General features: G+C 54.3%; 1 protein-coding gene across 1 annotated transcript; it reads left to right on the top strand.

Annotated features, from left to right (window-relative positions):
* Positions 1–81,014: 81,014 nt before the first annotated feature.
* LOC309685598 (sodium-driven chloride bicarbonate exchanger-like) lies at positions 81,015–137,593 on the top strand (the record flags this gene model as incomplete). The annotated part of the gene is made up of 13 exons (XM_082501338.1): positions 81,015–81,029; positions 87,028–87,189; positions 87,785–88,036; positions 88,827–88,895; positions 91,238–91,411; positions 91,512–91,634; positions 133,949–134,026; positions 134,742–134,873; positions 135,289–135,492; positions 135,620–135,699; positions 136,335–136,419; positions 136,866–136,961; positions 137,531–137,593. 13 exons carry the CDS (start codon positions 81,015–81,017, stop codon positions 137,591–137,593), a joined length of 1,533 nt encoding a protein of 510 aa, XP_082357464.1.
* Positions 137,594–141,149: the final 3,556 nt, after the last annotated feature.

The raw sequence follows: 141,149 nt of genomic DNA, 5'->3' as shown, positions 1-141,149 counted from the left end.
TCTGCGGGAGACGCCTGGGAGGAATCTCAGATGCATCCCAGAAGATGGAGCATTGTCCAAGGAGAAAAATAATCTCGGGTATCTTCCCTGGAGGAGTCTGGGGTTGCTACCCGGGATTACAGGGACCCAAACCACAGGAAAAATGTCTGTGGGAGACGCCTGGGAGGAATCTCAGATGCATCACAGAAGATGGAGCATTGTCCAAGGAGAAAAAATCATCCCGGGTATCTTTCCTGGAGGAATCTGGGGTTGCGATCTGGGATTACATGGACCCAAACCACTGGAAAAATGTCTGCGGGAGACGTCTGGGAGGAATCTCAGATGCATCCCAGAAGATGGAGCATTGTCCAAGGAGAAAAATCATCTCGGGCATCTTCCCTGGAGGAGTCTGGGGTTGCTACCCGGGATCACAGGGTCCCAAAACACCGGAATAAACACTCAGGGACATACCTGCAAGGAGTCTCGGATGCTTCCCAGAGGATGGAGCATTGTCCAAGCAGAAAAATCATCTCGGGCATCTTCCCTCGAGGAGTCTGGGGTTGCTACCCGGGATTACAGGGACCCAAACCACAGGAAAAATGTCTGCGGGAGACGCCTGGGAGGAATCTCAGATGCATCACAGAAGATGGAGCATTGTCCAAGGAGAAAAATCATCTCGGGTATCTTCCCTGGAGGAGTCTGGCGTTGCTACCTGGGATGACAGAACCCTAAACCGCGAGAAAAAAGACTCAAGGACATAGCTGCAACAAGTCTCGGATGCATCCAACAGCATGGAGCATTGTCCAAGGAGAAAAATAATCTCGGGTATCTTCCCTGGAGGAGTCTGGGGTTGCTACCCGGGATCACAGGGCCCAAAAACACCGGAATAAACACTCAGGGACATACCTGCAAGGAGTCTCGGATGCTTCCCAGAGGATGGAGCATTGTCCAAGCAGAAAAATCATCTCGGGCATCTTCCCTGGAGGAGTCTGGGGTTGTTACCCAGGATCACAGGGCCCCAAAAAACCCGGAATAAACACTCAGGGACATACCTGCAAGGAGTCTCGGATGCTTCCCAGAGGTTGGAGCATTGTCCAAGGAAAAAAATCATATCGGGTATCTTCCCTGGAGGAGTCTGGGGTTGCTACCCGGGATTACAGGGACCCAAACCACAGGAAAAATGTCTGCGGGAGACGCCTGGGAGGAATCTCAGATGCATCCCAGAAGATGGAGCATTGTCCAAGGAGAAAAATAATCTCGGGTATCTTCCCTGGAGGAGTCTAGGGTTGCTACCCGGGATTACAGGGACCCAAACCACAGGAAAACTGTCTGCGGGAGACGCCTGGGAGCAATCTCAGATGCATCCCAGAAGATGGAGCATTGTCCAAGGAGAAAAATCATCTCGGGTATCTTCCCTGGAGGAGTCTGGCGTTGCTACCTGGGATGACAGAACCCTAAACCGCGAGAAAAAAGACTCAAGGACATAGCTGCAACAATTCTCGGATGCATCCAAGAGCATGGAGCATTGTCCAAGGAGAAAAATAATCTCGGGTATCTTCCCTGGAGGAGTCTGGGGTTGCTACCCGGGATTACATGGACCCAAACCTCAGGAAAAATGTCAGCGGGAGACGCCTGGGATAAATCTCAGATGCATCCCAGAGGATGGAGCATTGTCCAAGGAGAAAAATCATCTCGGGTATCTTCCCTGAAGGAATCTGGGGTTACTACCCGGGATCACACGGCCCTAAAGCATTGGAGAAAACTCGGTGGGAGATGCCTAGGAGGAGTTCTGGGTAGATCCCGCAGGATGGACTACTGTCAAGAGAGAAAAATCATCTTGGGTGTCTTCCCTGGAGGAGTCTGGGGTTGCTACCTGGGATGACAGAACCCCAAACCGCGAGAAAAAAGACTCGGGGACATAGCTGCGACAAGCCTCGGATGCATCCAAGAGCATGGAGCATTGTCCAAGGAGAAAAATCATCCCGGGTATCTTTCCTGGAGGAATCTGGGGTTGCTATCTGGGATTACATGGACCCAAACCACTGGAAAAATGTCTGCGGGAGACGCCTGGGAGGAATCTCAGATGCATCCCAGAAGATGGAGCATTGTCCAAGGAGAAAAATAATCTCGGGTATCATCCATGGAGGAGTCTGGGGTTGCTACCCGGGATCACAGGGCCCCAAAAAACCCGGAATAAACACTCAGGGACATACCTGCAAGGAGTCTCGGATGCTTCCCAGAGGATGGAGCATTGTCCAAGGAGAAAAATAATCTCGGGTATCTTCCCTGGAGGAGTCTGGGGTTGCTACCCGGGATTACAGGGACCCAAACCACAGGAAAAATGTCTGTGGGAGACGCCTGGGAGGAATCTCAGATGCATCCCAGAAGATGGAGCATTGTCCAAGGAGAAAAATCATCTCGGGCATCTTCCCTGGAGGAATCTGGGGTTGCTACCCGGGATCACAGGGCCCCAAAACACCGGAATAAACACTCAGGGACATACCTGCAAGGAGTCTCGGATGCTTCCCAGAGGATGGAGCATTGTCCAAGGAGAAAAATCATCTCGGGTATCTTCCCTGAAGGAATCTGGGGTTACTACCCGGGATCACACGGCCCTAAAGCATTGGAGAAAACTCGGTGGGAGATGCCTAGGAGGAGTTCTGGGTAGATCCCGCAGGATGGACCACTGTCAAGAGAGAAAAATCATCTTGGGTGTCTTCCCTGGAGGAGTCTGGGGTTGCTACCTGGGATGACAGAACCCTAAACCGCGAGAAAAAAGACTCGGGGACATAGCTGCGACAAGTCTCGGATGCATCCAAGAGCATGAAGCATTGTCCAAGGAGAAAAATCATCTCGGGTATCTTTCCTGGAGGAATCTGGGGTTGCTACCTGGGGTGACAGAACCCTAAACCGCGAGAAGAAAGACTCAGGGACATAGCTGCGACAAGTCTCGGATGCATCCCAGAGGATGGAGCATTGTCCAAGGAAAAAAATCATCCCGGGTATCTTTCCTAGAGGAATCTGGGGTTGCTATCTGGGATTACATGGACCCAAACCACAGGAAAAATGTCTGCGGGAGACGCCTGGGAGGAATCTCAGATGCATCCCAGAAGATGGAGCATTGTCCAAGGAGAAAAACAATCTCGGGTATCTTCCCTGGAGGAGTCTGGGGTTGCTACCCGGGATCACAGGGCCCCAAAAAACCCGGAATAAACACTCAGGGACATACCTGCAAGGAGTCTCGGATGCTTCCCAGAGGTTGGAGCATTGTCCAAGGAGAAAAATCATCTCGGGTATCTTCCCTGGAGGAGTCTGGGGTTGCTACCCGGGATTACAGGGACCCAAACCACAGGAAAAATGTCTGCGGGAGACGCCTGGGAGGAATCTCAGATGCATCCCAGAAGATGGAGCATTGTCCAAGGAGAAAAATAATCTCGGGTATCTTCCCTGGAGGAGTCTGGGGTTGCTACCCGGGATTACAGGGACCCAAACCACAGGAAAAATGTCTGTGGGAGACGCCTGGGAGGAATCTCAGATGCATCACAGAAGATGGAGCATTGTGCAAGGAGAAAAAATCATCCCGGGTATCTTTCCTGGAGGAATCTGGGGTTGCGATCTGGGATTACATGGACCCAAACCACTGGAAAAATGTCTGCGGGAGACGTCTGGGAGGAATCTCAGATGCATCCCAGAAGATGGAGCATTGTCCAAGGAGAAAAATCATCTCGGGCATCTTCCCTGGAGGAGTCTGGGGTACTACCCGGGATCACAGGGTCCCAAAACACCGGAATAAACACTCAGGGACATACCTGCAAGGAGTCTCGGATGCTTCCCAGAGGATGGAGCATTGTCCAAGCAGAAAAATCATCTCGGGCATCTTCCCTCGAGGAGTCTGGGGTTGCTACCCGGGATTACAGGGACCCAAACCACAGGAAAAATGTCTGCGGGAGACGCCTGGGAGGAATCTCAGATGCATCACAGAAGATGGAGCATTGTCCAAGGAGAAAAATCATCTCGGGTATCTTCCCTGGAGGAGTCTGGCGTTGCTACCTGGGATGACAGAACCCTAAACCGCGAGAAAAAAGACTCAAGGACATAGCTGCAACAAGTCTCGGATGCATCCAACAGCATGGAGCATTGTCCAAGGAGAAAAATAATCTCGGGTATCTTCCCTGGAGGAGTCTGGGGTTGCTACCCGGGATCACAGGGCCCAAAAACACCGGAATAAACACTCAGGGACATACCTGCAAGGAGTCTCGGATGCTTCCCAGAGGATGGAGCATTGTCCAAGCAGAAAAATCATCTCGGGCATCTTCCCTGGAGGAGTCTGGGGTTGTTACCCAGGATCACAGGGCCCCAAAAAACCCGGAATAAACACTCAGGGACATAACTGCAAGGAGTCTCGGATGCTTCCCAGAGGTTGGAGCATTGTCCAAGGAAAAAAATCATCTCGGGTATCTTCCCTGGAGGAGTCTGGGGTTGCTACCCGGGATTACAGGGACCCAAACCACAGGAAAAATGTCTGCGGGAGACGCCTGGGAGGAATCTCAGATGCATCCCAGAAGATGGAGCATTGTCCAAGGAGAAAAATAATCTCGGGTATCTTCCCTGGAGGAGTCTGGGGTTGCTACCCGGGATTACAGGGACCCAAACCACAGGAAAACTGTCTGCGGGAGACGCCTGGGAGGAATCTCAGATGCATCCCAGAAGATGGAGCATTGTCCAAGGAGAAAAATCATCTCGGGTATCTTCCCTGGAGGAATCTGGGTTTACTACCAGGGATCACACGGCCCTAAAGCATTGGAGAAAACTCGGTGGGAGATGCCTAGGAGGAGTTCTGGGTAGATCCCGCAGGATGGACCACTGTCAAGAGAGAAAAATCATATTGGGTGTCTTCCCTGGAGGAGTCTGGGGTTGCTACCTGGGATGACAGAACCCTAAACCGCGAGAAAAAAGACTCGGGGACATAGCTGCGACAAGCCTCGGATGCATCCAAGAGGATGGAGCATTGTCCAAGGAGAAAAATCATCTCGGGTATCTTTCCTGGAGGAATCTGGGGTTGCTACCTGGGGTGACAGAACCCTAAACCGCGAGAAGAAAGACTCGGGGACATAGCTGCGACAAGTCTCGGATGCATCCCAGAGGATGGAGCATTGTGCAAGGAGAAAAACCATCCCGGGTATCTTTCCTGGAGGAATCTGGGGTTGCTATCTGGGATTACATGGACCCAAACCACAGGAAAAATGTCTGCGGGAGACGCCTGGGAGCAATCTCAGATGCATCCCAGAAGATGGAGCATTGTCCAAGGAGAAAAATAATCTCGGGTATCTTCCCTGGAGGAGTCTGGGGTTGCTACCCGGGATCACAGGGCCCCAAAACACCGGAATAAACACTCACGGACATACCTGCAAGGAGTCTCGGATGCTTCCCAGAGGATGGAGCATTGTCCAAGGAAAAAAATCATCTCGGGTATCCTCCCTGGAGGTGTCTGGGTTTGCTACCCGCGATTACAAGGACCCAAACCACAGGAAAAATGTCTGCGGGAGACGCCTGGGAGGAATCTCAGATGCATCCCAGAAGATGGAGCATTGTCCAAGGAGAAAAAATCATCCCGGGTATCTTTCCTGGAGGAATCTGGGGTTGCGATCTGGGATTACATGGACCCAAACCACTGGAAAAATGTCTGCGGGAGACGTCTGGGAGAAATCTCAGATGCATCCCAGAAGATGGAGCATTGTCCAAGCAGAAAAATAATCTCGGGTATCTTCCCTGGAGGAGTCTGGGGTTGCTACCCGGGATCACAGGGCCCCAAAACACCGGAAAAAACACTCACGGACATACCTGCACGGAGTCTCGGATGCATCCCAGAGGATGGAGCATTGTCCAAGGAAAAAAATCATCTCGGGTATCTTCCCTGGAGGAGTCTGGGTTTGCTACCCGGGATTACAAGGACCCAAACCACTGGAAAAATGTCTGCGGGAGACGCCTGGGAGGAATCTCAGATGCATCCCAGAAGATGGAGCATTGTCCAAGGAGAAAAAATCATCCCGGGTATCTTTCCTGGAGGAATCTGGGGTTGCGATCTGGGATTACATGGACCCAAACCACTGGAAAAATGTCTGCGGGAGACGTCTGGGAGAAATCTCAGATGCATCCCAGAAGATGGAGCATTGTCCAAGGAGAAAAATCATCTCGGGCATCTTCCCTGGAGGAGTCTGGGGTTGCTACCCGGGATCACAGGGCCCCAAAACACCGGAATAAACACTCAGGGACATACCTGCAAGGAGTCTCGGATGCTTCCCAGAGGATGGAGCATTGTCCAAGGAGAAAAATCGTATCGGGTTTCTTCCCTGGAGGAGTCTGGGGTTGCTACCCGGGATTACAGGGACCCAAACCACAGGAAAAATGTCTGCGGGAGACGCCTGGGAGGAATCTCAGATGCATCCCAGAAGATGGAGCATTGTCCAAGGAGAAAAATCATCTCGGGTATCTTCCCTGGAGGAGTCTGGGGTTGCTACCCGGGATCACAGGGCCCCAAAACACCGGAATAAACACTCACGGACATACCTGCAAGGAGTCTCGGATGCTTCCCAGAGGATGGAGCATTGTCCAAGCAGAAAAATCATCTCGGGTATCTTCCCTGGAGGAGTCTGGGGTTGCTACCCGGGATTACAGGGACCCAAACCACAGGAAAACTGTCTGCGGGAGACGTCTGGGAGCAATCTCAGATGCATCCCAGAGGATGGAGCATTGTCCAAGGAAAAAAATCATCTCGGGTATCTTCCCTGGAGGAGTCTGGGGTTGCTACCTGGGATGACAGAACCCTAAACCGCGAGAAAAAAGACTCAAGGACATAGCTGCAACAATTCTCGGATGCATCCAAGAGCATGGATCATTGTCCAAGGAGAAAAATAATCTCGGGTATCTTCCCTGGAGGAGTCTGGGGTTGCTACCCGGGATTACAGGGACCCAAACCACAGGAAAAATGTCTGCGGGAGACGCCTGGGAGCAATCTCAGATGCATCCCAGAAGATGGAGCATTGTCCAAGGAGAAAAGTCATCTCGGGCATCTTCCCTGGAGGAGTCTGGGGTTACTACCCAGGATCACAGGGCCCTAAAACACCGGAATAAACACTCAGGGACATACCTGCACGGAGTCTCGGATGCTTCCCAGAGGATGGAGCATTGTCTAAGGAGAAAAATCATCTCGGGTATCTTCCCTGGAGGAGTCTGGGGTTGCTACCCGGGATTACAGGGACCCAAACCACAGGAAAAATGTCTGCGGGAGACGCCTGGGAGGAATCTCAGATGCATCCCAGAAGATGGAGCATTGTCCAAGGAGAAAAATAATCTCGGGTATCTTCCCTGGAGGAGTCTGGCGTTGCTACCTGGGATGACAGAACCCTAAACCGCGAGAAAAAAGACTCAAGGACATAGCTGCAACAAGTCTCGGATGCATCCAACAGCATGGAGCATTGTCCAAGGAGAAAAATAATCTCGGGTATCTTCCCTGGAGGAGTCTGGGGTTGCTACCCGGGATCACAGGGCCCAAAAACACCGGAATAAACACTCAGGGACATACCTGCAAGGAGTCTCGGATGCTTCCCAGAGGATGGAGCATTGTCCAAGCAGAAAAATCATCTCGGGCATCTTCCCTGGAGGAGTCTGGGGTTGTTACCCAGGATCACAGGGCCCCAAAAAACCCGGAATAAACACTCAGGGACATAACTGCAAGGAGTCTCGGATGCTTCCCAGAGGTTGGAGCATTGTCCAAGGAAAAAAATCATCTCGGGTATCTTCCCTGGAGGAGTCTGGGGTTGCTACCCGGGATTACAGGGACCCAAACCACAGGAAAAATGTCTGCGGGAGACGCCTGGGAGGAATCTCAGATGCATCCCAGAAGATGGAGCATTGTCCAAGGAGAAAAATAATCTCGGGTATCTTCCCTGGAGGAGTCTGGGGTTGCTACCCGGGATTACAGGGACCCAAACCACAGGAAAACTGTCTGCGGGAGACGCCTGGGAGGAATCTCAGATGCATCCCAGAAGATGGAGCATTGTCCAAGGAGAAAAATCATCTCGGGTATCTTCCCTGGAGGAATCTGGGTTTACTACCAGGGATCACACGGCCCTAAAGCATTGGAGAAAACTCGGTGGGAGATGCCTAGGAGGAGTTCTGGGTAGATCCCGCAGGATGGACCACTGTCAAGAGAGAAAAATCATATTGGGTGTCTTCCCTGGAGGAGTCTGGGGTTGCTACCTGGGATGACAGAACCCTAAACCGCGAGAAAAAAGACTCGGGGACATAGCTGCGACAAGCCTCGGATGCATCCAAGAGGATGGAGCATTGTCCAAGGAGAAAAATCATCTCGGGTATCTTTCCTGGAGGAATCTGGGGTTGCTACCTGGGGTGACAGAACCCTAAACCGCGAGAAGAAAGACTCGGGGACATAGCTGCGACAAGTCTCGGATGCATCCCAGAGGATGGAGCATTGTGCAAGGAGAAAAACCATCCCGGGTATCTTTCCTGGAGGAATCTGGGGTTGCTATCTGGGATTACATGGACCCAAACCACAGGAAAAATGTCTGCGGGAGACGCCTGGGAGCAATCTCAGATGCATCCCAGAAGATGGAGCATTGTCCAAGGAGAAAAATAATCTCGGGTATCTTCCCTGGAGGAGTCTGGGGTTGCTACCCGGGATCACAGGGCCCCAAAACACCGGAATAAACACTCACGGACATACCTGCAAGGAGTCTCGGATGCTTCCCAGAGGATGGAGCATTGTCCAAGGAAAAAAATCATCTCGGGTATCCTCCCTGGAGGTGTCTGGGTTTGCTACCCGCGATTACAAGGACCCAAACCACAGGAAAAATGTCTGCGGGAGACGCCTGGGAGGAATCTCAGATGCATCCCAGAAGATGGAGCATTGTCCAAGGAGAAAAAATCATCCCGGGTATCTTTCCTGGAGGAATCTGGGGTTGCGATCTGGGATTACATGGACCCAAACCACTGGAAAAATGTCTGCGGGAGACGTCTGGGAGAAATCTCAGATGCATCCCAGAAGATGGAGCATTGTCCAAGCAGAAAAATAATCTCGGGTATCTTCCCTGGAGGAGTCTGGGGTTGCTACCCGGGATCACAGGGCCCCAAAACACCGGAATAAACACTCACGGACATACCTGCACGGAGTCTCGGATGCATCCCAGAGGATGGAGCATTGTCCAAGGAAAAAAATCATCTCGGGTATCTTCCCTGGAGGAGTCTGGGTTTGCTACCCGGGATTACAAGGACCCAAACCACTGGAAAAATGTCTGCGGGAGACGCCTGGGAGGAATCTCAGATGCATCCCAGAAGATGGAGCATTGTCCAAGGAGAAAAAATCATCCCGGGTATCTTTCCTGGAGGAATCTGGGGTTGCGATCTGGGATTACATGGACCCAAACCACTGGAAAAATGTCTGCGGGAGACGTCTGGGAGAAATCTCAGATGCATCCCAGAAGATGGAGCATTGTCCAAGGAGAAAAATCATCTCGGGCATCTTCCCTGGAGGAGTCTGGGGTTGCTACCCGGGATCACAGGGCCCCAAAACACCGGAATAAACACTCAGGGACATACCTGCAAGGAGTCTCGGATGCTTCCCAGAGGATGGAGCATTGTCCAAGGAGAAAAATCGTATCGGGTTTCTTCCCTGGAGGAGTCTGGGGTTGCTACCCGGGATTACAGGGACCCAAACCACAGGAAAAATGTCTGCGGGAGACGCCTGGGAGGAATCTCAGATGCATCCCAGAAGATGGAGCATTGTCCAAGGAGAAAAATCATCTCGGGTATCTTCCCTGGAGGATTCTGGGGTTGCTACCCGGGATCACAGGGCCCCAAAACACCGGAATAAACACTCACGGACATACCTGCAAGGAGTCTCGGATGCTTCCCAGAGGATGGAGCATTGTCCAAGCAGAAAAATCATCTCGGGTATCTTCCCTGGAGGAGTCTGGGGTTGCTACCCGGGATTACAGGGACCCAAACCACAGGAAAACTGTCTGCGGGAGACGTCTGGGAGCAATCTCAGATGCATCCCAGAGGATGGAGCATTGTCCAAGGAAAAAAATCATCTCGGGTATCTTCCCTGGAGGAGTCTGGGGTTGCTACCTGGGATGACAGAACCCTAAACCGCGAGAAAAAAGACTCAAGGACATAGCTGCAACAATTCTCGGATGCATCCAAGAGCATGGATCATTGTCCAAGGAGAAAAATAATCTCGGGTATCTTCCCTGGAGGAGTCTGGGGTTGCTACCCGGGATTACAGGGACCCAAACCACAGGAAAAATGTCTGCGGGAGACGCCTGGGAGCAATCTCAGATGCATCCCAGAAGATGGAGCATTGTCCAAGGAGAAAAGTCATCTCGGGCATCTTCCCTGGAGGAGTCTGGGGTTACTACCCAGGATCACAGGGCCCTAAAACACCGGAATAAACACTCAGGGACATACCTGCACGGAGTCTCGGATGCTTCCCAGAGGATGGAGCATTGTCTAAGGAGAAAAATCATCTCGGGTATCTTCCCTGGAGGAGTCTGGGGTTGCTACCCGGGATTACAGGGACCCAAACCACAGGAAAAATGTCTGCGGGAGACGCCTGGGAGGAATCTCAGATGCATCCCAGAAGATGGAGCATTGTCCAAGGAGAAAAATAATCTCGGGTATCTTCCCTGGAGGAGTCTGGGGTTGCTACCCGGGATCACAGGGCCCCAAAACACCAGAATAAACACTCACGGACATACCTGCAAGGAGTCTCGGATGCTTCCCAGAGGATGGAGCATTGTCCAAGCAGAAAAATCATCTCGGGTATCTTCCCTGGAAGAGTCTGGGGTTGCTACCCGGGATTACAGGGACCCAAACCACAGGAAAAATGTCTGCGGGAGACGCCTGGGAGCAATCTCAGATGCATCCCAGAAGATGGAGCATTGTCCAAGGAGAAAAAATCATCCCGGGTATCTTTCCTGGAGGAATCTGGGGTTGCGATCTGGGATTACATGGACCCAAACAACTGGAAAAATGTCTGCGGGAGACGTCTGGGAGAAATCTCAGATGCATCCCAGAAGATGGAGCATTGTCCAAGGAGAAAAATCATCTCGGGCATCTTCCCTGGAGGAGTCTGGGGTTACTACCCAGGATCACAGGGCCCTAAAACACCGGAATAAACACTCAGGGACATACCTGCACGGAGTCTCGGATGCTTCCCAGAGGATGGAGCATTGTCTAAGGAGAAAAATCATCTCGGGTATCTTCCCTGGAGGAGTCTGGGGTTGCTACCCGGGATTACAGGGACCCAAACCACAGGAAAAATGTCTGCGGGAGACGCCTGGGAGGAATCTCAGATGCATCACAGAAGATGGAGCATTGTCCAAGGAGAAAAATAATCTCGGGTATCTTCCCTGGAGGACTCTGAGGTTGCTACCCGGGATTACAGGGACCCAAACCACAGGAAAAATGTCTGTGGGAGACGCCTGGGAGGAATCTCAGATGCATCCCAGAAGATGGAGCATTGTCCAAGGAGAAAAATCATCTCGGGTATCTTCCCTGGAGGAGTCTGGAGTTGCTAACTGGGATGACAGAACCCTAAACCGCTAGAAAAAAGACTCAAGGACATAGCTGCAACAAGTCTCGGATGCATCCCAGAGGATGGAGCATTGTCCAAGGAGAAAAATAATCTCGGGTATCTTCCCTGAAGGAGTCTGGGGTTGCTATCCGGGATTACAGGGACCCAAACCACAGGAAAAATGTCTGCGGGAGACGCCTGGGAGCAATCTCAGATGCATCCCAGAAGATGGAGCATTGTCCAAGGAGAAAAATCATCTCGGGCATCTTCCCTGGAGGAGTCTGGGTTTGCTACCCGGGATCACAGGGCCCCAAAACACCGGAATAAACACTCAGGGACATACCTGCACGGAGTCTCGGATGCATCCCAGAGGATGGAGCATTGTCCCAGGAAAAAAATCATCTCGGGTATCTTCCCTGGAGGAGTCTGGGTTTGCTACCCGGGATTACAAGGACCCAAACCACAGGAAAAATGTCTGCGGGAGACGCCTGGGAGGAATCTCAGATGCATCCCAGAAGATGGAGCATTGTCCAAGGAGAAAAAATCATCCCGGGTATCTTTCCTGGAGGAATCAGGGGTTGCGATCTGGGATTACATGGACCCAAACCACTGGAAAAATGTCTGCGGGAGACGCCTGGGAGCAATCTCAGATGCATCCCAGAAGATGGAGCATTGTCCAAGGAGAAAAATCATCTCGGGTTTCTTCCCTGGAGGAGTCTGGGGTTGCTACCCGGGATTACAGGGACCCAAACCACAGGAAAACTGTCTGCGGGAGACGCCTGGGAGGAATCTCAGATGCATCCCAGAAGATGGAGCATTGTCCAAGGAGAAAAATCATCTCGGGTATCTTCCCTGGAGGAGTCTGGCGTTGCTACCTGGGATGACAGAACCCTAAACCGCGAGAAAAAAGACTCAAGGACATAGCTGCAACAAGTCTCGGATGCATCCAACAGCATGGAGCATTGTCCAAGGAGAAAAATAATCTCGGGTATCTTTCCTGGAGGAATCTGGGGTTGCTACCCGGGATCACAGGGCCCCAAAACACCGGAATAAACACTCACGGACATACCTGCAAGGAGTCTCGGATGCTTCCCAGAGGATGGAGCATTGTCCAAACAGAAAAATCATCTCGGGTATCTTCCCTGGAGGAGTCTGGGGTTGCTACCCGGGATTACAGGGACCCAAACCACAGGAAAAATGTCTGCGGGAGACGCCTGGGAGCAATCTCAGATGCATCCCAGAGGATGGAGCATTGTCCAAGGAAAAAAATCATCTCGGGTATCTTCCCTGGAGGAGTCTGGGGTTGCTACCTGGGATGACAGAACCCTAAACCGCGAGAAAAAAGACTCAAGGACATAGCTGCAACAAGTCTCGGATGCATCCAAGAGCATGGAGCATTGTCCAAGGAGAAAAATAATCTCGGGTATCTTTCCTGGAGGAATCTGGGGTTGCGATCTGGGATTACATGGACCCAAACCACTGGAAAAATGTCTGCGGGAGACGTCTGGGAGGAATCTCAGATGCATCCCAGAAGATGGAGCATTGTCCAAGGAGAAAAATCATCTCGGGCATCTTCCCTGGAGTAGTCTGGGGTTGCTACCCGGGATCACAGGGCCCCAAAACACTGGACTAAACACTCAGGGACATACCTGCAAGGAGTCTCGGATGCTTCCCAGAGGATGGAGCATTGTCCAAGGAGAAAAATCATCTCGGGTATCTTCCCTGAAGGAATCTGGGGTTACTACCCGGGATCACACGGCCCTAAAGCATTGGAGAAAACTCGGTGGGAGATGCCTAGCAGGAGTTCTGGGTAGATCCCACAGGATGGACCACTGTCAAGAGAGAAAAATCATCTTGGGTGTCTTCCCTGGAGGAGTCTGGGGTTGCTACCTGGGATGACAGAACCCTAAACCGCGAGAAAAAAGACTCGGGGACATAGCTGCGACAAGCCTCGGATGCATCCAAGAGGATAAAGCATTGTCCAAGGAGAAAAATCATCTCGGGTATCTTTCCTGGAGGAATCTGGGGTTGCTACCTGGGGTGACAGAACCCTAAACCGCGAGAAGAAAGACTCGGGGACATAGCTGCGACAAGTCTCGGATGCATCCCAGAGGATGGAGCATTGTGCAAGGAGAAAAACCATCCCGGGTATCTTTCCTGGAGGAATCTGGGGTGGCTATCTGGGATTACATGGACCCAAACCACAGGAAAAATGTCTGCGGGAGACGCCTGGGAGGCATCTCAGATGCATCCCAGAAGATGGAGCATTGTCCAAGGAGAAAAATAATCTCGGGTATCTTCCCTGGAGGAGTCTGGGGTTGCTACCCGGGATCACAGGGCCCTAAAGCACTGGAGAAAACTCTACGGAAGACGCCTGGGAGGAGTTCTGGGTAGATCCCGCAGGATGGACCACTGTCAAGAGAGAAAAATCATATTGGGTGTCTTCCCTGGAGGAGTCTGGGGTTGCTACCCGGGATCACAGGGCCCCAAAATACCCGTAATAAACACTCAGGGACATACCTGCAAGGAGACTCAGATGCTTCCCTGAGGATGGAGCATTGTCCAAGGAGAAAAATCATCTCGGGTATCTTCCCTGGAGGAGTCTGGGGTTGCTACCCGGGATTACAGGGACCCAAACCACAGGAAAAATGTCTGCGGGAGACGCCTGGGAGGAATCTCAGATGCATCCCAGAAGATGGAGCATTGTCCAAGGAGAAAAAATCATCCCGGGTATCTTTCCTGGAGGAATCTGGGGTTGCGATCTGGGATTACATGGACCCAAACCACTGGAAAAATGTCTGCGGGAGACGTCTGGGAGAAATCTCAGATGCATCCCAGAAGATGGAGCATTGTCCAAGGAGAAAAATAATCTCGGGTATCTTCCCTGGAGGAGTCTGGGGTTGCTACCCGGGATCACAGGGCCCCAAAACACCGGAATAAACACTCACGGACATACCTGCAAGGAGTCTCGGATGCTTCCCAGAGGATGGAGCATTGTCCAAGGAGAAAAATCATCTCGGGTATCTTCCCTGGAGGAGTCTGGGGTTGCTACCCGGGATTACAGGGACCCAAACCACAGGAAAACTGTCTGCGGGAGACGCCTGGGAGCAATCTCAGATGCATCCCAGAGGATGGAGCATTGTCCAAGGAAAAAAATCATCTCGGGTATCTTCCCTGGAGGAGTCTGGGGTTGCTACCTGGGATGACAGAACCCTAAACCGCGACAAAAAAGACTCAAGGACATAGCTGCAACAAGTCTCGGATGCATCCAAGAGCATGGAGCATTGTCCAAGGAGAAAAATAATCTCGGGTATCTTCCCTGGAGGAGTCTGGGGTTGCTACCCGGGATTACAGGGACCCAAACCACAGGAAAACTGTCTGCGGGAGACGCCTGGGAGCAATCTCAGATGCATCCCAGAAGATGGAGCATTGTCCAAGGAGAAAAATCATCTCGGGCATCTTCCCTGGAGGAGTCTGGGGTTACTACCCAGGATCACAGGGCCCTAAAACACCGGAATAAACACTCAGGGACATACCTGCAAGGAGTCTCGGATGCTTCCCAGAGGATGGAGCATTGTCTAAGGAGAAAAATCATCTCGGGTATCTTCCCTGGAGGAGTCTGGGGTTGCTACCCGGGATTACAGGGACCCAAACCACAGGAAAAATGTCTGCGGGAGACGCCTGGGAGGAATCTCAGATGCATCACAGAAGATGGAGCATTGTCCAAGGAGAAAAATAATCTCGGGTATCTTCCCTGGAGGAGTCTGGGGTTGCTACCCGGGATTACAGGGACCCAAACCACAGGAAAATTGTCTGTGGGAGACGCCTGGGAGGAATCTCAGATGCATCCCAGAAGATGGAGCATTGTCCAAGGAGAAAAATCATCTCGGGCATCTTCCCTGGAGGAGTCTGGGGTTACTACCCAGGATCACAGGGCCCTAAAACACCGGAATAAACACTCAGGGACATACCTGCACGGAGTCTCGGATGCTTTCCAGAGGATGGAGCATTGTCCAAGGAGAAAAATCATCTCGGGTATCTTCCCTGGAGGAGTCTGTGGTTGCTACCCGGGATTACAGGGACCCAAACCACAGGAAAAATTTGTGCGGGAGACGCCTGGGAGCAATCTCAGATGCATCCCAGAAGATGGAGCATTGTCCAAGAAGAAAAATCATCTCGGGCATCTTCCCTGGAGGAGTCTGGGTTTGCTACCCGGGATCACAGGGCCCCAAAACACCGGAATAAACACTCAGGGACATACCTGCACGGAGTCTCGGATGCATCCCAGAGGATGGAGCATTGTCCAAGGAAAAAAATCATCTCGGGTATCTTCCCTGGAGGAGTCTGGGGTTGCTACCCGGGATTACAAGGACCCAAACCACAGGAAAAATGTCTGCGGGAGACGCCTGGGAGGAATCTCAGATGCATCCCAGAAGATGGAGCATTGTCCAAGGAGAAAAAATCATCCCGGGTATCTTTCCTGGAGGAGTCTGGGGTTGCTACCCGGGATCACAGGGTCCCAAAACACCGGAATAAACACTCAGGGACATACCTGCAAGGAGTCTCGGATGCTTCCCAGAGGATGGAGCATTATCCAAGGAGAAAAATCATATCGGGTTTCTTCCCTGGAGGAGTCTGGGGTTGCTACCCGGGATTACAGGGACCCAAACCACAGGAAAACTGTCTGCGGGAGACGCCTGGGAGGAATCTCAGATGCATCCCAGAAGATGGAGCATTGTCCAAGGAGAAAAATCATCTCGGGTATCTTCCCTGGAGGAGTCTGGCGTTGCTACCTGGGATGACAGAACCTTAAACCGCGAGAAAAAAGACTCAGGGACATAGCTGCGACAAGTCTCGGATGCGTCCCAGAGGATGGAGCATTGTCCAAGGAGAAAAATCATCTCGAGTATCTTCCCTGGAGGAATCTGGGGTTGCTACCCGGGATCACAGGGCCCCAAAACACCGGAATAAACACTCAGGGACATACCTGCAAGGAGTCTCGGATGCTTCCCAGAGGATGGAGCATTGTCCAAGGAGAAAAATCATCTCGGGTATCTTCCCTGAAGGAATCTGGGGTTACTACCCGGGATCACACGGCCCTAAAGCATTGGAGAAAACTCGGTGGGAGATGCCTAGGAGGAGTTCTGGGTAGATCCCGCAGGATGGACCACTGTCAAGAGAGAAAAATCATCTTGGGTGTCTTCCCTGGAGGAGTCTGGGGTTGCTACCTGGGCTGACAGAACCCTAAACCGCGAGAAGAAAGACTCGGGGACATAGCTGCGACAAGTCTCGGATGCATCCCAGAGGATGGAGCATTGTCCAAGGAGAAAAATCATCCCGGGTATCTTTCCTGGAGGAATCTGGGGTTGCTATCTGGGATTACATGGACCCAAACCACAGGAAAAATGTCTGCGGGAGACGCCTGGGAGGAATCTCAGATGCATCCCAGAAGATGGAGCATTGTCCAAGGAGAAAAATCAACTCGGGTATCTTCCCTGGAGGAGTCTGGGGTTGCTACGCGGGATCACAGGGCCCCAAAAAACCGGGAATAAACACTCAGGGACATACCTGCAAGGAGTCTCGGATGCTTCCCAGAGGATGGAGCATTGTCCAAGGAGAAAAATCATATCGGGTTTCTTCCCTGGAGGAGTCTGGGGTTGCTACCCGGGATTACAGGGACCCAAACCACAGGAAAAATATCTGCGGGAGACGCCTGGGAGGAATCTCAGATGCATCCCAGAAGATGGAGCATTGTCCAAGGAGAAAAATCATCTCGGGCATCTTCCCTGGAGGAGTCTGGGGTTGCTACCTGGGATGACAGAACCCTAAACCGCGAGAAAAAAGACTCAAGGACATAGCTGCAACAAGTCTCGGATGCATCCAACAGCATGGAGCATTGTCCAAGGAGAAAAATAATCTCGGGTATCTTCCCTGAAGGAGTCTGGGGTTGCTACCCGGGATTACAGGGACCCAAACCACAGGAAAAATGTCTGTGGGAGACGCCTGGGAGGAATCTCAGATGCATCCCAGAAGATGGAGCATTGTCCAAGGAGAAAAATCATCTCGGGTATCTTCCCTGGAGGAGTCTGGGGTTGCTACCCGGGATCACAGGGCCCCAAAACACTGGAATAAACACTCACGGACATACCTGCAAGGAGTCTCGGATGCTTCCCAGAGGATGGAGCATTGTCCAAGCAGAAAAATAATCTCGGGTATCTTCCCTGGAGGAGTCTGGGGTTGCTACCCGGGATTACAGGGACCCAAACCACAGGAAAAATGTCTGTGGGAGACGCCTGGGAGGAATCTCAGATGCATCCCAGAAGACGGAGCATTGTCCAAGGAGAAAAATCATCTCAGGTATCTTCCCTGCAGGAGTCTGGGGTTGCTACCTGGGATGACAGAACCTTAAACCGCGAGAAAAAAGACTCAGGGACATAGCTGCGACAAGTCTCGGATGCGTCCCAGAGGATGGAGCATTGTCCAAGGAGAAAAATCATCTCAAGTATCTTCCCTGGAGGAGTCTGGGGTTGCTACCCGGGATCACAGGGACCCAAACCACAGGAAAAATGTCAGCGGGAGACGCCTGGGATAAATCTCAGATGCATCCCAGAGGATGGAGCATTGTCCAAGAAGAAAAATCATCTCGGGCATCTTCCCTGGAGGAATCTGGGGTTGCTACCCGGGATCACAGGGCCCCAAAACACCGGAATAAACACTCAGGGACATACCTGCAAGGAGTCTCGGATGCTTCCCAGAGGATGGAGCATTGTCCAAGGAGAAAAATCATCTCGGGTATCTTCCCTGAAGGAATCTGGGGTTACTACCCGGGATCACACGGCCCTAAAGCATTGGAGAAAACTCGGTGGGAGATGCCTAGGAGGAGTTCTGGGTAGATCCCGCAGGATGGACCACTGTCAAGAGAGAAAAATCATCTTGGGTGTCTTCCCTGGAGGAGTCTGGGGTTGCTACCTGGGCTGACAGAACCCTAAACCGCGAGAAGAAAGACTCGGGGACATAGCTGCGACAAGTCTCGGATGCATCCCAGAGGATGGAGCTTTGTCCAAGGAGAAAATTCATCCCGGGTATCTTTCCTGGAGGAATCTGGGGTTGCTATCTGGGATTACATGGACCCAAACCACAGGAAAAATGTCTGCGGGAGACGCCTGGGAGGAATCTCAGATGCATCCCAGAAGATGGAGCATTGTCCAAGGAGAAAAATCATCTCGGGCATCTTCCCTGGAGGAGTCTGGAGTTGCTACCCGGGATCACAGGGCCCCAAAAAACCCGGAATAAACACTCAGGGACATACCTGCAAGGAGTCTCGGATGCTTCCCAGAGGATGGAGCATTGTCCAAGGAGAAAAATCATATCGGATTTCTTCCCTGGAGGAGTCTGGGGTTGCTACCCGGGATGACAGAACCCTAAACCGCGAGAAAAAAGACTCAAGGACATAGCTGCAACAAGTCTCGGATGCATCCAAGAGCATGGAGCATTGTCCAAGGAGAAAAATAATCTCGGGTATCTTCCCTGGAGGAGTCTGGGGTTGCTACCCGGGATTACAGGGACCCAAACCACAGGAAAAATGTCTGTGGGAGACGCCTGGGAGGAATCTCAGATGCATCCCAGAAGATGGAGCATTGTCCAAGGAGAAAAATCATCTCGGGTATCTTCCCTGGAGGAGTCTGGGGTTGCTACCCGGGATCACAGGGCCCCAAAACACCGGAATAAAGACTCAGGGACATAGCTGCAAGGAGTCTCGGATGCTTCCCAGAGGATGGAGCATTGTCCAAGGAGAAAAATCATCTCGGGTATCTTCCCTGGAGGAGTCTGGGGTTGCTACCCGGGATCACAGGGCCCTAAAGCACTGGAGAAAACTCTGCGGGAGACACCTGGGAGGAGTTCTGGTTAGATCCCGCATAATGGACCACTGTCAAGAGAGAAAAATCATCTCGGGTATCTTTCCTGCAGGAGTCTGGGGTGTCTACCCGGGATGACAGAACACTAAACCACGAGAAAAAAGACTCAGGGACATAGCTGCGACAAGTCTCGGATGCATCCCAGATGATGGAGCATTGTCCAAAGAGAAAAATCATCTCGGGTATCTTCCCTGGAGGAGTCTGGGGTTGCTACCCGGGCTTACAGGGACCCAAACCACAGGAAAAATGTCTGCGGGAGACGCCTGGGAGCAATCTCAGATGCATCCCAGAAGATGGAGCATTGTCCAAGGAGAAAAATCATCTCGGGTATCTTCCCTGAAGGAGTCTGGGGTTACTACCCGGGATCACACGGCCCTAAAGCATTGGAGAAAACTCGGTGGGAGATGCCTAGGAGGAGTTCTGGGTAGATCCCGCAGGATGGACCACTGTCAAGAGAGAAAAATCATCTTGGGTGTCTTCCCTGGAGGAGTCTGGGGTTGCTACCCGGGATTACAGGGACCCAAACCACAGGAAAAATGTCTGCAGGAGACGCCTGGGAGCAATCTCAGATGCTTCCCAGAGGATGGAGCATTGTCCAAGGAGAAAAATCATCTCGGGTATCTTCCCTGGAGGAGTCTGGGGTTGCTACCCGGGATCACAGGGCCCTAAAGCACTGGAGAAAACTCTGCGGAAGACGCCTGGGAGGAGTTCTGGGTAGATCCTGCAGGATGGACCACTGTCAAGAGAGAAAAATCATATTGGGTGTCTTCCCTGGAGGAGTCTGGGGTTGCTACCTGGGATGACAGAACCCTAAACCGCGAGAAAAAAGACTCAGGGACATAGCTGCGACAAGTCTCGGATGCGTCCCAGAGGATGGAGCATTGTCCAAGGAGAAAAATCATCTCGGGTGTCTTCCCTGGAGGAGTCTGGCGTTGCTACCTGGGATGACAGAACCCTAAACCGCGAGAAAAAAGACTCAGGGACATAGCTGCGACAAGTCTCGGATGCGTCCCAGAGGATGGAGCATTGTCCAAGGAGAAAAATCATCTCGGGCATCTTCCCTGGAGGAGTCTGGGGTTGCTACCCGTGATCACAGGGCCCCAAAACACCGGAATAAACACTCACGGACATACCTGCAAGGAGTCTCGGATGCTTCCCAGAGGATGGAGCATTGTCCAAGCAGAAAAATCATCTCGGGTATCTTCCCTGGAGGAGTCTGGGGTTGCTACCCGGGATTACAGGGACCCAAACCACAGGAAAAATGTCTGCGGGAGACGCCTGGGAGGAATCTCAGATGCATCCCAGAAGACGGAGCATTGTCCAAGGAGAAAAATCATCTCAGGTATCTTCCCTGCAGGAGTCTGGGGTTGCTACCTGGGATGACAGAACCTTAAACCGCGAGAAAAAAGACTCAGGGACATAGCTGCGACAAGTCTCGGATGCGTCCCAGAGGATGGAGCATTGTCCAAGGAGAAAAATCATCTCGAGTATCTTCCCTGGAGGAGTCTGGGGTTGCTACCCGGGATCACAGGGACCTAAACCACAGGAAAAATGTCAGCAGGAGACGCCTGGGATAAATCTCAGATGCATCCCAGAGGATGGAGCATTGTCCAAGAAGAAAAATCATCTCGGGCATCTTCCCTGGAGGAATCTGGGGTTGCTACCTGGGATCACAGGGCCCCAAAACACCGGAATAAACACTCAGGGACATACCTGCAAGGAGTCTCAGATGCTTCCCAGAGGATGGAGCATTGTCCAAGGAGAAAAATCATCTCGGGTATCTTCCCTGAAGGAATCTGGGGTTACTACCCGGGATCACACGGCCCTAAAGCATTGGAGAAAACTCGGTGGGAGATGCCTAGGAGGAGTTCTGGGTAGATCCCGCAGGATGGATCACTGTCAAGAGAGAAAAATCATCTTGGGTGTCTTCCCTGGAGGAGTCTGGGGTTGCTACCTGGGCTGACAGAACCCTAAACCGCGAGAAGAAAGACTCGGGGACATAGCTGCGACAAGTCTCGGATGCATCCCAGAGGATGGAGCATTGTCCAAGGAGAAAAATCATCCCGGGTATCTTTCCTGGAGGAATCTGGGGTTGCTATCTGGGATTACATGGACCCAAACCACAGGAAAAATGTCTGCGGGAGACGCCTGGGAGGAATCTCAGATGCATCCCAGAAGATGGAGCATTGTCCAAGGAGAAAAATCAACTCGGGTATCTTCCCTGGAGGAGTCTGGGGTTGCTACCCGGGATCACAGGGCCCCAAAAAACCCGGAATAAACACTCAGGGACATACCTGCAAGGAGTCTCGGATGCTTCCCAGAGGATGGAGCATTGTCCAAGGAGAAAAATCATATCGGGTTTCTTCCCTGGAGGAGTCTGGGGTTGCTACCTGGGATGACAGAACCCTAAACCGCGAGAAAAAAGACTCAAGGACATAGCTGCAACAAGTCTCGGATGCATCCAAGAGCATGGATCATTGTCCAAGGAGAAAAATAATCTCGGGTATCTTCCCTGGAGGAGTCTGGGGTTGCTACCCGGGATCACAGGGCCCTAAAGCACTGGAGAAAACTCTGCGGAAGACGCCTGGGAGGAGTTCTGGGTAGATCCTGCAGGATGGACCACTGTCAAGAGAGAAAAATCATATTGGGTGTCTTCCCTGGAGGAGTCTGGGGTTGCTACCTGGGATGACAGAACCCTAAACCGCGAGAAAAAAGACTCAGGGACATAGCTGCGACAAGTCTCGGATGCGTCCCAGAGGATGGAGCATTGTCCAAGGAGAAAAATCATCTCGGGTGTCTTCCCTGGAGGAGTCTGGCGTTGCTACCTGGGATGTCAGAACCCTAAACCGCGAGAAAAAAGACTCAGGGACATAGCTGCGACAAGTCTCGGATGCATCCCAGAGGATGGAGCTTTGTCCAAGGAGAAAATTCATCTCGGGTATCTTCCCTGGAGGAGTCTGGGGTTGCTACCCGGGATTACAGGGACCCAAACCACAGGAAAAATGTCTGCAGGAGACGCCTGGGAGCAATCTCAGATGCATCCCAGAAGATGGAGCATTGTCCAAGGAGAAAAATCATCTCGGGCATCTTCCCTGGAGGAGTCTGGGGTTGCTACCCGGGATCACAGGGCCCCAAAACACCGGAATAAACACTCACGGACATACCTGCAAGGAGTCTCGGATGCTTCCCAGAGGATGGAGCATTGTCCAAGCAGAAAAATCATCTCGGGTATCTTCCCTGGAGGTGTCTGGGGTTGCTACCCGGGATTACAGGGACCCAAACCACAGGAAAACTGTCTGCGGGAGACGCCTGGGAGCAATCTCAGATGCATCCCAGAGGATGGAGCATTGTCCAAGGAAAAAAATCATCTCGGGTATCTTCCCTGGAGGAGTCTGGGGTTGCTACCTGGGATGACAGAACCCTAAACCGCGAGAAAAAAGACTCAAGGACATAGCTGCAACAAGTCTCGGATGCTTCCCAGAGCATGGAGCATTGTCCAAGGAGAAAAATAATCTCGGGTATCTTCCCTGGAGGAGTCTGGGGTTGCTACCCGGGATTACAGGGACCCAAACCACAGGAAAAATGTCTGCGGGAGACGCCTGGGAGCAATCTCAGATGCATCCCAGAAGATGGAGCATTGTCCAAGGAGAAAAATCATCTCGGGTATCTTCCCTGGAGGAGTCTGGGGTTGCTACCCGGGATTACAGGGACCCAAATCACAGGAAAAATGTCTGTGGGAGACGCCTGGGACGAATCTCAGATGCATCCCAGAAAATGGAGCATTGTCCAAGGAGAAAAATCATCTCGGGTATCTTCCCTGAAGGAGTCAGGGGTTGCTACCCGGGATCACAGGGCCCCAAAACACCGGAATAAACACTCACGGACATACCTGCAAGGAGTCTCGGATGCTTCCCAGAGGATGGAGCATTGTCCAAGCAGAAAAATCATCTCGGGTGTCTTCCCTGCAGGAGTCTGGGGTTGCTACCCGGGATTACAGGGACCCAAACCACAGGAAAAATGTCTGCGGGAGACGCCTGGGAGCAATCTCAGATGCTTCCCAGAGGATGGAGCATTGTCCAAGGAGAAAATCATCTCGGGTATCTTCCCTGGAGGAGTCTGGGGCTGCTACCCGGGATCACAGGGCCCTAAAGCACTGGAGAAAACTCTGCGGAAGACGCCTGGGAGGAGTTCTGGGTAGATCCCGCAGGATGGACCACTGTCAAGAGAGAAAAATCATATTGGGTGTCTTCCCTGGAGGAGTCTGGGGTTGCTACCTGGGATGACAGAACCCTAAACCGCGAGAAAAAAGACTCGGGGACATAGCTGCGACAAGTCTCGGATGCGTCCCAGAGGATGGAGCATTGTCCAAGGAGAAAAATCACCTCGGGTGTCTTCCCTGCAGGAGTCTGGGGTTGCTACCCGGGATTACAGGGACCCAAACCACAGGAAAAATGTCTGTGGGAGACGCCTGGGAGGAATCTCAGATGCATCCCAGAAGATGGAGCATTGTCCAAGGAGAAAAATCATCTCGGGTATCTTCCCTGGAGGAGTCTGGGGTTGCTACCCGGGATCACAGGGCCCCAAAACACCGGAATAAACACTCACGGGCATACCTGCAAGGAGTCTCGGATGCTTCCCAGAGTATGGAGCATTGTCCAAGGAGAAAAATCATCTCAGGTATCTTCCCTGGAGGAGTCTGGGGTTGCTACCCGGGATTACAGGGACCCAAACCACAGGAAAAATGTCTGCGGGAGACGCCTGGCAGGAATCTCAGATGCATCCCAGAAGATGGAGCATTGTCCAAGGAGAAAAATCATCTTGGGTATCTTCCCTGCAGGAGTCTGGGGTTGCTACCTGGGATTACAGGGACCCAATCCACAGGAAAAATGTCTGTGGAGACGCCTGGGAGGAATCTCAGATGCATCCCAGAACACGGAGCATTGTCCAAGGAGAAAAATCACCTCGGGTATCTTCCCTGGAGGAGTCTAGGGTTAGTACCTAGTATGACAGGGCCCTAAAAACCGGAATAAAGACTCAGGGACATACCTGCAAGGAGTCTCGGATGCTTCCCAGAGGATGGAGCATTGTCCAAAGAGAAAAATCATCTCGGTTATCTTCCCTGGAGGAGTCTCGGGTTGCTACCCGGGATCACAGGGCCCTAAAGCACTGGAGAAAACTCTGCGGGAGACGCCTGAGAGGAGTTCTGGGTAGATCCCGCAGGATGGACCACTGTCAAGAGAGAAAAATCATCTTGGGTTTCTTCCCTGGAGGTGTCTGGGGTTGCTACCTGGAATGACAGAACACTAAACCGCGAGAAAAAAGACTCAAGGACTTAGCTGCAACAAGTCTCGGATGCATCCAAGAGCATGGAGCATTGTCCAAGGAGAAAAAAAATCTCGGGTATCTTCCTTGGAGGAGTCTGGGGTTGCTACCCAGGATTACAGGGACCCAAACCACAGGAAAAATGTCTGTGGGAGACGCCTGGGTGCAATCTCAGATGCATCCCAGAAGATGGAGCATTGTCCAAGGAGAAAAATCATCTCGGGCATCTTCCCTGGAGGAGTCTGGGGTTGCTACCCGGGATCACAGGGCCCCAAAACACCGGAAGAAACACTCAGGGACATACCTGCAAGGAGTCTCGGATGCTTCCCAGAGGATGGAGCATTGTCCAAGGAGAAAAATCATCTCGGGTATCTTCCCTGCAGGAGTCTGGGGTTGCTACCCGGGATTACAGGGACCCAAACCACAGGAAAAATGTCTGCGGGAGACGCCTGGGAGGAATCTCAGATGCATCCCAGAAGATGGAGCATTGTCCAAGGAGAAAAATCATCTCGGGTATCTTCCCTGGAGGAGTCTGGAGTTGCTTCCTGGGATCTCAGGTCCCTAAAGCAGTGATCAAATGGCTCCAGGAGTTGCCTGGGAGGAGTCTTGGGTGGACCCTGGAGGATACATTTTCATAGAAAAAGAGTGTTTTGGTAGAGAAAACCATGTCAGGTTTCCATGCTGGGATTGCCCTGAGGTGCCCCCAGTGGAAGCAGGGGCGGGGTTGGGCAGTGCTCGTGTCCCCTGGAGCCACGGCTGCACCGGGGGCCAGGCAAAAGGTCTTGCTCAGGGAACAGCCCATCGCCACTTTTGGGGTCAGGAAGGAATTTTTCCCCGGGGCACACTGGCACGGGCACCCGGGGGTTTTTCGCCTTCCTCTGCAGCCCCGAGCACGGCCCCTTGCCAGGGCTCCTCGGGGCCAGTTGTGGCCAGCGGTTCCCTGTCCTGGCAGGAGCGGGAGTCCAGCGGTGCCCTCCATCCCTCCGCCTCTCCTCCCTGTGCCAGCTTGGCAGGGGCACCTCCGGGACCTCCCTGCACGAGCCCCCCGGGGGTCTTCTGCCCTGGGCCGGGCACGGCCTGCTTGCACAGGCTGCAGGCGCCATGCTGCCTCAGGACGGAGCGGGCAATCGAAGCGGAGCCTCCGTCTCCTCTGCCAGAGCCGCCGGCTGTGCCTCGTCTGTCCCGGCCGCAGCCCGAGAGCGTCTCCACCGGCCCGGGCCCGACCCTGTGCCCCGGGGGAGCCCCGCAGCCTCTGCCCCACCGCCAGCCCGCCTCTCCCCGGGCCCGTCCCCGTCCCCGTCCCCGTCCCCGTCCCCGCCGGCACCGGGGGGTGCGCACCCAGCGGCCGCAGCCCGGCCCCTCTCCGCACCCCCGCTGCCCGCCGACGGCCGCCCCGCCAGACCCCCGGCAGCAGCGGGCAGCGGCGGGGCCGCGCCCGGGGGACGCCCGACGGCTGCGCCGCTGCCCGCTCCCGCGGGGACCCGCTCCCGGGCCCGCCGGCCCCGCGCTTCTGCCCTCGGGCCCCGCCGCGGCCTCCGCAGCCTCCGCGGAGCGAGGCCCACACGCCCCCTGCCCGCAGCCCCCGCACGCACCCACCGGGACCCCCGGCCCCCTCCGCGCCCACACCTGCCCCGCCGCTCCGCCGGGGCTCCCGCCGCACGGCCCGGCCCGGGCCCGCAGGGCCGCAGCCCACTCGAGCCGAGCCCAGCCCAGCCCGGCCCAGCCCGGCCCGGCCCAGACGAGCCCAGCCCAGCCGAGCCGATCCAGCCAGCCGTGCGGGCAGAGCCGGGCCGAGCCGGGCGGGGGGAGCAGGCGGCAGGCGCGGCCGGAGCGAGGCAGTGCCGCCTCCCCGGGACTCCCTCCCGCCTCTGCCGGGGATGGGGGGCGGGTGGCCGAGCAGCGCAGCGTCCCCGCAGGGCCCTCCCTGCCCTCTGCACCTGCGGGAGCAGACAAGTCCCCCCCAGGAGAGGCACTCCACGCTGTTCCATCCTTCCCCCGCTCTCTGCCCCCCTGCCCGTCCCCAGCGTCTTCCCGTCCTTTGGGACCTGCTCCTTGCTGCCCGGCCAGCTCCTCTGGGAAGCCCCTTCCCGGGCACTCTTGGGCCAGCAGGCAGTGCCAACGGCGGCCCTGGCAAGGGCCTGTGGCCCAACGCCTGTGGCAACCCAGCCCCGTCCTGCTGGGGAGGGCGAGGATGGGGCTGTGCTCGTGGCCGGGCGGGAGCAGTGTGGGTTGGGGGGATGCTGCCATGCCCCCAGGGATGCCATAGCCGTGGACATGCTGTGCCCGCAGGGATGCCATGCCCATGGGGGTTGCCATGCCCATTGGGGTGCTGTGCCTGGGGGATTGCCATGTCTGTGGAGATTCTACGCCCGCAAGGAGGTAGGTGCTGTATCCCATGGGGATGCCGTGCCCCTGGAGATGCTGTGACCATGGTGGTGCCGTGCCCATTGGGATGCTGTGCGCGCAGCGTGCTGGCACTGTGCGAGGTCTGCTGGTCCCTGCTGCAGGACTGGGTGATCAGTGTGACCATCAGCTGGAACTGCAACCTGGACCTGTCCGACAGCGAGTGCCACCCTCGCTACTCCTTCCACTACCTCCACCCCAAAAGGACTTCGGCTTCCCCTTGGCTACAGCTACAGGTGATGGCCCTGGCCCTGCCCTGGCCCCACATCCTTTATCCAGCCCTGCCCCACCATCCCCACAGCGCCCATTGGTCTGAGGATGCTCTGTGGTGGGGGGGCATCACCCTGGGGTGCTCCAGCCTCAGGCCAGCCCATCCCATCCCTGCCCGGGTACCACCGGAGCTGCAAAGGGCCATGGTGGCAGGCTGGGGTAACACTCGCTCTGCCCGAGACCATCCAAGTCCCCCCCAGCTCTGAGTGACATGCCGCCCCCAGAAGGAGTTGCACTCCTGCCTGGGTGGGACATGTCCTACAGCCCCCATGTGTCACCACTGCCAGCCCCAGGCCTGTCAAGAAACCCCCGTGCTCAGCATCCCTGCCTGGGGCTGCTCCCTGCAGGCAGAATGGAGGGGGGGGACGGGACGGGACAGGACGGGACGGGGCGGGGTGTCGTCCCCATCCTTGAGCCCTGCAGTGCTGACGTGCGGAAACAAACTCCACAACTCACGCAGAGTTACAAAGCAGCTATGTCTATTGCAGCGCTGTTGCAAGGGGGATCGCTCCTCCAAACTTGCACACCGTAAAGGGTTAGTTATACACCTTATAGACATGCCATATATACACATTCACAAGGGTTTCAGGGAAATGATTAACATGTTCATGACTTTTCCGGGAACTCATTACCATAGGCTACTACCCACCCCGGTATGCCCATTATAGTCTCTCGATGGTCCTTCAGAATCCTCTGGGAGTCGTTGACTCCTTTTTAATCACTGTATTGTTTTGGTCAACTGTCCTTATCTGGTTGCCAAAGCCGCTGCTCTGTGGCTCCAGATGGCTCTGCTCCTCTGCCACCTCCAAGGTAGAGCTGCCCCAGGGTCACCATTCAGGAGCCTCTCAGCTACGACTCTCGCTATGCATTTTGCCATGTTGCAATGTCTCTCTGGATGTTGTTTCCCCGTAGCGGTGCCATGGTGGGGACAGGCACATCCCCCAGCGCTCGTGGGGAGCTGGAGGGTCCTGGGGCTGCTTGCCCTGCTGCAGGCATGTGGGAAGAGCGCGGGGTGCCCCCAGCCCCCTCCGGGCACCGTCCCTGCCCACAGGCTGCCTGCAGAACCTGACACAGGCAGGCACCTTGGTTCGGGCGGCATTGCCCCCCCCCGCTGCTACTGCAAGAGGAGGTCGCCCCTGACGGCAACTTGGCGTTGTCCCGAGAGCCCCCGGGGAGCACAGGAGGGGCTCTGCCCGCAGCCCCGGGGACCCTTTTCCCCCGGAGGGGGGCAGGAGCAGGAGCCGCCTGTCCGACGCTGGCAGCCCCTTCCCCTAGAGCTGCAGGGGGACAGCCGGGGGGGCTGCAGGGGTCAGACACGGACGGGTCCGTGGTCCTTCCTGCCCAGCAAGGTCACAGCTCCACCCCCTCAGCTGCATGCACCCCCCCACGGCCACAGCTCCTGCTTCCCCCCTCCCCAAATCTACACCTGCCTTCTACAAGCCAGTCATTTACAGAAATTCAACACTAAAACCACACCTGGGGGCCAGCACAGCCCTGCGGAGCACAGCTCCAGCCCTCGGTGCCCCCAGACCCCCGTGCCCGGCAGCGGGGGGCAGGACAGCCCCATGGTCCAGCTCTTCTCCCGCAGCTCCTCCGCGTTCGGCTCCCCTTCCCCCTCCTCTTCTGCCCCCGCCACCTCCTCCTCCCACACTCCTCTCTTGCCGCTGTCCTTCTGGAGGGAGACAGGGACGGCGCAGCAGTTCCTCCTGCCCGGCCAACACCTCCCTGCTCAGCTCAACCCCCCCCGCTGCTGCCGGGGTACGGAGCGCTGCCCAGCTCTGACCTCCCCGTAGCGGACGCGAGAGTCCAACTGCCCTCGGTACCTCCATAACCGGCTGGATCCATCCAGAGCAGGAACTCCCCGCAGCGGGAGCAGGAGATGGTCAGAGAGCGGAAGATCCCCTCGGAGTGGGTGCCGGAGGGCAGAGACTGCAGTCGCCCCCCGCGTTGGCATCGTCCCGAGTTCAGAGCCTTCTCTGGGGGACACTGTGGGGAGGAGGCGGTGCTGGCAAAGAGGGGGGGTTCCCTTCTCCCCTCCCACCACTGGGGGATGGATGGGCCGTACCCATCCGACCCCATCCGAGCGGAGCCGAGCCCCGCCGGTGCCCGCGGGCGCGGTGCGGCTCCTCCCGCCGCGGGTGACGGCGCGCAGGAACCGGCCCCGCGGCACCGGGCGCTGCAGCTGCTCGTCCCGCTGCGCTCCGGCGGGGCGGCGCGGGCTCGGGGAGCTCCTGCCCAGGGCGGGGGCGGGCGGGCGGAGCGGGGCGCTGCCGGGGCCGGGGGGCGGCCCGCGGGGGAGGGGGCGTGTGGCGATGGGAACGCGCGGACTGCGATATGCAGGATCGAAACCGGAATCCGCTGTATTAAGCAAGCGTGCTCTTTACATACCTTTCTACCAAGGCAGTAATTGCCTACTTTGCTTGTTTACACCATCGCGTACTCCAAAAGATCACGTTCCCACCGAAAAGAGAATCTCTCTTCCCTGTGAGCAGCACCTCCTTATCTCGGGAGGAGCTTCACACAACTTCGTCGTCTGCCAGAACAGTGCTGCAGCTGCTTATTCCTCCCGATTAGTTCTACCCCACTTAACCCTTCTTTTGCCTCAGTCCCCACATCTCCCCCTTTTTTGTTTTTCAATTAGAAACGCCGAGTTTATCATCTTCTGCAGGGCCCTTTGCAGACAAGAGTATAAACATGGAACAATTAATGCTATAAAAAAAATTATGATCAATATCATTAATCCTGTCTTAATGATTGCAGCTATCCATCCTGTAATTCCCCAACCAGATAACAAATCGTTCAACCAATTCCATTCATTGTCTACTTGCAACTTTCTGACCCCCTCCTTTAACATGTGAATGCTTTTACGCACAGATTCTGAATGATCTGACAGATTCACGCGACACACTTGTGAAAGACCGAAGTAACCGCTGGGCTGTAGCCGGCCCACACAAAAACCAACTTCCTCGTACTTTCACCGCTGCAGCAAAAGTTGTCGCCAACATCTCCATGTTATGAGAGTTAGAACTGATTCTTTGACATGCCTCAATCATTTGGACTATCGTCGGATTTTGTAACGAACGCAAAATACACTGACATTCATAATTAGCATTTCCCACAACAAGCTGCGTTAACAAAGACTCTTTCGCAGCAGCATTCGCTGCTTGCAAGAGCTGCCACTTGGCAAGCAGATTTCCACGTTGACTCAAATAATACCATTTGCGTAGGAGTAAGTATTAAACGTGTAATTTGCCAAATATCATAGGGTGTTAACTCATTCCCCCCAAATATTCCTTGTAGCAAACTTTGAGTATGTGGTGCACTTAACCCATTTTGCATAACAGTTTGTCTCAAGTCTTTAATTACTCCATAAGGAAAAGGCGAGTGCTCATTAGGCTGATCCGTTCGTCGTCAGACGGGACACGCTATTGCATTTCCACATGCTGTATCTCCACTGTCCAGTGCCTTTGGCTTTATTTGCCTCCATTTTTCAACTGGATCATATCAAAAAGGGACATCTTCATTAAAGTCTGCTAACATAGTACCTTCCCCTGTGAAACTTGCAGTATTAGACTTCTTCGTAGGTGATTCATAAAATCCTGGCAAATCAGAGTGAGGCTGTCGCTTAAGTTTTAAAGCATCTGCGTTAGATTTTGTTGGATCAGGGCAATCTCGTAACTCTGAACTTTCCTTAACCACAAACTCAGTCTGAGATGCCCGATCTCCTGGACTCTCGTGCAGTTAATGCTGTTTTAGCAGTTTCCACTATGGAATCACAGAATCATGGAGTTTTCAGAGTTGGAAGGGACCTCTAGAGATCATCTAGCCCAACTCCCCTGCCAAAGCAGGATTGCCCAGAGCACATCACTCAGGACTGCATCCAGGCGGGTCTTGAAAAGCTCCAGAGAAGGGGACTCCACCACCTCCCTGGGCAGCCTGTGCCAGTGCTCTGACACCCTCACCGTAAAGAAGTGTTTCCCTGTATTTGAACGGAACTTTGTGTGTTCTAACTTGAGCCCATTGCCCCTCGTCCTTTCACTGGGAACCATTGAAAAGAGCCTGGCTCCATCCTCCTTCAACCCACCCTTTAGATACTCATATGCCATAATAAGGTCTCCCCTCAGCCTTCTCTTCTCCACGCCAAAGAGTCCCAGCTCTCTCAGCCTTTCCTCATACGGGAGATGCTCCAATCCCTTAATCATCTTAGTTGCCCTTCGCTGGACTCGCTCCAGCAGTTCTCTGTCCCTCTTGAACTGGGGAGCCCAAAACTGGACACAGTATTCCAGTTGTGGCCTCACCAGTGCAGAGTAGAGGGGGAGAATGACCTCCCTCGACCTACTGGCCACACTCTTCCCTATGCAGCCCAGGATTCCATTGGCCTTTCTGGCAACAAGGGCACATTGCTGGGCCATGGATAATTTACTGTCTACTAGGACCCCCAGATCCTTCTCCTCAGAGCTACTTCCCAGCAGGTCAGCCCCTAACCTATACTGGTGCTTTACATTCTTCCTCCCCAGGTGCAGGACCTTGCACTTGCTTTTGTTGAACCTCATTAGGTTCTTCTCTGCCCAGCTCTCCAGCCTGTCCAGGTCACGCTGGATGGCAGCACGGCCCTCTGGGGTGTCAGCCACCCCACCCAGTTTGGTATCATCAGCAAACTTGCTGAGGATACACTCTGTCCCCTCATCCAGGTCATTAATGAATATATTAAACAAAATTGGACCAAGTCTTGACCCTTGGAGGACACCACTGATTACAGGCCTCCAACTAGACTCTGTGCCGCTGATCACAACCCTCTGAGTTCTGTCCCACAGCCAACTCTCAATCCACCTCGCCGTCACCTCATCTAGCCCATACTTCCTCAGCTTCCCAATGAGGATGTTGTGGGAGACAGTGTGAAAAGCCTTGCTAAAGTCAAGGTAGATGACATCTACGACTCTCCCCTCATCCAGCCAACCACTTATAACATCATAGAAAGCTATTAGATTGGTCAAGCATGATTTACCCTTGGTAAATCCATGTTGACCACTTCCAATAACTTGCTGTTCCTCAACATGTTTGGAGATGACATCCAGAATGAGTCGCTCCATTACCTTCCCAGGGACAGAGGTGAGACTCACTGGTCTGTAATTCCCTGGGTCCTCCTTCTTGCCTTTTTTGAAGATTGGAGTGATGTCGGCCTTCCTCCAGTCCTCAGGCACCTCTCCTGTTCTCCATGACCATTCAAAGACGATGGAGAGTGGTCCAGCAATAACATCTGCCAGCTCTCTCAGCATTCACGGGTGCATCCCGTCAGGGCCCATGGACTTATGAATGTCCAGCTTGGCCAAGTGGTCTCTGACCCGGTCCTCCTCAACTGAGGGAAAATCTTCCTCTCTCCAGACCTTCTCCTTTGCCTTCAGAGTATGGGATTCGTGAAGGACAGCTTTAGCAGTGAAGACCGAAGAAAAGAAGGCATTCAGGAACTCTGCCTTCTCTGTGTCTTCCACCACTAGGGCACCTGTCTCATTCACCAGTGGGCCTACATTTTCCCTAGTCTTCCTTCTTCTATTGATATACTGAAAGAATCTCTTATTGTCTTTAACTGCAGTGGCCAAGCTGAGTTCTGAAGTTCACTTGTGCTGTTGTCTGAAGTTTACGTGTGCTGTTTTCTTCTCCTGGCAACGCCAGCAGCAGAGCAGTCGGAGGAGAAGGGTGAGTGCCAGGCTGGTGGTGCGGAGGGGCATGTGAGTGTGATGTGCGCGGTGGCCCCGGAGGGCACTGAGAAGGGTCAGTTGGTCCGGCTGTGCGGGAGGATGCTCTGCCCGCGGCGACCACCCGAGCAAGCGCGGCCTTGGGGAAGCGTCTGGTTGAGTGTTTGTTGGTGTGCTGGAGAAGAGCTGGGCAGGTGTCCCAAAGGGCAGCCTTTGGTGGGACCCCCTTCAGCCCAAAGCTTTGTGGGACCTTTTTGAAGCCACCCTGGTGAGGCCTCTGCTCCTTCCACCCAAGTACTTTATGTTTCACACCATGGAGTGGTCATTTCTGACTGCATCCTCAGCAGGACCTGGGGCCAGTGGCTGTAGCTTCAACTGTGGAGCTCGAGAGACCTGGCAAGGATGGAGGAGAAGGAATGAGGCTCCTGGTGAAGGGAGGGAAGTGAGGAGGTGCGGTGTCCAAGCTGGCCTTGAGGACTGGCTGGGCAGGAGAGGACATGTTGGTGTAGGAGCCATGGAGCAGCCCGTGGCCAGAAGCAGAGGGTGGACACGGGGAGCGTGGGCTCAATGTGCGAGGGAGCACAACCTCGGTGCAGCGGCTTTAACTAGAGGGCTGGGAGCGAAAGCGGCATCCAGCCTGGGCAGGGGAGCTGGGTCTGCTCCTTCTCCACGTGAGAAATGGTGGTTTGCAGGTAGCATCTGGTTGCACTTGCTGGAACGCAGAGCAGGAAAGAGTTGTGTCTACTGCCAGGGGAGATTTCTGATGGATTTGAGACATGGAAGAGTTGACGAGGCTTTGGGTTGGGTTGACTTGGGTTGGAGTGCTGGCACGCACCCCTTGCTGCTTTCCCCCCTGTCCCCAGCCCAGGTCTTGGGGGAACATCTTCCTCAGCCTTGGCTTTCTCTTCTCTTGGACCTGGAAAAGTGAAACGGTGGTTGAAATCAGAGCCAAACCAGACATGGTGCTCGGTTCTCACCAACCCCCTACTTTCTGCGCAGGGGACCGATGGTGGTCACAGCACGGTTTCAGCTTTGCGGTGTTTTGGCTGCTCTGAAAGGCCGTTGGGGCCGGTTTTCCCCTACAAAGGCAGGACACAGGCAGAAAGATGGCAGCGGGGAGGAACTGGGGGTACCTGGGTGTCCCCATCCGCATCCCAGCCCCGTTGTGCTGGGTCGGGGCCGCAGCTCACCCCAATGCACCCTTCGGGTGCCCCCGTGCTCTGTGAGGGGGGGTTTCAGGGCCTGAAGGGTTGTCCCCGTGTCCCTGCCGGGCTCATGGTGGTGGCACGCTGCTCTGCGTCGGGCTGGGGGTGGCTGGGAAAGGTCTGGCACGCTGTGGCCGTCACTGACCCTCGTTTTCTCTCCCACCATAGAGCTCCTGGGCGTACCTCTCGGGTCTGTACGGAGCCCCCCTGGCCGGCGCCTGCTCCAGGCTGAACAACCCCAACGCTCAGCCTGTCCTCCCAGCAGAGGGGCTCCAGCCCTCACAGCATCCCTGTGGCCTCCTCTGGCCCCGCTCCAGCAGGTCCATGTCTTTCCTATGTTGGGGGCTCCAGAGCTGGACGCAGTACTCCAGGCGGGGTCTCACCAGAACGCAGCAGAGGGGCAGAACCACATCCCTTGCCCTGCTGGCCCACTTCTTCTGATGCAGGCTGGGATATGGATGGCTTTCTGGGCTGCGATCATGTGTTGCCGGCTCATGTTGAGCTTCTCATCAATCAGCACCCCCAGGTCCTTCTCCTCAGGGCTGCGCTCCGTCCATTCTCCACCCAGCCTGGATTTGGGCTTGGGATTGCCCCGACCCACGTGCAGAACCTTGCACTGGGCCTCATTGACCTTCATGAGGTTGGCATGTGCCCACCTCTCCAGCCTGTCATTAGTGGAAGGCCAGGCCTGCAGCACCCCGGTTATCAGCCCGGCTTGGGTGGGAGGGGATGCTCCTGCATGGGGGGGTTGCCCTGCACTGGGGGGGAAATGCCACCGAGGGAAGGTCTCGCCAAAGTGGGGGCCGCGCTCATGATCCCTCTCCCCCATCCCTCCCCAGATCGCCCCGGCAGAAGGTCCCGAGGGCAGTGAGCGGATGGTGATTATCACAGGGCCGCCCTAGGCTCAGTTCAAGGTGCTCTGGGTGGGGGCTGTGGGGGGGGGGGACAGTAAGGGACAAGTCGCGGGCGTCCCTGTGGTCAGCACTGTGCTGCCAGCCTGGCTTGGCCTCCCTCAGCGCCAGGGGAGCTCTTTGCTGGGTACAGTGGTTTTGATGCTGCTGGACGTGGGGACATTATCAGCTTTGGGGATGGAGAGGCACAGCGGGCGTTGCCTGATGGTTTTCCTTCCCGTCCGTCTGCTTCCCAGGCCCAGGGGTGAATATTTGGGAAGCTGAAAGAGGCAAACTTCTTTAACGCGAAAGAAGTGAAGCTTGAAGCCCACATCAAGGTGCCTTCCTTCGCTGCTGGCCGTGTGATAGGCAAAGGTGGCAAAACGGTAGGTGGTGGTGCCCCGGGGACGCAGAGTTGGGCATCACCCATCACCCCTGCCCACCCCAGGGGGACAAATCCCGGGTGCACAGTGGTTTCAGCGACGTCTTGACCCTCAGCCCCCATGTCCTGGTGGTGGTTCTCGTTGGTCCCAAGGAAGGGGGAGACACACAGGGTGCCTGGTGCCGTCGTGACACCGGTAGTGGAGGTTTTTGGCTCTTCCACAACAGAAGCCTCTTGTGGTTCCTCCAGGTGAACGAACTGCAAAACTTAACCAGTGCGGAAGTCATTGTGCCATGAGACCAAACCCCGGACGAGAACGAGGAGGTCATCGTTAAAATCATTGGGCATTTCTTTGCCAGTCAGGTACTGTTTGGCTGTGGCTTTACCCGATATTCCCCGGCCGCTTTCATCCACCGAGGAAAGGTGTGGGGCTTGCTGAGCCCAGCACCACCCGAGCGACCTGCTGCTCTTCTTTTGGGAGGTCCCTGTGTCCCCAAGAGGCACTGAAGGTGTTTCGGTAGCTCCCCCCGGCTGTGCGAGAACTGAAATTGAAGATTGGCTTGATTGAGCTAAAAATGGGTGTTTTGGATGCTGTGCAGAGCAGCACCCAGGGTGTGAATGGACTCCCCGGTGCGGGCAAATCCATGCGCATCCCACCTGGGTGCATCTTCCATAACCTTGTCTCCTGTCCACTTCGGCGGGATGGCGACCCCCCCAAAAATTCAGGCTCTCTCGAGGAGTGAAGCACAAGTTAAAAAAAAACAAAACAAAACAAACAACCGGAAATTAATTACAGCTTGTTCAGAGTGACAAGTTGGGAGCAGCGAGATGCTCGGTGGGGGCTCGGGAGTTGGTGGTGGGGGGAGAAGCAGTGCCCTGACCCCCACCTCTTGCTTTTCCCCTCTCCTCCCCAAGACTGCACAGCGCAAGATGAGGGAAATGCTCCAGCAGGTGAAGCAGCAGGAGCAGAAACACGCTCTGGGAGCCCCGGCCTCGCAGCACAGCAAGGGAGGCTCCCGCCGTGCCGCCCAGCACCGCCCGATGAATGTAACCCCAACGCCGGACATCCCCCCCCTCCCAAACCCTCCTCCCCCACCCCCAGCAGGTCAGGGGAGCAAACCAAAGACCCCTCCCAAACACCCTCCACCCCCCCCATTCCCCGCGGCGCTGTGAGGATGCACAGCCGAGGGGTACGGGGAGGGCTCTCTCCATCCCACAGCCTCCCCCTTCCTCCTCCCTCGCCTCCCGACGCTCTCCCTTTAGTTGGACTAACGTGGGCAGGTTTGGGTACCTCAGCACCTCACGCTTGTGTCTCCCTTTTAGAGAGTCTGTATGCCTTGGAAACCTGAGAGTTGGAGGGTTTTTTTATTAATTTTCTAATAAAAAAAGAAACGAGTTGGACAAAACGATGGGAATAGGCACCACTGTGGTCATTCTCTCCGGGGCGTTGTGGAGGAAGGCTGCCAGTCTTCCTCCCAGTGTACTTTTCCCCGTTGGCTCCAGACTGCTGCTGGGGCTGAGCTCTGAGCCGCCAGAGCGGTTCTCAGCAGACGGTCACTCGGCGCAGACAATGAGGCCCTGAATAGCCCTTCCTGTGCTCTTGATGGCTCCGGACGGCTCTGCTCCTCTGCTGCTTCTAAGGTGGGGCTGCCCCAGTGCCCTCACTCAGGAGCCTTTTGTCTGTGCGGGTCTCACTTGTGACAGGGGGTGGGGGTGTTGCCAAACTAACTGCTGTGTTGCGATGTGTGAGTGGGTGTTCCTGCCCGTGTCAGTGCCAGAGCTCTTCCGTAGGCTCCTTCTGCCAGCGGAGAGCCAGGGGCCGCTCCTTCGGGAGAGAGCTTGTTTAAAAAGAGGAAAAAAAAAAGGGGGGGGGGGGAGGAGAAAAAAAAAAAGTGGGAAAAGAAAAAAGGGGAAATAGAAAAAAAGGGGGAAAAATGAAAAAGAAAAACAGGGGAAAAGGCGGGGGGAGAGAAAAAAACGGGGGGGGGGGAAGGGGAAACAGAAAAAAGGGGGAAAAAGCAAAAAGGGGAACAAGAGGAAAAAGGAGGGGGAAGCAAAAAACAAAAGGGAGAAAAAAGAAAAAGGGAAAACGGAAAAAAAACCCACATATTAAAAAACAAAGGTAGAAAAGAAAAAAAAAAACCAAACAAACCAAGGAAGGAAAGTGGGAACAGCCGCCGGGCAGGAGGAGGGACAGGAGCCGGGGGGTCGGGGCGTGGGGGGAGGTGGCGGTGCCAGCGCCGGCCCCGGGGGCTGCGACACCACGTTTTTGTCCTCTACTGCAAAGTGTTCTGTGAAAAAAACAACCAAATCCCACCCGACGACAACATCAAAACCCAAAGAGAAATCTCTCCAGCTCACACGAGCCTGAGCTCGCTCTCCGTTGCTCTCTTTCCAGTGTCTCGGGGGGGGTCACGGCCGAGCTGAGATTGGGGGGTGGTGATGGTGGGAGTTTGCCCCATGGCTGTGATGGGGGGAGAAGGGGTGGGTGGGGAGTGGGGGATGTGGTGTGGGGGTTTTTTTGGGGGGTGGTGGTTTTTTGCCAGGCGTCGCTTTACCCAGTGGCTGTGGGAGGTGTTGGCATCAGGAAGCCTGCGCTAAAGCGGGGTGGGGGCCTCGCCGCAGTTGGTTAGCAGAGCCAAAGTGGTTATTAATGGTTATTAACAGCACAGTAATTAGGCCCATGTAATGGGGAAGCTCAGATGCCCCCTAACCAACCCCCCCCCCGGTGCTTCTCTAGCCAGGCGAGCGCTGGGCGTCCCCCCCACAGGAGAGGAGCGCACCTCCGGGGTGGGTGGAAGGGCATCACCCAACGGGGAGAGGACCAAGATGGGGCTTGGGTGTCCCTTGGGGTGGCGGGTTAGGGCTGTTGGGGGCTGCCATGACGAGGGACACCCCCACGCCTTTCTCCATGGCTCCCACAGCTCTGATCCCTCCCACCCATCCAGTGCCACCAGAGAGGCGGTGTCCCCCCTCCCGGGGCGGGCAGGGGCTGTGCCACCCCATCTAACACCTCAATGCACCAAAGCACCTCACTGGGGGAGGGACCCTGTGCCTGGTAGCCCCGTGCGCCCCAGCACTGTAAGGATGGGGCTGAGCCCCCACCACAGCCACCCTGTGCAAACCAAAGATCCCCCAAACACACCCCACTCCCCCCATTCCCCGCGGCGCTGCGAGGATGCACAGCCGAGGGGTAGGGGGAGGGCTCTCTCCATCCCACAGCCTCCCCCTTCCTCCTCCCTCGCCTCCCGACGCTATCCCTTTAGTTGGACTAACACAGGCAGAGAGAGAGAGAAAGAGAGGTTTTATTATTCTTTTTTTTTTAATTTTTTATTTTTTATTTCCAAAAAGCCACCGGGTTTTCATCCCAGGCATGGCCAGAGGAGCTCGCCCAGCGTTGAGGGGGGGAGGTTGGGCTGCGGCGCACAGCGCAGCGGCTCATCAGTTTTTAGAATTAATATAACACTAACAAAACTAAGGGTGATTTTTAAGTTTTGTAAGGATTTTAATTATTTATTTATTTATTTCATTTCAGAGGGGGCCGGGGCGGGAGGGGAACATTTGTTTTTTAGCAAAAGCCGGCTTTTCTAGAGGTTAAAGGAAAGGCCGTGCTCAGCTGTAAATGCTCCCCTCCAGCGTCCTGGATGGGGGGGACGGATCTCCGAGGGGCCAGCTGTATCCTTGGAGGATTCCCCATTTGTCTCCCCAGACCCTGCGGTTTATATTTCCTGACTCGGTGAGGGTGCAGGATTATGCCCGAGTGGATTACACTGTCTGGGATATTTCCCTCTGGTGGTGCCATAGCGAAGTCTCTGTTGCCAATTTGTGATGTCCGGTGCTCAACGTCACGGGAAGAGTGGTGGGATGGGACTCGGGGCATTTTGATTGTTAAGGGCCATTTGGTTTTGGTTGTTCTGTGCCATCTGGAGATAAGCCCGGGCTGAGCTGTTCTGCAGCTCCCCCACGTTCTCTCTGCACAGCCACGGCACGGCGGAGATGGAGCTGAGTGGGATGGCAGCTCCCTGCCTCTCACCTCTGGTGCTCTGAAACCGGCTTGGCTGGCTGCTCCCACACAGTGTGTTACTGGCTTGCCCAGCAGGTAAAGAACCCAGATTTGGGACGCCACTGGGGTGTCCATAAGGGGTCCTGGGCTGCCCTTATGGGGTCCTGGGGGGGGGGGGGAGTCTTGCAGGCCAGAGGCAGTCTGGGGCAGCCCTTCAAGGATCTGGGGGTCCCCTCTGGTGCCTCTGGGGAGGGTTTTGTGGCTGGGGAGGGCCCAGCTGGTTTCAAGAGGTGCTTCCTCCCTTTCTCCAGCCCACCCAGCTCCCCCGACACCACCACCCCCCCAGGTTGGTGGGTGCCAGCAGTGCCAGCCTGTCCCACTGGGTCGGGCACTGAGGGGGGCACAGCCCCAGCCGCGGGATGGGAGGAGGAACCACAGCACCAGGGATAGAGACCAACATTTTATTTCTTTAACGTTTCCCATGGGGTCACCAAAGGGTTGCGTGGCTGCACCGCAGCTGGTGCCAGGAGGGACTCCAACGTCCCCCCCACAGCTCACCTGGCTCCGCTCGTGATGCTTTTGATGGGGCTCAGCGCGGTCTCTTCTGTGCTACGGACCAAGCGGCTCCAGGTAGGCGACTGCTGCACCGCACTGTGCCGCAGCGTGGGGTGGTGTGGGGGGCTGCGGCACGGGGCTGGGAGCTGCTCCTGTCTCACCCAGCTCCCGGGGTCCTGCAGAGGGACTGGAAGAAGCCGAATCAAGGGATAACGGATGCAAGAGCCCACGCGCAGGAGCAGAGAGGTGAGTGGCCCTGGCACCGAGCACCGTGCAAACAGCCCACACCCCACGGCAGCCCTGAGCCGGGGCTGTGCCAGGGGCTGCCGGCCGCTCACTCCGTCCCCTCCCTCAGCAGCTTCTCGGCTAGCGGGTGAAGGATGGGAGCTCAAGTCGACACAGGAGAAGCAGGGAGTGTGGGGGAGACCCCCAGATCCTGCCCCAGACCCTCAGCCCGTGCCCTGCCCTGCCTGCGCTGGGCAGCCCTGCCCGCCTGCTGAGGAGGGGGTGCTGCCCACGGGCTCCAGCGGAGGAGACGGTGTGCAGCGGGTCTCTTCTCTCTCCTCCTCTGCAGGGCAACCGAGGAGGCAGCGAGGAGGGAGCACCAGGCCCCACAGGACCCACTGGGCTCTCTGCCAACCATATACCATCTGAGCAGTGATGCTTCTCTCTACCCCCTGCCCCCCCCCCCCAAGCCCCCAGGTCCCCCTGCCCTCCTCTGCCGCCTATAGGTCCTATCAGTGGGGACAGCTCCTTCTGGTCCAGGCACCCCCCGGGCTCCTGGGCCCCCCGAGGGCCACCGCAAGAGCCCCTGCAGCCTGTGCTCGCTGGCCAACTCGGAGGACTGCAGCAGCCTGTTGAGGAGCAGCTCCTCTTCCCACAGCTCCCTCTACCACTTCCTGGAGCCCTGGCCCAGTGCAGCAACAGAGCCAGTGGTGCTCACACACTCAGGACAACCCCGCTCTCCCATGGCTGCTGGTGGGGCAGTGGGGAAACGGGCTGGTCCTCAGCCAGGAGCTGCCAGCAGGGACCGAGAAAGAGTGGGTTCCCAGGTAGGGGATGGACAGGACACAGAGGCCCACGGACAAGCACCTGTCCCCCGGAAGGCCCCCAGCCATGGACATGGACCAGGTGGAGCGGGTGCTGGAGATCACCCGCACTTTCCAGGCCTTGAAGGCAAAGACGGAGGAGTCCTGCAAGACCACGGGCAGGGAGTGTGGCCAGGCAGACCCAGGGCTGTGCAGGACAGGAAGGTGCCCGCGGCAGGGCTGCGCCTGGCTGTGGGGCTACTTGAAGGGCTGGTGGAGATGCCACTAGCCGTGTCTGCTTCTGCCAGCCCTGCAAGCGGTGACAGCACCAGGCCCAGAAGACCAACAGTGCCCCGAATACTGAGCAGCTGTGGGGTGTGGGGCCAGGAACCCCTCTGGGGTACCCCCTATGTGAAACGTTAAAGAAATAAAATGTTTGTCTCTAGCCCTCGTGCTGTCCTTCCTCCTCCCGTCCCACGGCTGCGGGTGCTCCCCCGAGGGAGCAGGCTGCAATCAGCAAGCACTCTGTGTTGAGCTCCCCTGCTCACAGCCATGCTCCGCCTGAAGGCAGCGAGGCAGAAGCAGTCTCCAGCCAACTTGGGCGCAAAAAGGTTCATCTGACTCAGTGGGTGAGGAAGGGCCCGTTTCAACTCTGTACCTCTGGCATTCTCAGGTCGGAGGATTTGATGGAGCCAACTGAGAGCGGCAGCATACGCTGCGGGGCTCTGAGCTGCTGCGTGGTGCCAGGTCTATCCAACGTCAGGCAGTACGTTCCCAGGAGACTTCACTGCTAACAACTCTTCCGAGGAAGTGGGGCCGTTTCTGTAGTCGTAGCCTGCCTGGAGAAACAGCCCCACGGAGCTAAGAGTCTGCTGAGCAGCAAGGGAGCAGAGTCGCTGACTCTCAACCAAGGACTGAAATACAGCAACTCACTCTATTGCCTTCCCCCTTCGCCCGCTGCCTCCCACAGTCTAGAAGAAAAGAACCAGGGAGCTCCAAAGGAGGGGACCCCTCCCCCACTCCCCCAAATCTGCCCAACACCTCCAAAGCTCCCTCAAGACACGGGACTCCTCCCACACACCTCCACTCCCCACACCGCAACCCTCCCCCTCCCCCAACGCTCCAAAAAGCAGCAGTCCTTAGGGCAGACTCCTTAAGCTGACTCCACAGCTACGGCTCCCCGTCGGCTCCGGGGGAGACAAGGGGGCCCCGGGGCTCTCCGTGGGCTTTAAGGGGGTCCCAGGGCTGCCCACGGGCTCCCAGCAATGCCCGTGCCCACCACCCACCCCCGCTTCAGGGGGCCCAGCGATGACACCCCCCGACCCATCTCGGGGGTACCTGGGGGGACTCGGCCGTGGGCTGGAGGCGGGCCAAGGGGGCACGGCCGGGCTGACCTGCCGGGGGGAGCTGAGAGCGGAGCCCAGAGCGGAGCCAAGCGCCCGCCCAGGCCGGCCACGGGCACCCTGCGCTGCGGCCGGGGCTGCCACCACCTGCGGGGAGCGAGCGGGGGGTGAGGGGGCGGCAGCGGAGGACGGGGGGGGGGGGAGCTAAATCGGCCCTGTTCCCCCCGGGGACCCCCCACTCGGCTCTGCTCCCCCCCAAAAAGGCCCAGGCCGCCCCCCGAGTCCCCCAGCCCGGTCCCGACACCCCACAATCCCCCGAACTGGCCCTGGACACCTCCGCACCACCGCTCCTGCCGCTGCCGCCGCCGCCGCCCCGCCCGCCCACTCTCCTTCTCCCGCTCCTGCTCTCCTCGGCCCCGGTCCCCCCCGTCTCTCCCGGTACCGACCGCCGACGCACACCGGAAACGTTCTCCTTCGCGTCCGCCCAACCGCGCACGCGCCGAAGGGCAAACCCGGGCCACGCCCCCCAGCGTCGCCGCGGCGAAAGCGGGCGAGAGGGGCGGGGCCGCGCCGAGGAGAACGAGGGGGCCGGGCCCCACCGCAGCCCCGCACCGGGCACTGCGAGTTCGAAACCATCCCTGCCCTCCCCAAAATCAGCCGGGACCGCCCGAAACCAGCCCAGCCTTCTCCAAAATGAGCCGGACATCCGCCTGCAGAGCTCCGCCAGCCCCCCCGACGGACATCACGGGGATGGGGGGAAAGAAAACAACCAGAAAGGTACTGAAAATAACGTGGAGACGGTGCTTAGAGATCCTTCCGAGAGGCAAAACCCGGCCTTTGTTCTCATTTTTGAACACGGGGTTTCGCAGTGCTTCGCGGGCAGTGGTTATCCAGGGGCATCAGCTATCCCGGGAAGCGAACGTTCCCATCCCGTGTGGCAAAAGTCCACTCGCATGAATAACTTAGACAAAACCCGCCCACAAAAGGGCAAGAGGCACCTTTGGTCACCCTTTGCTTGAAGCTTCGCTAAAACTGTATCCTCAGATTGGCCCTGTCCTGCAGTTTCTTTCCCAGAGTTTTGCCCCAAACCCACGCTTCTAGCCCCGCTCCCCAGGCCCTCCCTCGGGGCCCACCGCCTTTCCCCAGCCCAGCCTGTCCTTAAAGCTTTTCTTTCCACACACAGCCCTTTCCACTCACCTCCCTCCGGGGCCTCCTCTCTCACAGGCACCTCACAGCCCTGCAAACCTCCCTCTCCCGAAAACCCATTCCCCCCTCGCTCCCCCCTCACGCAACACCTCTTCCCCTCACACACTCGCTCCCACACCCCCCACCATCCTCTCTTCCTCTCTCCTCCCCCTCCCCCCATCTTTCGCCCCCCCTTCCCCTCTCCTCCCATTCAAAATGGCCCTTCCCTCCCCCTCTCGCCTTTTCCTGCCTCAGCCCCCGCCCCCCGCTCAGGTGACACCGCACACAGCCGCCATGAGGCGCGGCGGGGAGGGCCGGGGCTGTGAGAGGCGATGGCGGGGAGGGAATTTTTCTCTTTTTTCCTCTTCTTTTCATCTCCTCAGGCTTCGGGCAGCCCCGCGTGGGCGGCTGGAGATCCCCCCCTCCCCTTCCAGGAGTGGCCCCGGCCCTGGGGCGGCCCCCGCCTCCCTCCTCCCCACAGGCTCTCCTCAGGGAGAGCCCCCAAATCTGTCCCCTGGGCGGCTCCACAGCCTCCTGTGTGTCCGGGAATGGGGTTTCCCTCAGGGAGAGCCCCCAAATCCATCTCTGTCATTGCCCTACAGCCTCCTGCATGGCTGGGAGCAGTGATTCCCTCAGGGATAGATCCCCCCTCATCCCCAAACCTATCCCCAGGGTGGTCCCACAGCCTCCTGCATGGCTGGGAGCAGTGTTTCCCTCAGGGAGAGCCCCCAAATCCATCCCCAGGGTGGTCCCACAGCCGCCTGTGTGGCCAGGAACGGCGTTTCCCCCATGGATGGAGCCCTCTCCTTCCCCCTACCCCACTCCTGGGCAGCCTTTTCCTCCCTCCCACCTTCTCCCCACAGCTCTTCCAGGGCTGGGAAAACACTCCTGCCCTTTCTCTTCCTGCGGGTTTTGAGAAGAGCCCCCTGTCTTCCCAGCCCACACGTGGGGTGTGGGCAGCTCCACGCCTTGTGTTTGAAGCGGGAATTGGGATATTTCAGTTTTCTTCTGCGATCAGGCATGGTTGTGAAAGGGCCAGTTGTAGTGGTTAGGCTTTGGTGGGTGAGTAACAGCAAATCTTATTGAACTTTTCCTTTTTTTCAGTTTTTGTGTAGGGGGCTCGTTGTCCTCACGCCCGCGAGTTCTGCTCCAGGTCAAGCGAAGCCCCATGGAACTGGCCCTAAGGGCGGCGGCGGCCATGGACCAGCGCCCCTTTGGCGTCGAGAACGTGGTTTATTTTGAGGTGAATCTCCCTGTTTTTCTTGAAAAGCGGGGGGCTGGTTTGTAGTGAGGCTTAAAACCCCGGGTTGTGCCTAAGTGTGGGGCTGATTTCAACCTCAGGGGCTGCGACTCCGTCCAGCTCTGACTCACAGCCCTGGCAGCACCGTCAGCGCGCCGGGCTCGGTGTTCTCTTGTATTTTGAAGGGTTTCTTACGGATCGGCAGCAGTGGGGATATTTAGCAGCTGTGTATTGGTGGTGGAATCCGTGTGGTGAAAAGATGTTTGGGGTAAAGAGGTGAATAGGTGTTTTGGTTTTTTTCACCTCGAAAATGTTTCTTGTTGCCTTGTACCTGTAAAAAGATGTTCAAATCGTTTCATAAAATTACCCCCTAGACAGGAATATGTTTTGTGGTTGGTTTGGGTTTTTTTATGAGAGTCCTTTCAGCCTTCTCTCCAGGTGGAAATGGGCAATGCAAAGGCATTACAATGATAGATTTGCTAAATATGTTGCCAAGGTCTATATTAGTGGCTTTCCCTGAAGCGGGGAAAAGACGTCCTGTTTAATTCTTGTTTGCATTTGAAATTCTCTGTGAAATGGATTAAGCAGAGAGGGCTTCTTTTTGTGGGTCTGCCCTTGGGAGGAGAGCGCCTTTAGGAAAAGGCTTTTCTGGAGGGGACAGAGAACTTAATTGCTGATGGCTCTAAAAGCGCGCCCTGTTTGGGTGCTTTGAATTTTCCAGTGTGGGAAAAGCCGCAGAAGTGTGTATTTCTGTCCAGCTGCAGAGAAATGGGTAATACTGAGCCCTACAATAGCTTGGTTGTTTTTTTTTCCCCTGTGTGATGACTGGTGTGGAGGGAGTTTGTACCAAAGAGTCAACTTCTGATTGTGGGCAGCCCCTGTTTTAGGAACTGTTGCGCAGATTGCCTATCGATGCAACTGCTGCCGCGACTCCCGCACTCCCTGCTGCTGTCAAGCTTTTATTACTTGTTCTGAAAAGCTCTTGAAATACGTGCAGAGCTGCGCGGCTCCCCCGAGCCAGGTGTCCACGGCCACTGCCTCCTCAGCTCCTGTTGGCCATGGCTGACTATTTTCAGCAGGATTCGAATATGTCTGTGTGCTCCTCCTTCCTTTTTAGCCATCTGTTATTTGAGTTTGGGACTCGGAGGCCTTACTGTCTTCCTGCGCTCTGTTTTTTATCACTGTTGACAGTTCTGGATTCACCAATAACAGTACTCAGCGCTTACATCTGGAACTCCCTGAAAACAATGAACTCATTGATCCAGGGCCAAAGGTTTAGAAATAAATGGAACAAGGTCAAGCCTTGGGATCTTTAGTAACGTGATTCGGAGCCTCTCACCTGGCTTCTTGGTGGAGCTGGCACAGAGGTCGGTGATAATCCAAAACTGCAGAGCGAGCTGGGTGCCCGTGGAAGGGGAACCGCACTCTCAAGTGGAAATACTTGGGGTCTCGTTGCCTGTGGGAGGGAAAGGGACGTCAAGAGTCAACCTAAAGGAACTTCTCACCTTCAGAGGTCGCGCTCTGGAGGTGATGGTTAATTGAGGGGAGTCGTGGAAGTGTGCCTTACTGAGCAACATGCTGCTGCTGGCCCGAGACTAAATGTCTCCAAAGTTTGGGATTGGTTTAAGTGCTTTTTGGTTATTAGCTGGATGTCACTCTTAGAAGCACCTCTTGCCCTGTCTGGAGGGGTTTGCTGCTGCCTCCTGCATTGGGCCAAGGGGACCAGCAGCCCTCAGGACAGGGACTTTCTCAGGCGCGGAGGTTAAACCTGGTGCGTGCTGCTTAAAAACTGCTCTGGGTGTTAGTGCGGCGGTCACGGTGAGAAATGTGTTGGCTTAGGGGAGCCTGAGATTTGCATTCCTCTTAACTGCGGGGGATTTTGGGGAGCCTGTGTGGTACAATCCCCTTCCTGCTCCCAGATTCCTGTCACTGACCCGTCAGCGGGGTGTTAGCAGAGCTGATGCCCGCAGCAGCTGAGGGTCGGCATGATCCCGGCATCGCCGGAGCTCTGGAGCCAAGGAATGGGAGCGTGGCCCATTTCCATCACAGCTTGTGAGGGAAATAGTGCGGTTTGATATAGCCGGGGTGCGTAAACGGGGATTCCTCTTTGCACATGTGCTTACAGGGTGCATGCATGTGTGTTACGTGGAGTGTTTCTTAATGCCTGCGAAGATTTACGAGATTGGTTAATGAGCGTTGCTTTGCTGTGCAAGTGCAAAGTGTTATTTTCATGGAGAAACCAGCTCGGATGTTCCGTTTAGGCATTCTGCCTTTAAAAAAAGAAAAATATTTTAAAGCTTTCCTTGCAGGCAGAATAACATCTGCTTTTGAGGATTGTTTCTTTCCCTGCAGGGTGGGAAAATCTACAGCCTCGCTAAGGCCGCAGAGGAAGAAAACTTGTCAGTTTCCTGGAGCAAACTGCAGTTTGGAGGAGGGGGGGTGTGTTTTGCCAGAGCGCCTTTTAGCACCTCGTCGGGCACATTTCTTTTCCCTGGGGGCTGAGGTTTAACACGGCCTTTTCATTTGCCTAGCTTTTGGTTGTATGAATTAATGGGTGTTTCAATGGGAACCACAAGACCTAATTTCTCAGTTGCCATCTTAAAAATTGTGCAGGGACGGAAGTGGGACAGGGAGGTGACCGGAGTGAAACGCTGAAGGCTGTTAAGGCTGGAATAAGGAATGGCGGGGCTTGTTCTGGTCACACACTATGACAATAAAAGGCCACGAGTTCCTTGTGGAGGTAAAGAACCGACAATCTGGGAGGGCGTTCAGGGATTTGCCTCATCGAAGGGTTTCCAGGGGAATATGGGGGTCACTCTCCATCTCATTCCTGGTGAGCTGCCTGCCTGTTAAGACCATTATTACTTTATAATCACGGAGGGAGGCCCTGAATTCAGGTTTGGGAAGCCATTAGCTAATTTTGTGGTTAATGCTTTTTTTTTTTTTCAGAGTGAGTCTGTGAATCGGTTCTCTGTGCTGAAGGTGAGACACGTCCTTCCCTCTGCTTTGGCAATGGCCGCTTTCCTTGGGCACAGGGACCACACAGCCCTCTGCACGTTTCTCGGTAAGTAAATTGTGGCTGTGCCGCCTTCCTGCCCGGCCTGGGGAGCTTGTCCTTTACTGAGTGAGAAAGCAAGTTTTTCCCTGGAAGAAATAAAGAGATTTAAAAATCTCTATCCTTCTGTGCAGCAGTGCCGTCCCAATGCGGCCTCGGGAGAGGCACCTTTCCTCCAGCGCTGGAACCATGGCAGGGAAGGGACCTGCTATATCGTTAGGTGGACGAATTTCATCGTTCTTTGGCAACAAACGAATGTGGTGACAATGGTGACCTGGTCCAGCCAGCCTTGGTGATCAGTCCGCTCCTCCCTTTCCCTGTGGGAAGGTTCCGAGGATCTCCTGGGCTGTAGGAAAGGGGAGGCAGTAAGGATGCTGTGCTGGGGAGCTTTGACTGCCTTTGCTGTCTTCCAGATGGAGAGATGGATCCGCAGCACTTGGGAGCTCACCTTCCCCAAACGCTGAGTTTGCCATTTGTTATCCACAAACGACGTGTTTTTCCGTGCAGGAAATGGATTTTTCAGAAATTCCAGCGTGTTATGGAAAGAAAACGCTCCTGGAGTTTTTAATGCAGGTCATTCTTTTTTGGTGTAGCGGTTAAAACGTGATGTCTGTAACTTTGAAATGAATATTTGTATGCATCTGTCAACGGGTACAATTCACATAGCCGCTCACAGGAGAAGGGATCTTAACCGCATTTCTGATTTTAGGCTGTATCGTGATAATGCCGGGGATTGATGTCGCGCTGGAGATTTTTCTCCAGTTTCCACCTTTTGCCACTAAATGAGCGGCAGAGATTTCCCAGCTAGACAGGCAGTGAGCTCTACGCAGGAATGTGAGCGCGGATCCAACGTTGACGGTAATTAAATTACGTTGTTCAGAGGTTCCTCCTTTTAATGAAAGTCTGGAAAAGTGAAAAAGGAGGTGCCTTTCTCCTTTGGGATTGCTGTTGTGGCAGAGGGGATGGAAACAACCCACGGGGGTTTTGCTCCGCTCCTGGCTTTGGCTTGGAAAAAGCCCTGAACGGTTTGATCCCTGTGGGGCCAACTCTGAGCAGGGTGAGGGGCAGCTGTGCCAGGAGATCCAGAGGGTCCATCTCCACAGCTTCCGTGTCCAGTGAGCAGTTTCCCCGAAAGGAGGGAAATTCTGGGAGAATGGGGAGCGGTGTGTGATGATGAGGGCGGTGAGGAAGGCTAAAGGATGATCTCAACGATTTTAACTTGTGCTGTTTTTTCTATACATCTTTTGGGCAGAATGGATGGGGACTTTGGGTTTAGCCGAAGAAGGATAACCCTAAAATCAGCGTTGGGCCGTGAGTTCCGGCCCAGCGGTCAGAATAACCGCAAACCCTGGGGAAAGGGGGCTGAGGAGCGGGTGCACGGTTGGTTCGGCACCGGGGCTCTGCCAGTCCTTGCTGTTGCTCCCCATGGCTTGGCCAGTTCTCCCACTGCCCCGCAGCGCTGCAGAGGGTAACAGAGGGGTTATTTTGGCTGGAGTATACCCCCGTGCTTGCCAGAAATGGCCAGTGCTAGCCCAGGCTGGGCTTGCCACTCAGGCTGACCTCATGATGCCGGTTGCCGGCCTCCCGCCTTCTACACAACATTCCAACGGTGGTCTTGGCCCACCGTCGCAGCTCTTCTGCTGCTGGCTGTCGGTCTCAGAGTGAACCTCGCCAGTTTGCTCAGCGTTTGAGGAAGGAAGCGGCAATTTTCTTGCCCGATGGGGCGCAAAAGGGCTCACGTGGTGGAACGGTAATGCTGTTGGTGGCGAGAAGGGGCTGTGGGAGTTGTTAGAGGGCAGTTGGTGACGCTGTGCTGGGAAATAACTGCCGTACCTGACACGTCCCCTCCTTCGAAGCGGGTGCGTGCTAGCGTGCTGTTCCCAGCTCTCCTTCCTCACCTCCTCTGCCTTAACAATTTCAGACACGTCAACGTCGGCAGTGAATTTCAGGCCGAGATCCCAGACCTCCAGGACAGATCCCGGTTGGAGGAGGAGGAGGAGGGAGCATCGCTAGTGTGGAAGCCCTGGGGAGACATCGCAACGAACCCGGAAACACAGGACAGAGGTTTCTCTTCATGCTTTTCTTCCCAGGTCCCCCCCGAGATACTAAGGGTCGAAAACTGCACGTTTTCACAGCAGCTGTTTGTCCGTTGGGACCCTCTCCCTCTTTTCCTTGACAGCATTCGTGGCTGGTAGCACCCGAGGGTGGCTCAGATCTGGTGGGACAGTGAACAGATAACAACCGGTGGTGCTCTGAGTCGCGTCCTCTGGGAGAGACGGTCAGGGGCGTTTGTAGCTGTCCCACGTCAGCTGCAGCGACCTCGGGAGAGGGGAGATCTGTCTCTGGAGCTACCGGTCCCAAAGCTGCTCTGAAGGCAGAGAGAGCGATACCGGATAACCTGCCTTTTTTTCGGTGCCTTTTCTGGGTCTCCAGTCTGTCTGCTCTGTTTGCCCTCTGCCTTGTATCGCACTTTTTCTCCTTTCTTGACAAAAACTGACTTTCTGTTGGTTTTTGTTGCATTTCTAGTGACAAATCTGCTCAACTTCGCCTGCTCCAATGTCATGCCGGGGGGAAGAGCCAACCTGGAGCACGCCTTGCACCGCCTGCATGAAGCTCTGGTAAGAAGCAGCTCTTTTCGAATTCCTACTGGACTAGGAAATATTCTCATCAACTGCCGTGGGCGGAGGTGACCCCGACACGCTGTTGCTGAGCGTCGACTGAGTACCATCTTCCCACAGTGGGCTGAAGAGTTGATCTTTTGGCCCCTGCTGAGGGGAAATCTAAGTCTTGTTCTCTGAACTCCCGCAGGAGGGTCTGGAGATGTTGCAGTCTGGGGCACCCCAGCGACCTGAATCCCATCCCCTGGCTGATTATCATTACGCAGGTAAAGTGGAAGCAGAGCTTGTTGCTTCTCCGGGAATGCGAGCGGGTACTGCCGTTCCCTTTGTTCTGATTGAAAGAAGTGATTTTTAGAAACGTGCGAGCAGTGGCTCGTGTTCTTTGGGGCAGGGAAGTAGTCTTTTTAATCTGTTCTGGGGGCCTTTTGGCACGGGGAATGCCTCGTCCCTGTGTTCTAGCCTGCTGCTGTCCCTTGCGGTGACACCCCACGCCGCCCAACGCTCCTCCTTTCCCTCGCGCCCCGGCTTTACTGCGTGCAGGGCTTGCTCTGCTGGCAGCCATAACTGCTCGTGCTAACAAACTGCCTGCGGTGTTGGCTAATTGCTTTGCGAAGGAGGAGACATGTGGACGCGTGACAAATACATCGTGCGCGTTTCCGTGAGGTTGCAAGGGGTCTAATCGTTTGCACGTGGCTGTTTCTTCCCAGGCTCAGACACTTGGACGCCCCTGGAGGAGCAGTTGTTTAAAGAGGCTTTTTATGTGCATAAGAAGAATTTCCACCTGATCCAGAAGAAGGTAAAGCCGTTAGACCGAGGCGGGTCACGGGTTGGTAGCGTGGAGGGGAGTTTTAACCCAGAAAAGTCGTCTTTTGAATGGTGCATTGTAATCCTGTCCTTGGGATGCCGCTTCATTCCAAAAAGATACCGGTACAAGACATAATTGGCTCTAATGTCTACCGAATTTGCCTGAATATCAAGCGAATATTTAATCTCTCCAGTACAAAATACAGGAAATACTAGAAGAATACTGACACGTTCCGCTGACCATCGGCACGAAACATACAGTTCTGCCCTCCCAAGGCTTCTTTACGGCCCTTTCAGAAGAAGGGGGCTCGTTTTCAGCCTGATCTCACCCGTGCGTTGCGCTGTGGGAACCGCAGACACAGGGGAGGACAAACAGCGCTGGATAGATCCGTCCTGGGTCTGTGCCTTCAGCGTTTTCCTGCGGTATTTCCCTCATCGATCGCTTCTGGTTTTCTCCCGACAGATTCAGACGAAGACTGTGGCCCAGTGCGTGGAATATTACTACACCTGGAAAAAACACGTCAGGTTTGGCGCCACCCGACCAGGATGGACAGCCAAAAGGCTGCAGCGAGGCACGGATGAGGTGGAGGAGGCCGAAGAGAAGGTAGGAAAACTGCCGGGGGTGGGTGCGAGATGCCGCTCCTCCATGAACCCTTCGTCCCAGGCTCTGGGAAACGATCCACTTCGTGTTAAACCTGCTGATGATGATTTTTGGGGATGTTTTGTAACGTCCCAGTGCTCCGTCAAAGGAACTGTTGGTGACCCACCTCTGCGCGGGTGTTGCCAAAACCTTCCTTGCCAGGAAATGGGACTTTGGCTCACAGAAACACATATTATTTAGGTTTTTTTTTGGTGGTAGACACCGGGTAACCATGTCCCTTCAGTGCTCAGTAATTCTACGTTTTAAACCCATTTTACAGACTTTTGTGGAGGAAAGTGCTGTTCCGCTGAGGACGGTAGAAATAATACGGTTTTTCTTTCACCATCTGTCTTCGCACCCCATCCTCCCCGCCGAGTTTCAGCATTGTTTGGGCTGTTTTAGCGTTCGGAGGAGCTCACCGGGGCAGGCTGGGGCTGACAGAACACGTTCCACCCGGCACACAAATAGACCCCTCACTGCCTGGGCCATTTGGGGATGTTTCCAGCCAGTTTTTCGCTTTAGCTGTCCCCCTTGCTGAGGAGAAGGAGAAATGAGCACAGGCTGTCTGCTTTACAGGCTGGTTGCAGCCCGAAGAAGAGGCGCCGGCTCGGGCCCAATGAAAAGCTCACCAAGAAGCAGAAGAGCAGCGAAAAGACGCCCCGTGGCACAGGCAGTCCCTCCCGCCATTCCGGGGACGCTCCGTGCGGGGCTGGAGGCGCAGGCGATGTGGCTGGGTTTCCCTGCGGGCAGTGTGGAAGGTGAGCCGCTCGTTTTTTCTTCTCAAAACCCGCTGCTTTGGGCTCAAACCGATGGAGACTCGGCATTTCCATCCTCTTCCCATCTCCTCCGCACTCGGGGCTCCTCCGTCTCCCGCTGACTGCAGCCACAAGGGTCTCTCTCTCTCTCTCTCCCTTTGAAGGCCCTTTCCTCCCATTACAGGCCTGGGGCGGTTCATCTCCTCGGGCGAGAATCCCAGCGTTTCTCGTTTTTTTTTGGCTGAGAAAAAGGTTCCACTGAAGTTCCTTCTTGCGGTTTGCGGCCCGAGGGCTCCCGCGCTACAGTCGCTTGTGCCACGCAGAGCCACTTGAGTTTCAGTCTGACCCGATTTTAAGCCGTCTCGCCGTTACTTCTCTTATTTTAATCCCTAATGATCTGCCGTGTTTAACCACCGAGGTCCCACCCACCCGGGGGTACTGGCACAAGCTGTATGGCACCACGCAGCAAAACAGACCAGAAGCTCACAAAAGTAGAAATAATGAAATGTCATCTAATGATTATTTTTTTTAAAAAAAAAAAAAAAAGGAATTCAAAATCCCTGTTTGTTTTCTCCCTTCCAGGGTGTTTGGGACAGTCAACGGGAGGAATGCGCACGTGAAATACCATCGCCTGCAGGAGGATCGGAAGGCCCCAGAGGAGTCTTTAAAGGGCGGCGAAGCCGGCAGAAGCCCAGAGGGTGACCGCCTCTAGTTGGCAACTGGGCAACTGCCGGTTCAGCCCGGCAACCAGGTCCCTTTCATGCTCTGGGAAAACCCACCCACCATCTCTCGCCTCTGGCAGCACCTGAGCTCTGCGGAGGGTCCACCACCACGAGGTCGCCCCCACTCACGAAAGACCCACAAGATGAGAATGGCAGAGAAAGAGTTATCATATTTAATAGTGTTTCCCCCTTAGGTAATAGTCCCGTGTAGGTTTTAGGTCTTAGCTAGCCATCCTTTAGGTCTTAGTTTTAGGCTTTAGTGTTCTTCTGATAGGAGTGAGATTTGTTGTTCTGGTACGAGTCAGGATGTTTATCTTGTTATAGGAGTAAGTGGGGGGGGTTATGTGTTGTTGTCCTTAATTTATTACATTGGGTTGTTGAACGTTCCAGTCCTGGGGCTGCTCTTGCTGGGTCTGTGCTGTAAATAACTGAAGCCGTCAAAACCCGTTCCACACGGTTGGTGGTGCAAAGTGAAGGAGAACCTGGGTCCGCGCCGCGTGGTGCTGTTCCCTGGTTGGTTTTCCCACTGGAAAGCACTGTGGCACCACCGTGGCAGAGCCAGCAGCAGGATTGGGGTGGGTGAAGGCGTTGGATGGCCGCGAAGCCTCTCGGTTATCCGCCAGAGTTGGCGTTGGCCTTTCGTGCTGCACTGTAGCGCCCATCGGTGTTTGATTGCACAAATAACGCGGCTTTCGGCAGTGAAAATGGCAGTTGGATTAGTCCAGGGAATGACATTGGAGTTTTCCCTGACCGGATGGCTGCAAAGGTTTTTGTCATCATAGTGAGTTTTGTTCGAATGTCTTAAGAGTCTCGTTATCAAGCAATTATCTCAATCTTATGTATTAGTGATACGGGATAGAAAATGAGGCTCATCCAAGTACAGAAAGACTTGGATAAGTCTCAAAGGGGGGAATTGTTGTAGTAAAACGGACATCAACTAGGAAAATTAAATGTCATTGAAGCAACAAAGGAAACCTGCTGCTGCTCAAGTCCTCTCTACTGCCCCAACGCTATTTCTTGACCTCATCTTCACATAGAGAAATAGTTACTGGACACGATTTATCTATGGTTCAGTTAAGGAACTACCCAGCAGGCGATGGAGCACTGTTGAGAAGCAGGGGGTTCCTGTCGAGAGAGCCATGAACTGTAGGCCTGGTCAGCAAACCCCGAAAACCACTCGGAAGTGCCAAGATGAGAGGAAAAGCAGGTAAAAGGGAGTTCCGGCAGGGGGAGATGGTGACCACCCACTCATTGACCACCTCCCCAAACGGTACCACCTACTCAAAAGAAGGAAAAAAAAGACAGAGTCTGCGCACTCCTTTACGTGGGAAGCAAAGAAATCTCGACCAGTCATTAGAGGGAATGACAGGGAATATGTATTAATTGTTCGAATATGTAATAATCAATGAATGAAAGGGGAGATTTTTGGAACTAAGGTGTGAGCACTCCTGTTTTGGGACAAGCAGCCCATTTCTGCGCATTAATGGCATAAACTTAGAAATACCTCTGCTCTGTGTGTGTGACAAAACGGGAAAAAGGGCTTCACTGAGAGGTTCAAATTAACAATTTCTTTGGACTTCTCTCACAGGTCCAATACGTCACTATTGCAAGTTCTGTGTGTGCGATGGCGATTACACTATTGCGGTTTAGAAGCAACTAGCGGGATCCACTATTGCGAGCTACAAATGCCCCCGACAAGTAGCAACACAAACCACGAGGGCGCTCGATATTAATGCCTTAGAAGAGTGCACCAGTCACAAACTCAATCGCATGCCCTATACCGTACGGATGTTTCTTAGTCACTTACCCTCTCTCTCTCAGGTGAGGTCGCTCCATCCCGGGGAAGTTACCCTGTACAGCGTCCTGGATGGGGGGGACAGATCTCCTAGGGGCCAGCTGTATCCTTGGAGGATTCCCCATTTGTCTCCCCAGACCCTGCGGTTTATATTTCCTGACTCGGTGAGGGTGCAGGATTATGAATTATGCCCGAGTGGATTACACTGTCTGGGATATTTCCCTCTGGTGGTGCCATAGCGAAGTCTCTGTTGCCAGTTTGTGATGTCCGGCGCTCAACGTCACGGGAAGAGTGGTGGGATGGGACTCGGGGCATTTTGATTGTTAAGGGCCATTTGGTTTTGGTTGTTCTGCACCATCTGGAGATAAGCCCGGGCTGAGCTGTTTTGCAGCTCCCCCCAAGTTCTCTCTGCACAGCCAAGGCACGGCGGGGATGGAGCTGAGTGGGATGGCAGCTCCCTGCCTCTCACCTCTGGTGCTCCGAAACCGGCTTGGCTGGCTGCTCCCACACAGGGAGGCGTGTGCATCACGAAGCCCGCACTAAAGCGGGGTGGGGGCAGTTGGTTAGCAAAGCCAAAGTGGTTATTAATGGTGGTTAATGGCACACTAATTACGCCCGTGTAATGCGGAAGCTCAGATGCCCCCTAACCACCCCCCCCCCCCGGTGCTTCTCTAGCCAGGCGAGCGCTGGGCGTCCCCCCCGCAGGAGAGGAGCGCAGCTCCGGGGTGGGTGGAAGGGCATCACCCTCTTGTGGTTCGCTCCAGGTAAACGAACTGCAAAACTTAACCAGCGCGGCAGTCATTGTGCCACGAGACCAAACCCCAGACGAGAACGAGGAGGTCATCGTTAAAATCATTGGGCATTTCTTTGCCAGTCAGGTACGGTTTGGCCGTGGTGTTACCCGATATTCCCTGGCCGCTTTCATCCACCGAGGAAAGGCATGGGTCTTGCTGAGCCCAGCAGCACCCGAGCGATCTGCTGCTCTTCTTTTGGGTGGTCTCTGTGCCCCCAAGAGGCACTGAAGGTGTTTCGGTAGCTTCCCCCCAGCTGTGCAAGTGCTGAAATTGAAGATTGGCTCGATTGATCTAAAAATGTGTGTTCTGGAGGCCGTGCAGAGCAGCGCCCAGGGTGTGAATGGACTCCTCTGTGCAGGCAAAGCCACCCGCATCCCACCTGGGTGCATCTTCCATAACTGCACAGCGCCAGATGAGGGAAATGCTCCAGCAGGTGAAGCAGCAGGAGCAGAAACACGCTCCGGGAGCCCCGGCCTCGCAGCACAGCAAGGGAGGCTCCCGCCGTGCCGCCCAGCACCGCCCGATGACTGTAACCCCGCCGCCAGACATCCCCCCCCCCCCCCAGCAGGTCAGGGGAGCAAACCAAAGACCCCCCCAAACACACAGCCCCCATTCCCCGCGGCGCTGCGAGGATGCACAGCCGAGGGGTACGGGGAGGGCTCTCTCCATCCCACAGCCTCCCCCTTCCTCCTCCCTCGCCTCCCGACGCTCTCCCTTTAGTTGGACTAACGTGGGCAGGTTTGGGTACCTCAGCACCTCACGCTTGTGTCTCCCTTTTAGAGAGTCTGTATGCCTTGGAAACCTGAGAGTTGGAGGGTTTTTTTATTAATTTTCTAATAAAAAAAGAAACGAGTTGGACAAAACGATGGGAATAGGCAGCACTCTGGTCATTCTCTCCGGGGCGTTGTGGAGGAAGGCTGCCAGTCTTCCTCCCAGTGTACTTTTCCCCGTTGGCTCCAGACTGCTGCTGGGGCTGAGCTCTGAGCCGCCAGAGCGGTTCTCAGCAGACGGTCGGCGCAGACAATGAGGCCCTGAATAGCCCTTCCTGTGCTCTTGATGGCTCCGGATGGCTCTGCTCCTCTGCTGCTTCTAAGGTGGGGCTGCCCCAGTGCCCTCACTCAGGAGCCTTTTGTCTGTGCAGGTCTCACTTGTGACAGGGGGTGGGGGTGTTGCCAAACTAACTGCTGTGTTGCGATGTGTGAGTGGGTGTTCCTGCCCGTGTCAGTGCCAGAGCTCTTCCGTAGGCTCCTTCTGCCAGCGGAGAGCCAGGGGCCGCTCCTTCGGGAGAGAGCTTGTTTAAAAAGAGAAGAAATAAAAAAAAAAAAGGGAGGGGGGGAAAGGGAAAAAAAAAGTGGAAAAAAAAAGGGGGGGAAAAGAAAAAAGGGGAGAAAAGTAAAAAAAGAGAAAAGTGAAAACGGGGGAAAAGGGGGAAACAGAGAAAAAAGGGGGAAAAGGCAAAAAAAAAGGGAAAAAACAAAGGGGAAAAAGAGGAAAACAGTAAAAAAAGAGAAAAAGTAAAACGGGGGGAACGGGAAACAGAAAAAGGGGGGAAAAGAAAAAAAAGGGAAAAAGGAAAAAGGGGAAAAGAGAAAAGGGGGAAAAGAAGTGAAAAAAAAAGGAGAAAAAAAATATGGGGAAAAGGGGAAACAGAAAAAAGGGGGAAAAAGCAAAAAAAAAGGGAAAAAGAAAAAAAGGGGAAAAAGAGAATAAAGGAGGGGGAAGCAAAAAACAAAAGGGAGAAAGAAGAAAACCCCCACATATTAAAAAAGAATGGTAGAAAGGAAAAAGCAAACAAACCAAGGAAGGAAAGTGGGAACATCCCCCGGGCAGGAGGAGGGACAGGAGCCGGGGGAGGGCGGGGCGTGGGGGGAGGTGGCGGTGCCAGCGCCGGCCCCGGGGGCTGCGACACCACGTTTTTGTCCTCTACTGCAAAGTGTTCTGTGAAAAAAACAACCAAATCCCACCCAACGACAACATCAAAACCCAAAGAGAAATCTCTCCAGCTCACACGAGCCTGAGCTCGCTCTCCGTTGCTCTCTTTCCAGTGTCTCGGGGGGGGTCACGGCCGAGCTGAGATTGGGGGGTGGTGATGGTGGGAGTTTGCCCCATGGCTGTGATGGGGGGAGAAGGGGTGGGTGGGGAGTGGGGGATGTGGTGTGGGGGTTTTTTTGGGGGGTGGTGGTTTTTTGCCAGGCGTCGCTTTACCCAGTGGCTGTGGGAGGTGTTGGCATCAGGAAGCCTGTGCTAAAGCGGGGTGGGGGCCTCGCCGCAGTTGGTTAGCAGAGCCAAAGTGGTTATTAATGGTTATTAACAGCACAGTAATTAGGCCCGTGTAATGGGGAAGCTCAGATGCCCCCTAACCAACCCCCCCCCGGTGCTTCTCTAGCCAGGCGAGCGCTGGGCGTCCCCCCTGCAGGAGAGGAGCGCACCTCCGGGGTGGGTGGAAGGGCGTCACCCAACGGGGAGAGGACCAAGATGGGGCTTGGGTGTCCCTTGGGGTGGCGGGTTAGGGCTGTTGGGGGCTGCCATGACGAGGGACACCCCCACGCCTTTCTCCATGGCTCCCACAGCTCTGCTCTCTCCCACCCTCCCACCCATCCAGTGCCACCAGAGAGGCGGTGTCCCCCCTCCCGGGGCGGGCAGGGGCTGTGCCACCCCATCTAACACCTCAATGCACCAAAGCACCTCACTGCGGGAGGGACCCTGTGCCTGGTAGCCCCGTGCGCCCCAGCACTGTAAGGATGGGGCTGAGCCCCCACCAGGGCCACCCTGTGCAAACCAAAGACCCCCCAAACACACCCCACTCCCCCCATTCCCCGCGGCGCTGCGAGGATGCACAGCCGAGGGGTACGGGGAGGGCTCTCTCCATCCCACAGCCTCCCCCTTCCTCCTCCCTCGCCTCCCGACGCTATCCCTTTCGTTGGACTAACACAGGCAGAGAGAGAGAGAAAGAGAGGTTTTATTATTCTTTTTTTTTTAATTTTTTATTTTTTATTTCCAAAAAGCCACCGGGTTTTCATCCCAGGCATGGCCAGAGGAGCTCGCCCAGCGTTGAGGAGGGGAGGTTGGGCTGCGGCGCACAGCGCAGCAGCTCATCAGTTTTTAGAATTAATATAACACTAACGAAACTAAGGGTGATTTTTAAGTTTTGTAAGGATTTTAATTATTTATTTATTTATTTCATTTCAGAGGGGGCCGGGGCGGGAGGGGAACATTTGTTTTTTAGCAAAAGCCGGCTTTTCTAGAGGTTAAAGGAAAGGCCGTGCTCAGATGTAAATGCTCCCCTCCAGCGTCCTGGATGGGGGGGACAGATCTCCTAGGGGCCAGCTGTATCCTTGGAGGATTCCCCATTTGTCTCCCCAGACCCTGCGGTTTATATTTCCTGACTCGGTGAGGGTGCAGGATTATGCCCGAGTGGATTACACTGTCTGGGATATTTCCCTCTGGTGGTGCCATAGCGAAGTCTCTGTTGCCAATTTGTGACGTCCGGTGCTCAACGTCACGGGAAGAGTGGTGGGATGGGACTCGGGGCATTTTGATTGTTAAGGGCCATTTGGTTTTGGTTGTTCTGTGCCATCTTGAGATAAGCCCGGGCTGAGCTGTTTTGCAGCTCCCCCCAAGTTCTCTCTGCACAGCCAAGGCACCGCGGAGATGGAGCTGAGTGGGATGGCAGCTCCCTGCCTCTCACCTCTGGTGCTCTGAAACCGGCTTGGCTGGCTGCTCCCACACAGTGTGTTACTGGCTTGCCCAGCAGGTAAAGAACCCAGATTTGAGACGCCACTGGGGTGTCCATAAGGGGTCCTGGGCTGCCCTTATGGGGTCCTGGGGGGGGCGGGGGGGGGGTCTTGCAGGCCAGAGGGAGTCTGGGGCAGCCCTTCAAGGATCTGGGGGTCCCCTCTGGTGCCTCTGGGGAGGGTTTTGTGGCTGGGGAGGGCCCAGCTGGTTTCAAGAGGTGCTTCCTCCCTTTCTCCAGCCCACCCAGCTCCCCCAACACCACCCCCCCCCAGGTTGGTGGGTGCCAGCAGTGCCAGCCTGTCCCACTGGGTCGGGCACTGAGGGGGGCACAGCCCCAGCCGCGGGATGGGAGGAGGAACCACAGCACCAGGGATAGAGACCAACATTTTATTTCTTTAACGTTTCCCATGGGGTCACCAAAGGGTTGCGTGGCTGCACCGCAGCTGGTGCCAGGAGGGACTCCAACGTCCCCCCCGCAGCTCACCTGGCTCCGCTCGTGATGCTTTTGATGGGGCTCAGCGCGGTCTCTTCTGTGCTACGGACCAAGCGGCTCCAGGTAGGCGACTGCTGCACCGCACTGTGCCGCAGCGTGGGGTGGTGTGGGGGGCTGCGGCACGGGGCTGGGAGCTGCTCCTGTCTCACCCAGCTCCCGGGGTCCTGCAGAGGGACTGGAAGAAGCCGAATCAAGGGATAACGGATGCAAGAGCCCACGCACAGGAGCAGAGAGGTGAGTGGCCCTGGCACCGAGCACCGTGCAAACAGCCCACACCCCACGGCAGCCCTGAGCCGGGGCTGTGCCGGGGGCTGCCGGCCGCTCACTCCGTCCCCTCCCTCAGCAGCTTCTCGGCTAGCGGATGAAGGATGGGAGCTCAAGTCGACACAGGAGAAGCAGGGAGTGTGGGGGAGACCCCCAGATCCTGCCCCAGACCCTCAGCCCGTGCCCTGCCCTGCCTGCGCTGGGCAGCCCTGCCCGCCTGCTGAGGAGGGGGTGCTGCCCACGGGCTCCAGCGGAGGAGACGGTGTGCAGCGGGTCTCTTCTCTCTCCTCCTCTGCAGGGCAACCAAGGAGGCAGCGAGGAGGGAGCACCAGGCCCCACAGGACCCACTGGGCTCCCTGCCAACCATATACCATCTGAGCAGTGATGCTTCTCTCTACCCCCTGCCCCCCCCCCCCAAGCCCCCAGGTCCCCCTGCCCTCCTCTGCCGCCTATAGGTCCTATCAGTGGGGACAGCTCCTTCTGGTCCAGGCACCCCCCGGGCTCCTGGGCCCCCCGAGGGCCACCGCAAGAGCCCCTGCAGCCTGTGCTCGCTGGCCAACTCAGAGGACTGCAGCAGCCTGTTGCGGAGCAGCTCCTCTTCCCAGAGCTCCCTCTACCACTTCCTGGAGGCCTGGCCCAGTGCAGCAACAGAGCCAGTGGTGCTCACACACTCAGGACAACCCCGCTCTCCCATGGCTGCTGGTGGAGCAGTGGGGAAACTGGGGCCGGTCCTCGGCCAGGAGCCTCCACAGGAGCTGCCAGCAGGGACCGAGAAAGAGTGGGTTCCCAGGCAGGGGATGGACAGGACACAGAGGCCCACGGACAAGCACCTGTCCCCCGGAAGGCCCCCAGCCATGGACATGGACCAGGTGGAGCGGGTGCTGGAGATCACCCGCACTTTCCAGGCCTTGAAGGCAAAGACGGAGGAGTCCTGCAAGACCACGGGCAGGGAGTGTGGCCAGGCAGACCCAGGGCTGTGCAGGACAGGAAGGTGCCCGCGGCAGGGCTGCGCCTGGCTGTGGGGCTACTTGAAGGGCTGGTGGAGATGCCACTAGCCGTGTCTGCTTCTGCCAGCCCTGCAAGCGGTGACAGCACCAGGCCCAGAAGACCAACAGTGCCCCGAATACTGAGCGGCTGTGGGGTGTGGGGCCAGGAACCCCTCTGGGGTACCCCCTATGTGAAACGTTAAAGAAATAAAATGTTTGTCTCTAGCCCTCGTGCTGTCCTTCCTCCTCCCGTCCCATGGCTGCGGGTGCTCCCCCGAGGGAGCAGGCTGCAATCAGCAAGCACTCTGTGTTGAGCTCCCCTGCTCACAGCCATGCTCCGCCTGAAGGCGGCGAGGCAGAAGCAGTCTCCAGCCAACTTGGGCGCAAAAAGGTTCATCTGACTCAGCGGGTGAGGAAGGGCCCGTTTCAACTCTGTACCTCTGGCATTCTCAGGTCGGAGGATTTGATGGAGCCAACTGAGAGCGGCAGCATACGCTGCGGGGCTCTGAGCTGCTGCGTGGTGCCAGGTCTATCCAACGTCAGGCAGTACGTTCCCAGGAGACTTCACTGCTAACAACTCTTCCGAGGAAGTGGGGCCGTTTCTGTTGTCGTAGCCTGCCTGGAGAAAGAGCCCCACGGAGCTAAGAGTCTGCTGAGCAGCAAGGGAGCAGAGTCGCTGACTCTCAACCAAGGACTGAAATACAGCAACTCACTCTATTGCCTTCCCCCTTCGCCCGCTGCCTCCCACAGTCTAGAAGAAAAGAACCAGGGAGCTCCAAAGGAGGGGACCCCTCCCCCACTCCCCCAAATCTGCCCAACACCTCCAAAGCTCCCTCAAGACACGGGACTCCTCCCACACACCTCCACTCCCCACACCGCAACCCTCCCCCTCCCCCAACGCTCCAAAAAGCAGCAGTCCTTAGGGCAGACTCCTTAAGCTGACTCCACAGCTACGGCTCCCCGTCGGCTCCGGGGGAGACAAGGGGGCCCCGGGGCTCTCCGTGGGCTTTAAGGGGGTCCCAGGGCTGCCCACGGGCTCCCAGCAATGCCCGTGCCCACCACCCACCCCCGCTTCAGGGGGCCCAGCGATGACACCCCCCGACCCATCTCGGGGGTACCTGGGGGGACTCGGCCGTGGGCTGGAGGCGGGCCAAGGGGGCACGGCCGGGCTGACCTGCCGGGGGGAGCTGAGAGCGGAGCCCAGAGCGGAGCCAAGCGCCCGCCCAGGCCGGCCCCGGGCACCCTGCGCTGCGGCCGGGGCTGCCACCACCTGCGGGGAGCGAGCGGGGGGTGAGGGGGCGGCAGCGGAGGACGGGGGGGGGGAGCTAAATCGGCCCTGTTCCCCCCGGGGACCCCCCACTCGGCTCTGCTCCCCCCCAAAAAGGCCCAGGCCGCCCCCCGAGTCCCCCAGCCCGGTCCCGACACCCCACAATCCCCCGAACTGGCCCTGGACACCTCCGCACCACCGCTCCTGCCGCCGCCGCCGCCGCCGCCGCCGCCCCGCCCGCCCACTCTCCTTCTCCCGCTCCTGCTCTCCTCGGCCCCGGTCCCCCCCGTCTCTCCCGGTACCGACCGCCGACGCACACCGGAAACGTTCTCCTTCGCGTCCGCCCAACCGCGCACGCGCCGAAGGGCAAACCCGGGCCACGCCCCCCAGCGTCGCCGCGGCGAAAGCGGGCGAGAGGGGCGGGGCCGCGCCGAGGAGAACGAGGGGGCCGGGCTCCACCGCAGCCCCGCACCGGGCACTGCGAGTTCGAAACCATCCCTGCCCTCCCCAAAATCAGCCGGGACCGCCCGAAACCAGCCCAGCCTTCTCCAAAATGAGACGGATGTCCGCCTGCAGAGCTCCGCCAGCCCCCCCGACGGACATCACGGGGATGGGGGCAAAGAAAACAACCAGAAAGGTACTGAAAAGAACGTGGAGACGGTGCTTAGAGATCCTTCCGAGAGGCAAAACACGGCCTTTGTTCTCATTTTTGAACACGGGGTTTCGCAGTGCTTCGCGGGCAGTGGTTATCCAGGGGCATCAGCTATCCCGGGAAGCGAACGTTCCCATCCCGTGTGGCAAAAGTCCACTCGCATGAATAACTTAGACAAAACCCGCCCACAAAAGGACAAGAGGCACCTTTGGTCACCTTTTGCTTGAAGCTTCGCTAAAACTGTATACTCAGATTAGCCCTGTCCTGCAGTTTCTTTCCCAGAGTTTTGCCCCAAACCCACGCTTCTAGCCCCGCTCCCCAAGCCCTCCCTCGGGGCCCACCGCCTTTCCCCAGCCCAGCCTGTCCTTAAAGCTTTTCTTTCCACACACAGCCCTTTCCACTCACCTCCCTCCGGGGCCTCCTCTCTCACAGGCACCTCACAGCCCTGCAAACCTCCCTCTCCCGAAAACCCATTCCCCCCTCGCTCCCCCCTCACGCAACACCTCTTCCCCTCACACACTCGCTCCCACACCCCCCACCATCCTCTCTTCCTCTCTCCTCCCCCTCCCCCCATCTTTCGCCCCCCCTTCCCCTCTCCTCCCATTCAAAATGCCGCCGCCCTTCCCTTCCCCTCTCGCCTTTTCCTGCCTCAGCCCCCGCCCCCCGCTCAGGTGACACCGCACACAGCCGCCATGAGGCGCGGCGGGGAGGGCCGGGGCTGTGAGAGGCGATGGCGGTGAGGGAATTTTCCTCTTTTTTCCTCTTCTTTTCATCTCCTCAGGCTTCGGGCAGCCCCGCGTGGGCGGCTGGAGATCCCCCCCTCCCCTTCCAGGAGTGGCCCCGGCCCTGGGGCGGCCCCCGCCTCCCTCCTCCCCACAGGCTCTCCTCAGGGAGAGCCCCCAAATCTGTCCCCTGGGCGGCTCCACAGCCTCCTGTGTGTCCGGGAATGGGGTTTCCCTCAGGGAGAGCCCCCAAATCCATCTCTGTCGTTGCCCTACAGCCTCCTGCATGGCTGGGAGCAGTGATTCCCTCAGGGATAGATCCCCCCTCATCCCCAAACCTATCCCCAGGGTGGTCCCACAGCCTCCTGCATGGCTGGGAGCAGTGTTTCCCTCAGGGAGAGCCCCCAAATCCATCCCCAGGGTGGTCCCACAGCCGCCTGTGTGGCCAGGAACGGCGTTTCCCCCATGGATGGAGCCCTCTCCTTCCCCCTACCCCACTCCTGGGCAGCCTTTTCCTCCCTCCCACCTTCTCCCCACAGCTCTTCCAGGGCTGGGAAAACACTCCTGCCCTTTCTCTTCCTGCGGGTTTTGAGAAGAGCCCCCTGTCTTCCCAGCCCACACGTGGGGTGTGGGCAGCTCCACGCCTTGTGTTTGAAGCGGGAATTGGGATATTTCAGTTTTCTTCTGCGATCAGGCATGGTTGTGAAAGGGCCAGTTGTAGTGGTTAGGCTTTGGTGGGTGAGTAACAGCAAATCTTATTGAACTTTTCCTTTTTTTCAGATTTTGTGTAGGGGGCTCGTTGTCCTCACGCCCGCGAGTTCTGCTCCAGGTCAAGCGAAGCCCCATGGAACTGGCCCTAAGGGCGGCGGCGGCCATGGACCAGCGCCCCTTTGGCGTCGAGAACGTGGTTTATTTTGAGGTGAATCTCCCTGTTTTTCTTGAAAAGCGGGGGGCTGGTTTGTAGTGAGGCTTAAAACCCCGGGTTGTGCCTAAGTGTGGGGCTGATTTCAACCTCAGGGGCTGCGACTCCGTCCTCAGGGGCTCCGACTCACAGCCCTGGCAGCACCGTCAGCGCGCTGGGCTCAGCGTTCTCTTGTATTTTGAAGGGTTTCTTACGGATCGGCAGCAGCCGGGGATATTTAGCAGCTGTGTATTGGTGGTGGAATCCGTGTGGTGAAAAGATCTTTGGGGTAAAGAGGTGAATAGGTGGTTTGTTTTTTTTTCACCTCGAGAATGTTTCTTGTTGCCTTGTACCTGTAAAAAGATGTTCAAATCGTTAAGGTGTTCAAATCGTTTCATAAAATTACCCCCTAGACAGGAATATGTTTTGTGGTTGGTTTGAGGTTTTTTTATGAGTCCTTTCAGCCTGCTCTCCAGGTGGAAATGGGCAATGCAAAGGCATTACAATGATAGATTTGCTAAATATGTTGCCAAGGTCTATATTAGTGGCTTTCCCTGAAGCGGGGAAAAGACGTCCTGTTTAATTCTTGTTTGCATTTCAAATTCTCTGTGAAATGGATTAAGCAGAGAGGGCTTCTTTTTGTGGGTCTGCCCTTGGGAGGAGAACGCCTTTAGGAAAAGGCTTTTCTGGAGGGGATGGAGAACTTAATTGCTGATGTCTCTAAAAGCGCGCCCTGTTTGGGTGCTTTGAATTTTCCAGTGTGGGAAAAGCCGCAGAAGTGTGTATTTCTGTCCAGCTGCAGAGAAATGGGTAATACTGAGCCCTACAATAGCTTGGTTGTTTTTTTTCCCCTGTGTGATGACTGGTGTGGAGGGAGTTTGTACCAAAGAGTCAACTTCTGATTGTGGGCAGCCCCTGTTTTAGGAACTGTTGCGCAGATTGCTTATCGATGCAACTGCTGCCGCGACTCCCGCACTCCCTGCTGCTGTCAAGCTTTTATTACTTGTTCTGAAAAGCTCTCGAAATACGTGCAGAGCTGCGCGGCTCCCCCGAGCCAGGTGTCCACGGCCACTGCCTCCTCGGCTCCTGTTGGCCATGGCTGACTATTTTCAGCAGGATTCGAATATGTCTGTGTGCTCCTCCTTCCTTTTTAGCCATCTGTTATTTGAGTTTGGGACTCGGAGGCCTTACTGTCTTCCTGCGCTCTGTTTTTTATCACTGTTGACAGTTCTGGATTCACCAATAACAGTACTCAGCGCTTACATCTGGAACTCCCTGAAAACAATGAACTCATTGATCCAGGGCCAAAGGTTTAGAAATAAATGGAACAAGGTCAAGCCTTGGGATCTTTAGTAACGTGATTCGGAGCCTCTCACCTGGCTTCTTGGTGGAGCTGGCACAGAGGTCGGTGATAATCCAAAACTGCAGAGCGAGCTGGGTGCCCGTGGAAGGGGAACCGCACTCTCAAGTGGAAATACTTGGGGTCTCGTTGCCTGTGGGAGGGAAAGGGACGTCAAGAGTCAACCTAAAGGAACTTCTCACCTTCAGAGGTCGCGCTCTGGAGGTGATGGTTAATTGAGGGGAGTCGTGGAAGTGTGCCTTACTGAGCAACATGCTGCTGCTGACCCGAGACTAAATGTCTCCAAAGTTTGGGATTGGTTTAAGTGCTTTTTGGTTATTAGCTGGATGTCACTCTTAGAAGCACCTCTTGCCCTGTCTGGAGGGGTTTGCTGCTGCCTCCTGCATTGGGCCGAGGGGACCGGCAGCCCTCAGGACAGGGACTTTCTCAGGCGCGGAGGTTAAACCTGGTGCGTGCTGCTTAAAAACTGCTCTGGGTGTTAGTGCGGCGGTCACGGTGAGAAATGTGTTGGCTTAGGGGAGCCTGAGATTTGCATTCCTCTTAACTGCGGGGGATTTTGGGGAGCCTGTGTGGTACAATCCCCTTCCTGCTCCCAGATTCCTGTCACTGACCCGTCAGCGGGGTGTTAGCAGAGCTGATGCCCGCAGCGGCTGAGGGTCGGCATGATCCCGGCATCTGGTGCCAAGGAATGGGAGCGTGGCCCATTTCCATCACAGCTTGTGAGGGAAATAGTGCGGTTTGATATAGCCGGGGTGCGTAAACGGGGATTCCTCTTTGCACATGTGCTTACAGGGTGCACGCATGTGTGTTACGTGGAGTGTTTCTTAATGCCTGCGAAGATTTACGAGATTGGTTAATGAGCGTTGCTTTGCTGTGCAAGTGCAAAGTGTTATTTTCATGGAGAAACCAGCTCGGATGTTCCGTTTAGGCATTCTGCCTTTAAAAAAAGAAAAATATTTTAAAGCTTTCCTTGCAGGCAGAATGACATCTGCTTTTGAGGATTGTTTCTTTCCCTGCTGGGTGGGAAAATCTACAGCCTCGCTAAGGCCGCAGAGGAAGAAAACTTGTCAGTTTCCTGGAGCAAACTGCAGTTTGGAGAGGGGGGTGTTTTGCCAGAGCGCCTTTTAGCACCTTGTCGGGCACATTTCTTTTCCCTGGGGGCTGAGGTTTAACATGGCCTTTTCATTTGCCTAGCTTTTGGTTGTATGAATTAATGGGTGTTTCAATGGGAACCACAAGACCTAATTTCTCAGTCGCCATCTTAAAAATTGTGCAGGGACGGAAGTGGGACAGGGAGGTGACCGGAGTGAAACGCTGAAGGCTGTTAAGGCTGGAATAAGGAATGGCGGGGCTTGTTCTGGTCACACACTATGACAATAAAAGGCCACGAGTTCCTCGTGGAGGTAAAGAACCGACAATCTGGGAGGGCGTTCAGGGATTTGCCTCATCGAAGGGTTTCCAGGGGAATATGGGGGTCACTCTCCATCTCATTCCTGGTGAGCTGCCTGCCTGTTAAGACCATTATTACTTTATAATCACGGAGGGAGGCCCTGAATTCAGGTTTGGGAAGCCATTAGCTAATTTTGTGGTTAATGCTTTTTTTTTTTTTCAGAGTGAGTCTGTGAATCGGTTCTCTGTGCTGAAGGTGAGACACGTCCTTCCCTCTGCTTTGGCAATGGCCGCTTTCCTTGGGCACAGGGACCACACAGCCCTCTGCACGTTTCTCGGTAAGTAAATTGTGGCTGTGCCGCCTTCCTGCCCGGCCTGGGGAGCTTGTCCTTTACTGAGTGAGAAAGCAAGTTTTTCCCTGGAAGAAATAAAGAGATTTAAAAATCTCTATCCTTCTGTGCAGCAGTGCCGTCCCAATGCGGCCTCGGGAGAGGCACCTTTCCTCCAGCGCTGGAACCATGGCAGGGAAGGGACCTGCTATATCGTTAGGTGGACGAATTTCATCGTTCTTTGGCAACAAACGAATGTGGTGACAATGGTGACCTGGTCCAGCCAGCCTTGGTGATCAGTCCGCTCCTCCCTTTCCCTGTGGGAAGGCTCCGAGGATCTCCTGGGCTGTAGGAAAGGGGAGGCAGTAAGGATGCTGTGCTGGGGAGCTTTGACTGCCTTTGCTGTCTTCCAGATGGAGAGATGGATCCGCAGCACTTGGGAGCTCACCTTCCCCAAACGCTGAGTTTGCCATTTGTTATCCACAAACAACGTGTTTTTCCGTGCAGGAAATGGATTTTTCAGAAATTCCAGCGTGTTATGGAAAGAAAACGCTCCTGGAGTTTTTAATGCAGGTCATTCTTTTTTGGTGTAGCGGTTAAAACGTGATGTCTGTAACTTTGAAATGAATATTTGTATGCATCTGTCAACGGGTACAATTCACATAGCCGCTCACAGGAGAAGGGATCTTAACCGCATTTCTGATTTTAGGCTGTATCGTGATAATGCCGGGGATTGATGTCGCGCTGGAGATTTTTCTCCAGTTTCCACCTTTTGCCACTAAATGAGCGGCAGAGATTTCCCAGCTAGACAGGCAGTGAGCTCTACGCAGGAATGTGAGCGCGGATCCAACGTTGACGGTAATTAAATTACGTTGTTCAGAGGTTCCTCCTTTAATGAAAGTCTGGAAAAGTGAAAAAGGAGGTGCCTTTCTCCTTTGGGATTGCTGTTGTGGCAGAGGGGATGGAAACAACCCACGGGGGTTTTGCTCCGCTCCTGGCTTTGGCTTGGAAAAAGCCCTGAACGGTTTGATCCCTGTGGGGCCAACTCTGAGCAGGGTGAGGGGCAGCTGTGCCAGGAGATCCAGAGGGTCCATCTCCACAGCTTCCGTGTCCAGTGAGCAGTTTCCCCGAAAGGAGGGAAATTCTGGGAGAATGGGGAGCGGTGTGTGATGATGAGGGCGGTGAGGAAGGCTAAAGGATGATCTCAACGATTTTAACTTGTGCTGTTTTTTCTATACATCTTTTGGGCAGAATGGATGGGGACTTTGGGTTTAGCCGAAGAAGGATAACCCTAAAATCAGCGTTGGGCCGTGAGTTCCGGCCCAGCGGTCAGAATAACCGCAAACCCTGGGGAAAGGGGGCTGAGGAGCGGGTGCACGGTTGGTTCGGCACCGGGGCTCTGCCAGTCCTTGCTGTTGCTCCCCATGGCTTGGCCAGTTCTCCCACTGCCCCGCAGCGCTGCAGAGGGTAACAGAGGGGTTATTTTGGCTGGAGTATACCCCCGTGCTTGCCAGAAATGGCCAGTGCTAGCCCAGGCTGGGCTTGCCACTCAGGCTGACCTCATGATGCCGGTTGCCGGCCTCCCGCGTTCTACACAACATTCCAACGGTGGTCTTGGCCCACCGTCGCAGCTCTTCTGCTGCTGGCTGTCGGTCTCAGAGTGAACCTCGCCAGTTTGCTCAGCGTTTGAGGAAGGAAGCGGCAATTTTCTTGCCCGATGGGGCGCAAAAGGGCTCACGTGGTGGAACGGTAATGCTGTTGGTGGCGAGAAGGGGCTGTGGGAGTTGTTAGAGGGCAGTTGGTGACGCTGTGCTGGGAAATAACTGCCGTACCTGACACGTCCCCTCCTTCGAAGCGGGTGCGTGCTAGCGTGCTGTTCCCAGCTCTCCTTCCTCACCTCCTCTGCCTTAACAATTTCAGACACGTCAACGTCGGCAGTGAATTTCAGGCCGAGATCCCAGACCTCCAGGACAGATCCCGGTTGGAGGAGGAGGAGGAGGGAGCATCGCTAGTGTGGAAGCCCTGGGGAGACATCGCAATGAACCCGGAAACACAGGACAGAGGTTTCTCTTCATGCTTTTCTTCCCAGGTCCCCCCCGAGATACTAAGGGTCGAAAACTGCACGTTTTCACAGCAGCTGTTTGTCCGTTGGGACCCTCTCCCTCTTTTCCTTGACAGCATTCGTGGCTGGTAGCACCCGAGGGTGGCTCAGATCTGGTGGGACAGTGAACAGATAACAACCGGTGGTGCTCTGAGTCGCGTCCTCTGGGAGAGACGGTCAGGGGCGTTTGTAGCTGTCCCACGTCAGCTGCAGCGACCTCGGGAGAGGGGAGATCTGTCTCTGGAGCTACCGGTCCCAAAGCTGCTCTGAAGGCAGAGAGAGCGATACCGGATAACCTGCCTTTTTTTCGGTGCCTTTTCTGGGTCTCCAGTCTGTCTGCTCTGTTTGCCCTCTGCCTTGTATCGCACTTTTTCTCCTTTCTTGACAAAAACTGACTTTCTGTTGGTTTTTGTTGCATTTCTAGTGACAAATCTGCTCAACTTCGCCTGCTCCAATGTCATGCCGGGGGGAAGAGCCAACCTGGAGCACGCCTTGCACCGCCTGCATGAAGCTCTGGTAAGAAGCAGCTCTTTTCGAATTCCTACTGGACTAGGAAATATTCTCATCAACTGCCGTGGGCGGAGGTGACCCCGACACGCTGTTGCTGAGCGTCGACTGAGTACCATCTTCCCACAGTGGGCTGAAGAGTTGATCTTTTGGCCCCTGCTGAGGGGAAATCTAAGTCTTGTTCTCTGAACTCCCGCAGGAGGGTCTGGAGATGTTGCAGTCTGGGGCACCCCAGCGACCTGAATCCCATCCCCTGGCTGATTATCATTACGCAGGTAAAGTGGAAGCAGAGCTTGTTGCTTCTCCGGGAATGCGAGCGGGTACTGCCGTTCCCTTTGTTCTGATTGAAAGAAGTGATTTTTAGAAACGTGCGAGCAGTGGCTCGTGTTCTTTGGGGCAGGGAAGTAGTCTTTTTAATCTGTTCTGGGGGCCTTTTGGCACGGGGAATGCCTCGTCCCTGTGTTCTAGCCTGCTGCTGTCCCTTGCGGTGACACCCCACGCCGCCCAACGCTCCTCCTTTCCCTCGCGCCCCGGCTTTACTGCGTGCAGGGCTTGCTCTGCTGGCAGCCATAACTGCTCGTGCTAACAAACTGCCTGCGGTGTTGGCTAATTGCTTTGCGAAGGAGGAGACATGTGGACGCGTGACAAATACATCGTGCGCGTTTCCGTGAGGTTGCAAGGGGTCTAATCGTTTGCACGTGGCTGTTTCTTCCCAGGCTCAGACACTTGGACGCCCCTGGAGGAGCAGTTGTTTAAAGAGGCTTTTTATGTGCATAAGAAGAATTTCCACCTGATCCAGAAGAAGGTAAAGCCGTTAGACCGAGGCGGGTCACGGGTTGGTAGCGTGGAGGGGAGTTTTAACCCAGAAAAGTCGTCTTTTGAATGGTGCATTGTAATCCTGTCCTTGGGATGCCGCTTCATTCCAAAAAGATACCGGTACAAGACATAATTGGCTCTAATGTCTACCGAATTTGCCCGAATATCAAGCGAATATTTAATCTCTCCAGTACAAAATACAGGAAATACTAGAAGAATACTGACACGTTCTGCTGACCATCGGCACGAAACGTACAGTTCTGCCCTCCCAAGGCTTCTTTACGGCCCTTTCAGAAGAAGGGGGCTCGTTTTCGGCCTGATCTCACCCGTGCGTTGCGCTGTGGGAACCGCAGACACAGGGGAGGACAAACAGTGCTGGATAGATCCGTCCTGGGTCTGTGCCTTCATTGTTTTCCTGTGGTATTTCCCTCATCGATCGCTTCTGGTTTTCTCCCGACAGATTCAGACGAAGACCGTGGCCCAGTGTGTGGAATATTACTACACCTGGAAAAAACACATCAGGTTTGGTGCCACCCGACCAGGATGGACAGCCAAAAGGCTGCAGCGAGGCACGGATGAGGTGGAGGAGGCCAAAGAGAAGGTAGGAAAACTGCCGGGGGTGGGTGCGAGATGCCGCTCCTCCATGAACCCTTTGTCCCAGGCTCTGGGAAACGATCCACTTCGTGTTAAACCTGCTGCTGCTGATTTTTGGGGATGTTTCGTAACGTCCCAGTGCTCCGTCAAAGGAACTTTTGGTGACCCACCTCTGCGCGGGTGTTGCCAAAACCTTCCTTGCCAGGAAATGGGACTTTGGCTCACAGAAACACATATTATTTAGGGTTTTTTTTGGTGGTAGACACCGGGTAACCATGTCCCTTCAGTGCTCAGTAATTCTACATTTTAAACCCATTTTACAGACTTTTGTGGAGGAAAGTGCTGTTCCGCTGAGGACGGTAGAAATAATACGGTTTTTCTTTCACCATCTGTCTTTGCACCCCATCCTCCCCGCCGAGTTTCAGCATTGTTTGGGCTGTTTTAGTGTTCGGAGGAGCTCACCGGGGCAGGCTGGGGCTGATAGAACACGTTCCACCCGGCACACAAATAGACCCCTCACTGCCTGGGCCATTTGGGGATGTTTCCAGCCAGTTTTTCGCTTTAGCTGTCCCCCTTGCTGAGGAGAAGGAGAAATGAGCACAGGCTGTCTGCTTTGCAGGCTGGTTGCAGCCCGAAGAAGAGGCGCCGGCTCGGGCCCAATGAAAAGCTCACCAAGAAGCAGAAGAGCAGCGAAAAGACGCCCCGTGGCACAGGCAGTCCCTCCCGCCATTCTGGGGACGCTCCGTGCGGGGCTGGAGGCGCAGGCGATGTGGCTGGGTTTCCCTGCGGGCAGTGTGGAAGGTGAGCCGCTCGTTTTTTCTTCTCGAAACCCGCTGCTTTGGGCTCAAACCGATGGAGACTCGGCATTTCCATCCTCCTCCCATCTCCTCCGCACTCGGGGCTCCTCCGAGACTGCAGCCACAAGGGTCTCTCTCTCCCTTTGAAGGCCCTTTCCTCCCATTACAGGCCTGGGGCGGTTCATCTCCTCGGGCAAGAATCTCAGCGTGTCTCCTTTTTCTGTCTGAGAAAAAGGTTCCACTGAAGTTCCTTTTTGCAATTTGCGGCCCGAGGGCTCCTGCGCTGCAGTTGCTCGTGCCAAGCGACATCACTTGTGCCACGCAGAGCCACTCGAGTTTCAGTGCAACCTGATTTTAAGCCGTCTCGCTGTTATTTCTCTTATTTTAATCCCCAACAATCTGCTGTGTTTAACCACCAAGGTCCCACCAAGCCGGGGGTACTGGCAGAGACTCTGTGGCACCACGCAGCAAAACACACAAGAAACTCACAAAAGTAGAAATAATGAAGTGTCATCTAAGGATTTATTTTTTTTTAAAAAAAGGAGTTAAAAATCCCCGTTTGTTTTCTCCCTTCCAGGGTGTTTGGGACGGTCAATGGAAGGAAAGTGCACGTGAAATACCATCACCCGCGGGAGGTTCAGAAGGCCCCGGAGGCGTTTTTAAAGGGTGATGAAGCCGGCAGAAGCCCAGAGGGTGACCGCCTCTAGTTGGCAACTGGGCAACTGCCGGTTCAGCCCGGCAATCAGGTCCCTTTCATGCTCTGGGAAAACCCACCCACCATCTCTCGCCTCCGGCAGCACCTGAGCTCTGCGGAGGGTCCACCACCACGAGGTCGCCCCCGCTCCAGAAAGACCCAGAAGATAAGAACAGCAGAGAATAAGGTATTGTATTTAATAGTGTTTCCCCCTTAGGTGATAGTGACATGTAGATTTTCGGTCTTTCTTTAGTGACGTGTAGTCTTTCGGGTGAAAGACTGAGAGGAATTTGCGTCTCCGCCAGCAAGGGATGATGGTCACGTCCTGGTGATGCTCAGCTGTGACCTGCGTGTGTCCCCCCCTCACAGCCCCACTTTGGGGCTCTGGAGATGTGTCCTCTCCCGGGTCCAGTCCCCGTCACAGCCCAAATCCTGGCTCAGGAGCTGGAGGGGTCCCTGCAGGGGATGGTGCTGACCCCCATGATAGCAAAGGAGGGAGCCACAGGACCGGTGGCTTCGTCTGGGTAGGATGGAGATGGAGAGGGGTGAGGAGGGGGGTCTCCTGCTCCGCCACCAGAGCAGCTCCCCCAGTTTGGCCTCTCATCCCCTTATAACACTGGGATCAGTGTTATTAATTACACTTTGCGTGAGATTAATTACATTAGTCCTCCCTCCTGCTGCTGGTGGCCAGTCCAGCTTGCGTGTGACGGGACGAGGGGGCCGAGGTGGGAAGTTTGCCTGCTCGTGCGATGCTTTTGGCCTCCCCTGGCACTGGGAGGACTCAAAGCCAGACCTGAACCTCTGCTTTGTACTTTTCCTCATCCTCAATTACACCGAAGCTTCCCCAGGGAAAGATTTTTCTTTCTAACCGGAAGAGTTGCATTGAGACAGGTAAACTGAGGCAGGACAGTCAAAAGTCCCTCTCCCTCCTGCTGGGACAAAAAAACCCCTGCAGCAAAATAATAATTTGGAGAAGTTTTCTTGAGATGGAACAACACCCTCTGCTCCGAAACTCAAAAGTGAGCTCGCCATCCCCTTTCCCAGCCCAGTTTCGATGATTTGATGTTTTCCAAGCGCCTGGCAGCGGCAGCGAAGGACAAAGGGGGAAGGTGAAGCGTCTGTGAGTGCTGGTACCCATCCTGGGATGGGATAATTCGCTTTCTGGAGGCATCTCTCCGTCCTGCTCCGTCCCATCCCAAGCCCACGCATCCACAGATCCCATAGACTTATTAAATTCTTAAATCCTCCAGCGATTTCCTCAATGAAATAACCTTTCTGAGTCCATTTGAGTGGCTTAATCAGGAAAAAGAGGGTTTTGAGTGGCACCGGTTCCTTCGGTGGCATCTCTGTGCGAGGTTTGCCACGATTTCGGGGATGCTGCAACAACTGGGGAAGGGCGATGGGATGCTCGGAGTATCTTGCCACGGACCCACTTGGTTTCTTTCCTCCTGTCTTTGCGTCTGAAGCTTTAATACTAAATAATAAAAAAGCAGCAGAGATCTGAGCTTGGATCCCAATGGGGTTTTAACGGATTAGACCTCGTTGTCACCCTCCTTCGCTGTGTTATTTTACATCCCATATCACCTTTCAGGGCGAGCCGGGGCCGTTAACCTTTGTGCTGAGCAGCGCCGGGGAGGAAGTTCATGACAGCAAATGAATCTGTAGGCTGGAAATGAGGGATTAGCTCCGCTCGGAACATAAAGTAGGGCTGGAGATAGCTGGCGGAAGCGAGGAGAGTAAAACATGGGGCTTCTCTGGACATTTCCGTACGGCGTAGGACTTGGTCTGGCTAACGAGGGTTTATGGAAGCCGCGAAGGGACAGAGGCTGTGCCGAAGGGAGACCTCTCTGAAACACCCTGATTTGATGCAGGAAATGTTGATGAAAATCAGGGCTGCCCCATAACGGGCATTTCCCCAATGGTTTGTGCCTCACGTGGTCTTTTGGCAGTTTGGGCTTTCAAATACACCCAAACACTGTGTAACACCTTTTGCCCTGCCGAGATGCAGCGTTTCCACCCCTTTTCTCTATTCTGGATAGTTTTTCCTCAAAACAGAGCAGGTTTCTCCCCATCCGCTAAGTTTTCCAAGCAGGAGCAGTATTGGGGTGTATGGCTTTAAATAACTGCCGGGGTCACCCTGAACATTCCGATCCCAGCAACAGTCGCTGTTTATGTGCTGGAGATGGTGCAGACTGGGAGTCACTGGGCTGCAGTCGGAGGGTTTGGTCCTCTGATTGATCTGGAGGCTCAGTTATCCCCCAAAACCGGTGACCGACTTGAGGATGAAGCAGGAGGAGGGTCCCAAAATGACACTTCTGGAAGAGTTACAGGTGGGAGGGCTGTGCCAAGGGGCTGCGCATCCCCCCAAAAGGGGGGGAGACTTCCCAAAATCCCACTGGCATGTCGCCAGAGCAGGGAAGGATGCGGGGGGACGATGCTTTGTGCCCTGCCGGGGGCAGGTTTAGCATCGTGGGTGGGAGCACGGAGCCAAAATGGTTTCTGAGAGAGAAGCAGACTTTCCCCATGTTGCTCGGGGGGGATTTGGGGAGCTGTGATGCCCAAATCGCTCCCTTTATTCCCACTCTGACACCCCTGTAACACACTCAAGCTCGCTATTGTATTTAAATTGCGATTTTATTTCAATTGTGATTGTATCTAAGTTGCGATTTAATTTAAACAGTGATTTAATTCAAATTGGGGTTTTATTTCGGTGGCGATTTTACTTAAATTGTGATTTAATTCAAATTGGTGTTTTACTTAAGTAATGATTTTACTAAAATTGCCATTTAAAGCGATTTGATTAAGCCCCTTTTGTCCCGTGCCTTTTCTGAGGATGGGGTTTGGGTTTTTGAGTTTTTTTTCCGGTAAATCTGGAGGGGAGTAGACGCATTGCTAAGAAGGGACGGAGGGTGGTGGAGATCAGCGTGGGAGAGAGGACGGGAAAGCCACAGGCGCGTCATAATCCGGCTGCCGGGTGACGCGGGCGAGTGCCGGGAGGTGGCGGGGAGGTCGCAGCAAGTCGGCTTTGAAATTAGTACTCGGGGGCCAGAAAAAACTCATTCCCAGATGGGAACGTTTGTTCCTTTTGCTCATTAAATTAACTGGTGAGCGGGAGGTGTGAGCTTCCCGAGCGTCGCTGCTGCGCGGCGGCAGGTGATGCCATTCAGTCGAAGCAGGGATTTGGGGGATAAAAAGCAGATTTCTGGTGTTTTGCTCTTCTCTAAAGAGAAGGGTTTCCTGGAGGCCCTTTCAAAGTTGCAGTTGCGACTCGAGTGTGAGACGTGGTTGGGTTTTTATTTCTTTGAGCGTGGTGATCCCGGTGATGCCCTTCCCCAGCCCAGGGGCAAGGGGAGAAGAGAACGCCTGTAGTTCTCCTTTGGCTTTTAAGGCACAGATGCTCTTCGTGCAGCACTGGCAGTGGTATTTCAGCCAAGGAGGGCATTAGCTGTTAGCCTTTGGCTTTTCTTTTGAGGAGAAAAACGCAGTTTTGTGTGGAAAGCGGGCTTGCAGCAAGAGAAGCCCGAGCCTGGTTGGGCTGAAGTCGAAGCTTCACCCTTGCAGGTTCTTGAGGGCCTTTGGAGGTTGATGGTGGCCATGTCCTGTGGCCAAGTGCCATCTAGTGAGTCCTGGAGGTATCACTTTTGGAGAATGAAACTGGCTGTGCTCAAAAGTGTGGAGTTGGGTTCCCCCACCCCACTCCACCCCAGTTTGGAAATCCCTTTTTTAATTTTAATTTTTCGAAAGGAACCACAAGAACGAAGCAGGAGGTTTGGTTTTGGTTTGAAACACTCAACTGTCTCCCCTTTTAGTAAATCCTTCCAGACTCACGGTATATACAATACAGGTGACATTACAGGTGGTTTTATTTGGGTATGGGAATAAAAACCTCCAAGTCCGTGTTTTTAGGGCTGTGCCTGGAGGAGGAGACACACAGAGGTGTGATGCTCTTGGGCTCGCGTGGCCGCAGGGATGGGTGATGACTGGGAGGACGTAAGGGAGCTCTCCTCACCCGGCCCCAACTTGTATCTTCTTCTCCTCACTAAACAGAGACACGACGAGGAGGCGGTGATTGACCAGGGAAGAACAAGCACTGCTGTCACTATTCACTATGAGAAGGAGGAGCTGGAAGGTGAGTCGGGAGAGGTGCCACCAGCCCCACGCGTTTTCCCGTCGCGCAAAGTCCCTGCCGCGTCCTGTGCTCAGCGTATGCATCACCTGCAAATAAACAAGCACAGTTATTTTCACATTGTTTTAATATTATGGCTTTTAGACAGAGGGGAAAAAGCCCCCATGGCATCTGCGGTGTGAGCGTTGGCCACAGAGCTTGGTAGTTCCCAGCTTGTTTTCTCAGAGGCTGCTCTTGGCTTGGAGAGGTCAGGAGAATAAGTTGATGGCTGCAGACACAGGGCTGTGATTTTCTTTTTTTTTTGTTCCAGACTTCATTATCACAGGACTGATTGGATCTCCTCTTGTTGCCTTGTGCCATACAAAGATTTTAAAAATAATTACCTTCTGTGGCTGCTTAATGAGCAGGTCTGAGTGTTGTCCAGCCAAAGCTGGAATTTTAGACAAGGGTTGATATTTTCAGGGCACTTTTAGGTGACCCAGAGCCATCGCTTGTTGTTGCTCTATTGTTGCAAAGTTAAACAGGCTTGGAAAAAAGGATGTCTCTGACATTCAGGGATGCAGTGAAACTAAAATGAAGAGAAGTTGGTGTTTCCTCCTGGGATGGATGCGCTGGTTTAATCGTGGCAGCGGTGTCAACCGTCTCCACAATATCGAGAGTGATGCGAACACTGCTTTTTTCGCAGGCCACCGCACCCTGTCCGTGGGCGTGCAGATGCCGCTGGTGAGGCAAAGCCACCGGTGCCACCGGCACCACCGACCCCACCGCCAGAAGCATCGGAAGAAGGAACGGGAGAAGGACTGTGCCCCAATGGAGCAGGGCTACCACTGTAAGTCCCGCCGCAGCGTTCACGAGCCTTCTCGGGGCTGTGTGGGTGCCGGGATCCTCTGCAAGCAGGTCTGTGTGGCTGATTTGTGTGGTTTGCTGTTCTTCTGAGGGAAAGTGGCATTATTTGGGAGGCAGTTGAAGGCATAATGGATTGAGGCTGGTCTTCCTTAGAGGGATCCTGCCATTAAAAATGGAAACGTGGGGAAGGAAAGTGGCCCGTCCTTATGCAGAGGTGCAATAGATGCTTCTCCTTCTCCGTGGCTCTGTGCAAGCCCGGCCAGACCTGGGGGAGAGGGGCCAGCCCAATATTTAGGGCTGAACTGGTGCCGATCGATGGCCACTTTGCGTGTGAGCGTGACGGGTCGAATGCAGGTGTGGTAACGGGATTTATCTTCTGCCCCCAGACACCCCATCCCAGCGGGTGCAGTTCATCCTCAGCACCGAGGAGGACGAGCAGCATGTTCCCCACCACTTGTTCACTGAGCTGGATGAGATCTTCCTGAAGGCGGGTGAAGATGCGGAGTGGAAGGAAACGGCAAGGTAAATCCCTGCCGCCGGCTGCGGTGGCGGCCGTGGGCTCTGCCTTCCGCTCTCCGGGACGTGAAGCTTTTGCAGCTGCAGGTGCCGATGCGTGGAGCCTTCTCCTCTTGCCGCCCCGTAGCTGCACCAAAGGGGTTGCAGAGCTGAGGCTGTTTTCTTGCAACGGGGCTGATCGTGCCCGATGTCCGCAGGTGGCTGAAGTTTGAGGAGGATGTGGAAGATGGTGGCGAGCGCTGGAGCAAGCCCTACGTGGCCACGCTGTCCTTGCACAGCCTCTTTGAGCTGCGGAGCTGCATCAGCAACGGGATGGTGCTGCTGGACGTTTGTGCCAACAGCATCGAAGAGATCGCAGGTACTGAGCACGCTGCGTCCCGCCGGGAACGGCTGAGCTCAATTTGCCGCGGTGCCCTTCACTCCCGTATCAAACCCTGCCCCAATGGCATGTCCTTTTCCAGAAGTCGCGCTGTGTTTTTAAATGGTGGGTTGCTTTTTGGATGTAGACTGGGTGTACAACAGTCATATCAGCTTTTTCTCCCAGTATGGGAGCCTTTTGAAAGCAATTTGTGGGGTCAGAGAGGCGATTAGAGAATATTCTCTTGCCAGAAAGGAGTGTCAGGGCTTGGCAGGCTGCTCTCAGGAACACGGAGTCTGCCTAAGAGCTGAACCTCCTTAAATAAACTGCTTACTACAAGCTGTTTCCTCCCGTTCTTTGTTTTTTTTTTTTTTTTTCCTATTGCCTTAACATCCAGGATTTAAGAGCTTTAAAGGCAGAGTGACCAAGCAGCATATTTCTGTGGGGAAGATAATTGAAGTTAATTGAAAAAGCGGCTTTGGAGAAATTATCTTTGACTGGCAGGTCTCCATTCAGCCCTTGCAAGAGCTGGAGAAGTCGGAGCCGTTCTTAGCACGTTTCTCCCCGGGCTTGGCAAATTGCAGTTGATGGGCAAAGGAAACTCTGGGAAAGTCTGTGCTAGAGATTGCTTATAATTTGTTGAAATGTGTCGAGTCTAGAGAGTCTGTCTAGAAACGCCAGATCGGGCAAAAAAATGACATTATCTAGGATGGGGAATAATTATCTGAGCGGAGTGATGAATAAGCACTTTGATGATGGCTTTTAGCAAAAGAGAATTCTTCCTTTCGCTGCAAAGGCTGAACTGCATTAAAACGTCTTGCTAAGCAAGGCTGAGCCCGCGTTAGGGTATCCTGCGTGGCGCAGCCTTCGCCGGGGGCTTGAGGGGTCGGGGCTTGGGGACTTTCTGCTCTGACGGTTTCGTTTCCCGTTGCCATCTCCAGATATGATCCTGGGCCAGCAAGAGCAGTCTGTGGAGTTTGATGAGCGCATGCGGGTGAAAGTTCGAGAAGTGCTTTTGAAGAAGCATCACCATCAGAACGAGAAGAAAAGAAACAACCTTCTCTCCATCGTCTGCTCATTTGCTGACACGAGCAAGAAGCAGTTAGACCTGCATCCCCTCGACAAGCCAGGTGAGGGTTCCTGCAGGGTTTGGTACCCGGTGAGGGTTTCTGCCAGGCTTTGGCACCAGGTGAAGGTTTCTGCAGGGCTTTGGTCCCATTAGACTTCTCCTGGCAAAGGAGAAGTGTCCCGATTGCTCCTTGCCTGTCTTTCTGAGTGTCTTTCTTTCTCCTCCCAGCCCAAACACTCACTCCTCACCCATCTCCCACCACTGCAGAAGCTAAAAATGGGGTGAACTATGACAGCAATGCGATGGATCTAAGCAAGGTGAGACACTCGTAGCTTTCTTACGCCTTTAGGGCCAGATTTGCTCTTGCAAACTTGGCTGCAGAGTGTTCTGCAGAGTGCTGTGGGCTTTGCTTTTGGGGTAATGGCCTGAAAATCCCTTGTCGTGCCCAGGCGGAGCTGCGCTTCATGAAGAAAATTCCCACCGGGGCTGAAGCGTGCAACGTGCTCGTAGGAGAGCTGGATTTCCTTCACCAGCCCATCGTGGCATTTGTCCGCCTGAGCCCAGCTGTCCTTCTCTCGGGCATGACGGAAGTTCCCATCCCAACGAGGTCTGAATGAGAAGCGCAAAGTTTTTATTTAAAAAAAAAAAACAAACACCACAACAAAACACCAAATTCACGCATCAGTTGGGCGTCCCAGGGGAACACGGCCAGTGGGAGCAAGCACGTTTCTCCCACCCACATGTCCTTGCTTTCATTCCTCCCTTCCCTGCTGGAGCTTTTAAACCCATTGGCCAATTTTAATGAAAGTTGGCCCAAAATTCAAATTTGCATTTGGTTTTGATGCATTTCAAATTCATCACCGGAGTCGGTGAGCCTACACGTCCCCCCTGGAGCCATGCTCTGGGCTGGGAGCTCCCAGGGATTTCCTTGGGCGCCCTTTGAGTGAGGCCATGTTCTTCTCTCTCATTTTGGTTTTCTTGCCTAGGTTCCTGTTTGTTTTGCTTGGACCAGGAGGAAAAGCCCATCAGTACCATGAGATCGGCAGGTCCATGGCTACTATCATGACGGATGAGGTGTGACGAGATAAGAGATATCTCCGGGTCATTTTTTGGGGCTTTCTTCACCTCTCCCTGTCTCTGTAGTAGTGAGGAAGAGGGTTTGCTGTCCCTCTTAGCTGCCTGCTGGAGGCTAAAATCCCACCTGGGCTGCAGCCTGCGCCTCATCCTTCTCCCCAGGGTCCCCAGCATGCTGTCCCCAGTGGTGGCATTGCCAGGGCCAGTGAAACTTCTCCTCTTGAAGCAGAAGGCTGTGATGTGCCACGGGAGACAGAAGCCTGGTGGAGATGGTTACAAATACTGTGATGCACAGATTTTTCCTTTGGGGGGAATATTTCCTGCCATTTCAATCCAACAGGCGATTTGGGGGAAATGACCTTGCATTTAGCCAAGACTTAATTGCACTGGTTAGGACATCCGAGATGGGTCATCCTCTCACCAGGTTGTCTCCTACGGCAGGTTTTCCACGACGTTGCCTATAAAGCCAAGAACCGGGCTGACCTGGTGGCTGGCATCGATGAGTTTCTGGATCAGGTCATGGTTTTGCCGCCAGGAGAGTGGGATCCCTCCATCCGAATTGAGCCCCCGAAAAACGTCCCTTCGCAGGTGGGTGCTGCGGCAGAAGGAGGCACGAGGGGGACGGGCAGGAGGGCAGCACGGCTGGGGGTGCTGCTCAGGGGCCCAAATTCACAAGTCACATACCCAGCCCAAAAAGCAAAACAAGCCAGTGGCTGCAAAGACATATCTTTATCTTATTTCCATTTTAACAGGAAAAAAGGAAGGTGCCAGAAGCTCTCGATGACAGTGCTTCTCACAGCAAGCCGGAGAAGCACAGCGGTCCTGAACTGGAGCGGACAGGAAGGTGTGAACTGAAATAGTTTGGTGGGGTGCTTTTCTGTTTGCCCCTAAAATCTGAGTGTGCACCTCCCTTCTAGCAGAGTTTTGGGGTGAACTGGGTCAGTGAAGGGGCTCCAGGTTCCCAGCTTGGTCCCCTGGGCTGGGCGGGTGGGACATTTGGGCAGCTGGGCTGAGCCACAGCGTGGTTGCACAGAGGTTTTCTTGCTTTGGGGTGGAAGCAGATGTGTAAGTACCTCCAGGTAGAGCTCTGCTGCTTCTCAAAGTGAGGGACTGTTGCAATAAGAGTGGGTGGGCTCTCAGGTTTGGTCTCTTTTTCTTTTTGTTGGAGGGTTTTTTTTTGTATGCCTCAGTTTCTACTGGGGCTAAAATGGAAGAAGGAGACTTCTTTTTAGCAACGGAAGTTACTCTGTGCTTGTGATTGTCCTTCCTCAGCCAAGAAAACTTAACGTGGTCTTCCACGATAATGTTTTTTTGTTGTTTTTTTTTTTCTTCCTCCAGGCTCTTTGGAGGTTTGATCCGGGATGTGAAGCGAAAAGCCCCCTGGTTCTGGAGTGACTTTCGGGATGGTCTGAGCCTGCAGTGTCTGGCGTCCTTCCTCTTCCTCTACTGTGCCTGCATGTCCCCCATCATCACCTTCGGGGGACTGCTGGGGGAGGCGACCAACAGCCACATAGTGAGCACCTCTCTCTGTTGGGTGGCACGGGGGAGGACAAAACTCATGCAAAAGTCCTTGCTGCAGTGAATTTGCACTTGTTTTTTTTCCCTCTAATGATTTAATTACTCACTGCTGCCTCTCTTCCCCGGACAGAGTGCCATGGAGTCGCTGCTGGGCGCATCCATGACCGGCGTGGTGTATTCCCTCTTTGCTGGCCAACCTCTCGCCCTTCTTGGCAGCACCGGCCCCGTCCTCGTGTTCGAGAAGGTCCTCTACAAATTCTGCAAGTAAGGCTGGCTGCTGCGGCCAGGTGCTGCGAGCGCCTTCAGAAGGCAGGGATGGAGAAAAGATGTTTTTCTTAGTGGTAGTTGGTAGATTTAAGTTGTCTTCTGTGTCACAGACATCATGCGCTGCTGCTTTAGTATGTGACGGTGCAGGAGCCCTCGGTCTCTGAAGGTTGGATGGGGTGGTTCGGGGTTTTTAGGGTTAAAGTGAAAGAGCAGGAGGAGGAGAAACCACAAGGATGTGGATGCCCGAGATGGGCTGCACAGGGAAGATGAGACAAATGACTCTGGTTTGGGAATGAGGGAAGATTTGCTTTCCTCTCAGTACAAACTCGGGCACTTTTTTGTATGATTTTTGCTGGAAGTGGAAATATATTTTACCCACATATCCAAAGAGTTTTCTGGTCCAATGTTTTGATGATTTTTGAGAAAGCAGGAGCTTTTCAGGCGAAATGGATATTTTCCATGACAGTCTTTTTGTTGTGGCAACTGTGATGGGAGATTAACCCCCCTTTTTGCAATTAAATTTATTATGAAGCCCCAGCTTGCTGGCAGCAAGTAACTGAGTGCAAACCCAGCCGGTTTCGCTGTTAGGGCATCGGGGTGATGTGGGAGAACACCACCTTCCGCAACAGGGACCTGACCTCAATTAGTCTCCGAGGCAGGAATGCAGGAAACTGCATTTACCATCTGCAGCCTTGACACGCTCCTGAATTGCTGCCGACTTTCCCCGAAGGAAGGCACGGCTCGGAGCCTCTTGCTGCCCTCTCCACCCTGCGTTTTCTTTTACTTTCCCAGGGACTACGCGCTCTCCTATCTCTCTCTCCGGGCATGCATCGGGCTGTGGACCGCCTTCTTCTGCATAGTGCTGGTGGCCACCGATGCTAGCTCTTTGGTGTGCTACATCACCCGCTTCACTGAAGAAGCCTTTGCCTCCCTCACCTGCATCATCTTCATCTACGAGGCTCTGGAGAAGCTGAGTCACCTGCGAGAGGCCTACCCTGTGCACACGCACAGCAAGCTGGACTTCCTCACCATCTCCTAGTGGGTTTCTTCCTCCTAAAATGCTGCTGCCCCTTGGCAGGAGCTCAGGGCTGCACCTCCATCGCCTTCCCCTCACCCCTGTCTTGGCTTCTCTCCTCCCAGCTGTAAGTGTGAGGCACCGACCCATCCCAGCAACGAAACCCTGCAGTTCTGGGAGAGCAACAAGATCAATGTGTCTGGCATTACCTGGGAGAACCTCACGGTGACTGTAAGTGCCCCGAGTCACTGCTTCCTCGTGCCGTGGCCACGGGGTCCAGGGGCACTGGCCTGGTGCAAAGCTCAGAGCCCTTCAGGTGATGGTGGGCTTCCAACTTGTTCCAGTGCTGCTCTGAAAAGTCGTTACTTCAGTCTAAGGTGTGGGTTTAACCCCCTTGGGCCTGGGAAGGAGACTCCACCTCATCCCCGACATGGTGGGCAATAACTGTTGTCCTCAGGACAGCGGTTCTGTCTGGGAGCAAGGTTCAGTGGGTGTTTTGGTTATTGGAGAAGTTGGAGGACTTAAGTTCATGCTTGAAGGCTGTAATTAGCTTCCTTAATTGGTTCCTAGTAACTCCAGGCCTTGCTTTCTTACTCAGCGCTGTCTGAAGGTACGTGCATAAACTTGCGTGTCTGAGCAGCCCCTTGGGCCGTTGTTGCTGGAAGCAGAGCTCAGGCACAGGGTGGGACGCTCTTATGGACATCTTCACCCCCCTTGGCCGTGTCCTGTGAGCCCGCCCCTGGGAAGGGACAATTTGTCTCTTCTCCTTTCCAGCCACTGTTGTCTTAGCCCTCCTTCCCCGTCCCCAAGAGTTTCCAGTGTTTCCTTCCCCTCTGGTGTCTTCTTCAGCCACGGTTACCTGCCGTTCAAGCGGAGGATGTGCCATAGGTCTGTGGTACAGTGTCCCATCACATCTCCTCTCTCCGCTGTCGTGTGTAGTTCCATGTGTCACTTATTCAGCTGCTGCTGATCGTGAAATATAAATCGCCACTGGCAGCAGCAGTCCCGAGGTCACGGATCTTGGAGCAAGATCCTCCAAACTCCCTAGTTATCCGAGGTTTCTTTGCCGCATGTGCACTACCTTTGTGTCCTGACGCTCTGTTTCCCCAGGAATGTCGGTATTTGCATGGAGAGTTTCGTGGACCTGCCTGTGGACACAATGGCCCCTACACACCTGATGTCTTCTTCTGGTGCTGCATCCTCTTCTTCTCCACCTTTGTCCTGTCGGGCTTATTGAGGAAGTTTAAAACCAGCCGCTACTTCCCAACCAGAGTAGGTAGAAGAGAGTGGCCAACAGCAGTCTCCACACTCATTTCCCAAAATGGCTTTCCAGGAGCACTAAGCAGTGTTTGCCACCGCTTGGTCAAACTGGGAAATGTTGACCTTGAAGGCCAAACTTCCATGTCCCTCACTCATTTCCAGGAGTGCAAAACGATCGTAGCGTTTCCCACCTGCCTCGCGACCTGCCCCGGAGCAGTTTTTTGCCCAGGCAGTGGGAAATCGGGTCTTCCAAAGTTGGTTGTTTGTTGGTTTTTTGTTTGTGTTTTTTTTCACCTTGTGTGCCCAAGGGGAAAGTTGATTCAAATGAGGAACTGCCATAGAAAAAGACACAAAAGACACTGTTTCTTCCTTTTGAGGAGTAAATGATGCCTCAGTGCCTTATTCCCATTGTAGCTGTGAGTGCAGCTGTAGTGGCAGACGTCTGTTTCGTTATTTTTTAATATTTATTGGCTTTTTTTTAAGGTTTGAATTTAAACCACCCTTTTCCACCTAATTAAACTTTTTTTATTGCCTGACACCAGATCTCGCAGGTACAAACACAGCAACAGTATCTAACCGAGGGATTTGGCTGCATCTTCTCAGAGTGGTGGGAATTTGTTAACCAGCCTTAATGCTGTTGATGTCTTTAACTTTTCCATCTCACGGTATGGCCCCGTTTGTGCTGTCCCTTTCAGCTCTGCTTTCTTGCTCCAGGTACGGTCCACAGTAAGTGACTTCGGTGTCTTCCTCACCATCGTCATCATGGTCCTCATTGACTTCCTGGTTGGGATCCCATCGCCGAAGCTCCATGTCCCCCACATGTTCAAGGTAATGGGGTGTTTTGGTGTGGAGCCGCTTTCAGCCCTTGGGGATGCCACAAGGTGATGCTGGGACAGGACAGGGCTGAGCCTGGAGATGCTGGTGGTGTTACCATCTCCTCTTCCACCTCCGAGTGCATCGTTTCCTTCTGGAAAGAGGAAGCCAGCCCCAAAACTTGATACCTACAGAAGTATTTATAGGTGCTTGCGATGAGGACGCTGGCACTGCTGAACCCCGTAGTAGAGGGTGACGTGAAGGCAGGGCCAGGAGATGAGGCGGCACAGCGATGGAGAGGAAAATCAAAGCCAGTGAAGTGGCTGGGCTGGGAGTTGATCCTGATATGTGTTTTGGCTTTGTTGCAGCCTACCAGAGACGACCGCGGGTGGTTGGTCAACCCCATAGGGCCCAACCCTTGGTGGACAGTGTTGGCCGCGCCCATCCCAGCTCTGCTCTGCACCATCTTGATATTCATGGACCAGCAGATCACGGCTGTCATCGTCAACAGGAAGGAGCACAAGCTGAAGGTAAGGGGCTGCAAGAGCTGACCGCATCCCCACCCCACTCTGGGCTGCAGGTGTGGGGAGAAGCTCCTATGCCAAGTGCTTTGTGAAGGCGTTGGTTTGGGACAATGTCAGGCTGTGTGGCAGGATGGTCTGCTGGATTAGTGATGTCACAGGGAGCAAACGAGAGGAGTTCAGATGAGCAATCTTTTGGAGGAACAAATTAATTTTCGAGCACTATAGAAGCGTGTTTTTGTTTCAAAACGCCAGCAGGAGCTGGGGGAACGAACTGTTTTGACGTACTGCCAGGGATAACTCGGGGTCACGCCTTGCTTGCCAGTGGTAGAACTTTCTTTATGAGTGAAAATAGTCTTTTTTGTTTGTTTTTTTTTGAGAAGTAGCTATTGCACAAACCTCCCAAATCCACTTGGTCTGAACCCCTGCCAGATTTTCATGCAAGGTGCTTGTGCAAAGACCGGATCCATCCTTATTTTTGCCAATTCTTCTCTTAAATTTTCAAGAGGGTGACTTGCGCCCAAGTAGGGTTTGAGTCTGAGTCGCGACGTTGTCCTCGCTCTTGTGCTGTGAGATGCTCTGTTCCTTGTTTTGCTGCCCACAGAAAGGATGCGGGTACCACCTGGACCTTTTCATGGTGGCCGTGATGCTCGGGGTGTGCTCCGTGATGGGGCTGCCCTGGTTTGTGGCTGCGACTGTCCTGTCCATCACCCACGTGAATAGCCTCAAAGTGGAGTCTGGCTGCTCAGCTCCAGGAGAACAACCCAAGTTTCTGGGGATACGAGAGCAGAGAGTCACCGGCTTGATGATCTTTGTGCTCATGGGCTGCTCTGTCTTCTTCACTTCGGTGTTAAAGGTAAGAGGAAAATGCAAAATGCCCAACAAGCGTGAGCTTTTTGGAGGTTTGACAAAAACCATCCCCTCCCTCCAGGCCTGAGTAGGTGTGGAGCAGAGAAGGAGGTGATCCCAAACCTTGAGGCTTGGCCCACGGTGGGAACCAGCCTCAGTTACGCTTTCCAGCCCTTCACACCCCAGTTTGGTGTCCTCGAGGCAAGCGAGCAGGACAACTGCTTTAATTCCCAGGTGTCTCTCAGGCCCACCTGTGTTTATGGGTTCCGATGAAGCGGATTCAGACCAGTACACTGCTCTCTTTCAAGCAGGCAGCACCTTATGGGATGCAATTGGCTCCCCCAAATGCCTCCCAACAGCCTTTCCCAGTAGCTAAACACACCAAAATCATCCCCGTGGGCTTCCTTGTGTGTTCCTCCCACAAAGTCACCACAGCTCTAGGCTAAAAGGAGGCACTTTGCTTTTGCGTGTTGCCACAAAAATGTGTAGAAATGTTCTTCTGCCGTCACAGAACGTGGCGTACAGTTTCATGGGTGAAATGACCTATTTTCCTCCAACCTTTCAGGAAAACAGGATTATTCTAATGAAACGTAACTCAGAAGCTCAGCCTAAAGCAGAGCATTAACTCACTCACTCGCACACACAAAACCTCTACGTGTTGAGAGCTGAAACATCTCTAACCCTGTGGAAACTGGAAAGCTTTAGGCAATTTTAGGCAGTGCCTCTAGAAGAGAGCAGTAATACTGGAAATGCAATTAAAAAAATTAATTATTGCATTCTTTTTTTTAATTTCCCAGTTTATACCCATGCCTGTGCTTTATGGTGTCTTTCTCTATATGGGTGTGTCATCGCTCAGAGGGATTCAGGTACGGACTCTTACAGCGTGCAGCTCCCTGCTGTGTCATCTCCAGAGAAGCAGGAAAAAAGCAGTGGTGTGGGAGAACACCTCCCCAAAAGCAGGCAGTGAAAGTATTTTGTATAAGGAAAAGATTGTTTGGGGGCACAGAAGGTACGTAGGGCGGGAGGACCAGGCAAGTTCAGCGCGCTCTGCGTCACGGTTTGGGACAGGGCACTGTTTGGTGTGGTGAAAATGGGGGAATTCAGTGCAAAGCGAAGGCGATTTCTACTGCCGGTGGGAATCCTCACTGGGGGATTCAGTGGGCTGAGAAATGCCAAATAACAAACAGAAGAATAGAATATATTAAAAATATATTTTTATAGAAGAACAGGGAGGGGGGGTGAGATGATCTGAGGAGGACCTGGGGGTGCGGACTGATGAGAAGCTCACCGTGAGCCGGCAATGCGCGATCGCAGCCCAGAAGGCCGACCGCATCCTGGGCTGCATCAGCAGTGTGGCCGGCAGGGCGAGGGGGGGATTGTGCCCTCTGCTGTGCTCTGCTCTGGGGAGACCTCCCTGCAGTGGTGCCTCCAGCTCGGGGGCAGCAGCACAGGAGAGCCATGGACCTGGTGGAGCGGGGCCAGAGGAGGCCCTGGAGCTGCTGGGAGGGCTGGAGCCCCTCTGCTGGGAGGACAGGCTGGGAGAGGTGGGGGGTTCAGCCCGGAGAAGAGAATCATAGAATCATAGAATCATAGAATCAGTGAGGTTGGAAGGGACCTTTAAGATCATCAAGTCCAACCATTAACCTACCCTGATAAAAACACCACCACTCCTAAATCATGTCCCTAAGCACCTCATCTACCCTTTTCTTAAACACCTCCATGGATGGTGAATCCACCACCTCTCTGGGCAGCTTATTCCAATGTTTAATAACCCTTTCAGTGAAAAAATGCTTCCTAATATCCAATCTAAACCTGCCCTGACATAACTTGAACCCATTTCCTCTTGTCCTATCACTTGTCGCCAGGGAGAAGAGGTCAGCTCCCATCTCTCTAAAACCTCCTTTCAGGTAGTTGTAGAGGGTGATAAGGTCTCCCCTCAGCCTCCTCTTCTCCAGGCTAAACAACCCCAGATCCCTCAGTCGTTCCTCATAAGGTTTGTCCTCCAGACCCTTCACCAGCTTTGTAGCCCTTCTCTGGACATGGTCCAACACCTCAATGTCCCTCTTGTCGTGAGGGGCCCAAAACTGAACACAGTACTCGAGGTGAGGCCTCACCAGTGCCGAGTACAGGGGGATGATTACTTCCCTAGTCTGGCTCACCACACTATTCCTGATGCAGGCCAGGATGGTGTTGGCCTTCTTGGCTGCCTGGGCACACTGCTGGCTCATGCTCAGCCGGCTGTCCACCAACACCCCCAGGTCCTTTTCTGCCAGGCAGCTTTCGAGCCACTCCGCCCCCAGTCTGTAGCGCTGCATGGGGTTGTTGTGACCCAAGTGCAGGACCCGACACTTGGCCTTGTTGAACCTCATACCATTGGCCTCAGCCCATCTGTCCAGCCTGTCCAGATCCCTCTGCAGAGCCAATCTACCCTCAAGCAGATCAACACGCCCCCCTAGTTTAGTGTCGTCTGCGAACTTACTGAGGGTGCATTCGATCCCCTCATCCAGATCGTTGATAAAGATATTAAAGAGAACGGGCCCCAGCACCGATCCCTGGGGGACACCACTTGTGACTGGACACCAACTGGATTTAACTCCATTTACCACCACTATGGTGGTGGTAATGCTCTCAGAATGCTCTGGGGAGACCTCAGAGCCCCTTCCAGTTTCTAAAGGGGCTCCAGGAGAGCTGGGGAAGGACTCTGGATGAGGGAGGGGAGTGATGGGACGAGGGGGGATGGTTTGACACTGACAGAGGGCAGATTGAGATGAGATATCAGGGAGAAATTTTTCCCTGTGAGGGTGGTGAGGCACCAGCGCAGGTTGCCCCGAGAAGCCGTGGCTGCCCCATCCCTGGAGGTGTTCAAGGCCAGGTTGGTCGGGGCTTGGAGCAACCTGGGCTGGTGGGAGGTGTCCCTGAACAGGGCAGGGGGTGGGACTGGATGATCTTCGAGGTCCCTTCCAACCTAAACCCTTCTGTGATTCTATAATAGAAGGATGTGGAATAATTGCAATTTGGTGGGCAGCTCTCATGGGCACACTGGTTTATAGATGGAGCAAAGGGAAAACGGGTGCTGCTCCCGGGAGGAACAAAGTGGGATCCAGGATTTCTCACTGCACGCGAGATCCTGAAATCTCCTTCCACATCCCAACAGGCCCGGAAACTTTCCACAGCCCCAAGGGGTAACTTTTCCGCTTTTATTTTGCAGTTCTTCGACCGCTTGAAGCTCTTTTGGATGCCGGCAAAACACCAGCCGGATTTCATCTACCTGCGGCACGTTCCCTTGCGGAAGGTGCATTTCTTCACCGTGATCCAGCTCATCTGCCTCGTCCTGCTCTGGGCCATCAAGGTGTCCCGTGCTGCCATCATCTTTCCCATGATGGTAAGAGCCGGTGCCGCTCGGCAGCAGGACGTTTGCAGCGTCAGAGTGAGACGTAGCATCATCTCACACCTCACCCCCTCTTCCTTCTTATTTTGTGAAGGTTTTGGCTCTCGTGTTTGTCCGGAAAGTGATGGACTTCTGCTTCTCAAAGCGGGAGCTCAGCTTTTTGGATGACCTTATGCCAGAAAGCAGGAAGAAGTTGGCCGATGCCAAAGAAGAAGAGGTGATGCTTGCTGGGTGCTCGGGGGTGGGTGTCTCCCTCGGGCTCTGAGATTGCCTCTTTCCATCACAGCTTCTCTTGAAATGTTGGGGGAAGATCTGAACTCAATAGAAATAGATCCTGACAGCCTGGATCCTGCATTAAATTAGCAGTGAGCTTAACACTTGAATAGCGGTATAATTTTTAAAGGTGCCATTTATAATAAACATTATAATTATGATGGAAAGATTTGCTCATAAGGGTGGTTTTAACCCCCCCCCCAAAAATGTTTGGAGTGAAAGGTCTTTCCCCGGCTGCGCTAACAGAAGGTCAGAAGGAGAGGGCAGCACGTGGGTTTTGCTGGGTGTTTAGTTTATCTCCACTTCGATCATAGACAGAGAACTTTGATTTGTCCCTTTTTATGTCAGGAGTCCCAGGAGATGATGGAAGCTGCTGCTGCAAACTCCGTTCGGCTGCAGCTGGGCAAGAGCAGCACCGCGGATATCCCAAAGCCAAGCAGCGACAGGTAAAGCCCCACCAAGCAGCAGGACCCCCGGCAAGATTAGCCTGAAGGGGGTTGGCAGAATTTTCTCCACGTTTATCTTTGCTGAGCATCCCAGCGCCATGCACTCAGCTTGGCGGGAAGAGCAAATTTATGGGCAGGGCGGGCGGCAGAGCGCTGGCACAGGCTGCCCAGAGAGGTGGGGGAGTCTCCCACTCAGGAGCCATTCCAAACCCGCCTGGAGGTGTCCTGTGCCACTGCTGTAGGTGCCCCTGCTCTGGCGGGGGTGGGACTGGGGGAGCTCCAGAGGGCCCTTCCAGCCCTGACCAGTCTGGGATTCTGTGCAGAGCCTTTGCACAGAGCTGTAGCTCTGCGGCTCTCCGGCTCGCCTTCCAAACCTCCTCCTCCCGCCCAACCCGCTGTGCTTATGCGCAGCTTTGGTTCTCCTCCCCCTCGTTCCTCTTGCTGGTGCTGATGCGCTGGGTGGCGTCAGTTCCCACAGTCACAGATTGCTGTCTCAAATATTTATTGCAGGACTGATCCTTCGGAGATTAATATCTCGGATGAGGTGTCGAAAACAACCATGTGGAAGGCTCTCACTATGAGCACAGAAACAGTCTGAATTGGGGGAGGAAAGAGGTAAAGGATCGCGTGGGAACGTGGCCGTACTCCTTTGCAAGCGGTGGCACGTGCCTATGGCTTTTTGTATTTTTTTGCCGGCAATGCTGAGCAAGCGGCGAGGGCTGCGGCACACGAACCAGCTCCTCTCTGCCGGCGCCGTCCCACGAGCGGGGCAATAGCCCCACTGATGACGCTCTCCCTCCTTTTCTCTCTCCTCCCTCCCCCCCGACTCCAGTTTTCATGTGTAGGAATCTTGACTTTGAAGGAGAGGCGTGAGAACGTGACTCGGGGATGTGCCCACGCAGACATGGGCAGAAACCGCTTTTATTTTGTTTTCCAGTTGGAGGATTCCCCTTTAAGCCAAGGCGATGGTTTCAGCTGTCCTTGGTGTGCTTCAGGCATTCCCTCTCTCCAGAGCAGCAAACTGAGGTGCACATGACAGTCAGTGGGAGTTCGGTGGTGTTCCGCCTCCGTGTGTTCATGTGTGGGTTGTTGCCGCTTTGTAGCGGTAGACGGACTGCTGCCGCTTCATCATTCAGTGCTATTTTTTTAATATCTCACTCCTCCTCTTCTGTTTCTCGTTTTTTGTTTTTTTTTTTTATTCCCCCAAAATAAACTCTGAATGCTTCTGTTGTATGTGACGCATTCTCCCCTTTCTTCTTCATCGCGACCAGGTTCTCGGGTCTGGTTTGGGGTCCTGCCTTCAGTTCGCCCTTCTGTCTCTCCCTGGCAGGAGAGGGATATGCCCTCCGTGGCGGGGCAGCGCGGAGCGCCCGAGCGGTTGGGCCGAGGCGAAGGAAAAGCATTTGCTCCCTGTGCTCCAGTTTTACATTGGGGTTTTTTTTGAATTTTTGTTTGTTTGTTTGTTTGTTTTTATTATAATTATTTTTCTTCCTTCGGCTCTGCCGTCAGCCTGGCAGCTGCAAAAGGCAGAAACGGCGCCTTCTCCTCCCCCGGCTGTTAAATTAATATAAGGCAGCGCTTCAGATCAAACCCCTCCAATCCGCCGGGTGGTGGCGGGAGCGGCCAGGCGAGACCTGGGGCTCTGTGTCCCCGGGCTGCCCCTCCGCTTTCCTTCCTTTTCCCTCCCTGGCTCTCTCTCTGTGGTGTTTTTTCCTCCTCCCCTCTCCTCACAAAGCCGCGTCTCTCTCGCAGGGTGGGATGAGACCGGAGGCAAGTGGGAAGGTGCCTTTTCCTCCTTTTTCCTGCCCCTTTGCAGGAAGAAGCTGTTGAGCAGAGATGGTTCTCGTGCTCTCTTCCCATCTCGGGGGGGTCGTTGGGCTGCGGCGTGGGGCCACGGAGCCCGGGAGGAGAGGACAACCCCGAAGAAAAGGTCCCCTTGCCGCCCTCCACCAGCAGCGGTGGGATGGGTGCAGGGACCCTCCTGCCATCGGCTTATCCCGTCCCCTGTGGGACCCTTTTTCTGCAGCAAACTGACCCAAAGCGACAACGGCACGTTGGTGCTTCTTGCTAAATGGGGAGGGGGGAGAAAAACAAATCATCTATCAGTTTGCTCTGTAAGGATGGAAGCGGCGCATCCCCAAACAGGGCCAAAATCAGGCGGCTTTTACGGGATGGGGTTTTGCAAAGCGGCTGGTGCCAGTGCCCCACGGTGAACGGTCGGAGGGGGAAGAAACTGGTTGAGCCCTTAAAAAGAGGAAAAGAAAAAGGCTCGGAGGAAGGGAAAGGTGCAGCGCCGGGTTTCCTTGCTGCTGTTCCTCCAGGATGCCCGTGCGTGTCCCCTCCACGCTGCCCTCCGGGCAGGACCGTGCTCGCTGCTCCGGCTCTGCCTCCCTGGAGGGGAAAGGTCCCGGCACAGGAGAGTCCCCGTCTCTCCCCCCTTCCCAAAAGAAACTTTAATTTAATCGTTACGCTGGTGACCCAGAGTGGCTGTGGGACTGGGGGCTGTGGTACCAGCCCTATTGCTGCCCTGCCCTTAAAATGGAATTATACACTTCTAATATAGGACAATTTGTTTTTTTTTTTTTCCATTTTGTTTTGCTCCCTGTAAAAGGAGGGAGTGGGGCTGAGCTTCACTCCCTCCTGGCCGGGACCGGGGCCAGAACCTGGGATGGTTTTCAGCACGGGCCGGGCATCACTCCAGCAGAGACAGAAAGGAAGAAAATCACCCTGGAGGGAAAACGCGGCCGGTTTTGGGGCAGAGCGGGCTGAGTCTGGCTCTGCATCTCCCCCCTCCCCAGGGGCCACAAAACCTTGGCGGCTGCCTCCAAAATTCCTTACTTAAAAAGCAAAGCAGATTTCCCTGGCGCGGCCCTCTTCTGCATTCGAAGCTCGGGGCTTTTTGCTGCTTACAGGGTGAGATTTTTTATTTATTTATATATTTATGTATTTATTTTTAATTAAATGAAAGCTGAGGCCTTGGTTAACAACGTGACTCTGAGCCACCTAAAAGGCGGCTGTAACCCCCCGGGCTGACTGTGGGACCCAGTGCTGCGCCTGTCCCCCCCTTCGTGCCCCGTGATCCCACGTCCGGCTCCGTATTTTGGGAGGATTTAATATTTCCCTGTGCAGAGGAGAATTTTACGGGGAGGAGTCGGGAGGAGAAATCCCTCTCAAAGCTGCTGCTGGAGTCGCTTTAGGAATCAAAAGAGATATCCCTGCAGTGCCCCGCAATGCTTTAGTTGGCAGCAAAGCCCCTTCCCAGCGAGGCGGGACGGGGGCTGCTGTGCGCTTCGGTGCCTTCAAACAGCTCCTCACACCCCCGGGGGCCCCTCGAAAGAAGTTTCCTAAAATGATGCGCATAATAGAGATCCTTAAGTGGGGGGGGGGTGGGGGGTGGTAATGTAAAAAGGTAATAAAAAAGGGTTGTTTTTTTTAAATTATTTTAATTCCCCCCCCTCCCCCCCCAGTGTGCTATATGTAGAAATACAGCAATTACTCTTGTTGCGCAGATGCTGAAATACATTTATTTTATTGTAAGAGATGATCTAGTTTGGAAACGCTCCGTGTTGTAAATCAAACTGGGGGTGGGGGGTGGGGGAATCCCCCAAGCAAATCTGTGTTATTTATCACTTTGAATCTTTGTGTGGTTTCGTGTTTGGTTTTAGTTTTTTTGTTTCATTGGGTTTTTTAATTTATTTTGGGTTCATTCTGTGGAACACAGATGACACAAATCCCTGTCGCCGTCGCGTGGGTCCCATCAGTGGAGCGTCACTGTGGACTGAGGGGTTCCCCCCGCCGGAGCCGGGACTGTCGGCCCTTTTTCTCTTGTTGCCCATTGAACGTAATGGGAAAAAGAATGGAATAAACCTCTCGTTTGTCTCACTGCGCCGCTGCCGTGTCTTTGGGAGGGTGGGGAGGAGGCGGAGGGGGCACTGATTTTTGGGGGAAAGCCCATTTGCCTGGGGCTGGGGGTGGGGAACCAGCTGACTGGGGAAAGGGCTGAAATTAGTGGGTCTGGGGTTTGAAAAATTTAATGACTTAACTATGTTTTGGGTTTTAAAATTTGTTGTTTTTTTTTTTAATTTGGGTTATTAAATTTGGGGGGTTAAAATTTTGTTTAATTTGGGTTTTTTGGTTTTGTTTTTTTTTTTTTTTTAATAATTTTGGTTGTTTCTCTGTGCAAGTAATTGCAATGAGCTCTGTGTTGCAGGAGGGAGGGGACAGCAGTGTCACACGTGTCCCCTCTGCCAGACCGTGGGGTGCTCAGGGAGCTCAGGAAGGGGAGTGGGGGGAGGGAGGGGCCGGCGCACAACAGAAATTGAGCATTTCTTCCTCCCTACATTTTTGGGGGTATATTTTTGCCCATCTGCAATACAGTTAATTAGCATTACATTAAATCCAAAGAGATTCTAGTTATCTTTCATATAGTATTTTTTTATTCATTTCTTTCAACCCCCCCTCTGGCACAGGTCTGTGGGGTCAGGCAGGCGCAGCCCCAGTGCCCTTTTACCTAAAACTTGAGGAACTGAGTGAAGAAAGAGGGCACCTGAGCCAAGCCAGGGGTCAGAGCCTGGAAATCCCGGGGGACCGGCAGTGTGCGGGATCCCCATGCGATGCTCGGAGGCGTTGGAGACGTCAGAAACCTGCTGCTGGATTTAGGGAAGGTTTTATTATGATTTAGGGAAAGCTGCAGGATCTGTGGTGCTGTGGGAGCAGTTACAGAGAAAACTGAGCCGGAGAAATCGAGGTTTGAAGGGGCGGTCGAGCCGTGGGGGCACTTACCTTCTGCAAAGACAGCCGTTCCCCTAAAAGCAAAATCCTCTTTTCCCCCTTCGAGCTGGTTGTGGCTAAACTCTTCTCCTCATCGGTGCCTTTAAGCTGGTTAGCAGGATGCTAAAAGCTGACGGGTAGGTCACCGCTACTCCTGGTTTTAGTCGGATGGGTCGTTATGAATCATTACAGCGTTTTTTAAGTGGGGCTATTGCAAAAAATACAGTTGTTGCAGTATTTCCCACCTTACGCCTTCAGCGAGGGGCTGGTTTGGTGGTTGGGTTCGGGGTTTTTGTGTGTGTGTGGTGGTGTTGCTGTTTCTCTTTTTTATTTTTTTCCACTCTTTGGACCAAAGGAGTGACCTGTGGGTTTCCTCCTTTCAGGTGAGATGGCCCTGTGGTGCCACAGCCCATCTCACAGGGAGGAATGATTTCTCTGCCCATGGGGCCGCCCTTTCCAACACCTTTGGTTTGAGTTGAAAAAGTTAAGAAACAAAGAAGAGGAAAAATGTAAAAGAAGCCTTTGGGTACCCAAGCACCGGCTGCTGCTTTTCGCCGAGTGAAACTCGGGTGGGAGCTCATCAGCTGGACAGACACCATCATAGACTCACAGAACGGTTTGGGTTGGAAGGGACCTTGAAGATCATCGAGTTCCACCCCCCCGCCATGGGCAGGGACACCTCCCACTAGACCCAAGCCTGGTTTCATCCCCCAAGGTCAGATCTGCAACTGGGGCCATTCCCCACCAAGTGTCAAGGACTGGCGCAGGAAGTGCAATTCTGGGGCTCTGGTGGAGTGAAGGAGCTGCTTCGGTCCCTCAAGATACCCTAAAAAAAACAGAACAAGGGCAGAATCCACCCAGTGTGAAGGAGTTACAGCAAGTTCTAGGAACTTTAAGCTGTTGGCGTAAACACACCCCTGGCTTTTCCATCATTGCTCGCCCCTTGATGATTTGCTCAGGAAGGGAAAATCCTGGGAATGGACTGACCAACATACCAATGCCTTGGAATTGCTAATAAAAGAGCTGAGGTTATTCCAACAACTTGGTCCTATACATCCAACTGACCCTGTCCATGTAGAATGGGGGTTCAGTGAACGTGTTTCTCACTGCACTTTGGCAGAAGGGACCCACACACCTCCACTCCCCACACTGCCAACCCTCCCCCTCCCCCAACGCTCCAAAAAGCAGCAGTCCTTAGGGCAGACTCCTTAAGCTGACTCCACAGCTACGGCTCCCCGTCGGCTCTGGGGGAGACAAGGGGGCCCCGGGGGTCTCCATGGGCTTTAAGGGGGTCCCAGGGCTGCCCACGGGCAGAGAGAGGGGTAGGAGAAGAAAAAAGGAGAAGAAAAGAAGAGGTGGGTCGAGGGGGGAGGGGAGAATGGTGGGGGGAATGGTTGGGGGTGTGGGAGTGAGCGTGTGAGGGGGGAGTGAGAGGAATGGGTGTTTGTGAGGGGGGAATGGGTTTTCGTGAGCGGGAGAGGCGAAGGAGAGGAGGTTTGCAGGGCTGTGAGGTGTCTGTGAGAGAGGAGGCCCCGGAGGGAGGTGAGTGGAAAGGGCTGTGTGTGGAAAGAAAAGCTTTAAGGACAGGCTGGGCTGGGGAAAGGTGGTGGGCCCCGAGGGAGGGCTTGGGGAGCGGGGCTAGAAGCGTGGGTTTGGGGCAAAACTCTGGGAAAGAAACTGCAGGACAGGGCCAATCTGAGTATACAGTTTTCACAAAGCTTCAAGCAAAGGGTGACCAAAGGTGCCTCTTGTCCTTTTGTGGGCGGGTTCTGTCTAAGTTATTCATGCGAGTGGATTTTTGCCACACGGGATGGGAACGTTCGCTTCCCGGGATAGCTGATGCCCCTGGATAACCACTGCCCGCGAAGCACTGCGAAACCCCGTGTTCAAAAATGAGAACAAAGGCCGGGTTTTGCCTCTCGGAAGGATCTCTAAGCACCGTCTCCACGTTATTTTCAGTACCTTTCTGGTTGTTTTCTTTCCCCCCATCCCCGTGATGTCCGTCGGGGGGGCTGGCGGAGCTCTGCAGGCGGATGTCCGGCTCATTTTGGGGAAGGCTGGGCTGGTTTCGGGGAGTCCCGGCTCATTTTGCGGAGGATTGGGCTGGTTTAGGGGGGTCCCGGCTCATTTTGGGAAGGACTGGGCTGGTTTCGGCCTCGCAGTGCCCGGGGCGGAAAGAAGCGGTGGTGCGGAGCCCCTCAGGGCCTCGTTCTCCTCGGCGCGGCCCCGCCCCTCTCGCCCGCCGTTGCCGCGGCGACGTTGGGGGGCGTGGCCCGGATCTGCCCCTCAGCGCATGCGCTATTGGGCGGACGCGAAGGAGAACGTTTCCGGTGTGCGGCGGTGGTCGGGAGCTGCGGCGTTCGGTACCGGGAGAGATGGGGGGACCAGGGCCGAGGGGGGCGGGAGCGGGGTGGGGGTGGGGTGGCGGCGGCGGCGGCAGGAGCGGTGCGGAGGTCTCCGGGGCCAGTTCGGGGGGTTTGTGGGGTGGCGGGACCGGGCTGGGGGGCTCGGGGGGCGGTCTGGGCCTGTTTGGGGGGGATAGAGCCGAGTGGGGGGTCCCCGGGGAGAACAGGGCCGATTCAGGCCACCCCTTCCCACACTCCCGCCCCCTGACCCCCGGCTCGCTCCCCGCAGATGGCGGCAGCCCCGGCCGCAGCGCAGGATGCCCGGGGCCGGCCTGGCCGGGCGCTTGGCTCCGCTCTGGGCTCCGCTCTCAGCCCCCCCCGGCAGGTCAGCCCGGCCGTGCCCCCTTCGCCCGCCTCCAGCCCACGGCCGAGCCCCCCCAGGTACCCCCGAGATGGGTCGGGGGGTGTCAGCGCTGGGCCCCCTGAAGCGGGGGTGGGTGGTGGGCACGGGCATTGCTGGGAGCCCGTGGGCAGCCCTGGGACCCCCTTAAAGCCCACGGAGAGCCCCGGGGCCCCCTTGTCTCCCCCAGAGCCGACGGGGAGCCGTAGCTGTGGAGTCAGCTTAAGGAGTCTGCCCTAAGGACTGCTGCTTTTTGGAGCGTTGGGGGAGGGGGAGGGTTGTCGGTGTGGGGAGTGGAGGTGTGTGGGAGGAGTCCCTTGTCTTTGGGGAGCTTTGGAGGTGTTGAGCAGATTTGGGGGAGTGGTGGAGGGGTCCCCTCACTTGGAGCTCCCTGGTTGGTTTCTTCTCAACTGTGGGAGGCAGCGGGCGAAGGGGGAAGGCAATAGAGTGAGTTGCTGTATTTCAGTCCTTGGTTGAGAGTCAGCGACTCTGCTCCCTTGCTGCTCAGCAGACTCTTAGCTCCGTGGGGCTGTTTCTCCAGGCAGGCTACGACTACAGAAACGGCCCCACTTTCTCGGAAGAGTTGTTAGCAGTGACGTCTGCTGGGAACATACTGCCTGACATTGGATAGACCTGGCACCACGCAGCAGCTCAGAGCCCCACAGCGTATGCTTCCATACTCAGTTCCGTCCCCTGCCTGGGAACCCACTCTTTCTCGGTCCCTGCTGGCAGCTCCTGTGGAGGCTCCTGGCTGAGGACCAGCCCCAGTTTCCCCACTGCCCCACCAGCAGCCATGGGAGAGCGGGGGGTGTCCTGAGTGTGTGAGCACCACTGGCTCTGTTGCTGCACTGGGCCAGGGCTCCAGGAAGTGGTAGAGGGATCTCTGGGGAGAGGAGCTGCTCCTCAACAGGCTGCTGCAGTCCTCCGAGTTGGCCAGCGAGCACAGGCTGCAGGGGCTCTTGCGGTGGCCCTCAGGGGGCCCAGGAGCCTGGGAGATTCCTTGGTACAGAAGGAGCTGTCCCCACTGATAGGACCTATAGGCGGCAGAGGAGGGCAGGGGGACCTGGGGGCTTGGGGGGGCGGGGGGTAGAGAGAGGCATCACTGCTCAGATGGTATATGGTTGGCAGGGAGCCCAGTGGGTCCTGTGGGGCCCGGTGCTCCCTCCTCGCTGCCTCCTCAGTTGCCCTGCAGAGGAGGAGAGAGAAGAGACCCGCTGCACCCTGTCTCCTCCGCTGGAGCCCACGGGCAGCACCCCCTCCTCAGCAGGCGGGCAGGGCTGCCCAGTGCAGGCAGGGCAGGGCACGGGCTGAGGGTCTGGGGCAGGATCTGGGGGTCTCCCCCACACTCCCTGCTTCTCCTGTGTCGACTTGAGCTCCGTTCCTTCATCCGCTAGCCGAGAAGCTGCTGAGGGAGGGGACGGAGTCCTCCTCCCATCCCGTGGCTGGGGCTGTGCCCCCCTCAGTGCCCGACCCAGTGGGACAGGCTGGCACTGCTGGCACCCACCAACCTGGGGGGGTGGTGGTGTCGGGGGAGCTGGGTGGGCTGGAGAAAGGGAGGAAGCACCTCTTGAAACCAGCTGGGCCCTCTCCAGCCACAAAACCCTCCCCAGAGGCACCAGAGGGGACCCCCAGATCCTTGAAGGGCTGCCCCAGACTCCCTCTGGCCTGCAGGAGTCCCCCCCAGGACCCCTTACGGACACCCCAGTGGCGTCCCAAATCTGGGTTCTTTACCTGCTGGGCAAGCCAGTAACACACTGTATGGGAGCAGCCAGCCAAGCCGGTTTCAGAGCACCAGAGGTGAGAGGCAGGGAGCTGCCATCCCACTCAGCTCCATCTCCGCCGTGCCGTGGCTGTGCAGAGAGAACTTGGGGGGAGCTGCAAAACAGCTCAGCCCGGGCTTATCTCCAGATGGCACAGAACAACCAAAACCAAATGGCCCTTAACAAACAAAATGCCCCGAGTCCCATCCCACCACTCTTCCCGTGACGTTGAGTGCCGGACATCACAAACTGGCAACAGAGACTTCGCTATGGCACCACCAGAGGGAAATATCCCAGACAGTGTAATCCACTCGGGCATAATCCTGCACCCTCACCGAGTCAGGAAATATAAACCGCAGGGTCTGGGGAGACAAATGGGGAATCCTCCAAGGATACAGCTGGCCCCTCGGAGATCCGTCCCCACCATCCAGGACGCTGGAGGGGAGCATTTACAGCCGAGAACGGCCTTTCCTTTAACCTCTAGAAAAGCCGGCATTTGCTAAAAAACAAATGTTCCCCTCCCGCCCCGGCCCCCTCTGAAATGAAATAAATAAATAATTAAAATCCTTAAAAAAACTTAAAAATCGCCGTTAGTTTCGTTAGCGTTACATTAATTCTAAAAACTGATGAGCCGCTGCGCTGTGCACCGCAGCCCAACCTCCCCCCCTCAATGCTGGGCGAGCTCCTCTGGCCATGCCTGGGATGAAAAACGGGTGGCTTTTAGGAAATAAAAAATTTAAAAAAAAAGAAGAAGAATAAAACCTCTCTTTCTCTCTCTCTCTGCCTGTGTTAGTCCAACGAAAGGGATAGCATCGAGAGGTGAGGGAGGAGGAAGGGGGAGGCTGTGGGATGGAGAGAGCCCTCCCCGTACCCCTCGGCTGTGCATCCTCGCAGTGCCACGGGGAATGGGGGTGGGGGGGTCTGTGTGGGGGTCTTTGGTTTGCACAGGGTGGCCGTGGTGGGGGCTCAGCCCCATCCTTACAGTGCTGGGGAGCACGGGGCTACCAGGCACAGGGTCCCTCCCCCAGTGAGGTGCTTTGGTGCGTTGAGGTGTTAGATGGGGTGGCACAGCCCCTGCCCGCCCCGGGAGGGGGGACACCACCTCTCCGGTGGCACTGGATGGGTGGGAGGGAGGGAGGGAGCAGAGCTGTGGGAGCCATGGAGAAAGGCGTGGGGGTGTCCCTCATCGTGGCAGCCCCCAGCAGCCCTACCCCGCCACCCGGCCACCCCAAGGGACACCCAAGCCCCATCTTGGTCCTCTCCCCGTTGGGTGATGCCCTTCCACCCACCCCGGAGGTGCACTCCTCTCCTGCGGGGGGGACGCCCAGCGCTCGCCTGGCTAGAGAAGCACCGGGGGGGGGGTGGTTAGGGGGCATCTGAGCTTCCCCATTACACGGGCCTAATTACTGTGCTGTTAATAACCATTAGTAACCACTTTGGCTCTGCTAACCAACTGCGGCGAGGCCCCCACCCCGCTTTAGCACAGGCTTCCTGATGCCAACACCTCCCACAGCCACTGGGTAAAGATGCGCCTGGCAAAAAACCACCACCACCCCAAAAAACCCCCACACCACATCCCCCACTCCCCACCACCCCTTCTCCCCCCATCACAGCCATGGGGCAAACTCCCACCACCACCTCCAATCTCAGCTCGGCCGTGACCCCCCCGAGACACTGGAAAGAGAGCAACGGAGAGCGAGCTCAGGCTCGTGTGAGCTGGAGAGATTTCTCTTTGTGTTTTGATGTTGTCGTTGGGTGGGATTTGGTTGGTTGTTTTTCACAGAACACTTTGCAGTAGAGGACCAAAATGTGGTGTCGCAGCCCCCGGGGCCGGCACTGGCACCGCCACCTCCCCCCACGGCCCCCCATCCTCCCCCGGCTCCTGTCCCTCCTCCTGCCCGGCGGCTGTTCCCACTTTCCTTCCTTGGTTTGTTTGGGGTTTTTTTAATGTGTGTGTGGGGTTTTCTCTTTTTCTTCCTTTTGTTTTTTGCTTCCCCCTCCTTTTTCCTCTTTTTCCCCTTTTTGCTTTTTCCCCCTTTTTTCTGTTTCCCCTTCCCCCCCCTTTTTTTTTTCTCCCCCCCCCCTTTTCCCCTGTTTTTCTTTTTCATTTTTCCCCTTTTTTTCTTTTTCCCCTTTTTTCTTTTCCCACTTTTTTTCCCCCCCCCCCCCCCCCCCCCCCTTTTTTTTTTTCCTCTCTTTAAACAAGCTCTCTCCCGAAGGAGCGGCCCCTGGCTCTCCGCTGGCAGAAGGAGCCTACGGAAGAGCTCTGGCACTGACACGGGCAGGAACACCCACTCACACATCGCAGCACAGCAGTTAGTTTGGCAACACCCCCACCCCCTGTCACAAGTGAGACCTGCACAGACAAAAGGCTCCTGAGTGAGGGCACTGGGGCAGCCCCACCTTAGAAGCAGCAGAGGAGCAGAGCCGTCCGGAGCCATCAAGAGCACAGGAAGGGCTATTCAGGGCCTCATTGTCTGCGCCGAGTGACCGTCTGCTGAGAACCGCTCTGGCGGCTCAGAGCTCAGCCCCAGCAGCAGTCTGGAGCCAACGGGGAAAAGTACACTGGGAGGAAGACTGGCAGCCTTCCTCCACAACGCCCCGGAGAGAATGACCACAGTGCTGCCTATTCCCATCGCTTTTCCAACTCAGTTCTTTTTTTATTAGAAAATTAATAAAAAAACCCTCCAACTCTCAGGTTTCCAAGGCACACAAAATCTCTAAAAGGGAGACACAAGCGCGAGGTGCTGAGGTACCCAAACCTGCCCACGTTAGTCCAACTAAAGGGAGAGCGTCGGGAGGCGAGGGAGGAGGAAGGGGGAGGCTGTGGGATGGAGAGAGCCCTCCCCGTACCCCTCAGCTGCGCATGCTCGCAGCGCCGCGGGGAATGGGGGGCTGTGTGTTTGGGGGGGTCTTTGGTTTGCTCCCCTGACCTGCTGGGGGTGGAGGAGGAGGATTTGGGAGGGGTGGGTGTCCGGTGGCGGGGTTACATTCATTGGGCGGTGCTGGGCGGCACAGCGGGAGCCTCCCTTGCTGTGTTGCGAGGCCGGGGCTCCCGGAGCGTGTTTCTGCTCCTGCTGCTTCACCTGCTGGAGCATTTCCCTCATCTGGCGCTGTGCAGTCTTGGGGAGGAGAGGGGAAAAGCAAGAGGTGGGGGTCAGGGCACTGTTTCTCCCCCCACCAACCACTCCCGAGCCCCCACTGAGCATCTCGCCGCTCCCAACTTGTCACTCTGGACAAGCCGTAATTAATTTCAGGTTGTTTGGTTTTGTTTTTTTTTTTGTTGTTTTTTTTTTTTTTTTTTTTTTTTTTTTAACTTGTGCTTCACTCCTCGAGAGAGCCTGAATTTTTTGGGGGGTTGCCATCCCGCCAAAGTGGACAGGAGACAAGGTTATGGAAGATGCACCCAGGTGGGATGCGCATGGATTTGCCCGCACCGGGGAGTCCATTCACACCCTGGGTGCTGCTCTGCATGGCATCCAAAACACCCAATTTTAGCTCAATCAAGCCAATCTTCAATTTCATCGCTCACACAGCTGGGGGGAGGTACTGAAACACCTTCAGTGCCTCTTGGGGGCACAGGGCCCAACCAAAAGAAGAGCAGCAGGTCGCTCGGGTGGTGCTGGGCTCAGCAAGCCCTGTGCCTTTCCTCGGTAGACAAAAGCGGCCGGGGAGGTTCGGGTAAAGCCACGGCCAAACCGTACCTGACTGGCAAAGAAATGCCCAATGATTTTAACAATGACCTCCTCGTTCTCGTCTGGGGTTTGGTCTCGTGGCACATGGACTTCCACACTGGTTGTTTTGCAGTTCGTTCACCTGGAGCGAACCACAAGAGTGTTTTTCTTGTGGAAGAGCCAAAATCCTCCACTGTCGGTGTCACCACGGCACCAGGCACCCTGTGTGTCTCCCCCTTCCTTGGGACCAACAAGAACCACCACCAGGACGTGGGGGCTGAGGGTCAAGACATCGCTGAAACCACTGTGCACCCGGGATTTGTCCCCCTGGGGTGGGCAGGGGTGACAGCTGACACCCAACTCTGCGTCCCCGGGGCAAAGAGAGGGGGGGGCACCCATGCACACACCCCCACACACCTACTGTCTTGCCACCTTTGCCTACCACACAGCTGGAGGTGAAGGAAGGCACCTTGATGTGGGCTTCAAGCTTCACTTCTTCTTTCGCGTTAAAGAAGTTTTCCTCTTTCAGCTTCCCAAATATTCACCCCTGGGCCTGGGGAGGAGACGGACAGGAAGGAAAACCATCAGGCAGCGCCCGCTGTGCCTCTCCATCCCCAAAGCTGACAATGACCCCATGTCCAGCAGCATCAAAACCACTGTACCCAGCAAAGAGCTCCCCCAGCAGTGAGGGAGGCCAAGCCAGGCTGGCAGACAGTGGTGACCACAGGGACGCTCTCATCTTGTCCCTTACTGTCCCCCACACCCACAGCCCCCACCCAGCGCACCTTGAACTGAGCCTCGGGCAGCCCCATGATGATGATCATCCGCTCACTGGCCTCGGGACCTTCTGACAGGGCGATCTGGGGAGGGATGGGGGAGGAGCGTGAGCACGGCCCCCGCTTCGGCAAGACCTTCCCTCAGTGGGATGTCCCCCCCCAGCGCAGGGCAACCCCCCCATGCAGGAGCATCCCCTCCCACCTGAGCTGGGCTGATAACTGGGGTGCTGCAGGCCTGGCCTTCTACTAATGACAGCCTGGAGAGGTGGGCCCATGCCAACCTCTTGAAGTTCAACCAGGCCAAGTGCAAGGTCCTGCACATGGGTCGGGGCAATCCCCAGCACAAATCCAGGCTGGGCGGAGAATGGATGGAGAGCAGCCCTGGGGAGAAGGACCTGGGGGTGCTGATTGATGAGAACCTCAACTGCTGCCTCCAGCTCAGGCGGTTCCAACAGCAGAAGGACACGGACTTGATGGAGATGGGCCAGAGGAGGCTGCGGAGATGCTGCGAGGGCTGGAGCCCCTCTGCTGGGAGGACAGGCTGAGAGAGTTGGGGGGGTTCAGCCCAGAGAAGAGAAGGCTCCAGGGAGACCTTAGAGCCCCTTCCAGTCCCTAAAGGGCTACAGGAGAGCTGGGGAAGGACTTTTTACAAGGGCATGGAGTGATAAGACAAGGGGGAATGGCTTCAAAGTGGAAGAGGGGAGATACAGATGAGATATCAGGAGGAAGATTTTCCACTGTGAAGGTGGTAAATCACTGGCCCAGGTTGCCCAGAGAAGCTGTGGCTGCCCCATCCCTGGAGGTGTTCAAGGCCAGGTTGGTCAGGGTTTGGCGCAACCTGGGCTGGTGGGAGGTGTCCCTGATCAGGGCAGGGGGGTGGGACTGGATGGTCTTCAAGGTCTCTGTCAACCGAAACCATTCTACGATAATTTGGGGAGCAACACTGCAACCCGCAGACTCCCATTCCCTGATCTCAGGAGTGGGGAGGGGAAACTGAGGCACGAAACACAGGACCAGCCCCGCAGCGCATTCCTCACCTTGATGGAGGCACCCAAAAACCGCACCAGCTGCTTGATGTGCTGCCCCTTCTTCCCGATGATGGCCCCCACCGCCTGCGTCCTGATGAATAGGTTCACAACCTCTTGCTCCAGCAGCTGAAGAGGCACAGAAGAGCGAGACGGTCAGGGGACCAGCCAGACAAGGGACAAGGGAGGTGGCTGTCCCCATGCTACCATCCCATGATGGTGGTGGTTGCTCACCCTCCCAAGGTGCCCAAGCGAAGATCTCCTGGAAAGGGGTGCCAGGCACTTACTGGGTGCTGATTGGGGAAGGCACCGGCCGGGGGGGGCTCCATACACACCCAAGAGGTACACCGAGGAGCTCTATGGTGGCAGAGAAAACGAAGCTCAGTGACAGCCCCAGCGTGCCAGACCCTTCCCAGCCACTCCCAGCCCCATGCGCAGCAGCGTGCCACCACCGTGAGCCCAGCAGGGACACGGGGACAACCCTTCAGGCCCTGAAACCCCCCCTCACAGAGCGTGGGTGCACTCGAGGGTGCATTGGGGTGAGCTGCAGCCCCGACCCAGCGCGATGGGGCTGGGAGGCAGACAGGGGCTCCCAGTTACCCCCACACCCTCCCCACTGCCATGTTTTCGTCTGTGTCCTGCATTTGTAGGGGAAAACCAGGACACAACTCTCTCCTGCTCTGCGTTCCAGCAAGTGCAGCCAGATGCTACCTGCAAACCACCATTGCTCACGTGGAGGAGGAGCAGACCCAGCTCCCCTGCCCAGGCTGGACGCCGCTCTCGCTCCCAGCCCTCCATTTAAAAGCATCACATTGAAAAGCCCCCTTAGGAGCAAGGGCAGGGCGAGGCAGCGCCCCAAGAGCCAGCCAACCCCCCGCACACAGCTCAGCGCTCACCACACGCTCGCCGGCCCCCGCAGCAGCGGCTCGAGCGGGGCTGCCCGCGGCCGGCGGTTGGGCGCCGCTCCGTCACAGCCGCTCACCATGGTGGAACGCCGAACGCAGTCCGCGTCCTTCCAGTCGCGCCGCAGCCATGGCGCAGCCGGATGCGGCCACCGGAGCTCCGCGCCAGAGGGGCGCAAAGCGCCGTGCGAGCGCGGAGGAAAGGGCTCGGTAAGCCCGGGACTGGCATTCCCTCACCCACCGAGGGCAGAGGAGGCAGGAGGGGGCGCGCGAGAGCCCGCGCCGCCGGGCGGTGCCGCTCGCCTCAGTCCTGCGGGACGCCGAAAGGCTTCTCCGCTCTCGGGGGGACCCTCCGCTCTCTGGGAGGCTTCTGGGGGACCCCTCCGGCCTCTGGGGGGGCCTCTCCCCGAGGGCAGACAGGCCTCTTCCCCTCCTCCAGCCACCCCCCGGCGCCCAGCTGCCAGCCGGGGCCCGGCTCGGGGCTTCCGGAGAAGGGCCAGCGCCTCCCCCAGACACAGGAGGGCGAGGCGGGACGCCGCCGGCCCGGCCCCACCGCAGGGCAGGGGCAGAAGCGGGCGGGGCGGCCTTTAACGGCCCCCTCAGGCAGAGCACAGACGCGGCGCGCCTGCGCGCACCCACCGCCCCGCCCCTCTCTCCCCCCTCAGCCGCCCCTGTACCGATGGCTGCGGGGGGCCCTCGGCGCCCTCCTCGCCGCCCCCGGCCCCGCCGCCGCGCAAGAGGCCGCCCCCCAGGTCAGCGAGCCGCCCCGCCGCCTCAGGGCCGCCCCCGGGCATCGCCCCGGCGCCCACTCCCCCCGCCGCCTGGGGCCTGCGGGACCCCCGGGACCTCCTTGGCGGGAGCCCGCCCGGCGCCTCGGCCGGGAGCGGCGTTAGTCGCTCTGTGGGCTCGGGTGCAGGGCGGGGTCTTGCTCTGGGGCTCCCCTGGCTCTGGCCTCGGCCCCTCTGCCCGCCCAGAGCCCCCCCTCCGGGGCGGTGGGGCTCGTGGTGGGCCCCGGCAGCCCCGTGCCCCCCCCGCCCTCTCCCAGCCCGGCAGCCCCGTCCTTCCGGCCCTGTGCGGCGGCTGTGGCTCCTGCCGCTGTGGGCTCGCCCCGGGCCGCAGTCAGAGTCGTTCCCCTGTGATGCTGAGATGACTGTGGCTTCCAGATGTTCCCCCCAAATCCGTGGGCAAAGCCACCCCCTCGTTGGCTTTCCGTCTGCACAGCGGGGGCTTGAAAAGGGAAAAAGAGGGGGTGGAGACTTGGAGTGGTGAAGGAGCGGGGAGCAGCTTAGTACAACTTCCCAGGAGAGAATTCCTCTTTTCTCACCCTCAAACTGATCCTAAACCTCCAAGTGGCTGGTAAAGTAAAAAAGGACAAAACAAGGCTCTCCCAGGTGCCGGGTGCTCTGGTAAAGCTGGAGAAAGCGGCATTTCTGTTCACAGGCAGTTGCCGTAAGTGCCGTCAGGTATTGAAACTGCGCTTCTCTCAGGACGTAGCCTTGAGCCTGGAGAGCAGCTCAGAAGGAGTTAGCTCCTGCGAACAATTGAGCAGGAGGATACAAAGATTTTGCCTTCTCTACTTTTGCCTTCTGAAGTATCAAATATGCTGAGTAAGAATGCATTTTCATGGGAAGATATTTACCTCTAATGCCTACCCCCCGATATTTTCTGCCTGACTTTAATAGCATAGGAATAGCCAATACTCTTGACATTGTATGAAAGGTGCCGTTAGGGACTTCTTTGTGCTCCTGATACAGAGAGAAGATAGTCCAGAAGCAATGCTATCATCAGGGTTCGGGGGCATAACATTTTAAAAGAAATTCCTTTGTGTAAGAAAGACCAAAGAATTCTTCAAAGAATCCTTGCCGTCTGTCATGACATTTGGGGGGGCAAATAGAGGCAAAAACCCACCTAGGACCAACCTTTGTGCTCCATTCCCAAAGGAAAAAGTGATTGAAGTGGGTGTATGCATGAGTTGCTTTCCCACCTTTTATTTCCTGTCCTCCTTAGACCTTTCTTTGCAACTCAGTGTAGTGATTTACGAAATGAGATGGCGTAGTAATCTCTGGTGTGCTGCTTTCCCTGATGAAAGAGGAAAACATTACATATAAACTCAATTTTTTGGCGATAGGAACAAATGTAAAATGTTAGGAAGCATTAACAGAATGAGAAAAAGAGGCCTAATGTGCTGCAGCGGGATAATTAGCTCTCTGAGAGCGGTCGTTGGCTGGGAGAGGTTGGGGGGTGTTGAGGAGGGGTGCAGTTAGGTGTGTGTGTGCCTGAGATGATCCCAGGGGCGCTTGGAGGGGGAGACCTTCGGGATAGGAAAAGTAACTTGGGAAGTTTGGGCCCTGTGAAGGGAAGTCAGCCTGCTGGGAGCTTCCCTAGGGTTGCAAAACACTGTTGTGTGTGTTCTTTCCTCAGCGTTTGGATACCTGTGGACGATGGTGACGAGAGTCCGGCGAAAAAAAAAATATCAGGTATTGCACATTACAGAAGTATTGAATATGCCTGATTTTTCTGAGGTTTCGTGTCCCTTGGAAAAGTCTGGCTTTTGTGCGCTGGCATTGTTCCTGAAACTGTGGCTTTTCAAGCTGTTCTTTCCTTGTGGCTCTCTATGCCTATAGCCAATGGCTTGAGGGTGTACGGTAGGGCTTAGCCCTCTGTATGACGTTATCTGCGGTGACTGTGGCAGGGCACAGTACTTTTACTGCCAGCAGGAGATAGCCCAGGTCTCTGGCGGTGAGCCCGCGCGTGTCAGCAGAAAGAGTATTTTAAATCAAAGCTGTGTGCTCCCTCCTGGCTGTATTCGCAATGTACCTCTGTTGGTTTTCTATCATGTTCTTACATGGCCTGTCTTTGTTTTTTAGATTATTCCATCTCTGAACAGAAAGAGAAAGTTTCTGCTGTGGTGCAGTTGCCGACCAAGGCAACCAAACGCCCGGCGGCTTCCGTCAGCGAAGATGCTCCATTCCCAGAGTCTGCGGAAGAGGTTAGCGAGGGCTTTGAAATATTAGGATCTGTGCAAGGTGCGAGAGCAAGCGGCTCTCCCTAATGCATCTTGAGGTTGAGCCTGCTCTGAGCCTGTACAGCTGTAGGTGGTTCTTTTCCATTTCTAGCAGGCAGCTATAATGTGGGCTGGGTTTGCCTTACTCAAGTCTGCGTTATTCTCTTTCTCGAGTTTGTGGTTAAGGAATCAAAATACACTACCTTACAAGAAAAACTGCGTACTTCCTGTGGATAAACCTCTTTCTGCTCATTAGCCACCAGCCCAGGAGAGGATTCCTGTAGGACTTTGGCTCTGTAAAAATGAGCCACCTACTGCTTGACTCCCTAGTTTGGTTCAAAGGTGTAGTGCTATTTTTCTTATTACCCCATGGAATTAGAGGGCTAAGAGACTGTCGGGCTCTAATTCTTCATTCCTGAGAGAGTCGTTAACTCTTATTTGTACAAAATATATTTTTCAAGGGCTGAATTATCACACTTTGGAATGTTTAGGAGCTGACTGCACGTATGAGAGCCTGTATTCAAAATTTAAAGCGTACCTGTCAAAGGTCCTGCAAAAATTGGCATTCTTCTGCAATCTGACCCAGCAAGTCATGGTCCGCAAGTCATAGCAGAGCTGACTAAGTCTCAGGAAGTGTGTTTGCTTGGTTTCTCATTCAGGTTATACTCACATTGGTACTTTTTTTTTGTTTTCTTTTAAGATTCGGTCCACTTCTTTTGAGCCTTCAACTAAAAGACCAAGATTTTCATCGCTCGATGTAGCAATGCTACAAATTGGTAAGGCTGACATCAAGTTATACGACTTGTTTCATTTTCACCCTACCTTGTGTACCGTCCAAGCCTACCCCTGGGGTTCTGTACAGATTATTGCAGGCACAGGACGAGGCGGCATCTGGGAAGACTTGAGCGTGACCTCTGTTTCTTACCCGCATCCTTGCATTGCTTCTGGAGTGGGGCCGGGCATTTATCTTGTCATCTCAGTACCAGAGCTGCCTTGGATGCAGTCCTTCCATTCTGATAGGTCCACTGTTAGCTTGCCAGAAGTAAATTGTTTTCAATGCTTCTTTTAGGTAGTAGATCCCGAGAAGCCTTTTGTATTTCAGGTTTTGGCTGGCAATACCTTGTGCGCACAACTTGCTGTAGTTGCCGGTGTGAAAACCTGAAAATGTCCTCAAGTGACATAACAGAAATAATATGATGATGTGAGAGAGAAAATGACAGTTTATCTTTGTTGAAGCTCGTTACTGTAAACTCATGAACCTCTTCAGTTTCCTTTTAGAGTTCCTGATGCCTTATGCTCTTCCCTCGTAGGTCAGATGCCGTGTGGAACCCATGCTCACCTGACGAAGGAACCACTATCCCATCCTCACAAGATAATTCCACGTCTGAGGTAAAAATCCTTCTGTTTTCTTTGACTTCTTCCCCAAAAGGTTTACTGCCTATGGTAAGGGAGGTCTCCAGCTGCTTCCCCCCTGAAGAACCAATTTTCAACTTTTTCTTTAAACCCAGCTACTTAATTGACGCAGGAGATTAGGTAGAGATTAAAGGTCTGCAGTAAGAGGAAGTGTTGAACTTGAGAGGAGGCTGAGGACACAATCAGCAGCGTATCTTCATCTGAAAGTCATGAACATCTCGTGTCTGTCTCCATCATCATCGGTGTACGTGCTTGACAAAGTAGTTGGTGGTGGAGGTGCATATTGGAATGTTCTCTTGATACCATTTCTTTTGCCGTTGATGTTTTCAGCACAATCCAGAATGGCAAACAGAGCATCAAAGCTGCTCCAGACAGCTTCTTACCCCTGAGGCCACCCATTAAGGAGCGCGCTGCGCCAGAATCCGCCACTTCAGATGAAAATCCATATCATGAAAATGATACAGAAAACAGTTTCTCATGTAATTTTGTGTGCACTGAGTTTAAGTGCACTGCATTTGAGAGCGGGTCAAGACTCTGCTTTGGGCGTCTAATCTGCCAGTCGTTGCTTATTGTGGTTTGGCTCATATTTTGGAGCAGATCTGGAGCATGAGAAAGAGATTCCTTTCAGAGGAAGGTAAACCAGAGAAGGTTCCTGGGGAACGTGTCTAATGCACTCCAACTGCTACTGAGCATATAGTCCCTGAGGTCAGAGCAGGGCAGGTCTGAAGTAAAATGTCCCAGCAGTGTGGATGCTGTGGACATTGCCATTCTCACTGTCAGCATAACCTTTAACAAATAGATTGAGCAGAATTGGTCAAGGCTGGTTGAAATGAACGCTGTCTTGTCCTGCAGAGTAAAGTGGCCTCCTCAGGTTGATGCAGATATTTGTCGGATGTGCAAAGAATATTTTTTTCTTTTCAAAGAAAAACCCCAAAAGCCAGCGTGAATTGGTATACACTGATAACAAATGCCCCACATATAAAAATTGTGATTCTCCACTGTTGTTCTTTCCTGCCCCAAAGTGTTCAAGCCTCCTCTAAGGAACCAGTGACGACTGTGAGTCACCTGGAAGAACCAAATTACGGAGGAGAGGTCTATCCACGTCCAACACTAAGGACCGGTGAGTATCCCCATGATTCCAATCCGTTCCACTTTGTAGGTAGACTTCAAATCGGAATAGGGCATTTCTTATACACTGGCAGATGATGTTCAAAGCGCTTGCCAGAATTCAAACTTCCTGACCATACAGTCAGCATTCAAAGTTTTTCTTTTTTTTTTTAATTATCACTCAGAAATGGAGAGCTATGTACATCCGATGGTGACTGAAAGTCGACTTCTTGTTTTCTTACTACTGCTTTCCTGTGCAGGTGTCGAATGTATAGATGTTTGCTGCCCGCAGTGGTCGCAGAGAGGTGATACGATCAGGTAGAGTCTCTTTTAATGTAGTAATGAGTAGCTACCTTGCGGCTCCGGAATTGCTCGCAAGCCAGTTGCATCTCCAACACAGCTGCCATGTGAGAGCCGTGCTGCGTGACAAAGAGGGTTGTGCTGGTGTGGTGTTTGCTGTGGGAAGAAAGCCAGTAAGGGTGCGAGTGGTGGCCGTCCCAAGTTGTCCTTGGATGTGCAGAATCCGTTTTGGTTTGTGAGTCGTTCTGCTGAGCCATCAACGAGCTGACGTTGCATTTCTTTCACTTGGAAACTCACATCCTGAGCATAAGGATTAGAGAGCTTGTAAAGCCTGGTGGGACTTGAGGCAGTTTTGGGGACTTAGAGGATGCGTGGGGTTTGACTAGGAGGGGGAAAAAAGCAGCGTGCGGTTGGGTTTGAGAGGCCAGCAGCCTCTCTCAAAGGGGTCTTTTGGTGACAATGCGAATTCTTGTTTTTGAAGCAGGGACATATATCTGGACAACTTTAATGTCTGTGTATTTGTTTGCTCTTCAGAGTCTGTGTGGTTTGAATGACAATCCTCTCCAAATGGGGATAGTCACTCTCTTGACTGGCCTGTAGAAGGCAAGTAAACATCCTGTCGCTGTCCCATTTGGAATTCAGTGTGCTGGCCTTAGTTTCCCGAAGCTCACTCTGTTTGGATGCAAGTCTAGTTGCAGATGTTCCTGTTATACCTTGCAGTAGAACACCCAGCGTGCAGTGTTTATCAGCAGTAGATCACAAAGCACTCGATAGAGGAAGTGCTGGTTGCTTCTCTGTTTTCTAAATAATGCAACTGATAAAGAGAAGGAAAAGGAGTCTTGTACAAGTAAATGGGAAAAAAAAAAATTGCAAAGCTCCCAGCTCTTCATTCTATCCCAGTCCTGCTGCTAAGAAAGAATGGTGCTGGACGTTGAGGTGATATTGTCACGTGTTGATGTGTGCAACTGGGGCTGTAGTCAGAATAAGCCTTGAAAAAGCCTTTCTTGTCCAGAAGGTGAATTCCTGAGAATTCCATGGGAGAGGACAGATACAAAGCTCACTTCTCTCTCTCCCTCTCCTGGCAGGTACTGCACACCAGAAGAAAACTCTCAGGAAGAGGAAGGAGCAGCGAAACAAACCATCGCGGGGGTAAGCTTGCGTTATTCACAAGGAAAATAGAGCTATTTGTGATCAGAAACTTCAGCACTCTCCACTTCACGTGACTTACTCAACAATATCTGTATTTGCCCAGGTTGTTTTTCCCCGGGAAAGCGGGAGCGTTATTTGATGAGTAGCGCTATGGCAAAGTGTTTTCCGCTACCGTTAATTTTGTTTCTGGACTATTAGGAGCACGCTACACTATAGCATTTTGATTCTTCCCCTTTCATGTGTTGGGTATAGCCTCAAAATCTTTACTGCACAGCCTTAGTTGACCTGCAAAGCTGGACTGGGGTGTCTTTAGTCTTATCTTGTTTGCTGGGATGGGAAGTACATCCCTGACTTCCATCTCTGGTCAGGGTTGAGGTCAAAAATACAATTTTAATCATGGAAATCATAAATAGTAGTCTCACTCTCAACTTAATACCTACACGTGGAGGCTTTGCTGGGGTTCTTAACGCTAGCCCAAGCCAAACGAGCTCTCTGCCTCTCTTGCCTCCGAGTGCAGCACTCCATGGGTGCACAGTTGGAATGCAGTCGTCAATAAAAAGTCACTTTGGGGTTTGCTGTTTGGATGTGTGTACAAAAACTCTTCCAGTTTTCTGTCCTGTCCCCAAGCAAACAAATCTGTGCTTGATTGCTAGCTTAATGTCCGTTTGTCTAACAGAGGCAGCATGGAGCTGAAATCTCAGAAGATGCGTTATTCCAAGGACATCCTATACCTGTTCGGTCCAAAAAGTCAGCCAGCCTCACCGTGGAAGGAAAGAAAGTGCCAGGCTTGGGAAAAACAGCGGAACGCTTTCCTCCGCTCACAGAGGTACCACAGCCGACAGTCTGTTAGACAAAAGAGAAGGTTGTGACAGAGCTGCAGGGAACTCCTCTTATTCTCGGTGGTTCTTGAGGCTTTTTGAAATCTGAAGAACTTGCATTGAACCTGTTAGCGAGTGTCTGCGGCTGTGACTTTGCAGTGCGAGGGTCAGCACTAAAGCTGGTTTGAAGGATTTCGTGTGCTCCAGCGCTCCTTCAGTTGTGCTGCCCTGAGGGTTTGTGGGCCTTCTGTTGGCAGGACAAAAAATGAGTCCAGGTTGAACACCAGTCTCCAGAGCAGTGCTAACCCGACTCATCCAGTTATATTGGATGTGCCTCTTGTCCTACCGTGGTGATAGAACCTGAAAGATCAGCTTGTGCTGGTCCGTGATGCCGTTCCCCAGGGAGTGGGAGTTCAGTTTCCCCTGCTTGTATGAATTTTGGCTGCTTTTATTCTTGGAGTTGCAGTCTAATTGAGCTCCCCCCACCTTTTCCTGCCTGTTGAGGATGGACTCGGAAAGGGCGGGCAAATGCAGAGTTTACAAAGTCTGCGGAGTTGATGCTGGGTACAAGGGAAACCGGGTGGTTTTCTTATTTTGCTCGCCCAGATTCAAGCAAGAAGGAGATGCTATTGCAGATCAGAGTATTTTATACCACCATCCGTAGTGGTTTCTTTGCATTCCCCGCTGGGATTGGCTTAAACCTGGGTATTGCGAGGGCCGCGGCAGCACGTGGGAAAGGGGTTTGCCAGAGTTGTGTTCCATTTTCAGCTGCTTGAGCGTGTTTGCTGAGTTTACGGGTTTTATCCCAACGTCCTTGGTGAAAAGAAATGGCAGCAAGCCTGGGCTGTGAAGTTCAAAGTTAGGATGCTGAAACCAACCAAGCAAGGCAAAAGCGCTATCGCTCACTGAGGCAGGAAACCGTCGGAGGCAGTTGCTCTGTCACCTGAGCTGAATTTACAGGCCGTGTTTCAGTGGAAAGCTGCCCCCAGGTCAGCGTGCTCCATGCGCTGTTTCACAAGTCCTTCCCCATTTAATTGTTCCTTTCAGGCCATGGAGAGAGAGGTCAGTGCCGCATTTGGCAAAGGTGAGCCAGATGAGATCATGAGCAGTGCCTTCAAACTAAAGGTCACTCGCGAAGACATCCACACGCTCAGGAACCTTTGCTGGCTAAACGATGAGGTAAAACCAGCTGCAGCACAGGGCTAGTCTCACTCAGCCTTTATTGAAAAATACCCCTCCGCCCTGTACAGAAGTCGCGTCAACGTTCTTTGACGACCTCCGCTGCAGAGCCTAGAAATCTCTGTACACTTCTTATTTGAGGTGTTGAAGGGTCGAGCGTTTCGGGAAGTTCCGTTACTTCTTGTATGACGCAGCTTCCAGGGGTTCGTCCGGGTTATTGGCGTGGGGGGCAGGTGTTTTGATCAAACTGCCGATGTAGCCCCGTGTGAAATCCTGGGAACAAAAGCCTCCAGCTGAGGCTGGAGTTCTCTGCGCTGCGTGCTTAAGGGTGGCCAGAACAGAGGTGGTGCTGTATTTTTCATTGGGGAAGGCAGCGTCTTATTTTGACACCTCACGTTTCCTCTTTATGGTACAGGTCGTTAATTTCTACATGGGTCTGCTGATGGAAAGAGGCAAGAAGGAAGGATATCCAGCGGTCCACGCTTTCAGTACTTTCTTTTATGCCAAACTAAGATCTGGTGGCTACGATGCAGTAAGAAGATGGACCAGAAGTGTTGATGTCTTCAAGCAGGACATCATCTTCGTGCCTGTAAACTTGAAAGCGCACTGGACACTAGCCGTGAGTCCCACGGGCTTTTTCTTTAGAATTGGACGGGGAGCAAAATCTGGCAAGAGAAGTCATTTGGGTGTTGGGGGGTGTGCGGCAGAAGGTTGTGCTTTGTCTAATGGTCACCTTTTAATAACAGGTCATAGATCTCAGGAGGAAGACCATCATGTACTTGGACTCTCTGGGCCAGAAAGGGGACAAGATTTGTCAGACTTTGCTGTAAGTAACCACTCCGTCACGGCTTTTATGGTGTGAATGAGGAGAGGGATTTTAGATTGAGTCCCTGTAAGGCGACTGCAAGTTTTCACATGGCTTGTAGATAACCAACCCGGAATCTTGGCGTTGCTTGCTGCGAGTTGTCTGGCATCGGCTGCTTATCTGGTGTCACAGCGTCCCCTCCGCCCAGGGTCTGGGGTGCCTGGATTCTGCCACCTTCCCGTGATAGGCACAGCCAAATCCACCATAGCCCCGTGGCACACGTCTACCGGCTTTGTTAGTTGGATCCCAGTATGTGGGATGAAGGCACACGGTGGAATTATGGCATTACAGTTCCTTGCTTGGTTTGTCTCTTTGTCTTCTGATAACATGTGATTTGGGGCTTTTTGACCTCTCTGAAGCAATGGAGTCGTTGGCCTTGTTCTTGACCATTAGCTCACAGCCTCTCCCTGTGTTTGTAAGTTTCAGATTGGGATTTTTCCTCAAAATCAGCCTTAAATCAGCTGCGGTGAGGATCCTCTGACATTTTACTGTCCTGCCGTTTGTCTTCCTGTGATCCTTCAGCCACTTTATTTTGTTGTTGGCCTAAATTACAGAGATGAAAAGGGATTTTTTTTTCCCTTTTGTTTTAACCAGCCAATACCTGCAAAAAGAAAGCCGGGAAAAAAGAAACCTGGAGCTGAATGTTTTGGAGTGGACTCTTCACAGCATGGAGCCACGTGTACGTGAGCACCACTTGGGTTTGAAATGGGAACTGTCAGTGCTTCTTTGGGGCCCAGATCCTGGCACGTGACAAAGCAAAGTGTCCCTAAAGACTGGATTTAAGAAAGGTCACTTGAGAAAGACGCCATGCGAACCTCGAGAGGCCTCGCAGGGAGGAGAGCTGCTGCCCCTTCTGGGCCTGCCAAGAATTTGGATTGTAGTGTCCGAGTCCGGGAGGCAGAGGGGAGGGATGGTGTGCAGTGAACTGGGTCTGTTCCTCATGGGCGGGAGTGGGTATTCGGGATTAGGCAAGTAGGGTCAGGAGTGTGCGGTGAGCGCAGTGTCGGTGTGGGTAATGTGCGCTACTTCCAAGTTGCTTTTCTTTTGAGATAGAGGGAAATCCTCCATCTTCTTTGCATTCCTTAGGAGATCCCTCAGCAGCTGAACGGAAGCGACTGCGGCGTCTTTATGTGCAAATACGCAGAGTACATCGCCAGAGAGAAACCGTTCAACTTTAGCCAGGTGAGTGAAGGTCATAAACCCCTCCAAGCCCCTCTCGCCCAGGGACAGGAGCCAGGGAGGTTAGGCAGCAGCTCTTCATTGTGTCCGGGGCAGGGGCTGAGGTTTCGTACCCCGTTTCGGTGCGTAGTTGCTGGGGTCAGAACTTCCAAGTGGCCTGGGCAGGGCAGAGCTGTGGTTCTCCATCCCCGCCTTTGGGAGCTGCTGCCGGTGAGATTCCTCTTGGGCAAGGTACTGCCGCCAGCGGGTTTGGCATATCTGGGCTCGTATCTTTTGGAGAAATGGCTTCTACCCTTTGACCAATCAAGACAGCGCTTATTTTTATTGATTTCATTTTACACCGGTCTTTTATTAGCGTGCTTGTAAGCTGTCGCGCAGTCAAGTCAATCTGGTTTTGTCGGGTTGTCGTGTCACCCTCTTAGGAGCCGCGTGGGGTGTTGTACCCAAACGGTTGACAGTTCTTAAAGGGAACTTCATATTAAGGACTCCGCTGGGCGTTTATGCCTGTTTGCCGCCTCTTTCTACCGTGATGTCATTATTTAATGGATTTCTCTTCTCTTTTCAGACTCACATGCCATACTTCCGGAAGAAGATGGTGTGGGAGATAATCCACCAACAGCTGCTGTGACACATGGACTATTAGAGTTCTTATTTTAATTACGTTTCTTAGACCTTAGTTACATTTCTTAGACCTTTAGTTACTTTTCTTAGACCTTTAGTTAGTTTTCTTAGACCTTTAGTTACATTTCTTAGATGAATTTTCCTCTTTAGGTTATGAAGTAGAAGTTAAGATGGTTTGTTCCCCCCACCTCCCTTATTTTGGAGACAGTAACTCTGGGGTTTTCGTACACAAGTTTTCCTCTTCAAGTTATGAAGTAGTGGTTAAGACAGTTTATTTCCCCACCACCACCCCCCACCCCACCCCCCCCTTATTTTGGAGACAGTAACTCTCTTTGAAATTAGCTAACGCACCTTAAGCAAAAGCCAGAAAGGTGGGTGTGACCTCGTTAAGGGCAGAGTGAAGAAGGAACATCGTCAACTTCCATGGCTGAGCCGCACGCTCGCGCCTCGCAGCGCACGCGACCACATTACAGACAAATGGGAAACATCTGTGGTGGTGGTTACAGTCGTGTTTGCCCACCTTACCTTCCCAAGGACAACGTGCTGAACTACCGTCTCCTCAAAGAGAGTTTTCCTCTGTTTCTGGAATATCTACCGTCTACTTGATTCCTAAAACTGGATTTGTCACGACCACGGAAAGAAAGCGTTTACCATCTCTTGATTTCTCACCAAAGCCCCTGTCCTTTGGGCTGGTTTGGGGTTGTTTGTTTTTTGCTGCCTCCAGGGAGTGATCTAATGTGAAAAGAGAAGTATTTATTTCTTTATATAATATAAATATTTATTTTAATAAAAAGAGCCTTAATGGAAGGAAACTCTCCCTGTGTCCTGGTTTGAGGTAAAAGAGAACCAATTTTGTTCAGTAACTTGGCTTCTTAGCTGGGCCTCTTCTACCAACTGAAATTAACTGCCTATTGTGCCGTCAGCGTTCACTCTCTCAGAGCGATAAGAGCAATGGTTACAGCTGATGCCCAGGCATGGGATGCAGAGAGGCTCTTGCTTATACTTATTGCTATAACCCCCGCGGCCAACCAGCTTTGTGATTTGCCCCGTTGGAGGGTCGGAAGCGGAAAAGCATAGTGGGGTCCCACCTGCGGGGAGGAGCGACAGGACAGGTGACCCAAAACTGACCAACAGGGTATTCCATCCCATCTGCCTCATGCTCAGTAGAAAAGGGACCAAAGGGATCAAAGGGTTCTTCTACCTGGGGAATGTTTACTTCGCCCTTTGATAATTATGCTGATGTGACCCCATCAGAGCTGGGGCATGGCAACCTTCTGGGCTCTGAGGATAAGGACTGGTACCTTGTTAAGATCGTGATTTTGTTGTTGATGCTCCTGAATGTGGTGCAGGGGTGGTTTCTTGTGAAACATCTGTGCAGGGGGAGCTGGAGGGGACCGTGCGCTGCCGCCACTCAGACCCGCGCAGCCGCTCGGCGATCTGCAGCGGCGCGAACCGCGGCCCCGCCCGGCCCGGCCGCAGCTGTCCCCCCCCGGAGCAACGGCACCACCGGCAGCCGCCTCCCCCACGGCACCGGCGCCACCGGCAGCCCCCCCCCCCACCGCCACGGCACAGGCGCCTCCGCCGCCCGTCCCGGCACAAGCCGCGCCCCCCCCTGCAGCGGCACAAGCCACGCCGCCGCCTCTCCCGGCACAACCTACTGCAGCCACTACAACCAGTACCAAAACTACTCCAACTCCATCAAAATCGGTACAAGCCGCCCCGGGAACCAGGAGCAGGAAGAGGAGGTCAACTCCTTCCCCTGCCCCTTACCACAAAGACCACCTCAAGTCACATAGCTTGGGGGAGAGTTCTGAACAAGATCCAGGGGAGGGTCCTTCAAGACCACAGAAGGGAAAGAGACCTTTGAAAACAGACAAAGGCCAGAGTCCTTCTAGAGCAGATGCTGGAGAGGCCCCTTCTGGGGCAGCCTCACCACAGGAGGACTCAGATGTAGAGGGAGTTGTTCAATCCTTCTCCGTGAAAGATCTGAGAAGTATCAGGAAGGACTTTAGTCGTCATGAAGGCGAAACACTTGTCTCCTGGTTGCTCCGATGCTGGGATAGCGGGGCAGATACCGTAGATTGAGATGGCAGAGAAGCTAGGCAATTGGGAAACCTGGCCAAGGATGGAGGGATTGATAAAGAAATTGGGAGAAAGACAAGCACTCTCAGTCTCTGGAGGCGACTGGTGTCAGCCATAAAGCGCAGGTATCCCTTCAAGGACGATATCGAATGCCGTCCAAGTAAATGGACCAACATGGGAAAAGGTATGAAGTACCTGAGAGAACTGCCTGTGCGAGAGGTGATTTATAGTGATGGGCAAGCGACAGTAGACCCTGATGAAATGCCATGCAAACGATCTCTGCTCAAAAAGTTTGTACAAAGTGCACCATCAACATATTCCCACACATTGTCAACAATGGTCTGGGGAGGATCCGATACTGACACACCAACTGTAAATGAAGGGGTTAAGAAGGTACGACAGTATGAAGACAGTCTCTCTGGTCCCTTCTCTGTGGCAGCCATAGAAAAGCTGACTGTGACCACCGAGAAAATGACTGAGAAACTGACTGAGAAAATAGAGCAAATGACCCAGAGATTAGTTGAGCAAACCGATAAACTGTTTGATAAACTAACCAAGGTGGAGGAAAAACTCCATGCTTTCCCTGTACAGACTCATGTTGCAGCTGCTAAGAGGAAACGCCCTCCTACTCAAGAGAAAAACCACCCTCCGACTCAAGACAAATCAAAGCCGATGCGAGATATCCTGTGGGTTTGCCTCTGTGAATATGCAGAAGACATGAAGAAGAGGGATGGAGAACCTACCTCAGCCCTACAGGCACGGGTGCTTGAGTTGCAAAATGAAGCCGATAGAAGAAAGGATTCTTACAGGAAGAAGGTTGCTCCAACCTACGGTAGGCGATCCTACGGACCAGGTAGGAACAAATCTGATAATCGTAGGTACTACGGTCAACAGTAGAGGTGCCCTGCCTCCAGCCAGGAGGAGGAGAGGGACAACCGACTGTATTGGACTGTGTGGATTCGATGGCCTGGCACATGAGAGCCACAAAAGTATAAAGCCCTGGTGGACACTGGTGCACAGTGGTGTTGGGTTGTTTTTTGCTGTCTCCAGGGAGTTATCTAATGTGAAAAGAGAAGTATTTATTTCTTTATAGAATTTAAATATTTATTTTCATAAAAAGAGCCTTAATGGAACGAACCTCTACCTGGTAATGAGAGAGGGTGATTTATTCTTTTTTTTTTATTTAACTGAAAAAAAGTTGGATGTAGCGATGTGGATTTTCGCTCCCTCACAATCCCCCAGGAAGAGGATTGGAGCCAGGAGGAGCATCGGAGCACAGAAGCGGCGAAGCGATGGTCACACAGTGCTGCAGGGGCAATCGGGGTGTCGTTCAGCGATGAGATGAGCAAGCAGCATCCCGAAAATCCGCCCCTGGAGAGGGGTCAGCGGTGTACGGACGCTCTCTGTGTTCTGTAAACCCCCTGTGGGGAGCCCCTGCTGCCCCCTTGGCAGCGCCCGGGTGGCTGTGACTGCTGAAAGCTGGTTTGGTGTGTTGAGGTGTTAGGTGGGGTGGCAGTAGCCCCTGCCTGCCCCGGGAGGGGGGACACCACCTCTCCGGTGGCACTGGATGGGTGGGAGGGAGGGAGGGAGCACAGCTCTGGGAGCCATGGAGAAAGGCATGGGGGTGTCCCTCATCGTGGCAGCCCCCAGCAGCCCTACCCCGCCACCCGGCCACCCCAAGGACACCCAAGCCCCATCTTGGTCCTCTCCCTCTTGGGTGATGCCCTTCCACCCGCCCTGGAGGTGCGCTCCTCTCCTGCAGGGGGGGACGCCCAGCACTCGCCTGGCTAGAGAAGCACCGGGGGGGGTGCTTAGGGGGCATCTGAGCTTCCCAGTTACACGGGCATAATTAGGGCGCCCTTAAGAACCATTAATAACCACTTTGGCTCTGCTAACCAACTGCGGCGAGGCCCCCACCCCGCTTTAGCGCAGGCTTTGTGATGCCAACACCTCCCTGAGCCACTGGGTAAAGCGACGCCTGGCAAAAAAACACCATCACCCAAAGAAAACCCCACACCACATCCCCCACTCCCCGCCCACCCCTTCTCCCCCCATCACAGCCATGGGACAAACTCCCACCACCACCACACCCCAATCTCAGCTCGGCTGTGACGCCCCCAAGACACTGGAAAGAAAGCAACCGAGAGCAAGCTCAGGCTCCTGTGAGCTGCAGAGATTTCTCTTTGGTTTTTGATGTTGTCGTTGGGTGGGTTTTGCTTGGTTGTTTTTCACACAACACTTTGCAGTAGAGGACAAAAACGTGGTGTCGCAGCCCCCGGGGTCAGCGCCGGCACTGCCACCTCCCCCCCCCAGCTCCTGTCCCTCCTCTTGCCCCGCAGCTGTTCCCACTTTCCTTGCTTGGTTTGGTTGTTTTTTTTTCCTTTCTACCTTTCTTTTTTAATATGTTTTCGCTTCCCCCTTTTTTCTCTTTTACCCCTTTTTTCTTTTGACCTTTTTTGCTTTTTCCCCCTTTTTTTCTTTTTCTCTTTTTTCTTTTCCCACTTTTTTTTTCCTCCTTTCCCTTTTTTTTTTTCCCCCCTTTTCTCTTTTTAAACATTTCTCAAGCTTTCTCCTGAAGGAACGGCCCCTGGCTCTCCGCTAGCAGAAGGAGCCTACGGAAGAGCTCTGGCACTGACATGGGCAGGAACACCCACAAGTGAGAACTGGATAGACAAAAGGCTCCTCAATGATGACACTGGGGCAGCCCGACCTTAGAAGCAGCAGAGGAGCAGAGCCACCCAGAGCCATCCAGAGAACAGGAAGGGCTATTCAGGGCCTTATTGTCTGCGCGAAGTAACCATCTGCTGAGAACCGGTCTGGCGGCTCAGAGCTCAGCCACAGCAGCACTCTTGAGCCAAAGGGGAAAAGTACACCGGCAGGAAGACTGGGAGCCTTCCTCCACAACAACCCACAGATCATGACCAGAGTGGTGCCTATTCCCAGCCTACACTAATGAATACGTATGCCTTTGCATCAGAAAGGAACGCTTGCTTTACCAGCCCCTGGGCGAGTTGGGAGCCATCCCCCTTGCACCCAGCGCTGCAATAAACATGCTGCTTTGTAACTCGCCCCGAGTTGGGGAGTTTCTTTCCGCACGTCAGCACCCCTGGGATTGCTTTCCTTCTCCCGCCTCGCACTCGCTCGACATGGTTTTTTCCAACTCATTCTTTTTTATTAAAAAAATTAATAAAAAAATGCTCCAACTCTCAGTTTTACAAGGCACACAAAATCTCTAAAAGGGAAACACAAGCGTGAGGTGCTGAGGTACCAAAACCTGCCCCTGTTAGTCCAACTAAAGGGACAGCGTCGGGAGGCGACGGAGGAGGAAGGGGGAGGCTGTGGGATGGAGAGAGCCCTCCCCGTACCCCTCAGCTGCGCATCCTCGCAGCGCCGCGGGAATGGGGGGCTGTGTGTCTGGGCGGGTCTTTGGTTTGCTCCCCTGACCTGCTGGGGGTGGTGGAGGAGGTTGGAGGGGGTTGTCCGGCAGTGGGGTTACATTCATCAGGCGGTGCTGGGCGGCACGACAGGAGCATCACTTGCTGTGCTGCGAGGCCGGGGCTCCCGGAGCGTGTTTCTGCTCCTGCTGCTTCACCTGCTGGACCATTTCCCTCATCTTGCGCTGTGCAATCTTGGGGAGGAGAAGGGAAAAGCAAGAGTTGGGGGTCAGGGCACTGTTTCTCCCACCACCACCCACCCCTGAGCCCCCACCGAGCATCTCGCCGCTCCCAACTTTTCACCCCGGACAAGCCCTAATTAATTTCAGGTTTCTGGGTTTTTTTAACTTGTGCTTCCTCCATCGCTCCTTGAGAGAGGCTCAATTTTTGGGGGGGGGCCGCCATCCCGCTCGAGTGGACAGGAGACAAGGTTATGGAAGATGAACCCAGGTGGGATGCGGGTGGCTTTGCCCGCACCGAGGAGTCCATTCACAATGTCCTCACGTCCAGCAGCATCAAAATCATGGTACCCAGCAAAGAGCTCCCCTGGCGCTGAGGGAGGCCAAGCCAGGCTGGCAGCACAGTGCTGACCACAGGGACGCTCTCAACTTGGCCCTTACTGTCCCCCACACCCACAGCCCCCACCCAGCGCACCTTGAACTGAGCCTCGGGCGGCCCTGTGATGATGACCATGCGCTCGCTGCCCTCGGGACCTTCTGCCGGTGCAATCTGGGGAAGTATGGGGGAGAAGGAGCGTGAGTGCAGCCACCGCTTCAGCAAGACCTTCCCTCGGTGGCATGTCCCCCCACAACGCAGGGCAATCCCCCCATGCAGGAGCATCCCCTCCCACCCGAGCCGGGCTCATAACCAGGGTGCTGCAGGCCTGGCCTTCTACTAAACACAGGCGGGAGAGGTGGGCCCATGCCAACGGGTACAGGAGAGCTGGGGAGAGACTTTTTACAAGGGCATGGGGTGACAGGACGAGGCGGAGTGCCTTCAAAGTGGAAGAGGGGACATTTAGAGGAGATAACAGGAAGAAATTTTTCACTGTGAGGGTGGTGAATCACTGGCCCAGCTTGCCCAGAGAAGCTGTGGCTGCCCTAGCCCTGGAGGTGTTCAAGGCCAGGTTGGACGGGGCTTGGAGCAACCTGGGCTGGGGGGAGGTGTCCCTGAACAGGGCAGGGGGGTGGGACTCCATGATCTTCAAGGTCCCTTCCAACCTCAACCGTTCTGTGATAAGCTGGGGAGCAAAACTGCTCCCCGCACACTCCCATTCCCTGACCTCGGCAGTGCAGAGGGGAAACTGAGGCACGAAGCGCAGGACCAGCCCCGCAGCGCCTTCCTCACCTTGATGGAGGCACCCGCAAACCGCACCAGCTGCTTGATGTGCTGCCCCTTCTTCCCGATGATGGCCCCCACCGCCTGCGTCCCGATGAACACGTTCACAACCTCTTGCTCCGGAAGCTGCGGGGGCATGGAAGAGTGAGAGGGTCAGGGCACCAGCTGGACAGGGGACAAAGGAGGTGGCTGTCCCCATCCCACCATCCCATGGTAGTGGTTGCCCACTCTCCCAAGGTGCCCCAGCAAAGATCTCCTGGAGAGGGGGGCCAGGCACCTAAAGGGTGCTGATGTGGGAAGGCGCTGGCTGGGGGAGCTCCGCCGAGAGCTGGCTGAGAGCTCCGCCGAGGAGCTCTATGGTGGGAGAGAAAATGAGGGCCAGTGATGGCCCCAGCATGCCAGACCCTTCCCGGCCACCCCCAGACCCACGCACAGCAGCAAGACACCACCATGGGGCTGGGAGGCAGACGGGGGCTCCCAGTTACCCCCACTCCCCCCACGCTGCCACCTTGCCGCCCGTGTCCCACATCTGCAGGGGAAAACCACGACACAACTCTCTCCTGCTCTGCATTCCAGCAAGTGCAACCGGATGCTACCTGCAAACCACCACTGCTCAGCTGGAGGACGAGCAGACCCGGCTCCCCTGCCCAGCCTGGACGCCGCTCTCGCTCCCAGCCCTGGAAAAAAAGCCTCTCCAGGACGGGGCTGCAGCAACAGCCGCACATTTCCACCCCACAGGAAACAGCTCGTTAACGAGGGGCGAGCACCGCATTTCAAAGCCCCCTTAGGAGCAAGGCAGCGCCCCAAGAGCCAGCCCAACCCCCCGCACACAGCTCAGCGCTCACCACACGCTCGCCGGCCCCCGCAGCAGCGGCTCGAGCGGGGCTGCCCGCGGCCGGCGGTCGGGCGCCGCTCCGTCACAGCCGCTCACCATGGTGGAACGCCGAACGCAGTCCGCGTCCTTCCAGTCGCACCGCAGCCATGGCGCAGCCGGGTGCAGCGAGCGCAGCTCCCCGCCAGAGGGGCGCAAAGCGCCATGCGAGCGCGGAGGAAAGGGCTCGGTAAGCCCGGGATTGGCATTCCCTCACCCACCGCGGGCAGAGGAGGCAGGAGGGGGCGCGCGAGAGCCCGCGCCGCCGGCCGCTGTCGCTCGCCTCAGGCCTGCGGGACGCCGAAAGGCTTCTCCGCTCTCCGAGGGGCCCCTCCGCTCTCTGGGAGGCTTCTGGGGGGCCCCTCCGTCTCTGGAGGGCTTCTGGGGGGCCCCTCCGGCCTCCGTGGGGGCCTCTCCCCGAAGGCCTCTTCCCCTCCTCCGGGCACTCCCCGGCCTCCCGGCGCCCAGCTGCCAGCCGGGGCCCGGCTCGGGGCTTCCGGAGAAGGGCAAGCGCCTCCCCCAGACAGAGCAGGGCCGGGCGGGACGGCGCCGGCCCGGCCCCACCGCAGGGCAGGGGCAGAAGCGGGCCGGGCGGCCGCTAACGGCTCCCTCAGGCAGAGCACAGACGGCGGCGCGCCTGCGCGCGCGCACCCACCGCCCCGCCCCTCTCTCCCCCCTCAGCCTCCCCTCCACTAATGGCTGCGGGGGGCCCTCGGCGCCCTCCTCGCCGCCCCCGGCCCCGCCGCCGCGCAAGAGGCCGCCCCCCAGGGCAGCGAGCCGCCCCGCCGCCTCAGGGCCGCCCCCGGGCATCGCCCCGGCGCCCACTCCCCCCCCATCTCCCCGGCCAGAAGCAATGCTATCAGCAGGGGTCGGGGGCATAACAGTTCAAGAGAAATTCCTTTGTGTAAGAAAGACCAAAGAGTTCTTCAAAGGATCCGGCTGTCCTGACATTTGGGGGGGCAAAGAGAGGAAAAAACCCACCTCGGACCAACCTGTGTGCTCCATTCCCAAAGGACAAAGTGATTGAAGTGGGTGTATGCCCGAGTTGCTTTCCCACCTTTTATGTCCTGTCCTCCTTAGACTTTTCTTTGCAACTCAGTGTAGGGATTTCCGAAACGAACTTAATTTGTTGGCGATAGGAAGAAAGGTAAAATGTTGGGAAGCATTAACAGAATGAGCCAAAGAGGCCTAATGTGCTGCAGCGGGATCATTAGCTCTCTGCGAGCGGTCGTTGGCTGGGAGAGGTTGGGGGGTGTTGAGGAGGGCTGCAGTTAGGTGTATGTGCCTGAGATGATCCCGGGGGCGCTTGGAGGGGGAGACCTTTGGGATAGGAAAAGTAACTTGGGAAGTTTGGGCCCTGTGAAGGGAAGTCAGCCTGCTGGGAGCTTCCCTAGGGTTGCAAAACACTGTTGTGTGTGTTCTTTCCTCAGCGTTTGCATAGTTGTGGATGATGATGATGACGAGACTCCGCCGAAAAAGCAAAAATCAGGTATCGCGCATTACACAAGTACTGAATATGCCCGATTTTTCTGAGGTTTCGTGTCCCTTGGAAAAGTCTGGCTTTTGTGCTCTGGCATTGTTCCTGAAACGGTGGCTTTTCAAGCTGTTGGCTTCTTGCCTTGTGGCTCTCTATGCCTATAGCCAATGGCTTGAGGGTGTCCGGTAGGGCTTAGCCCTATAGATGACGGACGTTCTCTGCGGTGACTGTGGCAGGGCCCAATACTTTTACTGCCAGCAGGAGATAGCCCAGGTCTCTGGCGCTGAGCCCGCGCCTGTCAGCAGAAAGAGTATCTTAAATCCAAGCTGTGTGCTCCCTCCTGTCTGTATTCGCAATGTACCTCTGTTGGTTTTCTAGCCTGTTCTTATACGGCCTGTCTTTGTTTTTTAGATTATTCCATCTCTGAGCAGAAAGAGAAAGTTGAAGTTTCTGCAGTGCTGCAGTTGCCGACCAAGGCAACCAAACGCCCGGCGGCTTCCGTCAGCGAAGATGCTGCCGGCACAGAGTCTGCGGAAGAGGTTAGCGAGGGCTTTGAAGTGTTAGGGTCTGTGCAAGGTGCGAGAGCAAGCAGCTCTCCCTACTGCATCTTGAGGTTGAGCCTGCTCTGAGCCTGTACAGCAGTAGGTGGTTCTTTTGCATTTCTAGCAGGCAGCTCTAATGTGGGCTGGGTTTGCCTTACTCAAGCCTGCGTCCTCTGCTCCGGCACTGGCAGCTGCGGGAGGAGCAAACTGTTTGTTGTCTTCCAGATACTTGAGAATGGTTCAAGTTTATAGTTTTAGTGTGTTTGCAAACTGTTATTCTCTTTCTCAAGCTTGTGGTTAAGGAATCAATATACACTACCTGACAAGAAAAACTGCATACTTGCTCTGGATAAACCACTTTCTGCTCATTATCCACCAGTCCAGGAGAGCGTTCCTGTAGGACTTTGGCTCTGTAAAAATGAGCCACCTTGACTGCCTAGTTTGGTTCAAAGGTGTAGTGCAGTTTTTCTTATTGCCCCATGGGATTAGAGGGCTAAGAGACTGTCGGGCTCTAGTTCTTCGTTCCTGAGAGAGTCGTTAACTCTTATTTGTACAAAATATATTTCTCAAGGGCCGAACTATCACCCTTTGGAATGTTTAGAAGCCGACTGAGTGATAACTCAGTGACAAGACTGTATTCTTTTAATTGCTGCACATATGAGAGCCTGTATTCAAAATTTAAAGCGTACCTGTCAAAGGTCCTGCCAAGATTTGCCGCCTTCTGCAATCTGAACCAGCAAGTCATGGTCCCCAAGTCATAGTAGAGCTGACTAAGCCTCAGGAAGTGTGTTTGCTGGGATTCACATTCAGGTTACACTCACGCTGGTGCTTTTTTGTTGTTTTCTTTTAAGCCTGGGTCCACTTCTTTAGAGCCTTCCACTAAAAGACCACGATTTTCGTCACTCGAGGTAGCCGTGCTGCAAATTGGTAAGGCTGACATCAAGTTATACGACTTGTTTCATTTTCACCCTACCTTGTGTACTGTCCAAGTCTACCCCTAGGGTTCTGTAGGGATTATGGCAGGCACGGGACGAGGCAGCATCTGGGAATACTTGAGCGTGACCTCTGTTTCTTACCCGCATCCTTGCATTGCTTCTGGAGTGGAGCCGGGCGTCGATCTGGTCGTCTCGGTACCAGAGCTGCCTTGGATGCAGTCCTTCCGTTCTGATAGGTCCACTGTTAGCTTGCCAGAAGCAAATTGTTTTCAATGGTCCTTTTAGGTAGTAGATCCTGAGGAGCCTTTTGTATTTCAGGTTTCGGCTGGCAATAACTTGTGCGCGCAACTTGCTGCAGTTGCCGGTGTGAAAACCTGAAAATGTCCTAAAGTGACATAACACAAATCATATGATGATGTGAGAGAGAAAATGACAATTTATCTTTGGTGAAGCTCGTTACTGTAAACTCATAAACCTCTTCAGTTTCCTTTTATACTTACCCATGCCTTACGCTCTTCTCTCGTAGGTCAAATGCCGTGTGGGACCCATGCTCGCTTGACGAAGGAACCACTCTCTCGTCCTGACAAGACAATTCCCCGTCTGAGGTAAAAATCCTTCCGTTTTCTTTGACTTCTTCCCCGAAAGGTTTACTGCCTATGGTAAGGGAGGTCGTCAGCTGCTTCCCCCCCGAAGAACCAATATTAAACTTTTTCTTTAAATCCAGCTACTTAATTGACACAGGAGATTAGCTAGAGATTAAAGGTCTGCGGTAAGAGGAAGCGTTGAACTTGAGAGGAGGCTGAGGACACAATCAACAGCGTATCTTGAAGGCAGTTGTTGTGATTTTCACTTTTACTTCTCTCTACTTCCCCATTAGCCAGTTGAAGACAGCAGGTCTTCATCTGAAAGTCATAAACATCTCGTGTCTGTCTCCATCGTCATCGGTGTACGTGCTTGACAAAGCAGGTGGTGGTGGAGGTGCACATTGGAATGTTCTCTTGATACCGTTTCTTTTGCCGTTGATGTTTTGAGCACAAGCCGGAAGGGCAAACAGAGCATCAAAGCTGCTCCAGACAGCTTCTTACCACTGAGGCCACCAGTTAAGGAGTGCGCTGCGCCAGAATCCGCCACTGCAGATGAAAATCCATACCATGAAAATGATACAGAAGAGAGTTTCTCATGTAATTTTGGGTGCGCTGAGTTTAAGCGCACTGCATTTGAGAGCAGGTCAAGACTCTGCTGTCGGCGTCTCATCTGCCAGTCGTTGCTTATTGTGGTTTGGCTCATATTTTGGAGCAGATCTGGAGCCTGAGAAAGAGATTCCTTTCAGAGGAAGCTAAACCAGAGAAGTTCCTGGGGAAGGTGTCTAATGCACTCCAACCGCTACTGAGCATATAGTCCCTGAGGTCAGAGCAGGGCAGGTCTGAAGTAAAATGTCCCAGCAGTGTGGATGTTGTGGACATTGCCATTCTCAGCGTCAGCATAACCTTTAACAAATAGATTGAGCAGAATTGGTCAGGGCTGGTTGAAATGAACGCTGTCTTGTCCCACAGAGTAAAGTGGCCTCCTCAGGTTAATGCAGATATTTGTCGGATGTGCAAAGAATATTTTGTTCTTCTTAAAGAAAAACCCCAAAAGCCAGCGTGAATTGGTACGCACTGATAACAAATGCCCCCCGTATAAAAATTGTGATTCTCCTCTGTTGTTTGTTTCCTGCCCCAAAGTGTTCAAGCCTCCTCCAAGGAACCAGTGGCGACTGTGAGTCACCGGGAAGAACCAAAATACGGAGGAGATGTCTATCCACGTGCAACACTCAGGACCAGTGAGTATCCCCATGATTCCAATCCGTTCCACTTTGTAGGTAGACGTCAAATCCGAATAGGGCATTTCTTACACACTCGCAGATGACGTTCCTAGTTCAAAGTGCTTGCCAGAATTCGAACTTCCTGACCATACCGTCATCCTTCAAAGTTTTTCCTTTTTTTTTATTTATCACTCAGAAATGGAGAGCTGTGTACATCTGATGGTGATTGAAAGTCGACTTCTTGTTTTCTTACTACTGCTTTTCTGTGCAGGTGTCGAATGTATAGATGTTTGCTGCCCGCAGCGGTCGCAGAGAGGTGATACGATCAGGTAGAGTCTCTTCTAATGATGCTTCTTGTTCCTTTTGGCTCTGCGCGTGTATCTCTTTCAGCCGCTGGTAGAGTCTCGAAGATGACCAACGGTCTTTGATCGTCTCAGTGCTGTGAAAGAGAAGTAGCTAGCTTGCGGCTCCGGAATTGCTTGCAAGCCAGTTGCATCTCCAACACAAGCGAGAGCCGTGCTGCGTGACAAAGAGGGTTGTGCTGGTGTGGTGTTTGCTGTGGGAAGAAAGCCAGTAAGGGTGCGAGTGGTGGCCGTCCCAAGTTGTCCTTGGATGTGCAGAATCCGTTTTTGTTTGTGAGTCGTTCTGCCGAGCCATCAATGAGCTGACATTTCACTTCTTTCACTTGGAAACCCGCATCCTAAGCAGAAGGATTAGAGAGCTTGTAAAGCCTGGTGGGACTTGAGGCAGTTTTGGGGACTTTGTAAGTCCCAAAGGATGCCTGGGGTTTGCCTAGGAGGGGGAAAAAGGCAGCGTGCAGTTGGGTTTGAGAGGCCAGCGGCCTCATTGGTATTGGCTGTCTGAGCTGGCAGGACTGTGAGTTGCGACGGCTTTGCGGTCTTTATGGAAACAGGTTTTTGGGGGCAGTAGGTGCAGCTACAGGGAGAGATTTTGTACGGCGGTAAGATGCACGCATCTTTCTGCAGTGACCTGCCCTTACATGAGAGAGGAGAAAGCGTAGATGGGAGCAGAGGGAGGTTCAGTTGCAGCAGTCCTGTTTTGTAGCTAATTCTGTCCCTATTGTTCTCCCCGCTTTAAAAACTAGTGCTGTATTTAGCCTTGCAAAAGCCTTTCTTGTCCAGAGGGTGAATTCTTGAGAATTCCATGGGACAGGACGGATATAGAGCTCGCTTCTCTCTCTCCCTCTCCTGGCAGGTACTGCACACCAGAAGAAAACTCTGCGGAAGAGGAAGGAGCAGTGAAAGAAACCATCGCAGGGGTAAGCTTGTGTTATTCCCAAGGAAAATAGAGCTCTTTGTGATGAGAAACTTCAGCACTCTTCACATGACTTCCTCAACAATATCTGTATTTGCCCAGGTTGTTTTTCCCCGGGAAAGCGGGAGCGTTATTTGATGAGTAGCGCTATCGCCAAGTGTTTTCCGCTGCCGTTAATTTTGTTTCTGGACTATTAGGAGCACGCTACACTATACGGTTTTGATTCTTCCCCTTTCACGTGTTGGGTATAGCCTCAAAATCTTTAGCGCACAGACTTGGTTGACCTGCAAAGCTGGACTGGGGTGTCTTTAGTCTTATCTTGTTTGCTGGGATAGGAAGTACGTCTCTTTGACTTTCACCTCTGGTGAGGGTTGAGGTCAAAAATAAAATTTTAGTCATGGTAATCAGAAATAGTAGTCTCAATCTCAACTTGATACCTACACGTGGAGGCTTTGCTGGGGTTCTTAACGCTAGCCCAAGGCAAAGGAGCTTTCTGCCTCTCTTGCCTCCGAGTGCAGCACTCCATGGGTGCACAGTTGGAATGCAGTCGTCAAGAAGAAGTAACTTTGGAGTTTGCTGGTTGCATGGGTGTACAAAAACCCTTCCAGTTTTCTATATAAGCAAGATTTTCTGTCCTGTCCCCAAGGAAACAAATCTGTGCTTGATTGCTAGCTTAACGTCCGTTTGTCTAACAGAGGCAGCGTGGCACAGAAATCTTAGAAGATGCCTTATTCCGAGGACACCCTACACCTGTTCCGTCCAAAAAGTCAGCCAGCCTCGATGTGGAGGAAAAGAAAGTGCCAAGATTGGGAAAAACAGCGGAACGCTTTCCTCCGCTCACAGAGGTACCGTAGGCGACAGTCTGTGAGACAAAAGAGAAGGTTGTGGCAGAGCTGCAAGGAAGTCCTCTTCTTCTCGGTGGTTCTTAAGGCGCTTTGAAATCTGAAGAACTTGCATTGAACCTGTTAGCGAGTGGCTGTGGTTGTGGCTTCACAGTGCGAGGGTCAGCACTAAAGCTGCTTTGAAGGATTTTGTGTGCTCCCCGCGCTCCTTCAGTTGTGCTGCCCTAAGGGTTTGTGGGCCTTCTGTTAGCGGGACGGCTGCCTCAGTTTCCCCCTTTGCCGTTCCCTTTGAAGTCCCCCACCTTCACGTTCTTTCAGGCTCCTGACTTAGCTGCCTCGGTACGGAGGATGCCCGCTGGGGCTGGCTTAAACCTGGGTATTGCGAGGGCCGCAGCAGCACCTGGGAAAGGGGGTTGCCAGAGTTGTGTTCCATTTTCAGCTGCTTGAGCGTGTTTGCTAAGTTGACGGGTTTTATCCCCACGTCCTTGGTGAAAAGAAACGGCAGCAAGCCTGGGCTGTGAAGTTCAAAGTTAGGATGCTGAAACCAACCAAGCAAGGCAAAAGCGCTATCGCTCACTGAGGCAGGAAACCGTCGGAGGCAGTTGCTCTGTCAGCTGAGCTGAATTTACAGGCCGTGTTTCAGTGGAAAGCTGCCCCCAGGTCAGCGTGCTCCATGCTCTGTTTCACAAGTCCTTCCCCATTTAATTGTTCCTTTCAGGCCATGGAGAGAGAGGTCAGTGCCGCATTTGGCAAAGGTGAGCCAGATGAGATCATGAGCAGTGCCTTCAAACTAAAGGTCACTCGCGAAGACATCCACACGCTCAGGAACCTTTGCTGGCTAAACGATGAGGTAAAACCAGCTGCAGCACAGGGCTAGTCTCACTCAGCCTTTATTGAAAAATACCCCTCCACCCTGTACAGAAGTCGCGTCAACGTTCTTTGACGACCTCCGCTGCAGAGCCTAGAAATCTCTGTACACTTCTTATTTGAGGTGTTGAAGGGTCGAGCGTTTCGGGAAGTTCCGTTACTTCTTGTATGACGCAGCTTCCAGGAGTTCGTCCGGGTTATTGGCGTGGGTGGCAGGTGTTTTGATCAAACTGCCGATGTAGCCCCGTGTGAAATCCTGGGAACAAAAGCCTCCAGCTGAGGCTGGAGTTCTCTGCGCTGCGTGCTTAAGGGTGGCCAGAACAGAGGTGGTGCTGTATTTTTCGTTGGGGAAGGCAGCGTCTTATTTTGACACCTCACGTTTCCTCTTTATGGTGCAGGTCGTTAATTTCTACATGAGTCTGGTGATGGAAAGAGGGAAGAAGGAAGGCTATCCAGCAGTCCACGCGTTTAGTACTTTCTTTTATCCGAAACTAACATCTGGGGGCTACGAGTCGGTCAGAAGGTGGACCAAGAGTGTCGATGTCTTTAAGCAGGACATCCTCTTCGTGCCTGTGAACTCGCGAGCACACTGGACACTAGCCGTGAGTCCCACGGGCTTTTCCTTTAGAATTGGACGGGGAGCAAAAACTGGCAAGAGAAGTCATGTAGGTGTTGGGGGGTGTGCGGCACAAGGTTGTGCTTTGCCTAACGGTCACCTTTTAATAACAGGTCATAGATCTGAGGAAGAACACGATCACGTACTTGGACTCGCTTGGGCAGAAAGGGGACAAGATTTGTCAGACTTTGCTGTAAGTAACCGCTCCGTCACTGCTTTTCTGGTGTGAATGAGGAGAGGGGTTTTAGATTTAGTCCCTGTAAGGCGACTGCCAGTTTTCACGTGGCTTGTAGATAACCAAGCAGGAATCTTGGAGTTGCTTGCTGCGACTTGTCTGGCATCGACTGCTTATCTGCTGTCACAGCGTCCCCTGCACCCAGGGTCTGGGGTGCCTGGATTCTGCCACCTTCCCGTGAGAGGCACAGCCAAATACGCCATAGCCCCGTGGCACACGTGTGCCGACTTTGTTAGTCGGAGCCCAGGATGTGGGATCAAGGCACCCGGTGGAATTACGGCATTACAGTTCCTTGCTTGGTTTGTCTCTTTGTGCTCTGATAACATGTGATTTGGGGCTTTTTGACCTCTCCGAAGCAATGGAGTCGTTGGCCTCGTTCTTGACCATTAGCTCACAGCCTCTCCCCGTGTTTGTAAGTTTCAGATTGGGATTTTTCCTCAAAATCAGCCTTAAATCAGCTGCGGTGAGGATCCTCTGACATTTTACCGTCCTGCCGTCCGTCTTCCTGTGATCCTTCAGCCGCTTTATTTTGTTGTTGGCCTAAATTACAGAGATGAAAAGGGATTTTTTTTTTTTCCTTTTGTTTTAACCAGCCAATACCTGCAAAAAGAAAGCTGGGAAAAAAGACAGCTGGAGCTGGATGTTTCAGAGTGGACTCTTCACAGCATGGAGCCACGTGTACGTGAGCACCCCTTGGGTTTGAAATGGGAACTGTCAGTGCTTCTTTGGGGCCCAGATCCTGGCCCGTGGCAAAGAAAGGGTTGAGCTGATGTTTCTCGAGGAGTTGATAGTAAAAAGCAGTCCCTAAAGACCGGATTTAAGAAAGGTCACTTAAGAAAGAGGCGGTGCGAACCTTGAGACACCTCGCAGGGGGGAGGGCTGCTGCGCCTTCTGGGCCTGCCAAAAATTTGGATCGTAGTGTCCGAGTCCGGGAGGCAGAGGGGAGGGATGGTGAGCAGTGAACTGGGTCTGTTCCTCGTGGGCGGGAGTGGGTATCGGGGATTAGGCAAGTAGGGTCAGGAGTGTGCGGTGAGCGCAGTGTCGGTGTGGGTAATGTGCGCTGCTTCCAAGTTGCTTTTCTTTTGAGACAGAGGGAAATCCTCCATCTTCTTTGCATTCCTTAGGAGATCCCTCAGCAGCTGAATGGAAGCGACTGCGGCGTCTTTATGTGTAAATACGCAGAGTACATCGCCAGAGAGAAACCGTTCAACTTTAGCCAGGTGAGTGAAGGTCATAAACCCCTCCAGCCCCTCTCGCCCAGGGACAGGAGCCAGGGAGGTTAGGCAGCAGCTCTTCATTGTGTCCGGGGCAGGGGCTGAGGTTTCGTACCCCGTTTCGGTGCGTAGTTGCTGGGATCAGAACTTCCAAGTGGCCTGGGCAGGGCAGAGCTGTGGTTCTCCATCCCCGCCTTTGGGAGCTGCTGCCGGTGAGATTCCTCTTGGGCAAGATACTGCCGCCAGCGGGTTTGGCATATCTGGGCTTGGTATCTTTTGGAGAAATGGCTTCTACCCTTTGACCAGTCAAGACACCGCTTCTTTTTCTTGATTTCGTTTTAGACGGGTCTTTTATTAGCGTGCTTGTAAGCTGTCGCGCGGTCAAGTCAATCTGGTTTTGTCGGGTTGTCGTGTCACCCTCTTAGGAACCGCGTGGGGTGTTGTACCCAAACGGTTGACAGTTCCTAAAGGGAACTTCCTATTAAGGACTCCGCTGGGCGTTTATGCGTGTTTGCCGCCTCTTTCTACCGTGACGTCATTATTTAATTTCTCTTTTCTTTCTCTTCTCTTTTCAGACTCACATGCCATACTTCCGGAAGAAGATGGTGTGGGAGATAATCCACCAACAGCTGCTGTGACACGTGGACTCTTAGAGCTCTTCTTTTGATTAAGTTTCTTCGACCTTAGTTACTTTTCTTAGGCCTTTAGTTAGTTTTCTTAGACCTTTAGTTACATTTCTTAGACGAATTTTCCTCTTTAGGTTATGAAGTAGAAGTTAAGATGGTTTATTCCCCCCACCTCCCTTATTTTGGAGACAGTAACTCTGGGGTTTTGGTACACAAGTTTTCCTTTTTAGCTTATGAAGTAGAAGTTAAGATGGTTTGTTCCCCCCACCTCCCTTATTTTGGAGACAGTAACTCTGGGGTTTTGGTACACAAGTTTTCCTCTTTAGCTTATGAAGGAGAAGTTAAGATGGTTTATTCCCCCCACCTCCCTTATTTTGGAGACAGTAACTCTGGGGTTTTGGTACACAAGTTTTCCTCTTCAAGTTATGAAGTAGTGGTTAAGACAGTTTATTTCCCCACCACCACCCCCCACCCCCCCTTATTTTGGAGACAGTAACTCTCTTTGAAATTAGCTAACGCACCTTAAGCAAAAGCCAGAAAGATGGGTGTGACCTCGTTAAGGGCAGAGTGAAGAAGGAACATCGTCAACTTCCATGGCTGAGCCGCACGCTCGCGCCTCGCAGCGCACGCGACCACGTTACAGACAAATGGGAAACATCTGTGGTGGTGGTTACAGTTGTGTTTGCCCAACTTACCTTCCCAAGAACAACGTGCTGAACTACCGTCTCCTCAAAGAGAGTTTTCCTCTGTTTCTGGAATATCTACCGTCTACTTGATTCCTAAAACTGGATTTGTCACGACCACAGAAAGAAAGCGTTTACCATCTCTTGATTTCTCACCAAAGCCCCTGTCCTTTGGGCTGGTTTGGGGTTGGCTTTTTTTGCTGCGTCCAGGGAGTGATCTAATGTGAAAAGAGAAGTATTTATTTCTTTATATAATATAAATATTTATTTTAATAAAAAGAGCCTTAATGGAAGGAAACTCTCCCTGTATCCTGGTTTGAGGTAAAAGAGAACCAATTTTGTTCAGTAACTTGGCTTCTTAGCTGGGCCTCTTCTACCAACTGAAATTAACTGCCTATTGTGCCGTCAGCGTTCACTCTCTCAGAGCGATAAGAGCAATGGTTACAGCTGATGCCCAGGCATGGGATGCAGAGAGGCTCTTGCTTATACTTATTGCTATAACCCCCACGGCCAACCAGCTTTGTGATTTGCCCCGTTGGAGGGTCGGAAGCGGAAAAGCATAGTGGGGTCCCACCTGCGGGGAGGAGCGACAGGACAGGTGACCCAAAACTGACCAACAGGGTATTCCATCCCATCTGCCTCATGCTCAGTAGAAAAGGGACCAAAGGGATCAAAGGGTTCTTCTACCTGGGGAATGTTTACTTCGCCCTTTGATAATTATGCTGATGTGACCCCATCAGAGCTGGGGCATGGCAACCTTCTGGGCTCTGAGGATAAGGACTGGTACCTTGTTAAGATCGTGATTTTGTTGTTGATGCTCCTGAATGTGGTGCAGGGGTGGTTTCTTGTGAAACATCTGTGCAGGGGGAGCTGGAGGGGACCGTGCGCTGCCGCCACTCAGACCCGCGCAGCCGCTCGGCGATCTGCAGCGGCGCGAACCGCGGCCCCGCCCGGCCCGGCCGCAGCTGTCCCCCCCCGGAGCAACGGCACCACCGGCAGCCGCCTCCCCCACGGCACCGGCGCCACCGGCAGCCCCCCTCCCCACCGCCACGGCACAGGCGCCTCCGCCGCCGCCTGCACCGGCACCGGCACCCGCACCACCGGCAGCCGCCCCCCCCACCGCAACAACACCGGCCCCTCCGCCGCCCGTCCCGGCACAAGCCGCGCCCCCCCCTGCAGCGGCACAAGCCACGCCGCCGCCTCTCCCGGCACAACCTACTGCAGCCACTACAACCAGTACCAAAACTACTCCAACTCCATCAAAATCGGTACAAGCCGCCCCGGGAACCAGGAGCAGGAAGAGGAGGTCAACTCCTTCCCCTGCCCCTTACCACAAAGACCACCTCAAGTCACATAGCTTGGGGGAGAGTTCTGAACAAGATCCAGGGGAGGGTCCTTCAAGACCACAGAAGGGAAAGAGACCTTTGAAAACAGACAAAGGCCAGAGTCCTTCTAGAGCAGATGCTGGAGAGGCCCCTTCTGGGGCAGCCTCACCACAGGAGGACTCAGATGTAGAGGGAGTTGTTCAATCCTTCTCCGTGAAAGATCTGAGAAGTATCAGGAAGGACTTTAGTCGTCATGAAGGCGAAACACTTGTCTCCTGGTTGCTCCGATGCTGGGATAGCGGGGCAGATACCCTAGACTGAGATGGCAGAGAAGCTAGGCAATTGGGAAACCTGGCCAAGGATGGGGGGATTGATAAAGAAATTGGGAGAAAGACAAGCACTCTCAGTCTCTGGAGGCGACTGGTGTCAGCCATAAAGCGCAGGTATCCCTTCAAGGACGATATCGAATGCCGTCCAAGTAAATGGACCAACATGGGAAAAGGTATGAAGTACCTGAGAGAACTGCCTGTGCGAGAGGTGATTTATAGTGATGGGCAAGCGACAGTAGACCCTGATGAAATGCCATGCAAACGATCTCTGCTCAAAAAGTTTGTACAAAGTGCACCATCAACATATTCCCACACATTGTCAACAATGGTCTGGGGAGGATCCGATACTGACACACCAACTGTAAATGAAGGGGTTAAGAAGGTACGACAGTATGAAGACAGTCTCTCTGGTCCCTTCTCTGTGGCAGCCATAGAAAAGCTGACTGTGACCACCGAGAAAATGACTGAGAAACTGACTGAGAAAATAGAGCAAATGACCCAGAGATTAGTTGAGCAAACCGATAAACTGTTTGATAAACTAACCAAGGTGGAGGAAAAACTCCATGCTTTCCCTGTACAGACTCATGTTGCAGCTGCTAAGAGGAAACGCCCTCCTACTCAAGAGAAAAAACACCCTCCGACTCAAGACAAATCAAAGCTGATGCGAGATATCCTGTGGGTTTGCCTCTGTGAATATGCAGAAGACATGAAGAAGTGGGATGGAGAACCTACCTCAGCCCTACAGGCACGGGTGCTTGAGTTGCAAAATGAAGCCGACAGAAGAAAGGATTCTTACAGGAAGAAGGTTGCTCCAACCTACGGTAGGCGATCCTACGGACCAGGTAGGAACCAATCTGATAATCGTAGGTACTACGGTCAACAGTAGAGGTGCCCTGCCTCCAGCCAGGAGGAGGAGAGGGACAACCGACTGTATTGGACTGTGTGGATTCGATGGCCTGGCACATGAGAGCCACAAAAGTATAAAGCCCTGGTGGACACTGGTGCACAGTGGTGGTGCTTTTTTTTTTGCTGTCTCCAGGGAGTTATCTAATGTGAAAAGAGAAGTATTTATTTCTTTATAGAATTTAAATATTTATTTTCATAAAAAGAGCCTTAATGGAACGAACCTCTACCTGGTAATGAGAGAGGGTGATTTATTCTTTTTTTTTTATTTAACTGAAAAAAAGTTGGATGTAGCGATGTGGATTTTCGCTCCCTCACAATCCCCCAG

This window comes from Vanellus vanellus (genome assembly GCF_965231255.1).
Source record: "Vanellus vanellus genome assembly, contig: HAP1_SCAFFOLD_132, whole genome shotgun sequence".
In the NCBI taxonomy this organism is placed as follows: domain Eukaryota; kingdom Metazoa; phylum Chordata; class Aves; order Charadriiformes; family Charadriidae; genus Vanellus; species Vanellus vanellus.
This window is presented reverse-complemented; position numbering and strand designations above follow the sequence as displayed.